Genomic DNA, 144,179 nt, shown 5'->3' on the forward strand with positions numbered 1-144,179 from the left:
ACTACAGCCCCGTCGATGTGAATGGGGGCGTGCTCAGTCCTCTTTTTTTTCCTGTAGTCCACGATCAGCTCCTTTGTCTTGTCTCTGACCACCTCCCTATAGGCCATCTCATCAGTGATTAGGCCTACCACCGTTGTGTCGGTGCAAACTTAGTGTTGAAGTCGTGCGCGGCCACGCAGTCGTGGGTGAACAGGGAGTACAGGAGGGGACTAAGCACACACCTCTGAGGGGGCCCTGTGTTTAGGGTCAGCGTAGCAGATGTGCTGCCTACCCTCACCACCTGGGGGGTGGTCCGTCAGGATGTCCATGATCCAGTTGCAGAGGGAGGTGTTTAGTCCCAGGGTCCTTCGCTTAGTGATGAGTTTGGAGGGTGCTATGGTGTTGAACGGGGGGGGGGGGGGGGTTTAAAAGGGCAATGTGCAATTGCTACATCCATTTTCTTACTTGTGTATGATATATACTCATCGATTCTTGAATATAACAAATGCCTCATGAGCTTAGTTCAGCTGTCGTACCCCATCAGAACTCAAAATATAAGCTTTTACTCCAATGTTTGTTAACATTGTAAATGTAAACCAACACTAGGCCTATATAGCCTCAAAACGAATGTACACTGCTCAAAAAAATAAAGGGAACACTTAAACAACACAATGTAACTCCAAGTCAATCACACTTTTGTGAAATCAAACTGTCCACTTAGGAAGCAACACTGATTGACAATAAATGTCACATGCTGTTGTGCAAATGGAATAGACAACAGGTGGAAATTATAGGCAATTAGCAAGACACCCCCAATAAAGAAGTGGTTCTGCTGGTGGTGACCACAGACCACTTCTCATTTCCTATGCTTCCTGGCTGATGTTTTGGTCACTTTTGAATGCTGGCGGTGCTTTCACTCTAGTGGTAGCATGAGACGGAGTCTACAACCCACACAAGTGGCTCAGGTAGTGCAGCTCATCCAGGATGGCACATCAATGCGAGCTGTGGCAAGAAGGTTTGCTGTGTCTGTCAGCGTAGTGTCCAGAGCATGGAGGCGCTACCAGGAGACAGGCCAGTACATCAGGAGACGTGGAGGAGGCCAACAACCCAGCAGCAGGACCGCTACCTCCACCTTTGTGCAAGGAGGAGCAGGAGGAGCACTGCCAGAGCCCTGCAAAATGACCTCCAGCAGGCCACAAATGTGCATGCGTCTGCTCAAACGGTCAGAAACAGACTCCATGAGGATGGTATGAGGGCCCGACGTCCACAGGTGGGGGTTGTGCTTACAGCCCAACACCGTGCAGGACGTTTGGCATTTGCCAGAGAACACCAAGATTGGCAAATTCGCCACTGGCGCCCTGTGCTCTTCACAGATGAAAGCAGGTTCACACTGAGCACATGTGACAGACATGACAGAGTCTGGAGACGCCGTGGAGAACGTTCTGCTGCCTGCAACATCCTCCAGCATGACCGGTTTGGCGGTGGGTCAGTCATGGTGTGGGGTGGCATTTCTTTGGGGGGCCGCACAGCCCTCCATGTGCTCGCCAGAGGTAGCCTGACTGCCATTAGGTACCGAGATGAGATCCTCAGACCACTTGTGAGACCATATGCTGGTGCGGTTGGCCCTGGGTTCCTCCTAATGCAAGACAATGCTACACCTCATGTGGCTGGAGTGTGTCAGCAGTTCCTGCAAGAGGAAGGCATTGATGCTATGGACTGGCCCGCCCGTTCCCCAGACCTGAATCCAATTGAGCACATCTGGGACATCATGTCTCGCTCCATCCACCAACGCCACGTTGCACCACAGACTGTCCAGGAGTTGGCGGATGCTTTAGTCCAGGTCTGGGAGGAGATCCCTCAGGAGACCATCCACCACCTCATCAGGAGCATGCCCAGGCGTTGTAGGGAGGTCATACAGGCACATGGAGGCCACATACACTACTGAGCCTCATTTTGACTTGTTTTAAGGACATTACATCAAAGTTGGATAAGCCTGTAGTGTGGTTTTCCACTTTAATTTTGAGTGGGACTCCAAATCCAGAACTCCATGGGTTGATACATTTGATTTCCATTGATAACTTTTGTGTGATTTTGTTGTCAGCACATTCAACTATGTAAAGAAAAAAGTATTTAATAAGATTATTTCATTCATTCAGATCTAGGATGTGTTGTTATTTTAGTGTTCCCTTTATTTTTTTGAGCAGTGTATATATCTTGGATGGTCAGTCCTTGCATCCATTGCTCTATGAATTTGAGAGTGGTTTTATTTCTCCAGGCCCATCACTCAGCTTTTAACCAAAACAGAGGCAAGGAAACCGCTTTATTATTTCAACTGCTGATTGCTGCTTTAAGGTCTACGTCCCGTTTAAAAATGTGTGATGGCAGTGCAGCAATGGTAGCTTCCTCTGTGTTATCACTCTTTCATCCCTCCATCCCATTCATTTTTTCCCATAGAGATTTTACCCTGACAAACAACGTCAGTATACAACAAGTTATTGCTCACGTATACCCTTTAAATCAGATATCATTGGAAAGATTAGTCAGTTATCCAGACGACACATTTTTCAGAATGGTCAGATCAACAGAACTTTGACCTCTAGAGTACATACCAGAATTACCTGTATAATTGTCTTTAAAAATGGAAACTCAAACATTTTAAACTTTGTTAGACAAGTGGTTCTGAAAAGTCATGAAATTACCATCCAAATAATAGTATTCATACCCCTGAACTTAATCCACATTGTTTTAAAGTGAAAACGTTAGAAATATTTGCAAATTTACTGAAAATGAAATACCGAAATCTCAGTGTTCACACCCGAGTCAATACTTTGTAGAAACACCTTTGACAGCGATTACAGCTGAGTCTTTCTGGCTAAGTCTCCAAGAGCTTCCACACTTCGATTGTGCAACATTTGCCCATTATTATTTTCAAAATTCTTGAATCTCTGCCAAATTAGTTGTTGATCATTGCTAGAAAAAAAAAATTCAGGTCTTGCCCCAGATTTTCAAGTAGATTTAAGGCAACTGGTAACTCGGACACTCAGGAACATTCACTGTCTTTGTAAACAACTCAAGTGTAGAGTTCGCCTTGTGTTTTAGGTTATTGTCCTGCTGAAAGATGAATTCATCTCCCAGTGTCTGGTGGAAAGCAGACAGCCAGGTTTCCCTCTAAGATTTTGCCTGTGCTTAGATCCATTCCTTTAATTTTTTATCCTTAAAAACACCCCAGTCCTTAACAATTACACGCACACCCATAACATGATGCAGCCACCACTATGCTTGAAAATATGGAGTGGTACTCAGTAATGTGTTGTATTGGATTTTCCCCAAACATAGCACTTTGTATTCAGGACAAAAGGTTTTGCTTTGCCACATTTCTTGCAGTATTACTTTAGTGACTTGTTGCAAAGAGGATGCATGTTTTGGAATAGTTGTATTCTATACAGGCTTCCTTCTATTCACTATCAATTGGATTAGTATTGTGGAGTAACTACAATGTTGTTGATCCATCCTCAGTTCTCCCATCACAGCCATTAAACTAACTGTTTTAAAGTCACCATTGGCCTCATGGCGAAATCCCTGAGCAGTTTCCTTCCTGTCCATCAACTGAGTTCGGAAGGACGCCTGTCTCTTTGTATTGACGGTGTATTGATACACCATCCAAAAGTGTAAAATATATATTTAATGTCTGCACATTTTTTATTTTATCTACCAATAGGTGCCCTTCTTTGCGAGGCATTGGAAAAACTCCCTTGTCTTTGTTGTTGAATCTGTGAATTCACTGCTCGACTGAGGGACCACATTGTACGTGTGGGGTACAGAGATGGGGTAGTCATTCAAAAATCAGGTTAAAACACCATTATTGCACAGTTAGTCCACGCAATTTGCACACACAAAAAACCATAACATTTTTACTTCTGAAGTTATTTAGGCTTACCATAACAAAAGGGTTTGAATACTTGACATTTCAGCCTAATTCTTTTAATTAATTTCCAAAAAAAATATTTCAAATTTCATATTGAGGTATGTTGTGTGTGGATCAGTGACATTTAAATTTTTGTCATTTAGCAGACGCTCTTATCCAGAGAGACTTACAGGAGCAATTAGGGTTAAGTGCCTTGCTCAAGGGCACATCGACAGATTTTTCACCTAGTCGGCTCGGGGATTAGAACCAGCGACCTTTCGGTTACTGGCACAACGCTCTTAACCACTAAGCTACCTGCCGCCCCAAATTGTATCCATTTTAAAATTATGGCTGTAACAAAATGTGGAAAAGTCAAGGTGTGAATACTTTCTGAAGGCACTTGTATATCGGTAACTTTTGCCTCCCTAAAATCCGTATCAGTCGCAAAAATCACATCGGTCGGGTTTTACTAGTGTCACTGGGCAGCTCGCGGCTGGATTTCCCTTTGTAAATCGCCTGATCGTTTGCAAGCCCTGCCTAGGGCTTTTACGGCAACCGTATTACCGCCACACCGGCGGTCATGAGTCATGATGGCAGTCATATTCCACGTGACCGTTTAGTCATGGTAATTAGGTTCTCCAAGCTCTAATGCTGCCGATGGTCATTAGCAGCCTACTAAACTTGCTAACTGTCTGGTACTCAGCACTATTGTCCCTCTAGGCTGTGTTACAGCCGGGTGCAACTTTATTACACAGCGTACAGTAAGTGTATCTTTTGTACTTTAGAGATTCTCTCACTGGAATGAAAATTAAGTCCAAAGGTTTCCAAACCCGTATCGCAGAGTGGGGATTATTAACGTTTCTAACCAGTGATATGATTCCATGTGTTTTTTTTGTAGTTAGTTTGTGCAGGACATGCAACCTGACTCCCCCACTCTCGTTCTATTGATTTCAACGCGATAGAGTGATTGATAAGTGTTGCGTTTCTCTTTCCGTTTTGGCGACACCCTTATCAATATGCATCACTCCAAAATGTAGCTGGTTGTCTTCAGCAGGTTGTCCTCTAACGAATGCTGTAAACAATATTTCCAGTTTCTGTGTGGTTTTTGAGTTGTTAGTTTCAACAGCGAACACTAATTAATATGAGTGATTTATTTCCACTTGTCAAAACATGTGTTTTGGTGCAAATGCAGTTTATAAGGTGCTCGTTAAAAAATTAAAATACAAGTAATATGATGACCAATGTAGCACATGTACGTTTAGGTTTTGAATATATCATGAACTGATTCTGCATATTAATTGATTTAAACTGAACTTTGTTTTTTGCATTGGTCTATTTATCAAAAGGTTGTTGTCAACGGGATGCAGCGACAGCGTCATTTTCAACATATTATGTTTTAGGAATGTACTTTTAAAGCTTAACATTAAGTAGAAAACTATTGGAAATTAATTAGGAAAAAACTGCTAATGAGTGTGTTTTTTGGGGGGGATGATCTACCAGAAATAAAATAAAAACGTGTTTGACTTACCCTGGCCTTGGGTTCTCGAGAGCTACATCAACGCTAGCGTTCTAACGTTAGCTAGGGCAAAACATCTGACGTTAAAGTATTATTTAAGAATATATATGTTGACGTACCGCGCCCTGTTGGGCAGCCTTCATAACGATCTTCTCCAGACCAGTGGCCTGCTCCTCGTCGGTGGGGATGCCTGAAAACATTTCATCATCAGTGTTTGCTAGCAAGTTTGGCTAACTAGCTAGTCAGGTAGCTAAGTGATTGGCATTAGCTAGCTAGCAAAATTAGCACTGGGCTACTTCCGCGCTAACCACACTCAATAATAAAGTCGACACTAAGCTAGAAGGCTAACGCACCATCTTTGGCTGAGGTCGCTATAAAGACATAATAGCTCAATATGGAGAAGAAAAAAAAGTATATCTGCTCAGCTAGCTACTTCATGTGAACAAAAAACGGACGATATATTTAAAAACTATTTTTCTACAACGAATATTCTATGATAACCATCTAATGCTATACTGTTAGCTAGCTATGATAAATTGGATAGCTAGCCTTGCGCCATTGCCTGGCATTGTCTGTCCTTGGCAAGACATCAAATCTGTCTAATATGATGCTTCTGCCCAAAACCTCTACATTACCGACTCACCTCCAGTAGCCATGCCGCGGGTGAGAGTAGGGACCGGGGCGGCTCGGCACGTTGTAGCGGCCCTGAAGGACGAGCGGAGCAGTAACCTTCCAGCCATTTCTCCTTCTGGTCGAAAATACAACTGGCAGCACGTTGATGACGTTTAATATTTGACGTCTTCTTCTTCTTTGGGATTTGGTTGGCGGATCGCATCCAACTTTTAGGTGCATACACCGCCACCTACTCTACTGGTGTGTGAGGCCATTCTCGGCCTACCTACATTATATTCTTAGGTACAACAATACAACATTGGGAAAAAGGAAAATTACCCTATTAGTCCCATTCCACAATTGAACTCTACCAAGTCCTACTCCAGACCAATGGTCTGAGGGGACATATCACTACCACTCAACACCCCCTGCAGCTGTTCTGTAGTAGATCTTCGCAATCCCAAGTACTTCTTTGCCGCTGCCACTACAACCTCTATTTTCTGTGACTTTCGATTAATCTCTGCAGTACAATTAACAACCATGGCTATAAATGCTAAAAAGCCCACCTTACTGAAGCACATATTATTCCCATTACTCTCTCTTGATCTCTGCCTACTCACAAGAATCCTCTCAGGATCTCTCACCCTATACTCACCTTCCACTAACACTTCACTGCTTCGGCATACAACACTTTCTGTACTACTCCAAACACTGGCAACCTTAATCTGCCTTTCTCTCACCGGACACCTCAGATCTCCAGCCCCATGGTCACCCCCACAACTTCCTCCACTGATACCGCACATTCCTTCGTCTCATGCCCTCCTGCACACATCTAGGCATCTCCCTCCTACACACTGCTGCAATATGCCCATAACCTTGACACCTAAAACACCATAATATTTTCGGAACATTAACTCTCACAGAATAACTGACACTTCCTACATTGACCTTATCTGGTAACAACTCTGCATCAAAGCTAAGCATGACATGTCTTCTCCTTTTCCCCACAGAATCTACGTCTCATTTACATTTTAGTCATTTAGCAGACGCTCTTATCCAGAGCGACTTACAGTTAGTGAGTGCATACATTTTTCATACTGGCCCCGTGGGAATCGAACCCACAACCCTGGCGTTGCAAACGCCATGCTCTACCAACTGAGCTACACGGGGCCCAAAGTTGTATTTTTTAGTGATCCAATTTACATTTTAGTCATTTAGCAGACGCACTTATCCAGAACGCCTTACAATTAGTGAGTGCATACATTTTTCATACTGGTCTCATTAGGCGGCGGGCATCACAGACACAGAGAATCTTCCATTTCAACTGCACCTCAACACTTAATGCCACCCCCGTTATCACTCCTTTCAACGGTGCCCTTCTCCGGAGAGCAAAGCACGTCACAATTCTTGTCCCTAATCTCGTAATCCGGAGTGCCCTCTCCCTCTGGGCAGGGGAAACACAATAAATCATCAGATGTCCACTGAGTTACCTTCAACTCAACAGTCCCCAACCTCTCCTCCACTCAACCTGACACCAGATATGGATCAACCAAAGAGCAAGGATCCATTCTCTCTACAAATCTCACTCCCACTGGGCCAAAGTCCTTATCATATCCTTGGGACGATGCCCGAACTCGACGATCCTCGCCTCAGGTACTTCACCCTAATTCTCAACAAGTTCCATCTCTGAACTACTGGTACACGCATCCCTGTTTTTGCACTTGACGCCCACCTTCCTCACCTCACTACTTCCCTCTGCACTCAATTTCTTCTCAGCAGTCATCACTGCACCTGCCACCACATTGAATTCAACCTCCTGTCCCATTTCCTCCTCAAGCTCTTCCAAAGGGTCTGTGCGATCCTCCAGTCCATATTCGCTAAAAACATTTTTATTGTCCATCATATTCTCCTTCACCAGCTCTTTCAGGTCTGTGTAATCCCCCACTCCATGTTTATTCATAATATGCTCCACTTCCTTCCTCATTTCCTTTTCCGCCATCTTCCCCACCGTGGCCTTCGCCCAACACCCTGACCGCCTCTCCTCCATCTTTCCTGCTACCGGTGTCCAAGACTCTGTTGTGGTGGGTCAGGGTCTGGGTTGACCTAGGTGACCGTTGCAGAGTGCTGACGCTTTCTTATTCTGTATTAGGGTGGTCCGCAAAGACATTTTATAGGTGCACGCCGCCACCTACTGTATTGCCTGTGTATCAGCCTACTATTCTATAGTATAAATCTACTCCACTTTGTGAAAAAATTGCCCTACCATCTAACCCTACACCCATTAAAACCTCTGCATCAAAACTCAGTAGTACAGACAGTGCCTTCTCTGTTTCACCACGCTCTCCACCGGGTCTGCGTCGCACCAAATGGCGGGCGTCACAGACACCGGGAATCTTCAACTTCTGTTGGCCCGCAACACTTAATACCACTCTAGTTATCACTCCTTTCAACGGCACCCTAATCTGGGGAGGAAAGCAAGTCACAGTTCTTGTCCCCAGTCACATGGTGCGGAGCGCACACTCCCTCTGGACGGCAGAAACCCAAAGAAAATCTCACTCCCACTGGGCAAAAAAATATACACTGCTCAAAAAAATAAAGGGAACACTTAAACAACACAATGTAACTCCAAGTCAATCACACTTCTGTGAAATCAAACTGTCCACTTAGGAAGCAACGCTGATTGACAATAAATGTCACATGCTGTTGTGCAAATGGAATAGACAACAGGTGGAAATTATAGGCAATTAGCAAGACACCCCCAATAAAGAAGTGGTTCTGCAGGTGGTGACCACAGACCACTTCTCAGTTCCTATGCTTCCTGGCTGATGTTTTGGTCACTTTTGAATGCTGGCGGTGCTTTCACTCTAGTGGTAGCATGAGACGGAGTCTACAACCCACACAAGTGGCTCAGGTAGTGCAGCTCATCCAGGATGGCACATCAATGCGAGCTGTGGCAAGAAGGTTTGCTGTGTCTGTCAGTGTAGTGTCCAGAGCATGGAGTCGCTACCAGGAGACAGGCCAGTACATCAGGAGACGTGGAGGAGGCCGTAGGAGGGCAACAACCCAGCAGCAGGACCGCTACCTCCGCCTTTGTGCAAGGAGGAGCAGGAGGAGCACTGCCAGAGCCCTGCAAAATGACCTCCAGCAGGCCACAAATGTGCATGTGTCTGCTCAAACGGTCAGAAACAGACTCCATGAGGGTGGTATGAGGGCCCGACGTCCACAGGTGGGGGTTTATGCTTACAGCCCAACACCGTGCAGGACGTTTGGCATTTGCCAGAGAACACCAAGATTGGCAAATTCGTCACTGGCGCCCTGTGCTCTTCACAGATGAAAGCAGGTTCACACTGAGCACATGTGACAAACGTGACAGAGTCTGGAGACGCCGTGGAGAACGTTCTGCTGCCTGCAACATCCTCCAGCATGACCGGTTTGGCGGTGGGTCAGTCATTGTGTGGGGTGGCATTTCTTTGGGGGGCCGCACAGCCCTCCATGTGCTCGCCAGAGGTAGCCTGACTGCCATTAGGTACCGAGATGAGATCCTCAGACCCCTTGTGAGACCATATGCTGGTGCGGTTGGCCCTGGGTTCCTCCTAATGCAAGACAATGCTACACCTCATGTGGCTGGAGTGTGTCAGCAGTTCCTGCAAGAGGAAGGCATTGATGCTATGGACTGGCCCGCCCGTTCCCCAGACCTGAATCCAATTGAGCACATCTGGGACATCATGTCTCGCTCCATCCACCAACGCCAAGTTGCACCACAGACTGTCCAGGAGTAGGCGGATGCTTTAGTCCAGGTCTGGGAGGAGATCCCTCAGGAGACCATCCGCCACCTCATCAGGAGGATGCCCAGGCATTGTAGGGAGGTCATACAGGCACGTGGAGGCCACATACACTACTGAGCCTCATTTTGACTTGTTTTAAGGACATTACATCAAAGTTGGATCAGCCTGTAGTGTGGTTTTCCACTTTAATTTTGAGGGTGACTCCAAATCCAGACCTCCATGGGTTGATAAATTTGATTTCCATTGATCATTTTTGTGTGATTTTGTTGTCAGCACATTCAACTATGTAAAGAAAAAAGTATTTAATAAGATTATTTCATTCATTCAGATCTAGGATGTGTTGTTTAAGTGTTCCCTTTATTTTTTTGAGCAGTGTATTTATCACCATCGGGACAAGGCTCAAAGTCAGCGGTCTTTACCGCACCTGCCACCGCAGTTAATTCATCCTCACTCTCATGTTCAATTTCCTTCTATAGCACCACATACTCTTAACATGTTCCACTTTCTTCAATTTTTCCTGCCCGCCTTCTTACCGACCTATATGAGTTCCTTCGACTCCATCTCCAAATCCGACTACCATTAGGGCATAGGCCTACCCTTCATTTTGATCACCCGCCCGCTTTTGACGCTCGTCAAAGACAGTCTGTGCTCTTGTATAAAAAAATAGATGTGGTGCGTTCAAGGGGCCAGGGTTCCGGTTCCTTAATCCACACAAACTAAAACAAAATTTACTTAACAAGCTCCAACTCCCTCCCCAAGCTCCGGGGCCTGAGTGGGTGGTACTGCTCGTGCCAGTACCTCATGTAAATCCTTTGCCGAAAAATCCTTCAGTCCCAGGAACCACTCTGCCACATCCACAATAACGTCCATCCTTCTGGACCTCTTCTCCACCTTAGCTGTGCCATTGACCACCATTGCCATAAATAACTACTCAATATGATTTGCAGATGTCAGTCAGTCACAATTTACCCATGATGCATCATGGTTTTAATGCTCTCGAACAATGCCATGGATTCAAGACTCTGGCAAAGATTTGAATAACTGTTCCATCTGTGGCTCTGGTGTTTGACTGTACCTGAAAAGGTAGGCTATACATATACAGTACTTAATCATGCCAACTAATTAACTACTTCTGTTTACGCAAAACTACCAAGAAAACATTGCAGTGCATTCAGTATCCTACATGACGTCTAATGACAAAGATGGTGGTAGGCTACTTGGTGGTGCTTCCTCTGCTAATAATCATAACCTGTGTAGCTCAGTTGGTAGAGCATGGCGTTTGCAACGCCAGGGTTGTGGGTTCGATTCCCACGGGGGGCCAGCATGAAAATGTATGCACTCACTAACTGTAAGTCGCTCTGGATAAGAGCGTCTGCTAAATGACTAAAATGTAAATCAGATGAGCCCAAATAGACTTTCCCAAAATAATCTAGACTTCAAGGTGCTTCAAATGCTAGAAAAGATTAAGCAAATGTAAACAATTGGACATGCAACCATCTTTAATTGATTTAAAAGTTAATCAAAAGTCTGACAAGACAGATAGTAAAACAAAAAACATCCCCCTGATCGCATAGAAGACCATGAGTTAGAGCCTACTAGTCTGAGACCTGACTAAAACGAGACAAAGACTAATACACTGACATTAGCCCTGGTGTAATTAAGATACAGTAATCAAGTGAGTTACTTTCCCTGAAATAAGCCCTGCACGTACACTACCTGTCAAAAGTTTTAAAACACCTACTCATTCAAGGGTTTTTCTTTATTTTTACTATTTTCTACATTGTAGAATAATAGTGAAGACATCAAAACTATGAAATAACACATGGAATCATGTAGTAACCCAAAAAGTGTTAAACAAATCCAAATATATTTTATAATTGAGATTCTTCGAATATCCACCCTTTACCTTGATGACAGCTTTGCACACTCTTGGAATGCTTTTCCAACAGTCTTGAAGGAGTTCCCACATATGCTGGCTGCTTTTCCTTCACTCTGCGGTCCAACTCATCCCAAACCCAGTGGGCTGCCACCCGCTCATTCTCATTGTCTCCTTGCTGTTGGTGAGCAGTTCCCCCTCTGACTGTGTCCGATATCTGTCTTGCCTTCTTATTAAAACTGTGTACTAATCATACTACACTGAACAAAAATATAAAATGCAACATGTAAAGTATTGGTCCCATGTTTCATGAGCTGGAATAAAATATCCTAGGAAGGTTCCATACACACAAAAAGCTTATTTCTCTCAAATTGTGTTCACAAATTTGTTTGCATCCCTGTTAGTGAGCTTTTCTCCTTTGCCAAGATAATCCATCCACCTGACAGGTGTGGCATATCAAGAAGCTGATTAAACAGCATGATCATTACATAGGTGCCCCTTGAGCTGTGGACAGTAAAAGGCCACTAAAATGTACAGTTTTGTCACACAACGCCACAGATGTCTCAAGTTGAGGGAGCGTGCAGTTGGCATGCTGACTGCAGGAATGTCCACCAGAGCTGTTGCCAGAGAATGTAATGTTCATTTCTCGACCAAAAGCCACCTCCGTTGTTTTAGAGAATTTGGCAGTATGTCCAACGGCCGCACAACCGCAGACCAAATGTATGGCGTATTGTGGGCAAGCGGTTTGCTGAGGTCAACAATGTGAACAGAGTGCCCCATGGTGGTGATGGGGTTATGGTATTGGCAGGCATTAGATACGGACATATTGCATTTTATCGATGGCAATTTGAATGCACAGAGATACCGTGACGAGATCCTTAGGCCCATTGTTGTGCTATTCATCCACCACCATCACCTCATGATAATGCACGGCCACATGTCGCAAGGATCTGTACACAATTCCTGGAAGCTGAAAATGTCCCAGTTCTTTCATGGCCTGCATACTCAGACATGTCACTCATTGAGCATGTTTGAGAGGCTCTGGATCTACGTGTATGACAGCGTGTTCCAGTCCCGCCAATATCCAGCAACTTCGCACAGCCATTGAAGAGTGGGACAATATTCCACAGGCCACAATCAACAGCCTTATCAACTCTATGCGAAGGAGATGTGTCACACTGCATGAGGCAAATGGTGGTCACAGCAGATACTGACTGGTTTTCTGATCCACACCCCCACCTTATACAGTGAGGGAAAAAAGTATTTGATCCCCTGCTGATTTTGTACGTTTGCCCACTGACAAAGAAAGGTCAGTCTATAATTTTAATGGTAGGTTTATTTGAACAGTGAGAGAGAGAACAACAACAAAAAAATCAGAAAAACGCATGTCAAAAATGTTATAAATTGATTTGCATTTTAATGAGGGAAATAAGTATTTGACCCCTCTGCAAAACATGACTTAGTACTTGGTGGCAAAACCCTTGTTGGCAGTGGGCCAGTTCAGACGTTTCTTGTAGTTGGCCACCAGGTTTGCACACATCTCAGGAGGGATTTTGTCCCACTCCTCTTTGCAGATCTTCTCCAAGTCATTAAGGTTTCGAGGCTGACGTTTGGCAACTCGAACCTTCAGCTCCCTCCACAGATTTTCTATGGGATTAAGGTCTGGAGACTGGCTAGGCCACTCCAGGACCTTAATGTGCTTCTTCTTGAGCCACTCCTTTGTTGCCTTGGCCGTGTGTTTTGGGTCATTGTCATGCTGGAATACCCATCCATGACCCAATTTCAATGCCCTGGCTGAGGGAAGGAGGTTCTCACCCAATATTTGATGGTACGTGGCCCCGTCCATCGTCCCTTTGATGCGGTGAAGTTGTCCTGTCCCCAAAGCATAATGTTTCCACCTCCATGTTTGACGGTGGGGATGGTGTTCTTGGGGTCATAGGCAGCATTCCTCTTCCTCCAAACACGGCGAGTTGAGTTGATGCCAAAGAGCTCCATTTTGGTCTCATCTAACCACAACACTTTCACACAGTTCTCCTCTGAATCATTCAGATGTTCATTGGCAAACTTCAGACGGCCCTGTATATGTGCTTTCTTGAGCAGGGGGACCTTGCGGGCGCTGTAGGATTTCTGTCCTTCACGGCGTAGTGTGTTACCAATTGTTTTCTTGGTGACTATGGTCCCAGCTGCCTTGAGATCATTGACAAGATCCTCCTGTGTAGTTCTGGGCTGATTCCTCACCATTCTCATGATCATTGCAACTCCACGAGGTGAGATCTTGCATGGAGCCCCAGGCCGAGGGAGATTGACAGTTATTTTGTGTTTCTTCCATTTGCGAATAATCGCACCAACTGTTGTCACCTTCTCACCAAGCTGCTTGGCGATGGTCTTGTAGCCCATTCCAGCCTTGTGTAGGTCTACAATCTTGTCCCTGACATCCTTGAAGAGCTCTTTGGTCTTGGCCATGGTGGAGAGTTTGGAATCTGATTGATTGATTGCTTCTGTGGACAGGTGTCTTTTATACAGGTAACAAGCTGAGATTAGGAGCATTCCCTTTAAGAGTGTGCTCCTAATCTCAGCTCGTTACCTGTATAAAAGACACCTGGGAGCCAGAAATCTTTCTGATTGAGAGGGGGTCAAATACTTATTTCCCTCATTAAAATGCAAATCAATTTATAACATTTTGGACGTGTTTTTCTGGATTTTTTTGTTGTTATTCTGTCTCTCACTGTTCAAATAAACCTACCATTAAAATTATAGACTGATCATTTCTTTGTCAGTGGGCAAACGTACAAAATCAGCAGGGGATCAAATACTTTTTTCCCCTCACTGTACCTTGCATATCTGTATTCCCAGTCGTGAAATCCATAGATTAGGGCCTAATGAATTTAATTCAATTGACAGATTTCCTTATATGAACTTTAACTCAGTAAAATATTAGAAATTGTTGCGTTTAAATTTTTGTTCAGTATATTTAGAACGTACTGTTTTACTGAAATCAAATGCAGGAAGCAAACAAACAAACATACTTAGAATGCGTCATTAATGCACAATTGCCTTAATTCCCACCATTCGCTCATTTTGGTATAGCGCATCACCATATCTGATTCAGCTGTTGTCAAACAAACGGGTCTCGAAAAACAATTATCTTCCTCAATAGTATGTAGCGAATTCTACTAGATGAAAAGCTGAAAACATGGCATTTAAAGGGGCAATCAGCAGTTGCTACATAAATTAAGGATATGTACCTATTGATTCTTGAAGAATATAACTTATAAATGCCTCATGAGCTTAGTTCAGCCGTCGTACCCCATCAGATCCCAAAATAGATGCTTGTTTTAAGCCAATGTTTGCAAACAAAGTAAATGTAAACAAATGCTTTAACCTCAAAACATGGTTAAAACTATAATTTTGATATCATGGATGGTCAGTCTTTGCATCTATTGCACAGCCCCATCCCTCAGCTTTTTACCGAAACAGGAGTGGAGAGAACACATTCTAAAAAATGTTTGTCCTACTATAAAACGTTCAATTTTCGCATATAAAAATGCCTACTATTTTGAAATTGTATTTGTCACATGCGCCGAATACAAAGGGTGTAGATTTTACCATGAAATGCTTGCTTACTTGTCCTTCCCAACAATGCAGTAAAAAAAAAAATTGTAACACGAGGAATAAATACACAATGAAGCTATACATAGAGCACCAGATCAAGTGCAGGGGTACAAGGTATTTGAGGTAGATACTGTATGTACATAAAGGCAGGGTAAAGTGACAAGGCATCAGGATAGATAAGAGTAACATAAAGAACAGAGTAGCAGCAGCATATGAGTGTGAAAGTGTGTGTGTAATGTGTGTGTGTGCATATGTAGTGTATGGGAATGTGTGGGTTGTGTGTCAGTGTGTAAGTGATATAGTGTATATATAGTCTTGTGAGTGTGCATAGAGTCAGTGCAAGATAGGGAACAGTATATGGCTTGGGTGGCTGAAGTCTGGCAATTTTTCACCCCTTTCTCTGACACCACCTGATATAGAGGTCCTAGATGGCAGGGAGCTCTTCCCCAGTGATGTACTGGGCTGTCCGCACCACCCTCTGTAGCACTTTGTGGTCAATGCCGGTGTATTTGCCAAGTGGCGATACAGCCAGTAAAGATGCTCTCGATGGTGCAGCTGTAGAACTTTGAGGATCCGAGCACCCATGTCAAATCTTTTCAGCCTCCTGAGGGGGAAAAGGCGCTGTCGTGCCCTCATCACAACTGTGCGCACCATGTTAAGTCCTTAGTGATGTGGACGCCAAGGAACTTGAAGCTCTCGACCCGTTGATGTGAAAGTGCTTTCCCCTCTTCCCCTGTAATACATGATCAGCTCCTTGGTCTTACTGACATTGAGGGAGAGGCTGTTGTCCTGGCACCGCACTGCCAAGTCTGGCCTCCTCCCTAGAGGCCGTCTCATCGTCGATCAGGCCTACCACTGTCGTCAGGAAACTTAATGAGTAGGCCTAAGGGTATTTGGACATGGCTGCTCGCTTTCCTAAAACATTTTTGTCACTGGGGAAAACCAAGCCCCCCCCAAAAAAAAAATTATGCCATATTACAACCGGTGTTGTGATAATTGCATCGTTTGCTCTATAACCAAAAAATTGTTTCACCTTTATTTAACCAGGTAAACCAGTTGAGAACAAGTTCTCATTTACAACTGCGACCTGGCCAAGATAAAGCAAAGCAGTGCGATAAAAACAACAACACAGAGTTACATATGGGGTAAACAAAACAAAGTCAAAAATACAACAGAAAATATATATACAGTGTGTGGCATAGTAAATTATGGAGGTAAGGCAATAAATAGGCCATAGTGCAAAATAGTTACAATTTCGTATTAACACTGGAATGATAGATGTGCAAAAGATGATGTGCAAATAGAGATACTGGGGTGCAAATGAGCAAAATAAATAACAATATGGGGATGAGGTAGTTGGGTGGGCTAATTTCAGATGGGCTGTGTACAGGTGCAGTGATCGGTAAGCTGCTCTGACAACTGACGCCTAAAGTTAGCGAGGGAGATAAGAGTCTCCAGCTTCAGAGATTTTTGCAGTTCGTTCCAGTCATTGGCAGCAGAGAACTGGAAGCAATGGCGGCCAAAGGAGGTGTTGGCTTTGGGGATGACCAGTGAGATATACCTGCTGGAGCGCAGACTACGGGTGGGTGTTGCTATGGTGACCAGTGAGCTAAGATAAGACAGGGATTTGCCTAGCAGTGATTTATAGATGACCTGGAGCCAGTGGGTTTGGCGACGAATATGTAGTGAGGGCCAGCCAACAAGAGCGTACAGGTCACAATGGTGGGTAGTATATGGGGCTTTGGTGACAACACGGATGGCACTGTGATAGACTACATCCAATTTGCTGAGTAGAGTGTTGGAGGCTATTTTGTAAATGACATCGCCGAAGTCAAGGATCGGTAGGATAGTCAGTTTTACGAGGGCATGTTTGGCAGCATGAGGGAAGGAGGCTTTGTTACGAAATAGGAAGCCGATTCTAGATGTAACTTTGGATTGGAGATGCTTAATGTGAGTCTGGAAGGAGAGTTTACAGTCTAACCAGACACCTAGGTATTTGTAGTTGTCCACATACTCTAGGTCAGACCCGCCGAGAGTAGTGACTCTAGTCGGGTGGGCGGGTGCAAGCAGCGTTCGGTTGAAGAGCATGCATTTAGTTTTACAAGTGTTTAAGAGCAGTTGGAGGCTACGGAAGGAGTGTTGTATGGCGTTGAAGCTCGTTTGGAGGTTTGTTAACACAGTGTCCAATGAAGGGCCAGATGTATACAAAATGGTGTCGTCCGCATAGAGGTGGATCCGAGCGCCACCAGCAGCAAGAGCAACATCATTGGTATACACAGAGAATAGAGTCGGCCCGAGAATTGAACCCTTTGACACCCCACAGAGACTGCCAGAGGTCCAGACAACAGGCCCTCCGATTTGACACATTGAACTCTATCTGAGAAGTTGTTGGTGAACCAAGCGAGGCAGTCATTTGAGAAACCAAGGCTATTTAGTCTGCCAATAAGAATGCGGTGGTTGACAGAGTCGAAAGCCTTGGCCAGGTCGATGAAGACGGCTGCGCAGTACTGTCTTTTATCGATCACGGTTATAATATCGTTTAGGACCTTGAGCGTGGCTGAGGTGCACACATGACCAGCTCGGAAACCGGATTGCATAGCGGAGAAGGTACGGTGGGATTCGAAATGGTTGGTGATCTGTTTGTTAACTTGGCTTTCAAATACTTTTGAAGGGCAGGGCAGGATGGATATAGGTCTGTAACAGTTTGAATCTAGAGTGTCACCCCCTTTGAAGAGGGGGATGACCGCGGCAGCTTTCCAATCTCTGGGGATCTCAGACGTTATGAAAGAGAGGTTGAACAGGCTAGTAATAGGGGTTGCGACAATTCCGGTGGCTAATTTTAGAAAGGTTCCAGATTGTCTAGCCCAGCTGATTTGTAGGGGTCCAGATTTTTCAGCTCTTTCAGAACATCAGCTGTCTGAATTTGTGTAAAGGAGAAGCGGGGGGGGGGGGGGGGCATGGGCAAGTTGCAGCGGAGGGTGCAGAGCTGGTGGCCGGAGTAGTGGTAGCCAGGTGGAAAACATGGCCAGCCGTAGCAAACTGCTTGTTGAAATTCTCGATTATTGTAGATTTATCGGTGGTGACAGTGTTTCCTAGCCTCAGTGCAGTGGGCAGTTGGGAGGAGGTGCTCTTATTTTCCATGGACTTTATAGTGTCCCAAAACCTTTTGGAGTTAGTGCTACAGGATGCAAATTTCTGTTTGAAAAAACTAGCCTTTGCTTTCCTAACTGATTGTGTATATTGGTTCCTGACTTCCCTGAAAAGTTGCATATCGCGGGGGCTGTTCGATGCTAATGCAGTACGCCACAGGATGTTTTTGTGCTGGTCAAGGGCAGTCAAGTCTGAGGAGAACCAGGGGCTATATCTGTTCTTAGTTCTGAATTTTTTGAATGGGGCATGCTTATTTAAGATTGAGAGGAATGCACTTTTAAAGAACAACCAGGCATCCTCTACTGAACCTGTTAGTTCATAAGCCTTGAGACCGTGATATATAGGTCTAAGGCCGAGACAATAAGACAGCTGCAGAATAAATTCAACCTTTGTTTCATCACAAAACCAGAGAGCAACATCTGTCCGGTGGAGTCCACAAAGCATATTGCATGTAAAAAAGGTTACAGGACCTGAAGTTAACGTTTCCTACATTTTCGGACTACTAAACACTGGATAGTTACCGCAAGTCATTAAGAAAACAGGAGCTGCCTCCACTATTCCAGCCCCATTTGAACATAATCAATTCACCTATGATTAGTCTAATAGTGACAACTTAAAGATTCAAAAAACAATTTAGTTCAATCAACGTAAGCTAAATATCATGTGACTGTCCATGGTTTCAGATTTCTGTCTGTGTGTGTGTGGAACAAACAGGTTGACTCACCCTATGTAGTGTATTAGGATTATGTCTTTGTTAAATGTTTTTCATGAAGAAATGGAATGTTGTTTATGTTAGGTCAAAAGTAGCCAGTTGTGGGGTGACGCCCCAGGGGAGACTGGTGATTGGCCAGAAGAGGGAGCAACCCATCTGTTTGCATTGTTTATAAGTATATGCAGGACGAAGTAGAAGTCAGAGCAGCCATTAGAATTCGAGGACACTGCTCTCCAGACCCTGCAAGTCTGTAACTCATGCTGAAAGCTTGTGATATGAATAAATCTTATGATCCAGGTTCAGTATGAGCGGACTCCTTTGTTCATCAGCAATAATTGCCAGCATTTACTCGATACGACAAATGGCGCCCAACGTGGGGCTGGTCTGCAAATCTTCTTTGCTTCATTCGTAGCCGCCAAGCTAACTCGTTCTGAAGTCATGGCCAGAAAAGGGTGAGTTTTTTCTCACAAGCTTTGGAGGTTGTTAGTTTGGATACTACTTGTGTACACTGGAGGAATGTACCATTACAACCGAAATGTGCCTCATGTGGCGTTATTGCGGTCGACGAGGAGTCTGTAATAATTATTCTAAAATGTGGTTGCATTGGTAAATGGTAAATAATTGGAATTTTAGAGCAATCGATGGTAGGGATTAAGGCAGATATGCGCATACATTAGAGCACTGTACCGCGTAAGACCCCAGGGGGGCCATTTAGAATGGGCCGACAAATCCGGTTGCGCGTTAGAATGTGCAGTCGGTGTGTTTTAAAGAAAACTTGGGTTGATTAAATGTATCTGATTGTGATTATTGCTCGACTTTCATCCGACGGGGGGTCCGCTTGGGTGTAATTTCTCGGTAACTTGTCATTAAATCCACGGTAGCACAAACGGTAGGATAATAAGTCAAAAGAAAAGGGCAGTGCAGGATGCTTATTGTGTGGGGTAGGCCACAGTTAGCTAAAGGCTAATGCTAATGCTAATGCTAAATGCTGGTTCAGGCCACATTGTACATAATGGCTAATGCTAAATGCTAAGGCTAAATGCTAATTGTGTTGCGTGCTACATGCTAACGGGTGTCCTTAGAGGTCCCATTGCGATGGGATAAAGCCTCTTAAATTATGTTTGTGTGTGTGTGTAATTCAGGTTCTATGTTTTGTGAGCGCTGTTAAATGTTGTTGACTATGAGGTGAAAACGGAGGTACAGCAGGACTGTTAAACTCCCTTCCACGGTGAAAAAGTATTTTTGAATGTATCGCGCATGCGTGGGATTTTACTAGACTGGGCTGCAGGGGGAGACAGAGAAACACAGACGAGGGAACAAAGAGGAAAGATTTGAAAATGAATTAGATCTTCTAGTTTAAACGGCTGTTGTTTGAAAATGAAACTATTTGTTGAGATGTAGTGAATTTATAAATTAGATATATGTTGACGGATTATAATGAATTAAATTAAATGATGGATTAAAATAAAATAAAAATGTTTTTGAGCGATCTATTTAGTCCTGAGTTAAGTCTTAGCGCGAATGTGAGTGGGGGAATATTGAATATGGTTGAAGTAACTCAGTATTGCATTAACTACTAAAATATTTTCCTGTATCTCTGTTCTTTTGTCATATGAGAGGAACAATGGAGAGAGAAAGAGAGGGGGTGCTGACGTATACATCACGTCACGTGACGCGACAGAGGATCAAGTCAAAAAGGGTTTGGTAGAGCAAGGGGGTTTATGGGAATTGTAGTGTTGTAAGGTTAGAAGGCTTTGTTTTTAAGATTGTAGTCTGAAGTTGACTACTTGCATTTGATGGGTTGTGGTAAGATAGCCACTAATTGATAAATTGGTAAGATAGGATATAGAAATAAAAATTGGTTTTAATTATTCATAATTTTTAATTGATTTTTTAATTGATTTTTCATTTTAATTAGAAATGGTTTTTGAATAAAAAAAATTATTGAATTTTTTCATATTCATATTTTGGTTGATTGATTTTAAAATGTAAAAATTATTATTATTTATTTAATTTTTTGGGGGTTGTTTGGTTTATATTAATAATTAAAGGGGGGAAGCCATAGGCTATATAGTCTAAAATAAAATAATTCACGATAAAGGAATATAAAAGGGTTGTTACAATGGGGAAAAACGACATCAAGGCTATGAAAGTCATTACACCGGTTGATATAGTACAAAATAGTAATCCTTTAACTAAAGTAGTGTTAGGTTATCCGGCAAATGAAAAAAAGTTGCCCTTCATTCTCAAACAAAAACTGATAAAAGATTCCAGCGATAAGATAAACAAAGGTATAGAGAAGGTGACAGAAAAACTAATGGCAGAAGTTAGTACACCTTTCTCACATACGGATTCAGCAAAAACACCCCCACCTTATGAGAAGGAAGTAGAGCTTAGGGATGTTTATCCTCAGCTTCCAGGGATCATCCAGGAGGGTGATTATTGCATCAGAGATGAAGATGAACGAATAATAGATAGAGGACAAGCAGAAACGACCAGAAAGATGAATCCAAAACTCCAGAAGTAAGAAAAAACCCAGAGGTCTGGAAACTAAGAGAAGAATGAGGTTCGGGAAGATGAAGACTTAGAGATTAAAGGTGCTTTATGTTCAAGAGGATTTTATTCAACAATGATTGGCACAGAAGAAATAGAAGGAGATATAGACCGATGCTTATCATGCCTGGATAAAGCGAATAGTTTAGAAGAAGTAACACAACTGAATGAACAACTCAAGAAGAGAAGATACAGAAGGAGAAACTGCTGAGAAAAGAATCCCAAGCATTGGAGGAGAAGAATACATTGAGGTCAAGGAAAGGCCAATAGTAAGAAGATGATGGAAGATGATATTTCGAGGACAGAACTTAGAATATAAGCTTTTGAAGAATCCTGATATGTCAACAGCAAGAAAGAACAGGATCAAGAAACTCTCAGAGAACTCAATCATACAACTGGTGGAGAAGGAGAAGAGAAGCTTTGGTTATGAAGAATCAGAGTGAACCAAATCAACAATCACTGTTACAGCTTCAACTGAACAAGATCAAATGCAATTGTACCAGCCACCAAGGGGGGTACCAGGTGTTCCATATCCACAGCCAGTTTCTGGACAGACACAGAATTGGAGAGGAAGAGGACGAGCAGGCTTAGAAGGAGGAGGAAGATTTCAGCTACACTTCCAGCAACTTTTAGAAGAGTGTTATAATTGTGGACAGATTGGTCACTTTACCTGTGAGTGCAATAAGTCAGGAGGAAACAACAGAGGACATTTCTAAGGAAGATAAAGGAGCAAGTGAAGATCACCTGTTCTCCAGGTGAACCCCTACAGGGGGCCGGAGCAAGGATTCTAGAGTGCCTAGAAGATACGAAGGGGGGTGTCAGCTGATAGCACCGATTAGAGAAGAAGAGAAAATATCTAACAATTGAAGTGAAAACAAAGGACTATGAGAAATAATGGTGAATAGTGGAAAAACGTATCTGCGTTCAGCCTAAAGAGGTTAAACATCTCACTATGTAAAATTAACTAATTAGGATTTGAGGTAGTAAAACAGCTAATTACTCTTAAGGAACCAATTGAGCTCTGCTATAAAAATCAAAGAGAAATTAAAATAGACATACTAATATTAGAACATATACCTATTGCATTGTTGGAAAGAGATGCATTGTGTAAATTGAACTGTACAATAAGATGTACACTAGACGGCTGTCTGGTAGAAGATTTTAAAAAGTAGGGTTTTTGGGAATCATATTTGCTTAAAAAGATAATATCATAGGAAGGATGATAATCTATTAGACTGCCTATTAGACAATCTGTCTGAAAAATAAAGTTAAAAGGGGTGACTGTTATTCTGGGTTACATTCTTACACCAAGGGATTTCAGGCTAGGCTAAAAGGTGTTTAGTCGTTTGCCAAGTCTGTGTGTAAAGAAGTCAGAAGCATGTGGGGACTTCCCAATCACATATCCTAAAAAATTGGTGGTAAAGGGATTTTGTGAATAAATCAGTGGAAAAGGTTTTTAAGGGTTAGGAGAAAAGATTAGATTAAAATAAGTTAGGAGAACTAGGTTGAAGGAACTCTAAGACAGTAAGCTAAGTTTCAAAGTTAGTAGTAAGAGAGAGAACAGTGGTGAAGGACATTTTAGAGTTTAGTGGGAAGATATGGTAAGAGTTTAGATCTGTTAGGAGCAGATGCATTGAGAAAGTATGTGTTGCTGAATGATAAGAGAAGATTGATGGTGATTGAGTATCTATATTTACAGTTCCCAGCAGGAAGATCAAGGTAATTGTAGGTGTATTTTTATAATCAAAAGTTTGAAAGTTAGGGTTTAGAGTAGGAAGAGAGAGAGTGAATGTAAGTTACATTTACGTCATTTGACACTAGTGGTGATAGATGGAAGTACAAGCAAAGAGTTCAAAGCTTTGGGGAAACTAGATGAAGTAACAATAAGGACATTAACACGTCAGTCTATTATAATAACAGTGAGAAGCAATTTAACTCTTTCAACACTGATAGTTATTAAAGCCATAAATATATCGCATTTGATTATAAGGGAACCAATAGCTCCAGCACCAATTTTAGGGGGAAAAAGACTTATTAGGGTTAGGATGGGGACGTTCCTCCCACATGGAGAGATAATTAGGGAGAAGAAGTATTGTTATCAGGACCAGAAGTAGAAGCTGTTGCACCTAGTCAAAGGAGGTATAGTTTGTACAACAATATGAAGTGGAAGAGAGTTATGAGTGACTGTTCACTTATTTTGCGTAATGTTACAGGAAAAGATCAGGGAGAATATATGTTTTCTTATCTAGATCAGGGAGAATATATGTGTACTTATCTAGTGCAAGCATTAAAATTTGTTCCGGTTAAGAATTATTGGTTAAAAGGCTATGTAATTCATAAAGTGACGCTTATGATGGAAGATTTGAAATCTGTTGAAGCTTCCACAGTCACCGAGGGAGTTCAGGAGGAGTAGATTACCGTAGTCACTCCAACAGTAGATAATACACAGAGGATATCGGGAACTTTCGCACTAGAAGTAGTTAAGAGTGTTAATACATCAACTAAATCAACTACTTTAATGGTAACTTTGGAAAGGGATTAATGATACGACGGTGGTAACAGATGTAGGAAGTATGACACAGACACAAACAACAACTTAGTAAGGATAGGGTTAAAAAAGGAGAGCAGATAGTGGTAGAGAGAATATAGATTCATCTGAAATAGTGAAGGATACTATCATGGAGGTACAGGATGAGGTCTTTGATTTTAATGACAGACAAGGAGAGGTATCTGATCAGTACCGCTCATTAGGGAAGAGAGAAACTAAATGGATGGGTTTGATTCTTCTGTTGTGAAAATTAGAGATAGATGGGCAGGTAGGAATCTTTGGTTCCAGCAGCTCATTCTGTAAGATCATTTTGTAGACGGTCGCTCGACCTCTATCAAGTATGTGTCAATCTTATGCTTTGTCATGACTGTTGTATCAGCAACAACGATCAGTAAACAGATAAAATAATGTCGTTGTCAAAACATTTGTTTAAGCCTAGGTTTAGGTGTTCTTGGTTAAATGAATTACCCTATGGGAATTTGTTAAATGGGAAGAAAAATCAGGTAACAGCGAACCCTGAAGCATTGGAGGTGAAACCCTTGAGAGCTAAAAGTTGTTTTTGTTCTAATAAAACATTTGATGTAAGGGGTATGTTTATGGGAATATCAGATTGTGATGATTATATGATAACTTTGGGTATGCATGACCTTAAGGGTAGTAATGAGAAATATAATGTTACTTTTTATGTTCCAGTTAGTAAGAAGAGCAGGACTTTGAGGGTTAAAAGATTAGCTTTTGCCTGACAATGTGACTATTGGGAATTTTAGAGATATTTTGAGGGTTTGTGGTGATAAAGCATATATATTCTTACCCTATGGATGGATAGGATATTGTTATATGTCAACGTTGAAGCTTCCATATGAGGTTTCTACCATTAAAAGAGGGGTACCACCGGACACAGATAAATCTAGGGTTGAAAATAGGGTGAAAAGAGACATGGCGACATGTCATAGTCTTCAAGCCTATCCTTGAAGGATAAATCTAAGGGAGAAGGGGGGACGTTTTCCATGGTATGGTGTAACATTTGGGAAGATCATATTGATAATATTAGTTATACTTTGAGTCCAGATAGTTCAGATATTATCACTAGGGTTATATATGCATTGAAGAATATAAGGGATGCATTTGGTAGATCTGAAGGAGCTGGATGGTCAGCGAAGACTTGGTTGCAAGATCAGTTAGGCCAGTAGGAGCAGTGATGGATTACATTTTAGTGGCAGCTTTGATAACACTGTGTGTGATGTTTGTAATTTGTTACTGACCTTTGAGAAAGCTATGATATTGAGATAGGTTGGAGAGTGATGCCTGGAGACAACACTCAGATGCCGTTGTTGACTGTTCCTGATCTGGATGAAGATGGACAAGGGGGTCTGGATGGAGTATTAATGGATAAAGATCCTTTTTGTTTATTTGATAATTTTTCAAAAAAAAATTCAATATTAGGGTGATTTTAGTATGATTTTACGAATCAAAGGGGGGAAGTGTATGAATGAATAATTATCCTAGTTCATTATTCTATCATTTATATTGATTCATAAATCATTTATATATAATTTTTATATTCTTAGTTGATATTGATGTTTAATTTGAAAGGGTTGTTTTGCAAAAGATACTGTTTGGTCTTTTCTTTTCTTCCAGAAGCATTTGGGGGAACATGTGGAGATTGAAATACTCAAACAAGGACAATATGAAGGGACAATATGAAAGGACAATGACTGGAGGAGATGAAACAAGGAGGGTGTGGAAAGATTCCGATTCCATCATCAACAATACATTGGAAGAGGGGACTACGGGGGAGATGAAGGGTAGTGGACTACATTCCAGTGTCTGCAATGAAATATAGACATATTTGCATGTGTAATACATAATTTGTGTCATATTCTTAGGTATTAATTTTTGTAGAATGATATTTGATGTTATTGGATACATGTGGGGATCTTAGATGTTTTTGTTTATTTCGTTGATGCTTAGGGACAGGGAGTCTAGGCAGGGAGAGGTCCACTATAGGGTCCAATGGGTTGACCAGCCTTAGAGTGGACATTTTGTGGATAGTATTTTGTTTGCAGGGGCTTACATGTGTATTTAATTGCATCATAGTTTCAAATGCATTGATAGGGATTTATGAGTTTATCGGGAGTACCTAGGTGGTTGCCTGGGGCAGAGGGACCGTGAGAGAATTTTACTGTCTTGATTGATGGATGGATTTGGAACGAAGGTTGCCGGACAGTTTTTCACTCTCACACTCCATAAAGATTTGTTCATATTTCATAGTAATGTATTCACACTTCATAAACATTTATTCATATTTCATAGAAAGGTATTTACACTCTAGAGGAGAATGTTTTTGGTTTAATGTTAAAGATACTCAATAAGATAAATTGTTACTGGTCATAATCCTATTCTGTTTGTTTTCGAGACTTTTAGTTAGTCTCGAAGGGGGGAAATGTAGTGTATTAGGATTATGTCTTTGTTAAATGTTTTTCATGAAGAAATGGAATGTTGTTTATGTTAGGTCAAAAGTAGCCAGTTGTGGGGTGACGCCCCAGGGGAGACTGGTGATTGGCCAGAAGAGGGAGCAACCCATCTGTTTGCATTGTTTATAAGTATATGCAGGACGAAGTAGAAGTCAGAGCAGCCATTAGAATTCGAGGACACTGCTCTCCAGACCCTGCAAGTCTGTAACTCATGCTGAAAGCTTGTGATATGAATAAATCTTATGATCCAGGTTCAGTATGAGCGGACTCCTTTGTTCATCAGCAATAATTGCCAGCATTTACTCGATACGACACCTACTTGTAAAGAAACGCCAATGCCATCCTCCTCTCATGTTGCCGAAACGGTCTATGACTGTCATACAGTACACGCTTTAAGTTGTCATCGTCCTAGGCTACCTGGCTAAAATCCTTTCTCACTCACCGAACTTCCTTTCATAGCAAACGGTTAGCCAGCTAGTTAACATTCGCTTACTACATATTGAACTTGCATCCTCTCAGGCCAGATGCACAATGTATGAATTTATGGTTGGATCAGAATTGCTGTTATAATCATTGGCCAGTGCAGCGAATTAAGTAAGTCCAAATTATAAATAAGGCCAATTTTAGCTAGCCAGCCACCAGAAAACACAACAATTCAAGTTCTTTCAATGACGTTTGGCTTTTGATGTGAAGCCAAATCGGCTTCTGTTGACACTTTTTTTGGTGAGCCAGGACATTTCACAGTTGAGCACACTCAGTTTAACTCAATGTTGATTGGCTATTATTGTATAAATGTTTTATTCAAGGGAGGCCAACTGCTCCCTGGCTTCCCTTGCATTCAATGCTATTGGCAGCAATAATGTCATACTCTGTTTGGCCAGACAGCATCAGATAGATGAACTACACACAGAAACAGAGGGGCACTGTTTTGCTTGCTCGGATGCTTTCTCCAGTGAGATACATTCAGCCTCTTCGAATTAATGGAAAATGATTAAAGTGTTTTGGCAGGTTGCCTATTTTGAATGCACTGGGTGAGGTAGGAGCTGATGCAGGTGTCCCAGTTAGAGGATAAGGAGAGAGACTTGAGGTTGCATTTTAGAGAGTCTATGCTGCGGTTTATTTTCTTCTTTCAATCATAATCCATTCCATTTTATTTCAATACATATGCAAACATTCCTATACATATCCCCTGGTGGCAACAACTCAACATTCTACCGCTAATTATACAACATCGCTTCTTGAAATGTTCATCTATACACATGAAAAACTAAGTAAAATGTAAATAATATTTCGGGTTACTCACATTGTATACTGTGAAATACAGACAACAGAAATAATATGATAAATACAGGAGAGCTCTTCACAACTGCATGGGTTGTTTGGCACTGAACTGAAAGACAAAGGAACTCAGGTATTTAACAAGGGAAATAAGTTGCAGGTGTGCTCAGAGCACAGAGATGTATAGAGATCTCTAGTGCCCCAAAGCCTATATAGCATGGGCAGTGCCATTGAAGACTGATACGTAGCGATCTCTACACATTTCTATGGCTCAGAGGCGCCTGCAATTAAAGGGACTGTTAACAAAAAAGTGCAATTAATGGGACAGCTAACTAAAAAGTGTTAGAAAAATGAGAGCCTTTTCTACACAGAGAGATGAAAGATACATTTTATTTTATTCTTGGTCAATTTTTTTGGGAAGCCTGGCTTCCTTTGGCATCCATGAATACACGCCATTGCCCTACAGCTGTCAGATTTAGCATGGTACATCCTTCCCCACTCTCAGCCTCCTCTTTTACACGTGCACATACATACAAACTCATGTGCACATAAGCACACACACACTAAACATACACTAGCTTCCTCAGGAACAAAAGAGGGATTTCCTTTTCACCAATACACACAGACAGACATAGAGACAAGCAAACACACTACACATATGCACACACACAGTACAGTACAGGACAGCAGAGCAGAGTACATTACAGTACAGTAAAGAAAATTATAATTCAGTACAGTAAAGTACAGTATAATGTATTGTATTGTACCTTACTTTACTCTAATGTACTCTACTGAATTAAACTATATTGTACTGTACTGTATTGTACTCTACTGTACTACACTACTGTATTCTACTACACTGAATAAAACTCTATTGTCGTGTTCTGTACCGTACCGTACTACTGTACTATACTGTGCTCTACTGTGCTCTAATGTAATGAACTGTGCAGTACTGTATTGTGCTGTTCAAACTTGTGAAACATAGCCTGGAGGTCTGTGATTCCTTCAGATTTGTTCTGGTCCAGAATAATACCTAGTATGCTTTGCAAGTGTTGACTACTTTGAACATCATTTCTGCCAGTTTTAAAGAGCGGCTGCACCTAAAAAGTAAAGTCTCAGTTTGACAATGGCCTATGTGGCATTGATATGAATCAGAAACATTTATTCTAGTGTCAAAATTGACTATAGAGTGTAAATAGGATAATGTTGGTCATAATGTCAGTCTGGTCCAAAACTGAGATTTGCGAGGTGATAGGAAAAAATGGTATGTCACGGAATGAAGGGTACTCTAATAGTTTTCCTTGGGTTGGGTTTATTTCAATCCTGTCCACGTGCCCACAGCTGGCATCACCCAAGTAATCATAAATCTGGAGCGCAGCTGCATGCAATCATAATGCCCATTGTCAATTTTGTTTGACATTCAATATCACTATGGGGCTGGTTAGGGACCATCAGTAAATTGTACATGGGACAATATTGCTCTAAATTTCAAGGACTTAAAAACCTCAGACCAACTATAAATTGTAGAAATTAATATACAAATATTGAAAGCATTTATTGAGACAACTAAAAGATGTGCAACATCTAATTTATTGACAGTCCCTAACTAGCCCCAGAAATAGGTTATCCAATGTCAAACCAATTTTGCCACGGTCACAATTGCCGAAAGAAGTTGACTAGCCCTATCTAGCCTAGGCGACTTCAAGACACAAGACCTGATTAGACTGTTACAAGTTATCTAGAAGGCTGAGTTACTGTAACTGTGTACTGTTTTGGCCAAAAAACGAGACCAAATCAGGAAGTTCACCCCCCACCTGCCCCCCTTTAAAGCTTTTGAAAAAAGCTAACATAAGTACATGCGATAGATAGGATCAATAATAAATATTATATGTTGCAATCTTCAGTTGGCTCCTTTTTCCTATATTAAATGGATTTAAAACGCATTATTGTGATATAACACTTACTTCATTGCGATTGTATGTGCAGTAGAAATTTAGCCATAGAATCAATGACAAAAAATGTTGCGTTCAGAACCGAAAATGAACTTGATTTCAACGTCTGGAAAATACGTATTTCGACATCCGGAAAAGGGGTATTTTCAACTTCAGAAAAATACTTATTTTCAACTTTCATTCAGAACAGAAAATTAACCTGATTTCATTGTCCGGAAAATAAGTATTTTCAACGCCCGGGAAATACATATTTTCAACGTCAGGAAAATACGTATTTTCAACATCTGGAAAAAACATATTTTCACCTTTCATTCTGAACCTAAAATGAACCTAACTTCAATGACTGGAAAATATGCCTTTTAGATGTCTTTTCAACATCATTTTGCTTACTGGGTTGTCTCCTAAACTCATTGGTGGGTGGTGGGATTATGATCGGGATGGGTGCATGCGCATTATCATCATAGTACATTCTTCAGTTCACTACCATGAATATGCACATAGCCAATGTGAATCCAATCTAATTCAGTGTAGTGAAACAACAGTAAAACTGAGCGATATTCAGTGTGCAATCCAGACTAATGCAGACATGGCAAAGATATACCAAAAATGTACACGTATTGACAGAATTTTCCCACTGACTAAGATTTTTTTTCAGTTAAAGAAATAAACTGGGAAAGATCGGGTCCTACACGTGATTGATGGCTGGACTGGCATTTCTCCGCCCAAACATCTTCCCTCCTCCCGCTGTCTACTTTCCGCCCTCTTTCCCTCCTCCTTCCTTCCCCCCTCCCCCTTGTCTCATCACCCCCTCCCCCAGTCTCCCGGCGGCGGCCTAGCTCTTCCTTCCACTCCACTTCAGAAACACCAAGCGACTTTTCTTCTTTCCCACGCCAACACAGACACACAAAAACAGAACCTACACAGCCAGCAAGTAATTTCTTCTCGAACTCGCAATAATTGCATTTTCTCATTTTTAACAATAATGGACGACGAAATAAGCAAGAAAGTAGGGCTGGTGAGCTGACTTCGCTTCGGGCAGATTTTACTCGGGGGAGGCGAAACAGGATCAACTTTTGTGTGTGCGTGTTTCAGCAAACTTCGACGCACAACTTTTCATTGTTGTCGTTTTCCATTTCAGTTGGAGGAGATACCTAACTATATATTCTTTTACACCAGTATACAAATATTCGTGGATATAACTTGTTGGATTCGTCGGTGTGTTTTGTAGCTAGTTTTTCTATCCCAAAAGACGCAACAAGGAACGCGGGGAACAAGTCAAGTAATCAGCTACCTAAATAGCTACTGTAGTTAGCTTAGCTACTTTAGCTAACAAAATGAACAGTCGTTGAATGCTTATTTTTGCTGGGTTTGCCAGAACTATTCTCTTGTTTATGGGTAATATCGTTACTACCATTGGAAAGCGTGGAAAGAAAAATAATACCGTGTGCTAGCTAGGTAGCTAAGTGTTTTGAGAGGGTGTTTTTGGAACTGTGGATATTTTCCAAACGGAGTAAATGTTAGCTAGCTAGCTACAACAGCACTTCCACAGCAAGACAACACTGTTTTCGAAATCCAAGATGCCGCAGCTGGACGGAGGAGGGGGGGATGATTTGGGGGCCAACGACGAGTTGATTTCGTTTAAAGACGAGGGGGAACAGGAGGAAAAGACAGCCGAGAATGTGTCCTCTGAGCGGGACCTGGACGATGTCAAGTCCTCGCTGGTCAACGAGACAGAGAACAACAGCAGTTCGTCTGACTCCGAGGTAGCTAGTTTGTCTAGCTAGCTAACGTTAATGGGACGGAAGATTGAATCACTATATAAACTACTGCAGTACAGTACTAACCTTTGTCTTCTAACTACCAATCTACTGTGTTGTTTGACAAACAATGTGTGTGTTTGTCAGCAGGCAGACAATCACAGACGTCCCCAGCAGCACAGACCAGATTGGGAGAGCTATGTCAGGCAGAGAGAGTTCTTTGCAGAAGGTAACTAAAACTTTACAAAACTATAACTGTAGCTCTCCCTCCGATCCTTCATATGAGTGCCCCCTCTCTCCCCCACTTTATCTCTCTATCCCCTACGATTTCTCTTCTCCTAAATTGTCTTTCCATATCTCTGTCTCCCTCTATCTCCCCATTCATTTAAATAAGCTTTGTTGAAATGAAGTCATTTTACACCCCTTACAAGAAACAACCAATACCCTCCTATCTCCCCCACCATCCCTTTCTCTCTCTCTCTCTCAATTCAATGAGCACTGTTGACCCCTGTCTATCCCCCAGCTCTGAGGAGGCAGTGGGTCAGCAGTTGCTAAAGTTAACTCTGTGTGTGTGTGTGTGTGTGTCTCTTTCCCAGCTCTGAGACAGCAACACGACAGTGGATTGTTCAAGGCATCTCCATATGCTGGCTATCCCTTACTGATGATCCCTGACCTGGGTAACCTAGCCAACCTGAGTCACCTGGGAAACCTTGGCAACCCCTACCTCTCTCCTGGAGCCCTCTCACCTGGGGCCAGGACGGTGAGTCAGTCACACATGCATAAACATGCATTACACACTCACACGATTATTTTTGCAAGGACGGCCGCTAGACTAACATAGCTTTCTGTGTGGTGTATGGTAAGGTGGTGTGTGGTAAGGTGGTGTATGGTAAGGTGGTGTGTGGTGTATGTATCTAGTGTGTGATGTCTGGTTGTGTGTGTTATAAGGGACAGTGAATGATGAGTTATGTGTGTGCGCTGACTCTGAGCAGTGTAATGTGTCTCCTTACGATTAATGGTGTGTTATGATAACACACTAGCGTTACGGCAGCAGGCCTCAACACCGCCCTGCTAAAACGCTGATGCAGGAATGTGTGCGAGTTTGAGAGAGACAAATGGATAGATGCTACAGTATTTCTGTCATCGCCATCCATTTGTAACTGTTAGTTGTAGTTAACATTGTTTTTTGTTTGCTTTCTGTGTTTTGGGGCTGAGGCCCTATTTGGGTTTATCTACTCTAAATCATTTCTGTTTGTGTGTAAGAAGACATTAAGCCTTAGATCAGAATGTTAGCGTTTTTACTCTGATGTGAAAAAGATTATCTTCGACACAACTGGCAGTAGTTGCTTTTTCCATGTATGTTTACCCCCGACTCGCAAACCCTGCCTGCCTCTACATTCCCCTCCCCATGTATTAATGAGCTATTGTTGTCATGAGGAGGAGGCGGAGAAGCTCAATGGACCTAATGCTCTCCACAGGAGATCATTACCACACACACAGTGGAGGTTGTGTTGACTTTAGTCAGCACCGTGGTTGATACTCCTTTCTCCTTCCCATTAGATGGTATGTGTGTGAGAGATGCCCGCCTCTCTGTCTGAGTGAAGATCTACATACTAATGTTAACTGTACAATAGCTGAATCATAGCAAACCACCATTACATTTTACATTTTAGTCATTTAGCAGACGCTCTTATCCAGAGCGACTTACAGTTAGTGCATACATTATTTTATCGAACCCACAACCCTGGCGTTGCAAACGCCATGCTCTACCAACTGAGCTACATCCCCTGCCGGCCAAATCCCTCCCCTACCCTGGACGACGCTGGGCCAATTGTGCGCGCCGCCCCATGGGTCTCCCGGTCGCGGCCGGCTACGACATGTGTGCTGTGTCCAGCATCTACCCTCACCAAAATATGGACCAAAAACTCTAAGGGTATCCAAAACAGTAAGGGGGAAATCAGGTACACTTTAGACCAGGACTGGGTGTTACATCTGTAGCGCTCCAGGATCAGGGCTTGATATTGGTGGAAACCCTGAGCCATGTAACCCCCCCCCCCCCCCACGGATACTGTAACCCATAGTAACCCCCAGGGAGAGTTGCTCAGGACCCTTTCCTCTTTTAACACATGCACACTTTAGAGTTGGAGTTCGACGGGAGTGTTGGGGATGGTTCCAGAAGTGTGCCTCAGGTTGCTGATTTTACTCACTTAGTGAGCTTTCAGCACACACACTTGGTTGTCAGTCACCCCTAGGCATTAGTGAATTTGAGGAGGGGATGTGTGGAGAGATTACTGACACTGTTCTAACACGTCTCTCTACCTCTCTCACTCTCTCTTTGTGAATGGTGTGTGTGTAAAGGTTAGTGCTGTCGACAGCCTTCTCTCCTGGTATTTTAAGTCCAGTGAGACAATGTGGAGTAAACACGAGCCAGAGGGCCTCACACTTTACATAAACACACACTGCAACCTTTACACACACACACACACAAAGAGAGAGAGACAGACCTGAAGAGTGAACTCACATGGGACAATGAGGTCAGTTGCACAAAGTCTGCAAGGCTGACATGGAGTTGACTTTTGTGTTCCCAACAGACCTGGGCAGAAAATAGTTTGAGTTTTTATTATAGTAGTTTATTTTAAAATGCCACCTTAAAAAAAAAACTTGAGATAGTTTGTATAGAATGTCAACTAAAAGGCAACAATTTTCTTTGATATTCAAATACAGGTCTCAGAAAACCCAATAATATTTGAAGGTATTAGAATATATGCAAGTTATTTGAAAATAAATATTTATCTGATGGCTGGCAAATATTTGACGAAGAACCAAAAACTACAAAGGTTAGTTGAATTGGTCTAAATACAGTGAGGGAAAAAAGTATTTGATCCCCTGCTGATTTTGTACGTTTGCCCACTGACAAAGAAATGATCAGTCTAATTGTAATGGTAGGTTTATTTGAACAGTGAGAGACAGAATAACAACAAAAATCCAGAAAAACGCAGGTCAAAAATGTTCTAAATTGATTTGCATTTTAATGAGGGAAATAAGTATTTGAGCCCCTCCCATTCAGAAAGATTTCAGATAACGAGCTGAGATTAGGAGCACACTCTTAAAGGGAGTGCTCCTAATCTCAGTTTGTTACCTGTATAAAAGACACCTGTCCACAGAAGCAATCAATCAGATTCCAAACACGCCACCTTGGCCAAGACCAAAGAGCTCTCCAAGGATGTCAGGGACAAGATTGTAGACCTACACAAGGCTGGAATGGGCTACAAGATCATCGCCAAGCAGCTTGGTGAGAAGGTGACAACAGTTGGTGCGATTATTTGCAAATGGAAGAAACACAAAAGAACTGTCAATCTCCCTCGGCCTGGGGCTCCATGCAAGATCTCACCTCGTGGAGTTGCAATGATCATGAGAACGGTGAGGAATCAGCCCAGAACTACACGTGAGGATCTTGTCAATGATCTCAAGGCAGCTGGGAACATAGTCACCAAGAAAACACACTACGCCGTGAAGGACTGAAATCCTGCAGCGCCCGCAAGGTCCCCCTGCTCAAGAAAGCACATGTACAGTCCCGTCTGAAGTTTGCCAATGAACATCTGAATGATTCAGAGGAGAACTGGGTGAAAGTGTTGTGGTCAGATGAGACCAAAATTGAGCTCTTTGGCATCAACTCAACTCGCCGTGTTTGGAGGAGGAGGAATGCTGCCTCTGACCCCAAGAACACCATCCCCACCGTCAAACATGGAGGTGGAAACATTATGCTTTGGGGGTGTTTTTCTGCTAAGGGGACAGGACAACTTCACCGCATCAAAGGGACGATGGACGGGGCCATGTACCGTCAAATCTTGGGTGAGAACCTCCTTCCCTCAGCCAGGGCATTGAAAATGGGTCGTGAATGGGTTTTCCAGCATGACAATGACCCAAAACACATGGCCAAGGCAACAAAGGAGTGGCTCAAGAAGAAGCACATTAAGGTCCTGGAGTGGCCTAGCCAGTCAACTTGGTGGCCAACTACAAGAAACGTCTGACCTCTGTGATTGCCAACAAGGGTTTTGCCACCAAGTACATGTTTTGCAAATCAATTTATAACATCATGTGAATGCACCAATTTGTAAGTCGCTCTGGATAAGAGTGTCTGCTAAATGACGATAATGTAAATGTAAATAACAGTTTTGACATGCGTTTTTCTGTTGTTATTCTGTCTCTCACTGTTCAAATAAACCTACCATTAAAATTATAGACAGATCATGTCTTTGTCAGTGGGCAAACGTACAAAATCAGCAGGGGATCAAATACTTTTTTCCCTCACTGTATATGATCATAAGCACATGGTTTTGGAGGACTCTTGGATATGCATCTTAATATAACAATGAAAGGCCCAGTGCAGTCAAAAATGTGATCTTCCTGTTTTATACACTGCCTTCAGAAAGTATTCATGCCCCTGGACTTGTTTGAAAATGTTTTGTTACAAGCTAAAATTTAAAAAGGATAAAAATATATATCTCACCCATCTACACACAATATCCCATAATGACAAAGTGAAAACATATTTTCAGAAATGTTTGCACAAGTATTAAATGAAATACAGAAATATCTTATTTACAGTAGTGCCTTCGGAAAGTATTCAGACCCCTTCACCTTTCCCACATTTTGTTACAGCCTTATTCTAAAATGGATTTAAAAAATGTTTTTACAGGCAATGACAAAGCGAAAACAGGGTTTAGAAATATTTGCAAATGTATTACAAATAAAATAACAAATACCTTATTTACATAAGTATTCAGAACCTTTGCTATGAGACTCGAAATTGAGCTCAGGTGCATCCTGTTTCCGTTGATCATCCTTGATGTTGCTACAACTTGATTGGAGTCCACCTGTGGTAAATTCAATTGATTGGACATGATTTGGAAAGGCACATACCTGTCTATATAAGGTCCCACAGTTGACAGTGCATGTCAGAGCAGAAACCAAGCCATGAGGTCGAATGAATTGTTTGTAGAGCCCCGAGACAGGATTGTGTCGAGGCAAAGATCTGGGGAGGGGTATCAAAAAAAATGCAGCTTTGAAGGTCCCCAACAACACAGTGGCCTCCCATCATTCTTAAATTGAAGAAGTTTGGAACCACCAAGACTCTTCCTGGAGCTGGCCAAACTGAGGAATCTGGGGAGAAGGGCCTTGGTCAGGGATGTGACCAAGAACCTGATGGTCACTGACAGAGCTCCAGAGTTCCTCTGTGGAGATGGGAGAACCTTCCAGAAGGACAACCATATCTGCAGCACTCCACCAATCAGGCCTTTATGGTAGAGTGGACAGACGGAAGCCACTCCTCAGTAAAAGGCACATGACAGCCCGCTTGGAGTCTGCCAAAAGGCACCTAAAGGACTCTCAGACCATGAGAAACAAGATTCTCTGGTCTGATGAAACCAAGATTGAACTCTTTGGCCTGAATGCCAAGCGTCACGTCTGGAGGAAATCTGGCACCGCTCATCACCTGGCATATACCGACCCTACAGTGAAGCATGTTGGTGGCAGCGTCATGCTGTGGGGGGATGTTTTTCAGCGGCAGGGACTGGGAGACTAGTCAGGATCAAGAGAAAGATTAATCAAGCAAAGTACAGAGAGATCCTTGATGAAATCCTGCTCCAGAGCACTCAGGACCTCAGACTGGGGCGAAGGTTCACCTTCCAACAGGAGAACAATCCTAAGCACACAGCCAAGACAACGCAGGACTGTCTTCGGGACAAGTCTGAATGAATGTCCTTGAGTGGCCCAGCCAGAGCCCGGACTTTAACCCAATCGAACATCTCTGGAGAGACCTGAAAATAGCTGTGCAGCGACGCTCCCTATCCAACCTGACAGAGCTTGAGAGGATCTGCAGTGAAGTATGGTAGAAACTCCCCAAATACATGTATTCCAAGCTTGTAGCATCATACCCAAGAAGACTCGAGGCTGTAATCACTGCCAAAGGTGCTTCAACAAAGTACTGAGTAAATGTGATATTTTTGCTAAATATTCTAACGACCTACTTTTGCTTTGTCATTGTGGGGTAAGGTGTGTAGATTGATGGGGGGGGGGGAAACAATGTAATACATTTCAGAATAAGGCTGTAACGTAACAAAATGTGGAAAAAGTAAAGGGGTCTGAATACTACATTCAATATCGTCTTGGTAATCAACTCCAGTAGATATTTGGCCTTGTGTTTTAGTTTTATTGTCCTGCTGAAAGGTGAATTTGTCTCCCAATGTCCTCTAGGATTTTGACTGCGCTTAGCTCTATTCCGTTTATTTTTTATCCTAAAAAACTTGCTGATAACAATCATACCCTTAACATGATGCAGCCACCACCATGCTTGAAAATTGTGTGTTGTGTTGTGTTGGATTTGCCAGAAATATTACACTGTGTTCAGGACCTAAAGTACATTTCTTTGCCACATTTTTTGCAGTTTTACTTTAGGGCCTTATTTCAAACAGGATGCATGTTTTGAAATATTTGTATTCTGTACAGGCGTCCTTCTTTTCACTCTTTCATTTAGGTTAGTATTGTGGAGTAACTACAATGTTATTGATCCATCCTCAGTTTTTGCCAATCACAGCCATTAACTGTTTTAAAGTCACCATTGGCCTCTTGGTGAAATCCCTGAGCGGTTGCCTTCCTCTCTGGCAACTGGCAAATCAGACTGTTAAATAGTCTAGTCACCACTAGCCGGTACCCTGCCCTGAACTTTAGTCACTGTCACTAGTCAGCTACCACCCGGTTACTCTACCATGCACCTTAGAGGCTGCTGCCCTATATACACCGAACAAAAATATCAACGCAACATTCAACAATTTCAAAGATTTTACTGAATTACAGTTCATATAAGGAAATCAGTAAATTGAAATACATTAATTACACCCTAATCTATGGATTTCACATGACTGGGAATACAGATATGCATCTGTTGGTCACAGATACCTTTAAAACAAAAGGGAGGGGTGTGGATCAGAAAACCAGTCCGTATCTGCTGTGACCACCATTTGCCTCGTAGCGCAACATCTACTTCGCATAGAGTTGATCAGGCTGTTGATTGTGGCCTGTGGAATGTAGTCCTACTTCTCTTCAATTGCTGTGCGAATTTGCTAGATATTGACGGGAACTGGAACGCGCTGTCGTGCGTGTCGATCCAGAGCATCCCAAACATGCTCAATGGTTGACATGTCTGGTGAGTATGTGCCGTATGCCATCTGCCCGGTACAGTTGAAACCAGGATTAATCTGTGAAAAGCACTCTTCTCTCGCGTGTGCCAGTGGCCATCGAAGGTGAGCATTTGCCCACTGAAGTTGGACACGTCACCGAACTGCAATCAGGTCAAGACCCTGGTGAGGATGACGAGCATGGAGATGAGCTTCCCTGAGACTGTTTCTGACAGTTTGTGCAGAAGTTCTTCTGTTGTGCAAACCCACAGTTTCCGATTGCCTAATTCTCTAAAACGACAGAGGCGGCTTATGGTAGAGAAATTAACATTCAATTCTCTGGCAACAGCTCTGGTGGACATTGCTGCAGTCAGCATGCCCATTGCACACTCCCTCAACTTGAGGCATCTGTGACATTGTGTTGTGGGACAAAACTGCAAGTTTTAGTGGCCTTTGATTGTCCCCAGTACAAGGTGCGCCTGTGTAATGATCATGGTGGTTAATCAGCTTCTTGATATGCCACACCTGTCAGATGGATGGATTATCTTGGCAAAGGAGAAATGCTCACTAACAGGGATGTAAACATTTGTGCACAATTTGAGAGAAATAAGCTTTTTGTGCGTATGGAACATTCCTGTGAGCTTTTATTTCAGCTCATGAAACATGGGACCAACACTTTACATGTTGCGTTTTATATTTTTGTTCAGTTTAAGAACACAATGGTATGCTAATTTAAAATATAGTCATTATTAGCCTGGTTCTGTATGGAATGCAGTACATTATGGGACACAGGTCAAATTGGTGCGACCAAAGCAGTTGCTGGTGCCATCAACTGAAAACAGTTAGCACCAGTGCCATCAGTGGGAAAAAGTTTGTCTAGAGCCCTGCTGACATGGATGATTGACTGGGCCGGAAGTTTTCCAAAACCTCCCCGTGTCAGCGGGCAGTCCTGTATGTCGAACCCTGTGCTCACCTTTTCAGTTATGGTGAATAGCGTTCACAAACCAATCACTCTAAATTAAGTTGGGTGTGGGTGGAGGGAGGGGGGTGTTGGTGTGTGTGGTTTGTGTCTTTGTGTTTTGTAATAAGCAGTAAGTTTAGCCTCCAGCCATGCAGTAACATCATGATTGTACAGCTAACTACCGATTGTTCAGGGATAAAGAGAGGGAAAGGCAGAGTTGTGTAGGCTTCATCAGTATGGTATTTATAACAGCTGGTTTCAGTTAGAACTCACAGCCAGAACTTCCTGGGGCCTTGGGATGGGGGTATATATGTGTGTGTGTAGTGGAGGCTGGAGTATGTTTGTGTGTGTGAGAGAGGGCGCAATGGAGAGAATGGAGGGCTGCTCAGACCCACTCTCCCTCCCTGTCTCACACAGACACACAGGGCCTACACTTTCTCTCCTTGTGCAGTGAACACACTCCCTGCACAGGCAAACACTTATGTTCTTGTGGTCCTCATTATTTGAGTTTTATTTGACCTGCCACACAATGGGACCCTTATTCATGACGTGCGTGTGCTCTAGGTTTGTTTTTTCCACAACTGAAAGTCAGCGACTCAGCATAGCATGTTGGTCTGCTGTGAACAGTATAACACATTCCCTGACGCTCTCGCTCTCACTTCCATTTTTAGCCCTGTATCTTATCCTTCCTTCCTTCCTGTCTCACCTCCTTTTGAGTGGTGACTGACCACTGAGCTGTTGTGCTGTACTTTAAAGCACTGGTGTTTGTGTGTGTGTGCGCTGCTTTTCTCAACGAAAGTGCTCCCACACATAAACCCTCATGTAGAGACGTACAGCTGGAGTCTGACTGATACACTCACCAGATGTCTGTAGAAAGTAATCCGACCAGGACCCATGTGGAGAGTCATCGGAATTCACTTCTCGCCCTCTCACCTTTCACACTGTAACACACAGCCACACATCCTCCCAGCTGTACCCATTTCATGATATGTCGTGTTTGTCCATCTTTTTTTATTGCAAAAATCTATGAATCTATTTCAAATCTATTTAATCTATTAATTATATCTCTCCCTATTCCTCTCTGTCTCTCTCTCCAGTATCTACAGATGAAATGGCCCATGCTGGATGTTCCTGGAACCTCTGCTTTAAAAGACCCTCACTCCCCCTCCCCTGCTCACATGGTGGGTGTGTGTGTGTTAGGGCTGTGCCGTATACCGCGTTTGACTATATACCGGTATTGATGCACGGACCGGTTTGGGTTTTTACTTTACCTTCTATAACGGTTTTTCAGTGTTTGGTTTGTTAAATGTGATACGCTACTCCGCCGTGTGTAGCGTCCATTTTTAGAGTGTACTCCGCTACTTGAGAGGTCTCTCTCCTCTCCCTTTCTCTCTCTCTCTTTCTCTCTCTCTGTCCATGCCACTTTCCACACAGACCAAGCCCCACCCCTGTCACTCAAGGAGCACGGAGTCGTTGCGTTCAGTTTGCATGGTCAATGCAGCACATGCAACAAGATGTTGATGACAACGATGCTGATTTCCACTTTGCTTAAAATAAATCTACAAGCGTTCTATAATTACACTTAGTTTGTATATCTTACTGTCTGCAAACAGCTACTTTGTGTTAGCATGTTGTGGATAAAATTTATTGTTTTTGCCTCTAATGCTAATCGCTAGTTAGATGGCTGGCTAGCTAACTAGCTAGCTAATAAATGTACTGAGTCAGAGCGAATGTAGCTAGCTAATACAGCCTTATACTAGTGATGGTGTGGGCCTAAATCAGCATGTTTCTTCTAAATCAAAGAGGAATAGGCGAAGCATGAATGTTAGCTACATGAAGTAGCTAAGATAACATTTTAATGTAACCAAAGGTTATAGGGTCCCCTAGGAAACACTGACCAACACTTTGGTTTCTACCCTGTCACAATAACTACTCCCTGGCTTTTTCATTCGTTGTCATGTCAAACACTGTATTCGAAGTGCCCGCTATTATATTCTAACTATAGAATTAGAATAATCAAATAAAATGGTATTTGTCACATGCTTCGTAAACAACAGGTCTGGACTAACAGTGAAATGCTTACTTACCATTCTATTTCCAGGATTCCAACAGTTCCCCCAAGTGTTTGATCTAAATTGCAAGTCAAATCTTAATTGCAATAGTTTGTTAAAAATCAGGCATAGGTTTTTTGCCCATATCGTGCAGCCCTATGTGGCAGTGAGGAAATGATCTCAAATGAGTGTAGGAAATGCAGAAATGGATGAAAATGCTGAAAATAATTTGTGGTTGATTGAACAGGATAAAACAATCAGAAGAGAGAGACTCATTGAAATCAAAATGTATTTGTTGCCACCTTATGGTCATGCACTACTCATAAATCAAATTTAGAACGTTTATTATTCAAAAACATCAAATACCATCACACCGTAAAAATATTGTGATATTATATTTTGGCCATATCGCCCAGCCGTTGTGTGTGCGTGCTTCACAATCTAGCAACCATGCAGTGACTACCCATCCTGACTGCCATCTAAAAGGCCAACTGTTGCTCAAGCTAGCTTCTTGCTAAGTACCTGGTCTTTCTTACAACACTTACCCTGGTTTGTAACCCTGCTCTGCTAGTATAATCCATTTAGATTGTCTCCTAGAGTGCCCCCACATACACACAAAGCACTCAGGTGACCCGACTCCTGACCTCCCTCACCCTCTCCAGGCTCACACACACCCTCCTGACCTCCCTCAAAGTCGCTGCAGACAGACATTGGAATGTTCAAGCTGAATAGTGTTAATCCGCACAGAGACACAGGACTTTCACACCTCCGGGTGGTGTGTGTGTGTCTAAGACAGAGCGAGAGACCGGTGGAGTGAGTGAGTGTGTATGAAATTAGCGGGATTGTATTCCAGTGAGTATGTGCCTGTGTGTGTGTTGGGTATCTGAGGATAGTCCTGCTCTGCCCTGGAGGACTTATCCCCCTGTCATTGATAGTAAGACTGAGAGGCCCTGCCCAGAAACAACCCTAGCCCCTAGGCTCATATGTAGATTTTAAGGCATTGTACAGTAGGGCTGGGAATTGCCAGGGACCTTGCGCTACCATATTATCACAATACTTAGGTGTCGATACGAAATGTATTGCGATTCTCACAATACTGATTTATTGCGATTCGATGTTCCAAACATATTGCTCACCGTACGTCTGCTGCAGAGGGACGAGAGTCATGATAAAACGAGTTTTAGTCAGTAATGGAAATAAAAGTGCTGAAAACTAATTGGCTTCCTATTTAAAAAGATGGAGAACAAGCAAATAAGGCAAATAAATATTGTGATATTGTCAAAACGTTACGATATATTGTCAAAAAAATCTAATTTTTTTAAATATTTGTATCCCTATTGTATAGCCTTAGCATGCGCAATGTAGTGACAATTCCACCTAGGGGAGAAACTGTGACACCTTGTGACCAGACAGTATAAACTCTCCTCTGTTCCAAATCTCTTACTCTCATCGCTCTCTCCTCTCTCTAGTCCAATAAGGTACCAGTGGTGCAGCACGGTCACCTGCCCCCCTTCTCTCCCCTCCTGTCCTACAGTCCTGACCCCTTCCCCCCACGAACACCACCTCCTCACCTCTCACCTGACACAGGTATGGAACCTCCTCATCCCTCTCGCTAGTCTATTTGTAACAATGGATATATATATATATATATATATATATATATATATATATATATATATATATATATATATATATATATATATATATGTTGCTCTTTCTCCACTGGCCCCCTCTACCCTCTCCAGGTCTACCCCGCACTCCCCACCCAGCAGAACTCTCTCCCTACTACCCTCTCTCTCCTGGAGGCATGGGACACATGACACACCCTCTGGGCTGGCTGTGAGTCACACAAACACATACACACTCATTTACAATCTCATGATAAATGCAATGATGGTTTAGTTTATTTTGCTAACAATTTCTAGCACAGCATATGCTGTTGCAACACAAGTGACACTGTTTCCCCTCCCTCTCTTTGTCTCCAGGCCGGGCCAGTCTATGTACGGTATTCCAGCGGGGGGGTTTAGACCATCCTACCCTGCCGCTCTCGCCATGAACTCTTCTATGTCCAGGTACAGCTCACCTAATCACTCCCACACATCCACTTATCACTGCTCTGGAGACTACATACAATGGAGACTGGACTGATATCTGTAAAGCAGGGGTTCTCAAACTGTTTGGGGCCTTGACCCCTTTTCCTGCAATTCTACACAATTTGTTATGGGGCAGAGATTTATGGTGTTGCCGCATTAAAGCTAATATCCTAGAATTCTACACATTTGCCATAAGGCAGAGAGAAAATGTAGCCTTTTTTTAAAGCTTAAATTAAATACAAGAAGTATTGAATTGGAGAATGGGTAATTGGTCGAGTACTGTGGATAATAATATAATATAATATACCATTTAGCAGACGCTTTTATCCAAAGCGACTTACAGTCATGCGTGCATACATTTTTGTGTATGGGTGGTCCCGGCGATCGAACCCACTACCTTGGCGTTACAAGCGCCGTGCTCTACCAGCTGAGCTACAGAGGACCACCATATTGGATACCAATATCCCGCTGTGAGCCTCCCAGGTCCATGTTGCCCAGGGTTAAGAACATAAATTGTAGATTAATAAAATTGTATTGTATTGCACCCTCAACTTATTACATGGATCCCTTGGCCAAAATGTGTTTAATCGGTTGTTAGTCATATTCATTATAAAAAAATATATCATAAATAAATATATATTTTGAGATCTTGCCGCGGACCCCCGGCAGTACCTCCGTGGACCCACTTTGAGAACCTCTGCTGTAATAAATACAATGTCATTTTAACATGATATTCATGCCTTATTGACCTGTGTGTGTGATTGACAGCTTGGTGGCCAGTCGTTTCTCGCCCCACATGGTCCCGTCCCTGCAGACATCTGTCCCTCACCCTGCCATCGTTTCCATGGCGATCAAACAGGAACCAAGAGACAGCAACCATCACGGGTACGCATACACACACCTCTTTCTCACACACACACACACACACACATGAACACCTCTTGCTGACTCACTGACTCTGTCTGGTGTGTGTGTGGTGTGTGTAGGTGTGGTGTATCTATGGGGGACAGAGAGAAAGAGGAGGAGAAGAAGCCCCATGTGAAGAAGCCTCTGAATGCCTTTATGCTGTATATGAAGGAGCAGAGACCCAAGGTGGTGGCAGAGTGCACCCTGAAGGAGAGCGCTGCCATCAACCAGATACTGGGACGCAGGGTAAGTGGCAGCGAGTACTTGCACACTGTCATTCTTTGGGGGATTATACAATGGGTGTGTTCATACTGAAAGCTGTTGTCGATGGCCTATGCTCCGGAAGGGAGTATGTGTTAACCCTGTGTGTGTATGCGTCTACAGTGGCACTCGCTGTCTCGTGAGGAGCAGTCAAAGTACTACGATATGGCCCGCAAAGAGAGACAGCTACACTCCCAACTCTACCCTGGATGGTCAGCTAGAGACAACTACGTAAGTACTATAGTAAATATTTAGTAGTGATTTGATTGGTTACTTTGAGAGTGAGTGTGATTGGTTGCTGTGAGATAAAGGGTGTGATGTGATTGGTTGTTTGTGTGCAGGGGAAGAGAAAGAAGAGGAAGAGAGATGGCAGGCCAGACACTGCACCAGATGGACAAATAACACACACCCAGTCTGCTGCTCCAGAGGGTAAGTGACACATAACACCTCCAAGACCAGAGAATGATGAGAACATGAGAAGTGACCAAACTATATTTTTGGACATATCTGGAAACTAACAGCAAAGACTGATGTGTGTTTTATTTTGTCTCTCCAGAGCATTTCTCTCCACAGCCCAAGAAGTCGTGTGTGTCGTATGGAACTCAGGAGAGGCCCTGTGTGTCACACACACACCTGACACACACACACCTGTCCCAGGCTAGTCCCGCCTCCTCCCTGGACTCTCCATCCACGCCCACCACTGCTCTGGCCTCCCCTGCTGCTCCCGCACCCACACACACCGAACACACACACTCTCACTCTGAGCACACACATCCCGAGCAGGTCCAGCCCCTCTCCCTCACCACCAAACCCCCTCGCCCACACTCCTACAGGGACACACACGGTCAGACTTATACCCACATCCAATCTCACACACACCCACACTTGTTCACTCACACACACCTCCCCCTGCCCCCCACCCCTAAGACCACTTCATCTCAATCCTCCTCTTCCTCCCCCTCTTCCTCTCATCCCCCCTTTTCTCCCCACATGAGCTCATCCAGTAAACAGACTCCGCCGATCCTTACTGGACCAATCCCCTTCGCCTCTGGCTTAGCCCCTACCACCTCCATCCACCAATCGACGATGAGCTCCCATCACGCCATGCTCCAGTCCCAGCCTCTCTCCCTCGTCACCAGAAATAATCATTGAAACCCAAAGATGCTAACCACAGATCGAGGATAAAATGTTGCTATGCCCAGTCCTAACCTTAAGCATTACACTACCCCTAACCACAGATCTAGGATCAGATTTCCCTAAGCCCAGCCCTAACAGTAAGCATTACACTACCCCTAACCACAGATCTAGGAACAGTCTATCTATATTCATGGGTGGGATGAAAAACTCTGACCCTGTATCAGTGGATAGGAGAGTACTCTCTACTCTGTGGGCAGGGGTGAACAACTCCTTGAGGGCTACATGATGAGCAGGTTTTAGCTCCAGCCCAGCAATACCACCCAATTTGAATAGTGATTTAAATGAAGATCATGATTAGTTGGCCAAATCATGTGCTAGTGCTGGGCTGGGAAAAAAGCCTGCAACACCCCACGGCCCCTGTTGCCTTAGGATTAGGATCAACTTTTTCCTACTCCTTTTACCTTTTTTTATTTTTTTATTTTTTGTTGTCTGTAAATAAACTTTTTTAACCTTTTTATAGATAGAACTGGTTTTATATTAGTATGAAAATGAAACAATTATTGGTCAATATTTGACCACACCTCTTTTTAACTTGTCTTTATGAAACTAAACATATTTTTAGTCAAATGGTATTGTAGAATATTACCTTTTTTTGATTAATTTGTCCAATTTGCTACTTGTATAAAATACAAAAATGTAAAGGTAAATTTTTTCTAGAAAAATTGATTAAAGTAATAATTTTTGTATTGGTAGTAATGAGTGTAGATCTCAGTTCTCCCTCCCTCCCCTATTCTTTTATAAAGCCCCCCTCTCCCCTGTATGACTGAGTCTTTGTTGATAATAAACAACTACTTATTTCTGAAATGTATCTTTGTCCGTATCTGTGTGTTTCTGTTCCTGTGTGGTCTTTGCCTTTGGTAGGATAGTCTTTGACATGAACTCAAGGCAACTTCAATAGATCTCATCATTGAAGCTAGTCGTTTCTTAAAAACGTCATATAATGTTTGACCAGCACAAGTAACAAGATTTAGATATGGTCTTTGTCCAACAACACGTTTCCTCAACTCAACCTGTATTGCTACAATAAACAAACTACAAAGTGCAGTAACTGGGTGTGTTCCAGAAACACCAAAATGTTGCAGAAAACTACAATACCTGGAGAGGAGTCATATCTCAGGAACTAATTAATATTATATAATCGTCTTACAATCTAGGCAGGGCTTAGCAGATCTGGATATGTGTGTGCTCGGACCAGCTTGGGTGTCCCTGTACCAGCCCTGGGTAAACCCAGAGCAGTAAACTGGTTATAGGTGTTTGGTGTCAGTTGTGTTGTGACATGTTTGCTCTATTAAACTCTGTTTAAGTTCAGTGTCTGATCTGCTGCCTGAAGGAACTCGGCTTAATGATTAAAGATGTAACTCTTATAGTCATGACCTCAATCTGTTTTACTGTAAATTAATCTTTAGAGTGAGAAGTGATAGAGCTCAGAAGCACAATTTTATCAGTAATGAATCAATTGTGTGGCATGGTTGGGGTCGATTCCATTTCAATGCGTCAACTCAGAAAGCAAACCAAATGTTCCTAATTGAAAAACATTGGAATTTTAGCAGAGCAACCTACAGGAGCAATTAGGGATAAGGGCACAGACATAATTTTCACCTAGTTGGTTCAGCGATTCGAACCAGTGACCTTTCGGTTACGGCCCAACGCTCTTAACCACTAGGCTTCCTGCCGTCACAATGTACTTTCTGAATTGAAATGGAATTGACCCCAACCCTGGTATGTGGTAGGTATTTATGTGGTTGTTTATAACAGACAATTTCCTCAATTTAGTTTTTAGCACACTCAACTTACATGAAATGGTTTAAAATAAGAGCATAGCAGCAGAAGCTAAGCGATAGGTAGCCATTTTAATGAAAGAAACAAGACTCAAATAACGTGTAGTATACCTTTAATTATCTAGGATATTTTAAGACATCATTTTGTAGAGGAAAGGGGCAATGATAATCTACTCTATGGTGAAACCATCAACACCTCCCGATCTGTTCCTGTATCCACGTCTGATCATCACAATGTTATTTTTATTTTATGGACACGAACATGTAACAGAGTCGAAATTCCATCCCAATCCAGGCACGAACTCGCAACCCTCTGACCAACAATACTCAAAGTCAACCGTACTAGCTGACAGAGCAAGAGTAAAGCCAGTCAATCTGTGAGAGACAGTTCTCTTTAGATCTAACAAAGGCTTTGGGTTTAGCTTATGATGGTTTGTGAGGTCTGTTGTACTCTGGGTCGACCAATATTATGGCAGAAACCCCATTGGCCCCGCCCTCCTTCCCGGGCTCAGCAAATGGGAACACCTCTCTGGTCAGTCGTGATACCAAGCAAGGCATTTCCTTTCCCCCCCCCAGCAGACAACCTTTGGCCTGGAAGCAGAAGGCCACATGGTGGGAAAGGCGTGTCAGAAGGCGTGTCAGTTCCAGGGCAACACCCCCTTCCTCCTCCAATAGGATGCAAACGTCTGGAGGAAGACAGCCCCCAGAGGGTGTATGAACGCCCCGTAACCTGGTGCGGTGGCGTACATAACTGCCGTATCCATGGGGATGGACAGGTATTTAGACAAGGTGTCCTCAATGATGTCACTTCCTGCTGAATCCGTCTCCACTGTCACCCCATCATCCAGCTCACCCCCACGACACGCCTAGAGAGCAAGAGAGAGAGAGATGATTACTATTGATTATTATCATATCACTGACTGATTGAATGACTGACCTCATTGTTGTGGGTGTGGTGATGATGGTACTGACCTGGATGAAGAACATGAAAAACACCTTTATTTAACCAGGTAAGCCAGTTTGGTCTTTCCCTCCGTGTGTGTTGTTGAAGCAGGAGAAGATGTGGGACAGTCTAACCATCATTCCGTCCACCCCGAACACACAGCCCTCCTCCCCGTGAGGCGACAGCACCGCCAGGAAGCACTCCTTTACCGGCTGCTCGCTCTCTGCAATCAATCAATACATCAATCAATCAAATTGTATCCATTTATCCATTTTTTTGGTCAGAAATGCTTTACCGGCCTAGACCCACTAAGAGCAAGCAGCAGCACAGTGGCAAGTAAAAACTCCCTAAAAGGAAGAAACCTTGAGAGGACCAGACAATGGGTGCCCATCCCTCTCTGGCTGTGCCGGTTAGTAGAAGAAAGACTACTAAAAAATGATATCCCCTGCTGTGGCATGTGATGATGGTGCCACGTGATTCCTCAAAAGAGTCTGCTTCAACTAACAATTAGCTAACCCATTAGTCATCCTTCTGTCTGCAGGGCACAACACGGTGTGTGCATGTCTGCAGGTGTTTGCAGAGTAGTTATTAAATAGGTGTGTACGGGACTGTGTGTGTCATGCATCACTAGGACATTATGTCTCTCTCTCTCTGTGTGTGTATGTGTGTGTCATAGTTTCATCCTGTGTGCACGCTTTACATATTTCACATCTCCAGTGGTTTTTATTGTAAATCAAATCAAATCAAATTTTATTGGTCACATGCGCCGAATACAACAGGTGCAGACATTACAGTGAAATGCTTACTTACAGCCCTTAACCAACAGTGCATTTATTTTAAACAAAAAAAGTAAGAATAAAACAACAACAAAAAAAGTGTTGAGAAAAAAACAGCAGAAGTAAAATAAAGTGACAGTAGGGAGGCTATATATACAGTAAAATAAAGTGACAGTAGGGAGGCTATATATACAGGGGGGTACCGTTGCAGAGTCAATGTGCGGGGCACCGGCTAGTTGAGGTATCTTTCCTCTGCCTCCCCCTCCCCAATATTTGTTTAACCTTTATTTTGACGGGGAAGACATACTGAGACCTACGTCTCTTTTCCAAATATGCCCTGTATAACACAATATAAAAATACACATTATACACAATATAGGACTGTTTTGCTAGAATATGTTCTGGGATTCATCCTATGGCTTTGAGGAGTATACCACGTCAGTCACCGGCTTCATCAATAAGTGCATTGATGATGTCGTCCCCACCATATGACCATATGTACAGTACATATCCCAACCACAAGCAACATCCGCACTGAGCTAAAGGCTAGAACTGCCACTTTCAAGGAGCGGGACACTAATCCGGACGCTGATAAGAAATCCTGCTCTGTCCTCCGACGAACCATCAAACAGGCAAAGCGTCAATACAGGACTAAGATTGAATCCTACTACACCGGCTCTGACTCTCTTCGGAAGTGGCAGGGCTTGCAAACTATTACGGATTACAAAGGGAAACCCAGCCACAAGCTGACCAGTGACGCAAGCCTACCAGACAAGCTACATCATTGGGGCCAAGCTTCCTGCCATCCAGGACCTCAATACCAGGCGGTGTCAGAGGAAGGCCCTCAAAAATGTCTGACTCCAGCCACCCTAGTCATAGACTGTTCTCTCTGCTACCTCAAGGCAAGCAGTACCGGAGCTCCAAGTCTAGGTCCAAAAGACTCCTTAACAGCTTCTACCCCCAAGCCGTTAGACTGCTAAACTGTTAAGAAAATGGCTACTTAGTAAAATCATTGAAATGATTTTATGTTGCATTTATATTTTTGTTCAGTATATGTATATACACATTAAAATACAAAAACACAGTCATGGTAAGCACAAATAAACATCACAAATCACCCAGAAAGACAGTTACATTCCTCCACAAATAAGTCCCCAATCAATACTTTAAATTACCGGAACGGCACCAGAACATCAAGATTAAATGTATTTAGAATTTTGTTCCAGCAATACGGTGTATTAAAACTAAAAGCAGATTTACCTAGCTTGGTGGAGACCCTAGGAACCTCAAGAGTTAACCAATCCTGTGAACGGGTTAGGCAACTCAGGTGTCTATATTTCAACAGCAAAGTTAGATAAGACGGAAGTTTATGAAGTAGGGCCTTGTAAACAAAAAGGGAGTCATGTAGAGATCTACAGGTCTTTAGCGAAGTCAAGCCAACCTTTTGATACAGGATACAGTGATGGGTATCAAAACTGTTGCCTGTAACAAAACGAAGGGCACTATGGTAGATGGCATCCAAAGGTTTAGAAGCAGTAGTAGCAGCTGCACTTTGATAAATAATATCACCATAGTCAAGAACCGATAAAAAGGGAGAAAGGCATGATCAGTTTCTGTAGAAAAAGCCAACTTTAAATCTTAGCTTCTTAACCAGCTCATCTATATGTTTTTTTAAACGTCAAATCCATATAAATCCAAATGCCTAAGTATTTATATGCGGGAACACTTTCAATCAGAGAACCATCTAATGAGTGAACATGTAATTCATCTGAAACATTCTTACGAGAATTTAAAAACAACATTTAGTCTTGCCCGTATTAAGCAAAAGTTTTAAATCAGCAAGGGATTCCTGCATAGCTATAAAATCTGACTGTAGTTTTGACACAGCCAGATCAACAGTCGGGGCAATAGCATACATAATAGTATAATCTGCATATAGATAACATTTACAATTTTTAACAGATTGACCAATGATGTTTATATAAATAGTGAAGAGAACAGGTCCCAAAATCGACCCCTGTGGTACACCTTTATGCACTTCAAGAAATTCAGACTTAACCGCATCAATGCAGTTCTGTCACTAGGATAATCATGAAACCATGAACAGGCATCAGAGCTCAGGCCTATCGAGGACAACTTAGTCAATAAAATAGCATGACCAACAGTATCAAAAGCTTTGACAAGATCATAAACAACTAAAGTGGTTGCTGTAACAGTGCTATGCCAGCCCTAAACCCTGATTGGTTTGCATTCAAAATACATTTCTCAGATTTTAAAAAAAGAGCAAAGTTGTACATTTACCAAGGATTCGAGAATCTTAGCTAGACAAGGAAGCTTTGAAATGGGGCGATAATTATTAAGATCACTACTATCCCCGCCCTTATTGAGTGGCAGCACAAGAGCTGATTTCCATACTTTTGGAATATTTCCTGATAACAATGTTAAATTAAATATGTGGTTTTTTTAGTCAACAATGATGGGCACTGCACACTTAAGCAGACCAGGATCCAATTGGTCAGCTCCTATAGATGTATTGTTGTATATTGCTAGAAAAGCATCCAGGAGTAATTTTTCTGTAAATAGCCTAAAAGAAAAGCATTGGATATCAGCATTCAGCCCAATATTGTGAATAGGCTTAGACGTTATTTAAAAGAGATTGCCCAAATAAAATGGTGATTAAATGCATCAATTATGCATTTCTTTTCGTAATGAGGCCAGAGTCTGAATTAATTTGTTGTGGCAGAGAGGGGAAAGTAGAACTATTTAGGGATTTGACAGTTTTCCTGAATTTAGCCGGGTTCCCATTACAATCTGAAAGAGCAGTTACATAATAATCAGATTTAGCCTTTCAGATTTTTTTTACACAATGATTCCTCAGTTGCTTAAAAGCTTGCCAGTCCGGGCCTAAGCCTGTGTTCCTGGCCTTGACCCAAGCCTCATCTCTTTTATGAATGACTTCTGATAATTCCGGAGTGTACCAGAAATTCGATCTACCTTTAACCCTTCATTTTTTTAAGAGAGCATGATTCTCCACAATAGTATTGAAGACATCTGCAAAGAGGCTCAAAACTAAATCAGGTTCAGGGATAGCTGAAATACAATCAAGCTCACTAAAATAAAGATTGTGTAAAAAAGCCTTTTCACTGAAGTTTTTTAAGTTCCTCTTTGTGATGACACAAGCCTTAGATTTTTGTATTCTCACATCTCTAAAACAAACAACTGGGCAATGGTCACTAATATCTTGGGCGAAGACACCAGTAGAAACATATTTCTCTGGTGTATGCATTAAAATAAGATCAATCAGAGTTGACTTTGAAGGATCTTTAGGGTTGGGCTGTTTTCAGGAGACGAAAAGTTGACAATTTCTCTCAGAACCTGAGATCTTCATAGACTTTTATGACTTTTTGGATAAGAGAACATGATAAGTGTGTTTGTATGTGTGTGTGTGTGTGTGTGTGTGTATACGTTTTCAATAGTTTTGTTTGCTGGGCTGCAGTTGACTCCGTGACCATCCCATAATTGATAACATTATGTAGCAACTGATAAGTTTGATAACATTGATAAAACCAGGTTATAAAGTATTAATTATTGTTTTGGAGCTGATTTGTAGCAGGGGTGTGTGTATAAGATGCGTGTTACTTGTCTTGAAGAGCGTGTAAATCTCCTGACCGTTAAGGTCCATGTGTATGTCCACACTGTAGCCCAGTCTGGCAGGGCACGGTGGAGTCTCTGGGTGTCTTTCTCTGCCCCCGGCCTCTGGCCCAGTGGTACCCCATGGCCAAAGTTTGACTCTGAGACTAGCATGGCCCGGTTGCACTCCTCATCGCCAACATTTGTTCGTCTCCACAGCGGCATGTCCAAATATATAGAGACCAACGGCCCAGTCAAGTTGTTGCAGTCTGGTTCCTCTCAAGATTTCTACCCATCCCTTGGGAGTGTGTCCGTGCTCCTGTCTTCTCTGCTTGCTCTCTGGGGGTTTATGTCCGAGTCTGTGACAAATGTACCACTATATTGTGCACAAAGCGGTACACAAGTCCAATGTGATAGAAAGAGTGTAGATCAGAGCACTGAATGAAGTGAGCTCTCTTCCCTCTTGGGGTAAGGTCCAACAGGTAAAACCCACCTGAATAGACCACCAGCAGGTAAATATCCACCTGAGCTGTGTGTCAGTCAGTGTAAAGCCTGAGAGTGTCTGGTTCATGTGTGTTTAGGTATTTTATACTGCAGCTGAGCACTGTTCCAACCGGCAGACAGGTAGGCTACTGGCTACAGCCACGCCCTCGACACTAACACACCTGGATGGCTGTAGGCAAAATGTCACGATCACATGCTGTTGCATCACAGTTCCTGGTATTACTTAACTGTTCTTTTCTATATGCTTTCCTCATTCCGTCTTACATTCCTCTACTATGGTCTTTCCTGTCTACTGGGAATGCCAGCTCAGTAAAACCTGTGCTAGCTCACCTCTGGACTTACCCACCTCTTACAGCCTATAACAACTGATTACCAGCTCATCTATCATTTTTACAAGGCTTGCTGGACAGACTGTCATCAGTAGCTTCACTTTCACAATGACTTGGACTCAAAGTCACATTATATGAATGGGGGTAAATGGTTCTGAGAAATCACATCACTGCATGGATTGACATTAAACCAAGGTCTGAAAGGCACATGCCCATCAGGCAGGTCAGGATTTTGGGGGGTTGCCCGAAGATTATGATCACTTGCCTGAACATTTAAAGTATCTGGTTTCACATACACACAGGGTAGGAACCACAAAGACCAGACTGCTGTAATTATTTTATTTTGACTTATTGTTAGGGATGGGTGTGAGTACTCAAGGTTTGTAGCCAATAACTAATGCGGCGTTCATGTGGGATACTCAGAAAGTACTACTTGTAAAGTGGGAGCAAAGAGTTGTGTGCATTCACGTGCTTTGAACTCCTTGAGAACGCTGATAAACTAAACCATAAACTAAAAGTACAACTATCATGCTTGCAAAAAAATTGTAGCGTTAAAAACCATATTAATATTGTTTTTCATAAATAATGTTTTGTTGTTGCATTTAAAATGCTGTTATGGAGGTAATTTCCTTAGTATGTGACGTCAGAGTTCAGCATGTAATAGAGGTTGGAGCCCAGAGATGATAAACGACTTTCCCACTACTAATTACCAGTTGGAGTGGCGTTCAAGTGAATTTCTCCAAGTCTTATTCTGGTATTTACGAGCTGTTATGAATGCCTCATAATAATCGCCACATGTGAAGTGAACATCTCTAGGAAAGTGAATTTAACACACCCCGGATGACTGACTGACTTAACAGACGCACACACCTGCCTGGAGCAGACAGTCACTGACACATACCACTAGTGATGGGAGGCCGAGGCTTTCTGAAGGCTTCGGTGCTTGCCGAAAAACGGTTAATTACTGGGAGGTTCACAATGCACATTAGTGAAATCTGCTGGTGATTATCAGTTGTTGTTTTTCTCCACTATTTTCATCAATACTCCGTGGCGCAGTGGTAAGTCGTTGGCTTTAATAGCCTATAATCAGTTGGAATACCAGGTCTACATCATGCTTGCCTTCAAGTTTAATATTTTTCAAAAACGGAATCTATGGCTTTAATTAGGGTGCTTAAGACAGAAGCTTATACTAGACTAAATAAAACAAATTATTTGAACAACAGTGCAGAAAGTGTGGCTTCACATTGAACAATTTTCAAAATAGTCGGTGTTGGTGGGGTGGTTTGAAAGCTGTTTGTACTCGTTTTGCAACACACGGTTTGAAAAACCACGTGATCAAACGAAGCTTCGGACGTCATAAATTAAGTCGAAGTTAGCTGCTTAGCGATTTCGGCGACCGCCTCGAAGCTCCGGTTTCAAACGTATCATTACAGACCACTGACTGACAACCCGATGGTGCATTAGAAACAGACTGTGTCTATATTGGTCTAGCAATATCTGCTATGCTTGTATTCCGGTTTAAATTGGTTTTCCTCTCTTGCGATAACACATCCAAACCAGTAGGGGAAACCAGAGACATTCTGCCCGGGAGATACACTAGACTCTGCTTACGTCATCCACACGCGGCAGCAGAAACGTAGAATGCGATATATGCTAAATTGTTTTCGGTTAAATACATTGACTTCTGTTTTCAGATCAAATGAAACACGATTTATGTTAACGGTTGAGAAGAGTTCGTATTTTACGGGGTGAGTAAGGAAATCGTTGACGACGTTACAGCAAAAATGTGCCTTGAGTTAATGTAGTTAGATGGCGCTAGCTAATCTTCCGTGGACCGACCAGACAATTTTGATACCTTTCTCTAATACGTCTGGGTTGCCGATGTAACTCGCTAGCTAGCTAGCTGACGTAGCTAGTCTTTACTTTTGCTGCTAGTGGCTAATACACATTTTATTGCAGATCATGTTGATTGTATAAGTAACGTTAACTCTTACCCAAAAGTGAACCCAAGAAAAAGATGCCGCCTCACAAGAAAAACGGGATACCGGACAGGTAAATATGCACTATCTAAAGTGGTAACTATTTAATGCTAATGTTAGCCCAGAGCTGGACCTCAATTGGCAATGTGGACAGGGTTATAGTCTCTGTCATATTGATGTCATGCGCTCTCTCCTACAGATGGGAAGACTACCAGGCCGTAGGGAAGATTATATCTGGGACGCGGTTCATCGCTTTTAAAGTCCCTCTGAAACCGGTAACAGTCAAGAGTTGTGTGTGTGTGTGTTAGCTAAGTCACTCAACTCCACGATGTACTTGATGTGAAATACTTGGTGCAGTTCAGTGACTTCGCTGTGTGTGTCCCAGATGTGTTGTCTAGCACTGGGTAGTCTCGGAAACCCAGAACTAAAATCTAGCGTAATTGCGTAAAATCCTCAATTAATGTTATGTCCGTCTGTCCAAAAGAGATTAAGCACTGGGTTACCGCGTTGGTGTTAGTTGCTTCGCGGTTTTTAATAGGTATACTGGGATGTATTCATTATTCAGATTCCGTGGAAAACCGTCTTGTCTGTTGCTAATCGTTTTGCAACAGAAACCGTTTACTCTAGGACACAAACAGAGCAAACAAAACAGGGAGGGACCTACCTGAATTTGTCAAATAGAAAATCTCGTTTTCGTTGCAAAACGTTCTCCATTTGGAGTAAATGATTTCCGTTGCAAAAAATTCTGCAACAGACTAAACGTTTTAGAACGGAGTCCGACAAATGAATACATCCCTGGTAGCTAGGAGCGTTAGTAGTTACTAGGCTAATAACTGTGGTGTGTGTGTGTTCCAGTCCCTGTGTCGTCATGTGGAACGTTCGGAGGCATTTGGTCCATGGGAGCTGATGCAGACTATGGAGAAAGACGGACAGGAGCTGGGACTGATCATAGACCTCACCTTTACTACACGCTACTACAAACCTGAGGTACACACACACACACATACATAATCACTGACTGTCTAGTGTAGTGCCTGAGGGGTGTGTGTGTGTGTGTGTGTGTGTGTAGGACCTTCCAGACTCCGTGCTCTACCTGAAGATTTTCACGGCTGGTCATGAAGTTCCCAGCGATCCCACAATCCTTAGCTTCAAACGTGCTGTCCGCAGGTTCCTACGAGACAACACACACAACGGTCAGTCACACACACACATACACACCTTCACTGGTGGTTAGTGAAACGGATTGTCTGTGTCTTGTTAGTTACGTAGTTGTTATTTCTCTTTCAAAGATAAGCTGATCGGAGTACACTGTACTCATGGTCTCAACAGAACAGGCTACCTGGTCTGTAGGTAAGGCGCTTTTAGCAGATTTTGTGGAGTTTCTGGTAGATTCTACATGTGCTTACAGTATGTAACCTGGCTCTCTTTCTGTCTTTTTCATTCTCTCCTCTTCAGGTATCTGATAGATGTAGATGGGATGGATCCTAAAGAGGCTGTGGAGTGTGAGTACTGAACCTCCTTCAAAAATGGTGTGTGGACGCATGCATGTGTTTAATCTTTTCTCCCTGTGTGATTTCAGTGTTTAACTCTTCGCGGGGTCACTCCATAGAAAGAGGGAACTACCTGAAAGACCTACAGACTGGGCCAAAGAGAAGGTAATTTGTGTGTGTTTGTTGGTTGGTCGGTCTCTCAATCCATCTATCTCTATCGTTGTCGCTGTCCATCCATACTTTTATTCATCCATCCCTCCTCCCTCCCTCTGCAGTAACGATGGGATGGAGGAGTCGGAGCAGGAGCCAATCAGAGGCAGCTCTGGCAGTCAGCATAACATTCTCGACTATCCTGCCCACCGCGACAGACATTACGACAGGCATTATGACCACAACCAATCTCAATCTGTGTAAGCACCCTGACCTCTAACCCCTATATACATAATGCTATGTCTCTATATACAGTGCATTCTGAAAGTATTGGGACCCCTTGACTTTTCCCCCCAAAAAATGACGTTTCAGCCTTATTCTAAAATTGATTAAATATTTTTTTCCTCATCGATCTACACACAATACCCCATAATGACAAAGCGAAAACAGGTTTTTAGAAATGTTAGCAAAAAAAAAAACAGATACCTTATTTACATTTACAGACCCTTTGCAATGAAACTCGAAATTGAGCTCAGGTGCATCCTGTTTCCATTGATCATCCTTGAGATGTTTCAACAACTTGATTGGAGTCCACCTGTGGTAAATTCAATTGATGATTTGGAAAGGCACACACCTGTCTCTATATGGTCCCACAGTTGACAGTGTATGCCAGAACAAAAACAAAGGCATGAGGTCGAAGGAATTGTCCGTAGAGCTCCGAGACAGGATTGTGTCAATTCACAGATCTGGGGAAGGGTACCAAAAAATTTCTGCAGCATTGAAGGTCCCGAAGAACACAGTGGCCATCATTCTTAAATGGAAGAAGTTTGGAACGACCAATACTCTTCCTAGAGCTGGCCGCCCGGCCAAACTCAGCAATCAGGGGAGAAGGGCCTTGGTCAGGGAGATGACCAAGAACCTGATGGTCACTCTGACAGAGCTCCAGAGTTCCTCTGTGGAGATGGGAGAACCTTCCAGAAGGACAACCATCTCTGCAGCACTCCACCAATCAGGCCTTTACGGTAGAGTGGCCAGACGGAAGCCACTCCTCAGTAAAAGGCACATGACAGCCGCTTGGAGTTTCCCAAAAGGCACCTAAAGGACTCATGAAACCAAGGTTGAACTCTTTGGCCTGAATGCCAAGCGTCACGTCTGGAGGAAACCTGGCACCATCCCTACGGTGAAGCATGGTGGTGGCAGCATCATACTGTGGGGATGTTTTTCAGCGGCAGGGACTGGGAGACTAGTCAGGATCGAGGGAAAGATGAGCAAAGTACAGAAAGATCCTTGATGAAAACCTGCTCAGGACGCCCCATTCTGACAACAGGACAACGTCTCTAAGCACACAGCCAAGACAACGCAGGAGTCAAGCTTGTAGCTTCATACCCAAGAAGACTCGAGGCTGCAATCGCTGCCAAAGGTGCTTCTACAAAGTACTGAGTAAAGGGTCTGAATACTTATGTAAATGTGATATTTTAGTTTGTAAGTTTTAATACATTTGCTAATATTTCTAAACCTGTTTTTGCTTTGTCGTTATGGGGAATTGTGTAGATTGATGAGGGGAAAAAAACTATTTAATCAATTTTAGAATAAAGCTGTAACGTAACAAAGTGGAAAAGGTCAAGGGGTCTGAATACATTCCGAATGCGCTGTATATGTGTAATGTTGGTCTGAAGGTTCTGCGTTCTCTCTCGCTTTCTCTACAGGCCTCTCCACCAGAGGGGTATGAACCACCAGACTCACGGCCTCCCTCCTCCTCTGCCTCCGTATGGCATGTGGCCCTCCCACCCTAGCCTTCTCCCCCGTCCTCCTTACTTCAACAACTACCAATGGAGACCCCCCCAGCCACAGAACAACTGGAGGAGGCCCTACCCACCAGAGGAAGACAGGAGGAGAGGGGAGGACTGGAGGTCATCCCACTATCACGAGAGGACGAGAATTCGCTACCCCCCTGGCCCTTCCCCTTGCCCTGTTCTCCCCCGTTACTCCCCGAAAGGATGGACTAATGAGCCTGAGGGGTCTGCCTCCTCCCTCCCCTCTGAAGAGATAAGTGGCCCACAGAGGAAAGTCCGCCCACGACACAAACACACACGCAGCAAAGACAGGACTAAATAAAGATGAGAGGAGAGAGGGGGTGTGCAGTTAGTTTGCTTTTTACTTTTTAAAATGAAAGGTGAAGCTTCCTGGTGTGTTTGACTGCTACAGTTCCATGGGGGCTGAATAGTTTGATTTGCTTTTAAAAACCGATTTTAGGTTTTAGTTGAGAGATGTGTTCTATTGAGACTGAGAGAAAGGCCTTAGTTCACTTACATAAAGTGCCTGACTGACTGTTTACTGACTGACTTACCTTGTCCCAAGGCTATTGCGCATATAAGCCTGGTACATCAACGATTCAAAGTTGGCCTTACTGAGTAAAGTATTTGTCTTTTTATTTTAGCAAATAACACGATTGTGAAAGGTGTGGCTCTGTGCTTGTGGTGTGCTAGCATATGGGGGAGGGTGTTATGAGAGATGATTGGTTTGTAGATAAAGCTGATTAAGTCAATGCCTATGCACCTCTAGTTTCTCCCGGTCTTTCTGTATTAGCTAACGAAGGCCAAGTTTGACGCGTTGATCTACCAGGCTATTCGCGCATTTGAGCGGAAGTGCCTGGGAACAAGATGACTGACTGACTATTGATTGACTGACTGTTGGCTGACTGACTGGTTTCACATAGACATGAGTTGTTAATGCCCTCTCTCAGTTCCATGTATGTATCATGTATGACAGGCAGGTCATGTATGTATGTATATATGACTGTCATTTATGTGCTTTTCTGCTCTGAGTGTTTTTGATCAAATGTAGTAAAGAACATTGGAAGCTGGAACAACATGGTCTGTCTCATGGTTGTATGGCCACTATGTCTTATAACAAACTACATGGTCTGTTCCAACTGTTCAAACTACAAGAATGAAACCATACTTTTTGAACTGCTGCAAAGACTTCGGTCTCCTGGTGAATTTAAGATTATATTAACCCTGAAAGTACCATCAGAGGTCAATTTCAAAACCTTTAAAAAATCCTTATGAAATTCTAGGACTTTGTCAAACAATTTACAGCGATGTCTGTGTTAATATGGAGGAATCAAAAATCTAACTTTTATATACTAATGGTGTGGCTAAAATAAAAATGGTGACTCAATAGTGCACTTTGATAAAAGCACAAAATGTGGCACAGAGGTAGATGTTTGTACCCTGAAAAGATATAGATATGGAACCACTACAGATTTGGCGCCTGGGGGGCATGGCAGCCACTAAACTCAAAATTAACTAAAACATTTAATTACTTATTTAGCTTCCAGTCTATAGGTAGGTTTCCACTGGCCCAGGTTTATTTGATAAAGGCAATGTCGCAAAAAAATAATAATTGCGATGTTTAATGGAAACGGCAGATATAGGACTTTCTAAAGATCGACAACATTTTTATCCATTCGACGGGTGGATTTTTCTTTTGTCAAACTTTATTGAGAGAAATGATGGAAATAGGGTTTTTCTAATGATTATTGCTGAATAATTCTTCAGGTACGTGGGGCACTTGTTGTCACTGAGTAACTAAAGCTCCACTCATTTAATTCTAAATGCCTACTGCTTGCAAAATAAAAATTTTCAACTATATATTTGTTTTCTTTGCAGGACAAGGATTGTCCTGACTTTCAAGAATGCCTGAATTGCTTCGCCTTGCTTTTCTGGTTGGCTGGCAAGTTTCACCATCCAATTAGGCTATTTCAGATCTACAGGAGTGCAAGTTTCACCATGGCACGGACCGTGGTGATACGTTGGCAGATGAGAATGATTAGAATATGTCAAATATTAGTCAATTATTGCATTCTATACATTATGGCTTTCGCAGGCTATAGGCCTACCTGAGACATGAAATGGATAAGTGGGAGGGCATACAGGCTGTCGCCAATCTATTAATGCGCAATTTGCCTAAATGGGTAATGGAAACACTTCAACCACTACATTTGTATTCGACATTAGGTTTGAGAACATTTTTCGGTGTGTGGCGTCATTACATCCAGCTGTTTTTATCGACACGATAGTACAAATTTAAACGCACCACAGCAGGCAATTGTCACATAATTTCTATGCAAACTTTAATGTCGACAAAAAAATCACTGGACAAGTTAATGGAAACATAGCCAATGTCTCTATACCAAGTTGAGTCTCAGCTTTCAGATGCAATTGCCTCTTTGTTAAGCCCCGCTCCCCTTGCATACTGTTGCAACCTCGGATATCATTTTTTTCATAAAGCCCAATTCCCCCTTCTAACCACTCGCGAAATCCCATCACAATGATCTCAAACTGTGTTTTTAATACACAATTAAATTAAACACAGACTACACCTTGCTAATCAGGAAACTCTCGGGTATGTTGTGGTGGACTGTCATCACAATTGCTTCACGTGAACCTCGTAAAATGATCTTTGTAGTGTGGCTAGCCACTGAATGGCTCTGAATTCACTGTCAGCACAAAGTCAAAGCTACAACCGCTTTTGGAGCAAACTACTGCTCTCCAATCATATCCTGATGGGGGTTGTATTAGTAACGTGGCTAACAACCATTTTGAGAAAACAAGTTATATTAAGTGGCTGGCTAGCTAGCTAGCATTAGCAATGTTTGGTGGTCATTGAGACAGAATTAGCTTACCAGCTGAGCTAGCAAATAATGTAACAAAAGTATAATTTCAGATTAGAAAAATAATCCAACAGGTTCTGCATTTCAGGAATCACTGTAGAATAAGATGAGAAAAAATAAGAAACCCGTACACTGCTCCTGCAAGTATCACCGGTCTTCATTAAGCTCTATGCATCGGCCTCAAGGCCTTCGTCAGACCTTTTTTTTTCTCATTTTACTCAGCTGTTACCATGCACTTACAAAAAAGATAGCTCAGATGTGCACGTGCCTTTTTAAATTAGTAATCACAGTAGCAAGTACACCTGGTTCATTGTTAAATTATTTTAGCCATTTAAACAATTTATTTTTGAAGAAAACTATTTTCTCCACTGCCCTCACTGTCTTTCATGCGTTTAAAATGTGGGCTTGACCGAGGTGTCGGACTCGACAACAGTTGCTATCCATTGGAGCTCTGCAATTGGTTGGCCAAAATTCTGGGGCTTAGCGAAGGGTCAATTGGAACACAGTTGATAGGCCATATTGCTCCAAAGTTAGAGCTACAGTGGCTTGCGAAAGTATTCACCCCCCCCCCCCCCCCCCCAGGAATTGTTCCTATTTTGTTGCCTTACAACCTGGAATTAAAATGGATTTTTGGGGGGTTTGTATCATTTGATTTACACAACATGCCTACCACTTTGAAGATGCAAAATATTTTTTGTGTGTGAAACAAACAAGAAATAAGACAAAAAAACAGAATTTGAGCGTGCATAATTATTCCCCCCCCCCCAAAGTCAATACTTTGTAGAGCCACCTTTTGCAGCAATTACAGCTGCAAAGTCTCTTGGTATGTCTCTATAAGCTTGGCACATCTAGCCACTGGGATTTTGCCCATTCTTCAATGCAAAACTGCTCCAGCTCCTTCAAGTTGGATGGGTACAGCAATCTTTAAGTCATACCACAGATTCTCAATTGGATTGAGGTCTGGGCTTTGACTAGGCCATTCCAAGACATTTAAATGTTTCCCCTTAAACCACTCAAGTGTTGCTTTAGCAGTATGCTTAGGGTCATTGTCCTGCTGGAAGGTGAACCTCCGTCCCAGTCTCAAATCTCTGGAAGACTGAAACAGGTTTCCCTCAAGAATTTCCCTGTATTTAGCGCCATCCATCATTACTTCAATTCTGACCAGTTTCCCAGTCCCTGCCGATGGAAAACATCCCCACAATTTGTAAGTCGCTCTGGATAAGAGCGTCTGCTAAATGACAAATGTAAATGTAAATTATGCTGCCACCACCATGCTTCACTGTGGGGATGGTGTTCTCGGGGTGATGAGAGGTGTTGAGTTTGCGCCAGACATAGTGTTTTCCTTGATGGCCAAAAAGCTCAATTTTAGTCTAATCTGACCAGAGTACCTTCTTCCATATGTTTGGGGAGTCTCCCACATGGCTTTTGGCGAACACCAAACGTGTTTGCTTATTTTTTTCTTTAAGCAATGGCTTTTTTCTGGCCACTCTTCCGTAAAGCCCAGCTCTGTTGAGTGTATGGCTTAAAGTGGTCCAATGGAAAGATACTCCAATCTCCGCTGTGGAGCTTTGCAGCTCCTTCAGGGTAATCTTTGGTCTCTTTGTTGCCTCTCTGATTAATGCCCTCCTTGCCTGGTCTGTGAGTTTTGGTGGGTGGCCCTCTCTTGGCAGGTTTGTTGTGGTGCCATATTCTTTCCATTCTTTTATAATGGATTTAATGGTGCTCCGTGTTCAAAGTTTCAGATATTGTTGTATAACCCAACCCTGATCTGTACTTCTCCACAACTTTGTCCCTGACCTGTTTGGAGAGCTCCTTGGTCTTCATGGTGCCCCTTGCTTAGTGGTGTTGCAGACTCTGGGGCCTTTCAGAACAGGTGTGTGTGTGTGTATGTATGTGTATATACACTGCTCAAAAAAATAAAGGGAACACTTAAACAACACAATGTAACTCCAAGTCAATCACACTTCTGTGAAATCAAACTGTCCACTTAGGAAGCAACACTGAATGACAACACATTTCACATGCTGTTGTGCAAATGGCATAGACAACAGGTGGAAATTATAGGCAATTAGCAAGACATCCCCAATAAAGGACTGGTTTTGCAGGTGGTGACCACAGACCACTTCTCAGATCCTATGCTTCCTGGCTGATGTTTTGGTCACTTTTGAATGCTGGCAGTGCTTTCACTCTAGTGGTAGCATGAGACGGAGTGTACAACCCACACAAGTGGCTCAGGTAGTGCAGCTCATCCAGGATGGCACATCATTGCGAGCTGTGGCAAGAAGGTTTGCTGTGTCTGTCAGCGTAGTGTCCAGAGCATGGAGGCGATACCAGGAGACAGGCCAGTACATCAGGAGACGTGGAGGAGGCCGTAGGAGGGCAACAACCCAGCAGCAGGACTGCTACCTCCGCCTTTGTGCAAGGAGGAGCAGGAGGAGCACTGCCAGAGCCCTGCAAAATGACCTCCAGCAGGCCACAAATGTGCATGTGTCTGCTCAAACGGTCAGAAACAGACTCCATGAGGGTGGTATGAGGGCCCTATGTCCACAGGTGGGGGTTGTGCTTACAGCCCAACACCGTGCAGGATGTTTGGCATTTGCCAGAGAACACCAAGATTGGCAAATTCGCCACTGGCGCCCTGTGCTCTTCACAGATGAAAGCAGGTTCACACTGAGAACGTGACAGACGTGACAGAGTCTGGAGACGCCGTGGAGAACGTTCTGCTGCCTGCAACATCCTCCAGCATGACCGGTTTGGCGGTGGGTCAGTCATGGTGTGGGATGGCATTTCTTTGGGGGGCCGCACAGCCCTCCATGTGCTCGCCAGAGGTAGCCTAACTGCCATTAGGTACCGAGATGAGATCCTCAGACCCCTTGTGAGACCATATGCTGGTGCGGTTGGCCCTGGGTTCCTCCTAATGCAAGACAATGCTAGACCTCATGTGGCTGGAGTGTGTCAGCAGTTCCTGCAAGAGGAAGGCATTGATGCTATGGACTGGCCCGCCCGTTCCCCAGACCTGAATCCAATTGAGCACATCTGGGACATCATGTCTCTCTCCATCCACCAACGCCACGTTGCACCAGGTCTGGGAGGAGATCCCTCAGGAGACCATCCGCCACCTCATCAGGAGCATGCCCAGGCGATGTAGGGAGGTCATACAGGCACGTGGAGGCCACACACACTACTGAGCCTTATTTTGACTTGTTTTAAGGACATTACATCAAAGTTGGATCAGCCTGTAGTGTGGTTTTCCACTTTAATTTTGAGGGTGACTCCAAATCCAGACCTCCATGGGTTGATAAATTTGATTTCCATTGATAATTTTTGTGTGATTTTGTTGTCAGCACATTCAACTATGTAAATAAAAAAGTATTTAATAAGATTATTTCATTCATTCAGATCTAGGATGTGTTATTTTAGTGTTCCCTTTATTTTTTTGAGCAGTGTATATATACAGTGGGGAGAACAAGTATTTGATACACTGCCGATTTTGCAGGTTTTCCTACTTACAAAGCATGTAAAGGTCTGTAATTTTTATCATAGGTACACTTCAACTGTGAGAGACGGAATCTAAAACAAAAATCCAGAAAATCACATTGTATGATTTTTAAGTAATTAATTTGCATTTTATTGCATGACATAAGTATTTGATACATCAGAAAAGCAGAACTTAATATTTGGTACAGTCACCTGTGTTTGCAATTACAGAGATCATACGTTTCCTGTATGTCTTGACCAGGTTTGCACACACTGCAGCAGGGATTTTGGCCCACTCCTCCATACAGACCTTCTCCAGATCCTTCAGGTTTCGGAGCTGTCGCTGGGCAATACGGACTTTCAGCTCCCTCCAAAGATGTTCTATTGGGATCAGGTCTGAAGACTGGCTAGGCCACTCCAGGACCTTGAGATGCTTCTTACGGAGCCACTCCTTAGTTGCCCTGGCTGTGTGTTTCGGGTCGTTGTCATGCTGGAAGTCCCAGCCACGACCCATCTTCAATGCTCTTACTAAGGGAAGGAGGTTGTTGGCCAAGATCTCGCGATACATGGCCCCATCCATCCTCCCCTCAATACGGTGCAGTCGTCCTGTCCCCTTTGCAGAAAAGCATCCCCAAAGAATGATGTTTCCACCTCCATGCTTCACGGTTGGATAGTGTTCTTGGGGTTGTACTCATCCTTCTTCTTCCTCCAAACACGGCGAGTGGAGTTTAGACCAAAAAGCTTTATTTTTGTCTCATCAGACCACATGACCTTCTCCCATTCCTCCTCTGGATCATCCAGATGGTCATTGGCAAACTTCAGACGGGCCTGGACATGCGCTGGCTTGAGCAGGGGGACCTTGCGTGCGCTGCAGGATTTTAATCCATGACGGCGTAGTGTGTTACTAATGGTTTTCTTTGAGCCTGTGGTTCCAGCTCTCTTCAGGTCATTGACCAGGTCCTGCCATGTAGTTCTGGGCTGATCCCTCACCTTCCTCATGATCATTGATGCCCCTCGAGGTGAGATCTTGCATGGAGCCCCAGACCGAGGGTGATTGACCGTCATCTTGAACTTCTTCCATTTTCTAATAATTGCGCCAACAGTTGTTGCCTTCTCACCAAGCTGCTTGCCTATTGTCCTGTAGCCCATCCCAGCCTTGTGCAGGTCTACAATTTTATCCCTGATGTCCTTACACAGCTCTCTGGTCTTGGCCATTGTGGAGAGGTTGGAGTCTGTTTGATTGAGTGTGTGGACAGGTGTCTTTTATACAGGTAACGAGTTCAAACAGGTGCAGTTAATACAGGTAATGAGTGGAGAACAGGAGGGCTTCTTAAAGAAAAACTAACAGGTCTGTGAGAGCCGGAATTCTTACTGGTTGGTAGGTGATCAAATACTTATATCATGCAATAAAATGCAAATTATTTACTTAAAAATCATACAATGTGATTTTCTGGATTTTTGTTTTAGATTCTGTCTCTCACAGTTGAAGTGTACCTATGATTAAAACAAATACAGACCTCTACATGCTTTGTAAGTAGGAAAACCTGCAAAATCGGCAGTGTATCAAATACTTGTTCTCCCCATTGTATGTATGTGTGTATGTATGTGTGTGTATGTATATATATATATATATATATATATATATATATATATATATATATATATATATATATATATATATATACAAATGCATGCACCACTTTTCCGTTATTTATTTTTTAGAATGTTTTGAGAAGTTGTTTTTTTCATTTCACTTCACCAATATGGACTATTTTGTGTATGTCCATTCCATGAAATCCATATAAAAATCCCATTTAAATTACAGGTTGTAATGCAACAAAACAGGAAAAACGCCAAGGGGGATGAATACTTTTGCAAGGCACTGTAAATGTCTGATGGCACCTGCACCTATATCGCCCATATCTGCAGCCACCTTAGGTCGTACCAGTATGTCAGATTCAGTGGAGCCTGCTGAGGGGAGGACATCTCATATTAATGGCTGGAATGGCGCGAATGGAATGGCATCAAACCATGTGTTCAATGTATTTAATGCCTTTCCACTAATTCCGCTACAGTCATTACCACGAACCCTTCTCTCCAATTAAGGTGCCACCAACCTCCTGTGGTCATATTAGCTCAATTGCCAATTTCTCAGCCTCTGAGTATCACAGAAACAGAACAATTGAAATATAGCTGCTAGCAGCAATTAAAGGGGTTCACAGGATGACAGAAAGGACACAAGATCAGTTGCATAACAAAGCAAGCACTCTATCATATAGGAACTATATTCCTTTATGTGCAATCAGTGAAAGCATTACCATGTTTATCTCTCAATACCACAAGGATGACTCGTGAAGTTTAGTCTAGTGCTGTAGGTTGGTTATCTTTGAATGCAGCAGGTAATCATTCCTAAGTATTTCTTAATGTATTGAGTTTATATAATATATAGCCAAGTTAACATTACTCATTGTGTATTTATTCCTTGTGTTATTATTTTTCTATTATTTCTCTATTTCTCTCTCTGCATCGTTGGGAAGAGCCCGTAAATAAGCATTTCATTGTTTACAAAGCATGACAAATACAATTTGACTTTTTATTTTATTTGATCAAATTTCACTATAAATGTGTGAAATATTTTAAATACTGTACATGTTTTGTCATACCAGTGGTATGCAGGTCTGATTTACCACGGCTGTCAGCCAATCAACATTCAGGGCTTGAACCACCCAGTTTATAATACTCGTTTTAGCCCAAATGTCACACCCCTTGAAATAATAAAACAAATATTGGAATAATCAGCACCTTGGTCAGCTCCTCCGCGTAGCTACCTCGCATGCGCAGTTCTGCTGTCACGACTTGTCTGCTCCAACTCCAATCCAGAGGTAAACATGGCGTTGAAGGTATTGAAGGGGATGGTGAGCGGAGCTGTTAACGAGCTCTCCTCAGCCGTTACCGGCAACAAGACGGCTGCCTCCCGGGAGCACGTCCTGGCCGTTAAACGCGACTACATCTCCCAGCCGCGCCTGAGTGAGTTATTAGTTATCGTGCCCGGTAAACCGGAGAATAACGCAGGAACGGCGGTGCTAGCCAGACAGCCCGATAGGAGATAACGTTGCGCAGTCTGCGGCAAGTGATGATGACTAGTAGTAGTATTCAGGGGCGTCGATTCCTATTGAAACTAATTTGTATCATATGTTTGCTGAGAAATATAAGTTTATCATATCCTAATGAATTAAAATAAATCGAATTTCACCATCACCCCCTCAAAATGTTTTGCAGCAGTTGCATGACTTGCAGGTTCTTACTACAACGGGTGTGGGCAGTGTGTGACTAACTATGTTCTCTGTCTGTAGCCTATAAGACAGTGTCTGGAGTCAACGGACCTCTCGTGATTCTGGACCAGGTGAAGGTGAGAGATCACAGATTAGTACATCTTCAAATCAACATGTTGTATTAAAACACAGCCAGTCTCTGACCAGCGGACATGTTATTCAGTTTCCCAGGTGTGATGAAATTATCCTCATGACCCTGTGTGTGTGTGTGTGTGTGTGTGTGTGTGTGTGTGTGTGTGAGACAGTTCCCCAGGTATGCAGAGATCGTCCACCTGACCCTGCCAGATGGAACCAAGAGGAGTGGCCAGGTGTTGGAGGTTACAGGTTCTAAAGCTGTGGTGCAGGTCAGTGTGTATGTGTTTGTGTGTGACTTGCCCATCATGTCTCAAAATCCTACAACGCAAGAGCCCTGTATTAACTGTCCTCTCGCATATGTGTGCATGTTTGTGGGTGTGTGAATGTGTGTAGGTGTTTGAGGGGACATCAGGTATTGATGCTAAGAAGACCAGCTGTGAGTTTACAGGAGACATCCTACGCACCCCTGTCTCTGAAGATATGCTGGGTATGGGAATTAGGGACTGTACGTTATTTATAACGAGGGATACCTGGAGAAAATTTGACCTCTGGATGGCCAACCCATCAGTAAAATATATTTTTACCCGACCTTCCCATAACGCTTAAAAAAAACAAGTGACCCTCCCCTATACCCAAAATAGTAATAAAAACAAAGTGGATAGCAGAGAACATGCCTATCATTTACACTCCCTCCTAGGACAGACCAGAGCCCTAGATGTGCAGTTTTAGCAACTGTTCTTAGTTTTGTAAGCATTACATGGCAACGTAGCCAGAAGGTTGTGGATTCACAGACCACCGCGGACAAGGGTAGGGGTGCAAATATCTCCATTATTATAAAAGCACTGCATGAATCTATCATCTTATCCTTTTATGAATGCATTTCATGCAATTCTATGTTATTTTACATGACTGGAGACAAGCAGAATCTGTTTTTTAATACCACAACAGAGCATGACAACGAATAAGCGCATGCTGCAGCAACAGACATTTTGATTTCTATACAGGCTATTGTTAAAAAAATAGGATAGTCTAAGTTTGGAACAGTGCTAAAGTTGTCTATCAACTGTAAAAATTGAGCGCAACAGAACCAATTACAACTAAAGTATTTGATCATCATCAATTAACTTTGTTTAGGGCCTCCCGTGTGTCGCAGCCAGCCGTGACCGGCAGACCCATGAGGCGGTGCACATTTGGCCAAGCGTCGTCCGAGTTAGGGGAGGGTTTGGCCGTCCGGGATGTCCTTGTCTCATTGCGCTCTAACAACTCCTTGTGGCGTGCCGGGCGCATATGCATGCTGACTTCGGTTGCCAGTTGTAAGGTGTTTCCTCCGACACATTGGTGCGAGCAGTGTGTCAAGAAGCAGTGCGGCTTGGCAGGGTTGTGTTTCGGAGGAGGCATGGCTCTCGACCTTCGCCTCTCCCGAGTCCGTACGGCAGTTGCAGCGATGGGACAGGACTGTAACTACCAATTGGATATCACAAAAAGGGGTAAAAAGTGCAAAATAAAAAGTAATTTGTTTTTTAACACAGCAGCCGCAAATCATCAGGTAGGTACTTGCAACTTTTTTTCATTTGGGAAACTATAATTTTCTAATTTATTATATTTTATTCCATGATAATGTTGTTCCAAAATAGATTTGTGTTGACTGTGATTAGGGCATGGGAATATAGGCTAAATTAACATGCATAGCTCACTGCATGATCCTCAAACCAAAGACTGGCCAAACTCGTCTTTCTAAAAGTGAATTCAAAGGCACTGTAGAATGACTTTATTGCCTAATAAGACATTTTTCATTTCATTATTTTTCATTATTTAATTTGAAGTAATTCTTTACAATTTCATTTTATACAGCCTAAATGTGAAATTTATAGGCATGTTGTTAAAGTGCTGTTGTTGATGTGTTGTTGAAATGCTTAGCGCTCCTGCCAGCCTGTAGTGTGTAACAAATGCGTCACAATTGATTTCTTAAATGGCAGGATATAGCCTTGAAATAATAATAATATAGCCTAAATAATACAGTTTTGTTCCTTCTTAGGCTACCTGGCTTGCTCCTGACTGATTTACAGTTAGTATGTTGTTTAATAGCCTGTTGAAATTTTGAAAGTCAATTGATAGTGACAGAATCACACATTAGTTCCGAAGAAAAGTAAATTGTTTTGTCTCCTCAGCCCCACTAGAGATCCTGGTTCGAATCCAGGCTCTGTCGCAGCCGGCTGCGACCGGGAGACTCATGGGCGGCGCACAATTGGCCCAGCGTCGTCCAGGGTAGGGGAGGGAATGGCCGGCAGGGATGTAGCTCAGTTGATAGAGCATGGCGTTTGCAACGCCAGGGTTATGGGTTCATTTCCCACGGGGGGCCAGTATAAAAAATAATAATATATGTATTCACTAACTGTAAGTCGCTCTGGATAAGAGCGTCTGCTAAATGACGTAAATGTAAATGTAAATGTCTATAAAAGGTTCTAGCGCAGCCTCTGAATATCATAAAGTCAAACCAAAGATATTCCATATGCATTGGAGTCACGTCTTTCCCCATTATTTTACAGCTTGTTTCTAGCATAAAGCAAGCTTAGTTATAGATCGCTTTACATAATCAGGTCCATTTGAACATTTTTAAAAAATCTTAAGCTAACAAGAGGTAATCCTATGCTTTTAGCCATTTTCTTTAACAAAAGCCACAATACCCTCACATACCCCCTCAATTCTAGCCCTGATTTTAACTTAACACACCAAGCCATTCAAGTTTCACGGACACTAGCTAGGTTTTCATCCAATTGGCGACAGATTTTCATGCGAATATTCTATACTGAACAAAAATATAAATGCAACATGTAACGTGTTGGTCCTATGTTTCATGAGCTGAAATAAAAGATCCCAGAAATTTTCCATGTGCACAAAAAGCTTATTTCTCTCACATTTGGTGCACAAATGTGTTTACATCCCTGTTAGTGAGCATTTCTCCTTTGCCAAGCTAATCCATCCACCTGACAGGTGTGGCATATCAATAAGCTGATGAAACCGAATGATCATTACACAGGTGCACCTTGTGCTGGGGACAATCAAAGGCCACTCTAAAATGTGTAGGTTTGTCACACAACACAATGCCACAGATGTCTCAAGTTTTGAGGGAGCATGCAATTGGCATGCTGACTGCAGGAATGGCCAGCAGAGCTGTTGCCAAATAATTAAATGTTCATTTCTATACCATAAGCCGCCTCCAACATCGTTTTAGAGAATTTGGCAGTACATCCAACCTGCCTCACAACCGCAGACCACGTGTAACCATGCCAGCCTTGGACCTCCACATCTGGCTTCTTCACCTGCGGGATCATCTGAGACCACCCGCCCGGACAGCTGATGAAACTGTGGGTTTACACAACCGAAGAATTTCTGCACAAACTGTCAGAAACCGTCTCAGGGAAGCTCATCTGCGTGCTCGTCGTCCTCACCAGGTTCTTGACCTGACTGCAGTTCGACGTCATATCCGACTTCAGTGTGCAAATGCTCACCTTCGATGGCCATTGGCTCGCTGGAGAAATGTGCTCTTCACGGATGAATCCCGGTTTCAACTGTACCGGGCAGATGGCAGACAGCGTAGCGTGTATGGCGTTGTGTGGGCGAGCGGTTTGCTGATGTCAACGTTGTGAACAGAGTGCCCCATGGTGGTGGTGGGGTTATGTTATGGGCAGGCATAAGCTACAGACAACGAACACAACTGCATTTTATCGATGGCAATTCGAATGCACAGAGATATCGTGACGAGATCCTGAGGCCCATTGTCGTGCCATTCATCCTCCGCAATCACCTCATGTTTCAGCATGATAATGCACGGCACCATGTCGCAAGGATCTGTACACAATTCCTGGAAGCTGAAAATGGCCCAGTTCTTCCATGGGCTGCATACTCACCAGACATGTCACCCATTAAGCATGTTTGGGATGTTCTGGATCGACATGTACGACAGCGTGTTCCAGTTCCCGACCATATATCCATATCCAGCAACTTCGCATAGCCATTGAAGAGGAGTGGGACAACATTCCACAGGCCACAATCAACAGCCTGATCAACTCTATGCGAAGGAGATGTGTTGCACTGCATGAGGCAAATGGTGGTCACACCAGATACTGACTGGTTTTCTGATCAACTCCCCTACCTTTTTTTAAGGTATCTGTGACCAACTTATGCATATCTGTATTCCCGGTCATGTGAAATCCATAGATAAGGGCCTAATGAATTTATTTCAATTGACGGATTTCCTCATATGAACTGTAACTGAGTAAAATCTTTGAAAATGTTGCATGTTGTGAATATATTTTTGTTCATTGAAATATTCGCATTTTCCCACCAGTGGTATGTTTCCACCAATGGACTTGTTGCTGATAAAAATCAGTGCTTGATGACGTACTGCATACAAAATATACTTTTTCGTAAAAAATCTAAAGTTCAATGTGTTTCCATCGCATTTTCAACTCTACTGATAGTTTTGTCACAAAAACTGTTGCGTTAAATAGCAGATGTGCCTACTCTGGTCTTGCCAACAGCTTACAGATACAGTGTAGGTAGCTGTGCTGGTTGTCTAGTCTACATGATGAGATTATTATGGATAAGCGCGAGAATATTTGTATTTGTCAAACGGCAGTCAAGCATTGATCATCATGTCACCAGAATAAGACCCTCGATATTTATTGCAAAGCAACATCAAGCTCATCACCGTGCACTTTCACCACCCTGTGAAGTCCATCATAATTGATTTAATCTGTAGCCTAATAAACTGCATGGTTTCCCGAGGCGTAGTGGGAGGACCACACACCATATCATTGCGTGACTCCAAATGTACTTTGATATGATGGTTATTATTTCAATATTTGCACATAAAAGTGTTTCCACTTCCATTTCCCACATAATTCATTTTAATAGGCACAAAAAGATTCCACTATGTCGAACAAACAAATTATGTTGCGATTTCTTTTCTTCTCTCGCATAAAAACTGTGGATGGAAACCTGGTTACTGAGATATTTAAAGAGTGCATGATGACTGAAGGAATTGGCTGACAAAATCTATGGATAGTAGACTATAACTTTGTCTGTCAAACAGGTAGGCTTACCTCTTATTCCTTGAATAGGAAGAAATAGGATCCAACACAAAGCCCCTCTTGTTGTTAGTAGCCTAAAATCGAATTAAAATGAATGAATTAGGCCTTCTGCAATCAGCCTACTTTCAGCATCCATTGCTTGTCCTTCTCAACGACTGCCGCTTCATAGTAATGTACAATAAGTTATGTAAATTACTCGAATATGGCTTATTGTGAGGTCAATAACGCTAGTAAATAGCTTCATTATGGGCAATGAGACATATTGTTTTTATTCATATCAATTATAGCAGTAGCAAGCTTACCTCCGGTCCTCTTTCTCATCTTCTCGTCTTTGCACTCTCTCTTTCAAACTGAACATTTTGGACAAATACAACATTCTTTTCCGGAAGAAGCCTTTGACTCGCATCCTGAATTGCCACTGGTGCACAGCACAGCCATTGGTTAGGCAGCACAAAAGGGTTTACATCAGCAAGAGCACTGCAGGCCAGGGCTTATGATTGGGATCGCCTATCCACTGCAGTGTGTAATGCAGTGTAGCCTCGTTTTATATACACTTTTTATATACACTTTTTTTTACACCATCCCAGCAGCGCAAAAACTTGGGAAGGAAGTACATTTTCTTCGAAATATAACTATCCCCAGTGCTTCTCCGAGCATGCTCTTCATATAGCCTAAGCCTATAGCATAGGCTATGGATCATTTGATTGAGACCACACTAGGCACACTTGATATTGCACGCCCAGCAGAGAATCAGCTATGAGGGGCAGCATCGGGCACACATCGAGATATAATAAAACGACATGTAATCGATTACAAATTACATGACCCTCCCCTGGACTAAATACAAAAATACTAAGCCCTCCCCCTGATTGAAATTGAAAAAAAAGCATGACCCTCCCCATTTTCCTCCGGTTAACAATTGTGTACATGTTGACCTCTCCCTCACTGTATTTTTTTTTTTTTGTATACACACATACAGTAACACATGTTAAGAACAGTCAATCTGAATCTGTTTGCAGGTCGCGTGTTTAATGGATCAGGCAAGCCCATCGACAAAGGCCCAACAGTGATGGCAGAAGACTACCTGGACATCATGGGTACACATCTAGAGTTATAGATTGAGAGATTAATATAAATATAGTGTTGTTTCTACCCTGAGGAGATGATAACGTGTTTGTGTTTGTGTGGTGTGTGTGTGTGTGTTAACTTGTTTGTTTGTGTGTGGACGCGCACGCATGTGTGTCCAGGCCAGCCTATCAACCCTCAGTGTCGTATCTACCCGGAGGAGATGATCCAGACAGGGATCTCTGCTATAGATGGCATGAACAGCATCGCTAGGGGGCAGAAAATACCCATCTTCTCTGCTGCAGGACTGCCACACAACGAGGTACGCACACACACTACCTCCGTTAACCCCCATCCTCAGCATTAAGAGCTGTTTGAATGGCCTGGCAATTTGTGTGAAGGTATTGAAGTAGCACATCCATAGGGTCTAGTGCTGATTAAATCCACTAATTAAATTGATTCATTAATTTGTATAATTTTATTTTAATTAGTTCAGTTTGATTAAATGGGAAATGAGCTTTGAGGCTCTCCTCGAAGGAAGGAAACAGTCGTTTTTTCATATCCTGCAACGTGTTTCTCTCTTTCGCCACATCTCTTCCCCGCTGTCTCTCTCTCTCTCTCTCTCTCTCTCTCTCTCTCTCTCTCTCTCTCTCTCTCTCTCTGTCTCTCTCTCTCTCTCTCTCTCTCTCTCTCTCTCTCTCTCTCTCTCTAGATAGCGGCTCAGATCTGTCGTCAGGCAGGCCTGGTGAGGAAGTCTAAAGATGTGATGGACTACAGTGATGACAACTTCGCTATTGTCTTCGCCGCAATGGGGGTGAGACACACGCACACACGCACATGGTTACACGCACACGTGGCCCCTTACAGGGCCAATCAGCAGTTGAAACAATAACAAAGTGGACACCCCGCCTCTGTTTTGGTAAAAAGCTGAGGGATAGGCCTGGAGAAATATATACACTCTCAAATAGACAGAGTAATGGATGCAAGTTCTCATTTACAACTGCGACCTGGCCAAGATAAAGCAAAGCAGTCTCCCTCAAACCATTAAAACTCATGGTACCCTTCGCCAGCTCATACAGTGAGGGGAAAAAAGTATTTGATCCCTTGCTGATTTTGTAAGTTTGCCCACTGACAAAGAAATGATCAGTCTATAATTTTAATGGTATGTTTATTTGAACAGTGAGAGACAGAATAACAACAAAAAAATCCAGAAAGACGCATGTCAAAAATGTTATAACTTGATTTGCATTTTAATGAGGGAAATAAGTATTTGACCCCCTCTCAATCAGAAATATTTCTGGCTCCCAGGTGTCTTTTATACAGGTAACGAGCTGAGATTAAGAGCACACTCTTAAAGGGAGTGCTCCTAATCTCAGTTTGTTACCTGTATAAAAGACACCTGTCCACAGAAGCAATCAATCAATCAGATTTCATACTCTCCACCATGGCCAAGACCAAAGAGCTCTCCAATGATGTCAGGGACAAGATTGTAGACCTACACAAGGCTGGAATGGGCTACAAGATATTCACCAAGCAGCTTGGTGAGAAGGTGACAACAGTTGGTGCGATTATTCGCAAATGGAAGAAACACAAAAGAACTGTCAATCTCCCTCAGCCTGGGGCTCCGTGCAAGATCTCACCTCGTGGAGTTGCAATGATCATGAGAACGTTGAGGAATCAGCCCAGAACTACACGGGAGGATCTTGTCAATGATCTCAAGGCAGCTGGGACCATAGTCACCAAGAAAACAATTGGTAACACACTACGCCGTGAAGGACTGAAATCCTGCAGCGCCCGCAAGGTCCCCCTGCTCAAGAAAGCACATATACAGGCCCGTCTGAAGTTTGCCAGTGAACATCTGAATGATTCAGAGGAGAACTGGGTGAAAGTGTTATGGTCAGATGAGACCAAAATGGAGCTCTTTGGCATCAACTCAACTCGCCGTGTTTGGAGGAGGAGGAATGCTGCCTCTGACCCCAAGAACACCATCCCCACCGTCAAACATGGAGGCGGAAACATTATGCTTTGGGGGTGTTTTTCTGCTAAGGGGACAGGACAACTTCACCGCATCAAAGGGACGATGGACGGGGCCATGTACCGTCAAATCTTGGGTGAGAACCTCCTTCCCTCAGCCAGGGCATTGAACATGGGTTGTGGATGGGTATTCCAAGCATGACAATGACCCAAAACACACGGCCAAGGCAACAAAGGAGTGGCTCATGAAGAAGCACATTAAGGTCCTGGAGTGGCCTAGCCAGTCTCCAGACCTTAATCCCATAGAAAATCTGTGGAGGGAGCTGAAGGTTCGAGTTGCCAAACGTCAGGCTCGAAACCCTAATGACTTGGAGAAGATCTGCAAAGAGGGGTGGGACAAAATCCCTCCTGAGATATGTGCAAACCTGGTGGCCAACTACAAGAAATGTCTGACCTCTGTGATTGCCAACAAGGATTTGGGTTCCTTCATTAACCCCCGCTCCTTCTGCTGCCTAACCAGCTCCTCTCGCCGTGCCTCTACACTTTCCTTCTGTTCCCTCTGAACCAATGACCCCCTTAATCTGGCGGCCTCCTCTGCAAAACGGCTGAACCGCTCTATCGCGGCCTCCTGCTGCCTCGTCGTCCACGGCGTGAGCCCCCCCCCCCTAAAAAATGTTTGGGCTTGTCTCTCCCCTGTGATCATGGCCTCCATCCCTCTTGCCAGACTCTCGCTCATCTCCTCCCAAGTCCATCCTCTGTCCTCGTCACGCTGCTTGATCCAGGATTGGTGGGATCTTCTGTCACGATCGTTTACGGACGAGAAGGACCAAGGCGCAGCGTGATATGCATTCATATTTATTAATGACTAAACACACGACAAAACAACAAACGAAACGTGAAGTCCAAGGTAGACAAATAACATACCTCACACGGAACAAGATCCCACACCCCACTAGTGCCAACAGGCTACCTAAGTATGGTACCCAATCAGAGACAACGAGCTACAGCTGCCTCTGATTGGGAACCACCCTGGCCAACATAGATCTAAACGATCTAGAAACTAACATAGACAAACCAACACAGAAAATACACACCCTGACTCAACAAATACAAGTCCCTAGAGTCAGGGCGTGACAGCGTTGGACCTTTATGTGTTTGCATTTCTTTACCAGTCAGTTCAAATCAATGTTTCTTATATATATATATATATATATATATATATATATATATATATATTAGGGGTGTAACGATCCATCTACTACATCGATGTATCGATTTATATTCCTATGATCCAACTACATCGATCTGTGCTCGGCGAGTTGGCCTTTTGGACAACATATATCAATCTAACATCGTTTTAAAATGTAATAAATCGATTGTATCAATACTAGGAAATAACCCATTGGATTTAAGCACGTCAGACTTTATATGGATGTTTTTTCTTAGCACTTTTAATGATAAAGGCTTTAAACATTACTCGATTCAGTCTGCCTATCCGTGACGTCATCGCCCCGCGCCAGCAGCAGCGCAAAGGCGCAAAGACAACAAAACATAGCATGGCGGACGACAGAGGAGAAGCCGACGAGCGAGAAATTATCAAGCCACCATTGCGGTCCTTACAAGAAACAGGAATCTAGGAAACTTCACCTGCACTGTCCAGTATCCAGGTATTTATTTCAGTCACACTGGTTGAATTTTTGGCTAAAAGGTTACTGAATCGATTTCAAGTCACTGAATCGTTTCGGATCGTATCGTTCTAAATGAACCAATATTGTTACTGAATCGTATCGACAACCACGAATCGTGATACAAATCGAATCGTTGTTCAAACGAATCGTTACACCCCTAGTATATACTGAACAAAAATATAAACGCAACATGTAAAGTGTTGGTCTGATGTTTCATGAGCTGAAGTAAAAGATCCCAGAAATCTTCCATACGCACAAAAAGCTTATTTCGCCCAGATTTGTGCCCACATTTGTTTACATCCCTGTTTGTATGAAAATGTATGCACTCACTACTGTAAGTCGCTCTGGATAAGAGCGTCTGCTAAATGACTAAAATGTCAAATGTTAGTGAGCATTTTATCCTTTGTCAAGATAGTCCATCCACCTGACAGGTGTGGCATATCAAGAAGCTGATTAAACAGAATGATCATTACACAGGTGCACCTTGTGCTGGGGACAATAAAAGGCCACTCTAAAATGTGTAGTTTTGTCACACAACACAATGCCACAGATGTCTCAAGTTTTGAGGGAGCAGGCAATTGGCATGCTGACTGCAGGAATGTCCACCAGAGCTGTTGCCAGATAATTTAATGTTAATTTCTATACCAACGTCGTTTTAGAGAATTTGGCAGTACGTCCAACCGGCCTCACAACTGCAGACCACGTGTAACCACGCCAGCCTAGGACCTCCACATCCGGCTTCTTCACCGGAGGGATTGTCTGAGGGAAAACTCATTCTGATTGGCTGAGCCTGACGTGCCATGCATCAAGCACACACATCTCATTAGTGGTGGTGTCATAATGGTGCTTTCAAGACAACTGGGAACTCGGAATAAAACGAGGTCAAACCATGACGTCAGTGATCTTCAGGTTGGAAAGTCGGAGCTTTAGAAAGAGGCCCAAGTTCCCGACTTGGAATTCTGAGTTGGATGACCATTGAAAAATGAGTTGTCCCAGTCTGAGCTAGTTTTTTTTCGAAGTTCCCAGTTGTCTTGAACTCCCTGAAGTCGGAAGTCAGAGATTTCCAAGTTCCCAGTTGTTTTGAACACGGTATTAGAGACATTATGTCAGACTAATTTGCAATTTACCGTCATAGCCCCAAATAAAAAAGTAAACATTGTCTGTTAATTATATAATTTTTTCCACATCGTTGGGGTCACGAGAAATTTCACATATGAAAGTGGGGTCGTGGAGGAAAAAAGTTTCGGAACCCCTGCTTTAAAGCTAGAATCCTTAGTTGCTACATCCATTTTTGGACATATAAATTAATGATATATGGCCATTGATTTTTTCACAAGCTTAGTTCAACTGTCGTACCCCATCAGAACCCAAAATATAAGCTTGTTATACTCCAATGTTTATAAACAAAGTCAATATAAACAAGCCTTGTATAACCTCAAAACATGGTTAAAACCATAATTTTAATATCATGGATGGTCAGTCCTTGCATACATAGCTCTCATTTTGAATGTGAGAGTGGTTACATTTCTCCAGGCCCATCCCTCAGCTTTATACCAAAACACAGGCGGGGTTGTAGGCTCGGCCCTAATGCAACTTTCTACAGTATCCAGAGGACTGACTATTGAATGTGTGATGGAATAATGCTATAGTATTCATGTTTGGTATCTATCTGAAACTTGTTCACTGAGGATAACTCTGGTGCTATCTATATGGATGTATGATCTCTGTTGTAACTTGTATCTGTACAGGATTAACTATAAATTACTCTATGCAAAGGAGTTTTATTGTCCTCTCAGGAATTCTGTCATATTTACTTTGGTCTCATCCCTCACACAAGCCTTTAGATGCTGTGACACCCTGTGGAGATTCGGCCTAAATTATCAGGTTACTGTAAACTTTGTATCGTTTGATTGGACAATGGTGGTTGGTTTTACACCTTCAGATGTTATAAATGAAATGAAGGTCTGTTGTTCTCTCTCTTATCCTGTATCCTGTCAATTGGAAGGTTCTATGATCAATTCCCATTTTCTAGTTCTCTGGCCTAGAAGGCATCTCTTTGTTCATGCTTTGTTTTGTATGTTAACCTGAGGATCTACACTACTGGTCAAACATTTTAGAACACCTACTCATTCAAGGGTTTTTCTTTATTTTTTACTATTTTCTACATTGTGGGAACTCCTTCGAGACTGTTGGAAAAGCATTCCAGGTGAAGCTGGTTGAGAGAATGCCAAGAGTGTACAAAGCTGTCATCAAGGCAAAGGGTGGCTATTTGAAGAATCTCAAATATGAAATATATTAAGATTTGTTTAACACTTTTCTGGTTACTACATGATTCCATAGGTGGTATTTCATAGTTTTGATGTCTTCACTATTATTCTACAATGTAGAAAATAGTAAAAATTAAGAAAAACCCTATAATGAGTAGGTGTGTCCAAACTTTTGACTGGTAGTGTATATGCTTACAATGATGCTTTGTTAATGTCAGTATTGCCTTGTAACTTAAGTTTTATGCCTTGTATGTGAATCCATTTGTTTTGCGAAGTTATGAAATGATGCTTGCTTTGATATTCACTTCTCATGCTCATTCCTTGATCTCAGTTAGCTAAATGAATAATATTTGATTGCACGTGGTTTTATTATAATGTTAAATAGAGCCAGATAAAGATAACAATTTGAATAGGCTAATTGCATAGTCTTATTACGAGTCGCATGTGAGGTACACTATATATAGCTATTTCAGCCACACCAGTTGCTGACAGGTGTATAAAACCGAGCACACAGCTATGCAATCTCCATAGACAAACATTGGCAGTAGAATGGCCTTACTGAAGAGCTCAGTGACTTTCAAAGTGGCACCGTCATAGGATGCCACCTTTCCAACAAGTCAGTTCGTCAAATTTCTGCCATGCTAGAGCTTCCCCGGTCAACTGTAAGTGCTGTTATTGTGAAGTGGAAATGTCTAGGAGCAACAATGGCTCAGCCGCAAAGTGGTAGGCCACACAAGCTCATAGAATGGGACCGCCGAGTGCTGAAGCACGTACCGGGTAAAAATCGTCTGTCCTCGGTTGCGACATTCACTACCGAGTTCCAAACTGCCTCTGAAAGCAACATCAGCACAATAACTGTTCGTCGGGAGCTTTATGATATGGGTTTCCAGGGCCGAGCAGCCGCACACAAGCCTAAGATCACCATGCGCAATGCCAAGCGTCGGCTGGAGTGGTGTAAAGCTCGCCGCCATTGGACTCTGGAGCAGTGGAAACGCGTTTTCTGGAGTGATTAATCACGCTTCACCATCTGGCAGTCTGACGGACTTATCTGGGTTTGGTGGATGCCAGGAGAAAACTACCTGCCCCAATGCCTAGTGCAATTGTAAAGCTTGGTGGAGGAGGAATAATTGTCTGGGGCTGTTTTTCATGGTTCGGGCTAGGCCCCTTAGTTCCAGGGAAGGGAAATATTAACGCTACAGCATACAACAACATTTTAGACGATTCTGTGCTTCCAACTCTGTGGCAACAGTTTGGGGAAGGCCTTTCCTGTTTCAGCAGGACAATGCCCCCGTGCACAAAGCGAGGTCCATACAGAAATGGTTTGTTGTGATCGGTGTGGAAGAACTTGACTGGCCTGCACAGAACCCTGACCTCAACCCCATCGAACACCTTTGGGATAAATTGGAACACCGACTGCGAGCCAGGCCTAATCGCCCAACATCAGTGCCCGACCTCAGTAATGCTCTTGTGGCTGAATGGAAGCAAGTCCCAGCAGCAATGTTCCAAGATCTAGTTGAAAGCCTTCCCAGAAGAGTGGAGGCTGTTATAGCAGCAAAGTGGGGACCAACTCCATATTAATGCCCATGATTTTGGAATGAGATGTTTGACGAGCAGGTGTCCACATACTTTTGTTCATGTAGTGTATATATAATATACACATATCAAATATTACCCCACTACAGGGTGACCGCTTTGTTATTGTTTCAATGAAGGATTCCAGATTTAACCTTTGACCTCTAACCCTTGACCCCAGGTCAACATGGAGACAGCTCGGTTCTTCAAGTCAGACTTTGAGGAGAATGGTTCCATGGACAACGTCTGTCTGTTCCTCAACCTGGCCAATGACCCCACGTAGGTCACTTCTAACCTTTAAACTCTACCCTCATCTCACCTGCTCCTCAACCTGCCCAATTAACCTTCATTGCAGGGTTTTCGTTAGCCGGTAAATGCCTGTTTTTGGCCAATAAAAAAAATTAGTAGCTGATAAATAAAATTGTTGCCAGCCTAATTGACCGGGAGAAAAAACAATCCCATTGCAAAATAATGCTTTTTATTCATTGATGGAAATATCAGTTGATGTAAATACAGTTGACAGACATGCTTATTTGTTTATAGGTTAATTAGCTACATTTAGTGTATTTTCGTTAGTCATCATGTATCTTCTTTATCACACGTCACAGCATACAGAGCTTATTTTGAGCGGAAGAGCTGATGCTGCAACTCCTCAGCAAGTTGCTGCTGGAGTGAAACATGCTTTTATAAGCCCAGTCATTGTGCAACAATTCTAAATGCAATTGCGTTTTAATGGCCTCCCATTTGCCATTCAGTTCATAGGCAACAGTAGGCAGGGTATCCAACTAGCTCTCACAGTGTCACTTCAGAATTAGACGTTCATCCATGTTTCTCAAATGTCACATTTCTAAGTTGTTGCAAACGTAAAATGTTTAAGTGTTTAGGTTAAGTTTAGGCATTAACTCAGAATGGTTAAGGTAAGGTTTGGGATAGGCTTAAAACAAATAACTTTCTATCGCTGGATTTGAACTTGCCATCTTTGGAATCAGGGGCAGATGTTTACACCCATCCGCCATCCCCATCCACAATGACCTAGCCAAACTGAAACCTACTTGAAGGTAACAGTGCTCGCTTTTGCCCCTACGTCCTCAGACATAGATGAATGTCGAATACTGACTTGTATCATGGGTGACCTGGCTGGGGTATCAGCGCCTCAAGCACCACTTTGCCTTGCTTCGAAGTAGCCTAGGCAAAATCTGACCCTAGAAACGTGGAGGCAATTATTTTATAAACACTTCCTCATATGCCACTGAAACCAGCATTTCTTTCCTGCTCTTTTTACATCAACTTTCTTTCGTTGTCCAGATGCCAAAGGCACAATCCTAGTCATATTAGCAACCTTGTTGTTGCATCTTTATAGTCCCCCTCTTTCCAAGTGTCTAACAGAGATTTTCATCTCTGTCACATATGGAACCAATTGTATCAGGTGCAGGTAGCCTAGTGGTTAAGAGCATTGTGCCAGTAACGGAAAGGTCGCTGGTTCGAATCCCTGAGCCGTCCAGGTGAAAAATCTGTCGATGTGCCCTTGAGCAAGGCACTTAACACTAATTTATCCTATAAGTCGCTCTTGAAATGAGCGTCTGATTAATGACTAAAATGTTTAGAATGGTGTTTTCCTGCTAATTGCATTTTGGCAAATGTTTGAAAATGATGTTTTATTGGCTGCTTCATTACAGGAGTTGCATGTTCTGTTAAAATGAACTACCATAATCGAAATGTGATTTCTGTCATTCTGAGCACTGTGGGTACCCCCTAATGCAGGGGACGGCAACAGGCGTTTTTGGTTAAAGAAAAAGACTGTATAATTACCAGGAATTCATCAAAAAATTTGTTACATTTTGTATTCCCACGAATAAAAAAAGATACATATATAATCGTGTCTCAATGTAATCAAGGTATGAAATTATTGTTATTTTCAAATACAATTTATTTTTGGGCTAGTTGTGGTCAATTTGCAGTGCACACAAATTATCATAATTATGTTCCGGCCCCCCGACCATCTCTTCCAACAAAAATCGTCCCGCTGCTGAATCTAGTTGCCTACCCCTGCCCTAATTGGTTACTATGCATATGGGTCCGGTAAATGTCTCAAATGGCCGGTAAATAAAAATCTGCCTGGTCACATTGTCCTGCGCCACATTTTCCTAATGGAAACCCTGCTTCATTGGTGACCTCTCACCTCTTGCCTTTAACATCTTAGCCCCTCCCCCTCTCTCTGCAGTATAGAGCGTATCATCACGCCCCGCCTAGCTCTGACATCAGCAGAGTATCTGGCCTATCAGTGTGAGAAGCACGTCCTTGTCATCCTGACTGACATGAGCTCCTACGCAGAGGCGCTACGAGAGGTATAACACACATGCATGTGCGCACGCACACACGCACATAAATGCACACACACACACACACACACACACACACACACACACACACACACACACACACACACACACACACTGAGGTGCTACGAGAGGTGAGACATCGCCACAGCAAACATAAACATTATTACACATTAAATCAATGATAACAACTAAATGTCATCCCCCCCACCTCTCAGGTCTCAGCGGCCAGAGAGGAGGTCCCAGGTCGTCGTGGTTTCCCAGGCTACATGTACACTGACCTGGCCACCATCTACGAGAGAGCTGGTCGGGTGGAGGGACGCAACGGCTCTATCACCCAGATCCCTATACTAACTATGCCCAATGATGGTATGTTTATCACCCAGATCCCTATACTAACTATGCCCAACGATGGTATGTTTATCACCCAGATCCCTATACTAACTATGCCCAACGATGGTATGTTTATCACCCAGATCCCTTTACTCACTATGGCCAACGATGGTATGTCGATCACCCAGATCCCTATAATTACTATGGCCAACGATGGTATGTCGATCACCCAGATCCCTATACTCACTATGGCCAACGATGGTACAGTGGCTTGCGAAAGTATTCACCCCCCTTAGCTTTTTCCTATTTTGTTGCCTTACAACCTGGAATTAAAATTGATTTTTTGGGGGTTTGTATCATTTGATTTACACAACATGCCTACCACTTTGAAGATGCAAAATATTTTTTTGTGTGAAAGAAATAAGACAAAAAAACAGAACTTGAGCGTGCATAACTATTCACCCCCCCAAAGTCAATACTTTGTAGAGCCACCTTTTGCAGCAATTACAGCTGCAAGTCTCTTGGGGTATGTCTCTATAAGCTTGGCAAATCTAGCCACTGGGATTTTTGCCCATTCTTCAAGGCAAAACTGCTCCAGCTCCTTCAAGATGGATGGGTTCCGCTGGTGTACAGCAATCTTTAAGTCATACCGCAGATTCTCAATTGGATTGAGGTCTGGGCTTTGACTAGGCCATTCCAAGACATTTAAATGTTTCCCCTTAAACCACTTGAGTGTTGCTTTAGCAGTATGCTTAGGGTCATTGTCCTGCTGGAAGGTGAACCTCTGTCCCAGTCTCAAATCTCTGGAAGACCGAAACAGGTTTCCCTCAAGAATTTCCCTGTATTTAGCGCCATCCATCATTCCTTCAATTCTGACCAGTTTCCCAGTCCCTGCCGATGAAAAACATCCCCATGCTTCACTGTGGGGATGGTGTTCTCGGTTTGAGAGGTGTTGGGTTTGCGCCAGACATAGCGTTTTCCTTGATTGCCAAAAAGCTCAATTTTAGTCTCATCTGACCAGAGTACCTTCTTCCATATGTTTGGGGAGTCTCCCACATGCCTTTTGGCGAACACCAAACGTGTTTGCTTATTTTTTTCTTAAAGCAATGGCTTTTTTCTGGCCACTCTTCCATAAAGCCCAGCACTGTGGAGTGTACGGCTTAAAGTGGTCCTATGGACAGATACTCCAATCTCTGCTGTGGAGCCTTGCAGCTCCTTCAGGGTTATCTTTGGTCTCTTTGTTGCCTCTGATTAATGCCGTCCTTGCCTGGTCTGTGAGTTTTGGTGGGCGGCCCTCTCTTGGCAGGTTTGTTGGTGCCATATTCTTTCCATTTTTTAATAATGGATTTAATGGTACTCCGTGGGATGTTCAAATTTTTGGATATTTTTTTTATAACCCATCCCTGATCTGTACTTCTCCACAACTTTGTCCCTGACCTGTTTGGAGAGCTCCTTGGTCTTCATGGTGCCGCTTGCTTGGTGGTGCCCCTTGCTTAGTGGTGTTGCAGACTCTGGGGCCTTTCAGAACAGGTGTATATATACTGAGATCATGTGACAGATCATGTGACACTTAGATTGCACACAGGTGTACTTTATTTAACTAATTATGTGACTTCTGAAGGTAATTGGTTGCACCAGATCTTATTTAGGGGCTTAATAACAAAGGGGGTGAATACATATGCACGCACCTCTTTTCCGTTATTTATTTTTCGAGACGTTATTTTTTTCATTTCACTTCTACAATTTGGACTATTTTGTGTATGTCCATTACATGAAATCCAAATAAAAATCCATTTAAATTACAGGTTGTAATGCAACAAAATAGGAAAAACGCCAAGGGGGATGAATACCTTTGCAAGGCACTGTATGTCGATCACCCAGATCCCTATACTCACTATGGCCAACGATGGTATCTCAATCACCCAGATCCCTTTACCCAACGATGGTACTGTACGCACATGTATTGCTTACCTGACTGCTCAAATATGGACAGTCTTTTACTTTCTTCCTCTCTCTCAAGTGATGTTGTGATGTTCTGACACTCTCCCTCTTTACCTCTCTCTCTTGCTCTCTCTCTCTCTCAGACATCACTCACCCCATCCCTGATCTGACAGGGTACATCACTGAGGGACAGATCTACGTGGACAGACAGCTGCACAACAGACAAGTAACACCACAGAGACACACACAGCAATGTGGCTGTTACCTTCAAAAGCGCCTCTGGGCATTGGCAGGATTCTAGTGTCTGGCAAATCGATTCTCTCAAGTGTTGTTGTGATGTTCAGACTCTCTCCCTCTTTACCTCTCTCTCTCTCTCTCTCTCTCTCTCTCTCTCTCTCTCTCTCTCTCTCTCTCTCTCTCTAGATCTATCCTCCCATCAACGTTCTGCCATCGCTGTCTCGTCTGATGAAGTCAGCCATCGGAGAGGGGATGACACGCAAAGACCACTCTGATGTCTCCAACCAGCTGGTATACACGCGCACACACACACACACACACACACACACACACACACACACACACACACACACACACACACACACACACACACACACACTGCTCAACAACGTTAGACACCTCTGCTAGAAAACATCTGTGATTGTGTGTGTGTGTAGTATGCGTGTTATGCTATAGGTAAGGACGTGCAGGCGATGAAGGCTGTGGTGGGAGAGGAGGCTCTGACGCCTGATGATCTTCTCTACCTGGAGTTTCTACAGAAGTTTGAGAAGAACTTCATCGCCCAGGGTACACTGGGGCATAGGGGGGGTGGACAGGGGGACTGTGTGTGTGTGCCTGCCTGCCTGTGTGCGTGTTTGAGTGTGTGCGTGAGTGTGTAATCTCTCTCTCTCTGTTCTAGGAGCCTATGAGAACAGGACTGTGTTTGAGACACTGGATATCGGCTGGCAGCTGATGAGAATCTTCCCCAAAGAGATGCTGAAGAGAATCCCTCAGAGCACCCTTGCAGAGTTCTACCCTCGCTTGAAGTAATGATGATAACATAGGGACGCATAGTCACACACACACACACACACACACACACACACACACACACACACACACACACACACACACACACACACACACACACACACACACACACACACACACACACACACATATATATACACACACACACACACACACACACACACAAGTCCAACCCTTCCCTCTTGCTCTGTCTCTTTGTAATGGTGTTGCTGTTGTAACATTGCCAGTAGCTTCTGTACTGTACGCATCATCATAGACTAGTACTGATACTGTCACACACAGAGACAACCCCTTACCCTAACAGATAAACCTGTATGAACCAGAGAAGTAGAAGATGTAGGTGATGGAGACAGTGATTTCCACGCCAGAGAGGTTCTCTCTGACCAGCAGAGCGAAATAGCCTGTTAATAGGGCCTGGAATTTTCCCTGGTCAGTCACATGATCAGGAAAATCTCATGGCCCTAGCTGTTAGATGTAGAGGATAGATGGATGGATAGATGGATGGATGGATGGATGGATGGATGGATGGTGAATAGTCTGTTAGAAGTCAGATGGATGATATAATGTATTTTTAACAGGATATGTAGGTGTACTGTAGGTGTAGACCAGTGAATATGCAGTGATGATGCATGTGTATGAAAGATGAGATTAAGCCCAACAGCATATTTCACTGCATATATTGTTATGACCAATATGTTGCCTGTGTGTTGCTGCTAGTATGTTTTGCATAGATCGGTGCTGTTTCTGCGCCGAGTTAACCCAAACGTTTCCTTAATTCATTGAACTAAAGCCAGAGATACAACACACAAACTGCCTATTGTTATTATTGACTGTTCACTGAGTTCACAAAACATTAGGAACACCTTCCAAATATTGAGTTGCACCCCATTTTGCCCTCAGAACAGCCTCAGTTCATCGGGGCATGGACTACAAGGTGTCAAAAGTGTTCCACAGGGATTGCTGGCCCGTATTGATTCCAATGCTTTCCACAGTTGTGTCAAGTTGTCTGGATGTCCTTTGGGTGGTGGACCATTCTTGATACACACAGGAAACTGTTGAGCGTGAAAAACCCAGCAGCATTGCAGTTCTTGAAACTCAAGGCTTAAAAATCATTATTTAACCTGTCTCCTCCCCTTCATCTACACTGATTAAAGTGAATTTAACAAGTGTCATCAATAAGGAATCATAGCTTTCACCTGGATTCACCTGGTCAGTCTGTCATGGAAAGAGCAGGTGTTCCTAATGTTTTGTACACTCAGTGTATATGTGGCATTTCTATATTTCTCTCTATATTTCTCTTATTGTAGCTGCTCTGTCAACACGCACACTGTGGTTTAGTGATGACAATGTATTGTTATTTATAGTGAAGACTTCTAAAGTAGATGGATATACTGTATTTATGGATGTGTTCATCTATATTTTTCGGTGTATATTTTGGTATGTGTTCTGTTTCGGTATTTATGGTTAGTGTAGTTTTGGTCTAAATGCATGCATGACTGCTCAGCTTTTTGGAGTGTGTCTGTGCAATAAAGGAATAAACGCTGCTCCTACTCTCTTCTGTGGTTCCTAGCTCTTTAAGGATGCTGCCACACAGATTCTTTGCATCCGGAAATTATGGATTGAGCCAATGGTTTTTCAATGGATGTTATCCATTGATGGATGATGGACAACAGAGATGATTGTCGGACAGAAAACTCACAAATTGTCAGTTTTTATGCATGAAACTCGTCCGGAAAGAGTTGATGAATGCGTCATGCCCTTTCATGCGTCTTCATGCGTCTCTGTGTGGCCGTAGCCTTTCACATGCAATGCACACACACACAGTTGCGGAGGCAGACAGTCCTCTGTGTGATAGCAGAGCCAAAGCAGATGCACCACAGTGTGGTGCTGTTGATCTGTGTAATAATGAATGTAATAAACCGCTCCCCTCTCTTTAAACCAACTGTAGGCCTACACCTAATAGGTAGATTGTAAGTAATGACAGTTGCTCTCTACTGAACACGTGCTGAGAAACAAGTTGATTTTGTTCTTCAAACCCACTGAGTACAGACAGGATAGGGTTAAGGTTAGTGTTTAGGAAGGGAGCGAGGAGAGAAGGGGGAGCGAGAGAGGAGAGGAGATGTGTGTGCATGACATGCCCTGTAGGCAGAGTGTTCTACTGTGTCCTCATGCACACAGACAGTTTGTTCTTTCTCGACTAGACTCTCTTCTGTCCTTCAAACAGTCCCCCTCTCTCTCTCTCTCTCTCTCGCCCTCTCTCTCCTCCCTCCTATGCCAGACTCACACCTTCGCTAAATGCCTCTCTGTGGGGTGGAAATGGGCTGTATTCTCCCTGGTGAGGACAAGTGTGAATTTTTGTGTGCCTCTGTGAGTGCATGTGTACACATACGTGTGTGTGTAAGGGGTCAGTCGAGTCCTACCGGAAGCTGAATCACTGCATGTAAATCCGCCGAAGCAGAAGAAATACAAGCACACAGCTTGGCACAAGGGAAGGTCTCTGCGTTGGGTGGCATTTTTAGAGGGCATGTGTGTTTATCATTCCTCAAAGCCTCAGTGTGTCACACACTGTCACATATCATAGATCACACACACACCTGTGTATGTGAACAGTGTTATTATGCTGAGTGTCACATACTGTGAGTTTCTCCTCCATTCTGTCACTTGTATCTTTCTATTAATCAGCCGTATGTGTTTGTGTGTCTGGTGTGTGTGTATCAATAAGTGTTTTGCAGGGTAAACAAACATATAGTTTCTCTTCTCCACACGCATGGAATTATTCATGAGCTGTGTCTGTATGCGATCACAGACAGATAACACACATAATTGAAGTAATGACGATAACATAAGGACGCATGCTGAAACACACACACACACACACACACACACACACACCAATAAAATGGCCTGTATCCAGGCAACCGTGAGAGAGCAGTAGAGTGTGAATGGTAATAGTCAGAGGACTATTATTATGTATTTAATCGATATTTAATTGAGCCAACCTTAACCCTTTTCACAGTCTCTATGGGATTTATATTGTATTGAAGAGGACACACACAATGTGCTGCACAAGAATAGAGGAGAGAAGAGGAGGGCAGAGGAGAGGAAATGAGAGGAGACAAGGGCAGAGGAGAGTAGATGAAAGAGGGGAGGAGAGGACACGAAAGGAGAGGAGAGGACAGGAGAGTAGGTGGAATAGGAGAGGGGAGGAGAGGACACGGAAGGAGAGGAGAGGAGAGGACAGGAGAGTAGGTGGAATAGGAGAGGGGAGGAGAGGACACGGAAGGAGAGGAGAGGAGAGGACAGGAGAGTTGGTGGAATAGGAGAGGGGAGGAGAGGACACGGAAGGAGAGGAGAGGACAGGAGAGTAGATGGAATAGGAGAGGGGAGGAGAGGACACGAAAGGAGAGGACAGGAGGGTAGAGTAGATGAAAGAGGAGGGGGGAGAAGAGGAGAGAACACGAGAGGAGAGGCGAGAAGAGTGATGGTGTTTGTCTGGGATATCTGTGTGTAGCATTGTGTGTTTGTATGTGTGTGCATGTGTTAGTGTCTAAGCGGGGAATTCCGACCCTAGTTAAGAGTCTAAAACAATGACAATTGTTTTAGATCGATTTTACTTTTGGACCGGTGGAGACAAATGTGAAACCAGTCATATGGCAGCAAACTGAAGCGTAAAACATTTCCTGTAATTTTTACAGAAAATTGCTGGCAGCACAGTAGCCAGTAGGTTACTGTACATACAGTATACAGTAAATTAATGGCAGCACAGAAGCCAGTAAATTACTGTAGATGTACAGTCGTGGTCAAAAGTTTTGAGAATTACACAAATATTAATTTTCACAATGTCTGCTGCCTCAGTTTTTATGATGGTAATTTGCATATACTCCAGAATGTTATGAAGAGTGATCAGATTAATTGCAAAGTCCCTTTTTGCCATGAATATTAACTTAATCCCCCCAAAACATTTCCACTGCATTTCAGCCCTGCCACAAAAGGACCAGCTGACATCATGTCAGTGATTCTCTCGTTAACATAGGTGAGAGTGTTGACGAGGACAAGGCTGGAGATCACTCTGTCATGCTGATTGAGTTAGAATAACAGACTGGAAGCTTTAAAAGGAGGGTGGTGCTTGAAATCATTGTTCTTCCTCTGTTAACCATGGTTACCTGCAAGGAAACACGTGCCGTCATCATTGCTTTGCACAAAAAGGGCTTCACAAGCAAGGATATTGCTGCTAGTAAGATTGCACCTAAATCAACCATTTATCAGATCATCAAGAACTTCAAAGAGAAAGGTTCAATTGTTGTGAAGAAGCCTTCAGGGCACCCAAGAAAGTCCAGCAAGCGCCAGGACGTCTCCTAAAGTTGATTCAGCTGCAGGATCGGGGCACCACCAGTGCAAAGCTTGCTCAGGAATGGCAGCAGGCAGGTGTGAGTGCATCTGCACGCACAGTGAGGCGAAGACTTTTGGAGGATGGCCTGGTGTCAAGAAGGGCAGCGAGGAAGCCACTTCTCTCCAGGAAAAACATCAGGGACAGACTGATATTCTGCAAAAGGTACAGGGCTTGGACTGCTGAGCACTTTTTTCTCTGATGAATCCCCTTTCCGATTGTTTGGGGCATCCGGAAAAAAGCTTGTCCAGAGAAGACAAGGTGAGCGCTACCATCAGTCCTATGTCATGCCAACAGTAAAGCATCCTGAGACCAATCATGTGTGGGGTTGCTTCTCAGCCAAGGGAGTGGGCTCACTCACAATTTTGCCTAAGAACACAGCCATGAATAAAGAATGGTACCAACACATCCTCCGAGAGCAACTTCTCCCAACCATCCAAGAACAGTTTGGAGCACCTTGCCATGAGGCAAAAGTGATAACTAAGTGGCTCGGGGAACAAAACATTGACAATTTGGGTCCATGGCCAGGAAACTCCCCAGACCTTAATCCCATTGAGAACTTGTGGTCAATCCTCAAGAGGCGGGTGGACAAACAAAAACCCACAAATTCTGACAAACTCCAAGCATTCATTATGCAAGAATGGGCTGTCATCAGTCAGGATGTGGCCCAGAAGTTAATTGACAGCATGCCAGGGCGGATTGCAAAGGTCTTGAAAAAGAAGAGTCAACACTGCAAATATTGACTCTTTGCATAAACTTAATGTAATTGTCAATAAAAGCCTTTGACACTTACGGAATGCTTGTAATTATACTTCAGTATACCATAGTAACATCTGACAAAAATATCTAAAAACACTGAAGCATCTGTCACGCCAGGACCTTTTAGGCCTGTTGTTTCTTGTTGGTTTGGTTGTACATTCTATGTTATTGTAGATCTATGTTGGCCGGGTGTGGTTCCCAATCAGAGGCCGCTGTCGATCGTTGTCTCTGATTGGGGATCATACTTAGGCAGCCATGTTGCCTACCTATGTTGTGGGATCTTGTTTCTGTGTGTTTGGCTTGTTTGATGTTAGCGTTTAGAACTTCACGTTACGTTGCTTTTGTTGTTTTGTTGGGTGTTTATTCAATAAACGAACATGTACGCATACCACGCTGCACCTTGGTCCAATCCTGTACTCAACAGACGTGACAGCAGCAAACTTTGTGAAGACCAATACTTGTGTCATTCTCAAAACTTTTGACCACGACTGTACAGGACCTTTACTGTAACACTTTACAGGATATTACTGGAACACCTAACTACAGTAACATGCTGTATTTCTAGAATTTACAGCGCATTTGCAGATTAAAAATGCAGGTAGCTAGTGCCATCAATGGGCAGTATTTCTGTTACATGTATTTGATATATGTATTTCAATATGTTCAATACCTATTTTGTATTTCACAAGCCTAAACTACAATTCATGTAGCCTATTTTGTAACAGTTTAACTAGAATACATTTTTTTATACAAATATATACTTGCAAGTAGCCTGCTTCACTACATAATTCTCGGTAACGGTAACATAATCTTTTTACTTGCTATGACTGTGGTATATTCTTGTTTACCTTAGTTTAATACACTGACTATAAATCGCTCTGGATAAGAGCGTCTGCTAAATGACCAAAATGTAAGTGTAAATGTAAAAATGAACACTTGCAAAGCACATTGCTGGGTATTATTCTGATGACCTCCACCCACAAACAAAGCCAAATTGGATCAAAATACAAATAGTTTGAGGTCAGAGCTCAATAGAATAATACCCAGCAGTGTACTTTGCAAACGTACATTTTTAACATTTACATTTTGGTCATTTTGCAGATGCTCTTGTCCACATATACAGTCATAGCAAGTAAAACCATTACTGGGAATGTTGTTGTAGTTAAGGATACATTGGTCTTCAACATATCCTGTATTTGTAACAAGATACCTTTTGAATGTATCTTTGCCAAACTCTGGTTAGTGCAAATTATGTTATTGTAAAATGTACAGGAACTTGCTTCCTGTAAGTTACTGGAAAATGCAGAGCAATGACAATAATGTAAAACTAGCCCAATATACTGTAATAAAGTAAATGCTACTATTCATGTTGGCATTATACAGTAATTACATGGGATTAGTGCAAGCAGGTTGGCTGCTAGGTATTTGTGTATTACAGCATGTTTATGAATATTTGGTGTTTTATATCACTTGCACTTCTAGAGGCCTTAACAAAGGCTTCCAAACTGGCTGTGATTAAATCAAATCAAATTGTATTTGTCACATGTGCCGAATACAACAGGTGTAGTAGACCTTACCATGAAGTGCTTACTTACAAGCCCTTAACCAACAATGCAGTTTTAAGAAAATAAGTAAGTAAAAAAAGTAACATAATAAAATAACAATAAAGAGGCTATATACAGGGGGTACCTGTACCGAGTCAATGTGCAGGGGTACAGGTTAGTCAAGGTAATTGAGGTAATATGTACATGTAGGTAGGGGTAAAGTGACAATGCATAGATAATAAACAGCGAGTAGCAGCAGTATAAAAAAAGGGGGGTGTCAATGCAAATAATCCGGGTGGCCATTTGATAATTGTTCAGCAGTCTTATGGCTTGGGGGTAGAAGCTGTTAAGGAGCCTTTTGGACCTAGACTTGGCGCTCCGGCACCTCTTGCAATGCGGTAGCAGAAACAACAGTCTATGACTTGGATGGCTGGAGTCTTTGACAATTTTTTGGGCCTTCTTTTGACACTGCCCAGTATAGAGATCCTGGATGGCAGGAAGATTGGCCACAGTGATGTACTGGGCCGTACGCACTACCCTCGGTAGCGCCTTTTGGACGTATGCCGAGCAGTTGATGGGGCAACTGTAGAAGTTTTTGAGGATCTGGGGACCCATGCCAAATATTTTCAGTCTCCTGAGGGGGAATAGGCATTGTCGTGCCCTCTTCACGACTCTCTTGGTGTGTTTGGACCATGATAGTTTGTTGGTGATGTAGACATCAAGAAACTTCACTACAGCCCCGTCGATGTGAATGGGGGTGTGTTCGGCCCTCCTTTTCCTGTAGTACACGATCAGCTCCTTTGTCTTGCTCACGTTGAGGGAGAGATTGTTGTCCTGGCACCACACTGCCAGGTCTCTGACCTCCTCCCTATAGGCTGTCTCATTGTTGTCTGTGATCAGGCCTACCACCGTTGTGTTGTCAGCAAACTTAATAATGGTGTTGGAGTCGTGCTTGGCCACGCAGTAATGGTTGAACAGGGATTACAGGACGGGACTAAGCACGCACTCCTGAGGGGCCCCCGTGTTGAGGATCAGCGTGGCAGATGCGTTGTTGCCTACCCGGCCCGTCAGGAAGTCCAGGATCCAGTTGCAGAGGGAGGTGTTTAGTCCCAGGGTCCTTAGCTTAGTGATGAGCTTTTTTCGACACTATGGTGTTGAACGCTGAGCTTTAGTCAATGAACGGCATTCTCACATAGGTGTTATTTTTGTCCAGGTGGGAAAGGGCAGTGTGGAGTGCAATTGAGGTTGCGTCATCTGTGGATCTGTTGGGGCAGTATGTAAATTAGGGTGGGTCTAGGGTTTCTGGGATGATGGTGTTGATGTGAGTCATGACCAGGCTTTAAAATCACTTCATGGCTACAGACGGGGCGGTAGTCATTTAGGCAGGTTAACTTGGCATTCTTGGGCACAGGGACTATGATTGTCTGCTTGAAACATGTACAGTACCAGTCAAAAGTTTGGACACACCTACTCATTAAAGTGTTTTTCTTTATTTTTACTATTTTCTACATTGTAGAATAATAGTGAAGACATCAAAACTATAAAATAACACATATGGAATCATATAGTAACCAGAAAAGTGTTAAACAAATCAAAATATGTTATATTTTAGATTCTTCAAAGTAGCCACCCTTTGCCTTGATGACAGCTTTGCACGCTCTTGGCATTCTCTCAACCAGCTTCACCTGGAAGGCTTTTCCAACAGTCTTGAAGGAGTTCCCACATGTGCTGAGCACTTGTTTGCTGCTTTCCCTTCACTCTGCGGTCCAACTCATCCCAAACTATCTCAACTGGGTTGAGGTCGGGTGATTGTGGAGGCCAGGTCATCTGATGCAGCACTCCATCACTCTCCTTCTTGGTCAAATATCCATGTCGTCTTCAGCCACGACTCAGTGAAACCAGATATTACAGTTTTAATGTCCCGTTGGTGTAGGATAGTCTCGAACGGAGCTCATCCAGTTTATTCTCCAGTGATTGCACGTTGGCCAATAGGACGGATGGTAGAGGCTGGTTACCTACTCGCTGGTTACAAGGCACCCGAATCTGTGGCCCCTGTATCTCTGTCTCCTATTCATGCGAATGACGGGGATTTGGGCCTGGTCCGGGAGCAGCAATACATCCTTCGTGTCAGATTCATTAAATAAACATTTAATCCAGTTCGAGTTGAGTATTCGCTGTTCTGATAAGAGACAATAGCAGAAACATTATGTACAAAATAAGTTACAAACAATGCGTGAAGAAAACACAGAATAGCATAATTGGTTAGGAGCCCGTAAAACAGCAGCTCCTCCAGCACCATTAGGGAAAAACTGATCAAAAGGACATGGCTTAAGACCCACTGTCACTGATCTGTCCCCTATCTACATTAAATTAATAGGGCATTACTACAGTACCACATATCAGTATAATTGGTACAGCATTCTCACTAATGGGTGTGACAAATATAGCCACTTACAAGGCATGCTTTGAAATATGTTAATGAGCCAGCGATTCTTTCCCCTCCCACAACATGTTTCCACAATGCACCATAATGTACAGAATGCTGCAGTAAATATACAGCAAAAAAACACTTAATTATTATTTTGTATTTTAATAAAACCACAGCAATTTCTAACAGTGAATATTTAATTATATAGTACAGCATATCCTTTTAATATTTGGTGTTTTATATCACTAACACTTTGTAGAGGCCTTAAATTAAAGCTTCTAAACTGGCAGTGATTACAGGGCGAAAACAGATCAAAAGGACATGGCTAAACACTCAACCATTAAAGGTTTGAGACTTGCTGCCACTCTGATCGGTCTTCTACATACATTTACATTTTAGTCATTTAGCAGACGCTCTTATCCAGAGCGACTTACAGGAGCAATTAGGGTTAAGTGCCTTGCTCAAGGGCACATTAACGTCATTTAGCAGACGCTCTTAGCCAGAGCGACTCACAAATTGGTGCGTTCACCCTATAGCCAGTGGGATAACCACTTTACATACATTTAATTGTTAAGGGACTACTACCACATATCACTTAAATTGGTACAGCACGCCTCAAAATGTGTTAATGAGCCACAACAACACCATGCACACACAAAAGGTTTTTGGCGCTCCAAAATTACAGTATGGTACTGTATTCATTTGGGGTGGTAGCCAGTAAATTACTGTTGATTTACAGGAAAAGGTTTTTAGATTCCAAAATATGGTATGGTACTGTATTCTGTGGGGTAGTACTGAATTACAGTAAATTACTGGCAGCACAGTGGCCAGTAAGTTACTGTAGATTTACAGGACAAATATAAAAAAAATACAGTATGGTACTGTATTCTGTGCTGCACAAGAATAGAGGAGAGAAGGGCGGAGGAGAGGAAATGAGAGGAGACGAGAGCAGAGTAGATGAAAGGGGAGGACATGAGAGGAGAGTAGATGAAATAGGAGAGGACACAAAATGAGAGAGGAGAGGAGAGGGGATTTTCAGGACAAATATAAAAACATATGGTATGGTACAGCATTCTCACTACTCGGCGCAACAAATATATCCTATTACAAGGCAAGCCTCAAAATATGTTAATGAGACAGCGATTATTTTGCCACCCTCAACATTTTCCCACAATGCACCATCATTCACAGTATGCTGCTGGAAATATACAGCAAAACATGTAAAACAGTACTTTACTGTAGAATTGTATTGTAAAATTACAGCAGTGTAGTGGAATGCCATTGAGCCCCCATAATGCATTGCGCTTTACAGTACTGTAATATAGTGTTACAGTAGCTAACTGTAAGAATTATTTTGTTGAAATGACGTGGAAACAATGTTGATTCAACCAGTTTTTGCCCAGTGGGTACTGCCAAACCTATCAATTTGATTTATGGTTTCTAGAATGTTTTAATTATATGCCCGGATTTTTCACTGTATTTTTAGCAATTTGTATCGTGTTAAATATTAGCCACTATCGGTAGCCACCGTCAGTTATACCTACATACATGTATTACTGTCACTGATTTTAATATTAGGTTCCTTACACTTAGCATCATTCCATTACATCGTTAGTTTACTTTTCTTTCCTCTGTCACGTTCATGTGGTTGTTCCTGAGGATTGCTAGCAATAGTGGATCGTATTACAAGTTGTGAAATCATTTGTAGCATGAATCATTATGGAACGCGGACCATACGTAGCAGTTTAAACCTGAAGCCTGGCACACGGTTCAAGATGACTGGACGTTGCCATCACAGTTCCATGAGTAGTGAGGATTATTTAGGTATATTTATAGTACTACTGTTCAACCCCTATTGTACACTTTTCTCAACTTCCAATATTTCATAGATTGAACAATTGAATATGGCAACTTTCAGAATGAATCAACCACTGTATTTTTGATTCACCAATATATTTTGTGCGTGTATGGGGGCCCCCTAGTGGCGTGGGGCCCTAAGCGACCACTTATGTCACTTATGCCTGTAGCCGGCCCTGACGCCATTTGATTACACACACAAACACACATACTATACAAGTAATGTATTATACGTCCTGATTCTTTCAATTATTTATTTAGGAGGCGCCGTCTTCTCCTTGGGGGCGTTACTGGTGGAGAAGTCCTTGTTAGGAGAGGAAACGACAAGAAATGAACAGATTGGAGAGGAAGGTCGCACATGTCCCTCACTGCATGACAATTAGGAGAGAGAGAGAGAGAGAGAGAGAGAGAGAGAGAGAGAGAGAGAGAGAGAGAGAGAGAGAGAGAGAGTTCTCTCCATCTGTTGACTCATCTGATGATTGGGTCTTTCCAGGATCGACCAATCAGAGGTGAGCATTTAAGTGATCTCCGCCCCCTTTGTGTGTGTGTTCTTCTGTGTTTGCTGACATGTAGCCACTACAGAGAGCTTGTGTTGCTGCTGCTTTATCTAATTAATCTAAAGAGAACAAGAGAGTTAAAGGGGAAATCCACAGTCGCTACATCCATTTTTTGACTTATAAATTAATGATATATACTCATTGATTCTTGAAGAAAATAAATTAGAAATGCTTCATGAGCTTAGTTCAACTGTTGTACCCCATCAAAACCCAAAATATATACGTTTTTCTTATTCCAATGTTTATAAACACTGTATAGCCTAAAAATATTCTTTAAACTATAATTTTGATATTTTGCATCAATCTCTCAGTTTATGAATGTAAAGGTAGACTCAGCGATATGACGTAGATGCAGAAAGTAAACAGTATAGTGGGTCAATTTCCGCAACAACTAAGAGCGTTGAAGTGTGAGGCTCAACTTCTCCGCTGTTTTGGTGCCCTGGCTACCATGCTGTAACAGCGGGAAGAGAACCCGTGCACATGCGCAGATACTGTGTGTGCCTTTGTGATAGCGAAGTCTTGCATCTCACTCATCTCAATATATGCAGTGCTGTTCGTGGCAAAGTCATTTCACTGAGTCTACCTTTAAGAGTGGTTACATTTGTCCAGGCCCATCCCTCAGCTTTTTAACAAAACGGAGGCTGGTTGTCCCCTTTGTTATTGTTTCAATTGCGGATTGCCCTTTTAAAGGAAAGATGAGTACAGAGCAGAGAAGTGCAAGAGGAGAAGAGAGAAGTATAAGTCTGTGCGTGTGTGTGCTGATGTCTTTCTTTGACTCTCATATTCTGCAGTTTTAACAGTGAACTCCTATCTGAGTTTTTGTGTCTGATAAATTAACAAGGCGAGAAATGGAGGTGGAAACGCCTTGATGTGCAAATATTGATAAAAGAACCATCATATCGAAGTACACGTGGAATCACGCGATGATATGGTGTGTACGACTCAGGAAACCATGCAGTTTATTAGACTACAGATTAAATAAATTATGAACTTCACAGGGTGGTAAAAGTGCACAGTGATGAGCTTGATGCTACTTTCCAATAAATATTGAGTCTTATTCTGGTGACATGATTGTCACGGTCGTCGAAAGGAGGAGACCAATGCGCAGCGTTGCGAGTGAACATGATGACTTTATTAACTTAAAGCAACCACGAAGAAAACAACAAATGACGATACGTGAAGTTCTAAACTGAAATACGACTAACAGCAACAAAGAAACAATAACCCACAACACAAAGGAGAAAACATACAGAATATATATGGCTCCCAATCAGAGATAACGAGCCGACAGCTGACACTCGTTACCTCCGATTGGGAGTCATCGACCAATCACCACATGACACAAACAAAATGAAACTCACCCATCCCCAACACCACCAAATGAAATACACCCAAACACATGAAAATGAACAACCCTGGCTCAATATAAACGTCCATAGAGCCAGAGTGTCACAGTACCCCCCCCTAAAGGTGCGAACTCCGGGCGCACCAACATCAGGACTAGGGGAGGGTCTGGGTGGGCGTCTGTCCATGGTGGCGGCTCTGGCCCCGGTCGTGATCCCCACCCCACCACAGTCACAACCTGCTTCGGTAGCCTCCTCCTAATGACCACCCTCCACCTAACCCCACCTGGACTAAGGGGCAACCCCGGACTAAGGGGCAGCATCGGCCTAAGGGGCAGCACCGGGATAAGGGGCAGCACCGGGATAAGGGGCAGCACCGGACTACGGGGCAGTACCGGACTAAAGGGCAGTACAGGACTAAGGGGCAGCACCGGGCTAAGGGGCAGTACCGGACTCAGGGGCAGCACCGGACTAAGGGGCAGCACCGGGCTAAAGGGCAGCACCGGACTAAGGGGCAGCACCGGGCTAAGGGGCAGTACCTGACTAGATGGCGGATCCTGGCTGGCTGGCTCTGGCGGATCCTGGCGGGACGGCTCTGGCGGATCCTGGCGAGACGGCTCTGGCGGATCCTGGCGGGACGGCTCTGGCGGATCCAGGCTGGACGGCTCTGGCGGATCCTGGCGGGACGGCTCTGGCGGATCCTGGCTGGACGGCTCTGGCGGATCCTGGCTGGACGGCTCTGGCGGATCCTGGCTGGACGGCTCTGGCGGATCCTGGCTGGACGGCTCTGGCGGATCCTGGCTGGACGGCTCTGGCGGATCCTGGCTGGACGGCTCTGGCGGATCCTGGCTGGACGGCTCTGGCGGATCCTGGCTGGACGGCTCTGGCGGATCCTGGCTGGACGGCTCTGGCGGATCCTGGCTGGACGGCTCTGGTGGATCCTGGCTAGACGGTTCTGGCGGATCCTGGGTGGACGGCTCTGGCGGATCCTGGCTGGACGGCTCTGGCGGATCCTGGCTGGACGGCTCTGGCGGATCCTGGCTGGCTGACGGATCTGGCGGATCCTGGCGGGCTGACGGATCTGGCTGCTCATGGCTGGCTGACGGATCTGGCTGCTCATGGCTGGCTGACGGATCTGGCTGCTCATGGCTGGCTGACGGATCTGGCTGCTCATGGCTGGCTGACGGGTCTGGCTGCTCATGGCTGGCTGACGGATCTGGCTGCTCATGGCTGGCTGACGGATCTGGCTGCTCATGGCTGGCTGACGGATCTGGCTGCTCATGGCTGGCTGACGGATCTGGCTGCTCATGGCTGGCTGACGGATCTGGCTGCTCATGGCTGGCTGACGGGTCTGGCTGCTCATGGCTGGCTGACGGATCTGGCTGCTCATGGCTGGCTGACGGGTCTGGCTGCTCATGGCTGGCTGACGGATCTGGCTGCTCATGGCTGGCTGACGGGTCTGGCTGCTCATGGCTGGCTGACGGGTCTGGCTGCTCATGGCTGGCTGACGGGTCTGGCTGCTCATGGCTGGTTGACAGATCTGGCTGCTCATGGCTGGCTGATGGTGCTGGCTGGGAGGCTGGCGGTGGAGGCGGACCCCAGCCTCGGATTGCAGTCATCACCTCCAGCAGGGCGGCTCCCATCTGCAGGAGCTGCTCTTTCTGGTTCCGAACCTGAGCTTCCAGTCTGATATGGGCTGCGTCGGCTCCTGCTGATTCCATAGCAGGTGTATGATTCTGTCTGGCGGAAGGCTCTAGCGGCTCCTGTCTGGCGGAAGGCACTAGCGGCTCCGATCTGGCGGACGGCTCTGAAGGCTCATGGCAGACGGGCGGCTTTGCAGGCTCAGTACAGACGGGCGGCTTATGCAGCGCTTGACAGACGGGCAGTTCAGACGCCATAGGGCCGACAGGCAGTTCAGGCGCCGTTGGGCAGACGGCCAGTTCAGGCGCCGTTGGGCAGACGGCAGACTCTGGCCGACTGGTGACGCACCCCGTAGGATTCGTGCGTGGAGCAGGAACAGGCCGGGCTGGGCTGGCGACGCGCACCTTATCCCTGGTGCGAGTGGCCGGAACAGGCCGGGCCGGGCTGGCGACGCACATCGTGGACCTGGTGCGTGGAGTAGGAACAGACCGGTCCGTACCGGGAACACCCACCACTGGCCTTAACTGGGGATCAAGAACGGACCGGACCAGACTGGGAACACACTTCAGTCTCTCATGCCGTGCCACAACAACTTCCCTCCCTCTACTCGCCAATGGCTCCCGTAATCCGATAGCCTTCTCTCCAGCTCTACCTGTGGCAGCCTCCTGCTGCCCAGGCGCCCAAGCCATGTGCCCCCCCCCAAAAAAATTTGGGGGAGTAACCACGGGCTTCCAGCCTCGACTCCGCGCTTCCCCTTCATACCACCTCCTCTCGGCTGCAGCTGCCTCCAGCTCTTCACGAGGGCGGTGATATTCCTCCTCATACCACCTCCTCTCGGCTGCAGCTGCCTCCAGCTCTTCACGAGGGCGGTGATATTCCTCCGGTTGTGCCCAAGGACCCTTTCCAGCCCGAATCTCCTCCCATGTCCAAAAGTCCTTAGGAGGCTTCCATAAATCCTGCGTAGGTAGGTCCTGTTGCCGCTTGTTACGCCGCTTGGTCCTCTTGTGGTGGGTTATTCTGTCACGGTCGTCGAAAGGAGGAGACCAATGCGCAGCGTTGCGAGTGAACATGATGACTTTATTAACTTAAAGCAACCACGAAGAAAACAACAAATGACGATACGTGAAGTTCTAAACTGAAATACGACTAACAGCAACAAAGAAACAATAACCCACAACACAAAGGAGAAAACATACAGAATATATATGGCTCCCAATCAGAGATAACGAGCCGACAGCTGACACTCGTTACCTCTGATTGGGAGCCATATTTAAATGTCTGTGTTCACCTTGTGGTTGTGGGTTTTTGTTCTTTATTCAGTCGGTGTAACTGAGGACGTCACGGATCGTGTTTTGTTTTGTCGTGTGTTTCAAAATTAAAATCATCATGTTCACTCCCAACGCTGCGCTTTGGTCATACTTCATTGGCGATCGTGACAATGATGATCAATGCTTGACTGCCGTTTGACAAATACAAATATTCTCGCGCTTATCCATAATAATCTCATCATGTAGACTAGACAACCAGCACAGCCTACCTACACTGTATCTGTAAGCTGTTGGCTAGAGCGCAGGTGCCAAGACCAGAGTAGGCACATCTGCTATTTAACACATGAAAATCTTTTGCCAATTGGATGGAAACCTAGATAATTAACTACAGTATCACGTTTTCTGCACGAAACTATGAAGAATATTGGCCTGTTGGAAACTACAATTCCCTAGTACATTGCACAGTTTGTGCTTTATTTGATTTATCTCTAGAGAAATTGAGACTTGAGCTCACAGGAATTCAAATAATTTAACTGATGTAGGTAAAAAATTACTGAAATGCTGGTTAATTGCTCAGCACTAACAGATAGACATCTATTCTCTCCTTCAATCTCTCCTCTCATTCTCTCGATCTCTCTCTCTGGGAGAGTGAATTGAGGTGAAATTGGGTGACATTTAGAACTGCATCAGAAGTGAGCATCGCGCAACTGCATCAGAGTTGAGCATCACTCAGTTAGTCTACTGGAAATGGAAAATGTGTGTATGAGTAAGTAGCAATTAGTGTGTGTGTCTCTATTAGTGGTTATCTTATGTTCACTGAAGAGATGGGGGAGGGAGAAAGAGAGACAGAGAGAGAGAGTGAGAGGGAGAGGAGAGAGTGAGAGAGAGATAAAGAGAGAGATAGTGATACAAGCAGAGATGACAGCATCCCATAACTGCCGCAAGCAATGCTGACAGACACACACACACACCACTGCACTTCTGTCGACTAATCAACACCCATTTAGTGCGATGACTAAGAGTCAACGCATGCACACATGCATGCACACACACTCACGCACGGGTCGCACGCACGCACGCACTCACACAAACATACACACTGACACTTGCACACAGACATACTCGATGGAAACATTTAGCATATTGAATACAACATGTTCTTTGATTGCAACCCATTTGAATAGCACATAAACATTTCAAAACATTGATTGAAAGTGACTGGTGAATAAATGTCAACACTTGTAATGACATATACAGTTGAAGTCGGAAGTTTACATACACCTTAGCCAAATACATTTAAACTCAGTTTTTCACAATTCCTGACATTTAATCCTAGTAAAGATTCCCTGTCAGTTAGGATCACCACTTTATTTTAACATTTACATTTACGTCATTTAGCAGACGCTCTTATCCAGAGCGACTTACAAATTGGTACATTCACCTTATAGCCAGTGGGATAACCACTTTACAATATGTTTTTTTTTCTTCTTTCTTTGGGGTGGGGTAAGGGGGGTAGAAGGATTACTTTATCCTATCCCAGGTATTCCTTAAAGAGGTGGGGTTTCAAGTGTCTCCGGAAGGTGGTGAGTGACTCCGCTGTCCTGGCGTCGTGAGGGAGCTTGTTCCACCATTGGGGTGCCAGAGCAGCGAACAGTTTTGACTGGGCTGAGCGGGAACTGTGCTTCCGCAGAGGTAGGGGGGCCAGCAGGCCAGAGGTGGATGAACGCAATGCCCTTGTTTGGGTGTAGGGACTGATGAGAGCCTGAAGGTAAGGAGGTGCCGTTCCCCTCACAGCTCCGTAGGCAAGCACCATGGTCTTGTAGCAGATGCGAGCTTCAACTGGAAGCCAGTGGAGTGTGCGGAGGAGTGGGGTGACGTGAGAGTGAATGTGAAATGTCAGAATAATAGTAGAGAGACATTTATTTCAGCTTTTGTTTCTTTCATCACATTCCCAGTGGGTCAGAAGTTTACATACACTCAATTAGTATTTGGTAGCATTGCCTTTAAATTAACTTGGGTCAAACGTTTCGGGTAGCCTTCCACAAGCTTCCCACAATAAGTTGGGTGAATTTTGGCCCATTGCTCCTGACAGAGCTGGTGTAACTGAGTCAGGTTTGTAGGCCTCCTTGCTCGCACACGCTTTTTCAGTTCTGCCCACAAATGTTCTATAGGATTGAGGTCAGGGCTTTGTGATGGCCACTCCAATACCTTAATGCGGTTTTGGAGCAGTGGCTTCTTCCTTGCTGAGCGGCTTTTCAGGTTATGTCGATATAGGACTCGTTTTACTGTGGATATAGATACTTTTGTAACTGTTTCCTCCAGCATCTTCACATGGTCCTTTGCTGTTGTTCTGGGATTGATTTGCACTTTTCGCACCAAAGTACGTTAATCTCTAGGAGACAGAACACGTCTCCTTCCTGAGCGGTATGACGGCTGCGTGGTCCCATGGTGTTTATACTTGCGTACTATTGTTTGTACAGATGAACGTGGTACCTTCAGGCGTTTGGAAATTGCTCCCAAGGATGAACCAGACTTGTGGAGGTCTACAATTTTTTTTCTGAGGTGTTGGCTGATTTATTTTGATTTTCTCATGATGTCAAGCAAAGAGGCACTGAGTTTGAAGGTAGGCCTTGAAATACATCCACAGGTACACCTCCAATTGACTCAAATTATGTCAATTAGCCTATCAGAAGCTTCTAAAGCCATGACATCAGTTTCTGGAATTTTCCAAGCTGTTTAAAGGCACAGTCAATTTAGTGTTTGTAAACTTCTGACCCACTGGAATTGTGATACAGTGAATCATAAGTGAATTATAATCTGTCTGTAAACAATTGTTGGAAAAATTACTTGTGTCATACACAACTTGTGTCATAACCAACTTGCCAAAACTATAGTTTGTTAACAAGAAATGTGTGGAGTGTTTGAAAAACGAGTTTTAATGACTCCAACCTAAGTGTATGTAAACTTCCGACTTCAACTGTATATATATACAGTACCAGTCAAAATATTTGACACAGTGTCAGGCGTGCGGTAGGTGTAATGGTGGAATCAAACGCAGGACTCAGAACGATATTCCCAAAGGCTGTATTATAGGCCAAACCAAGGCAAAATGGAAACTTTGCCCGGAGGCAACAAATTACGCACGAAGGCGAAAAGAAACTGCGCACAAACAGGTGCGACAAAATAGTACCACGCACAAACAGGTGCGGAAATACTCCAGTAATAATGGAGAGAAGCTCAACCGAGCAATACACACAACTGACGGAAAATCAATTACACACAACACTAGACAAACACAACGAGAAACTTATAGGACACTAATTACGCCAAAACAGAAACAGGTGTGAAAACAAACAGACCAAAGCAAACGAACAAGAAACAAACAGCGGTGGCAGCTAGAATTCCAGAGACGACGAACGCCGAAACCTGCCCGAACAAGGGAGAGAGGCAGCCTCGGCCGAAACCGTGACAGTACCCCCCCCTTGACGCGCGGCTCCAGACGTGCGCCGACTCCGGCCTCGGGGACGACCAGGAGGACGCGGCGCAGGGCGCGTCGGATGCCCCCGATGGAATTCCGTCAGGAGCGACGGGTCCAACACGTCTCTCCTCGGCACCCAGCACCGCTCCTCCGGGCCGTACCCCTCCCACTCCACCAGATACTGGAGACCCCCCATCCGACGTCTCGAATCCAAGATGGATCTCACGGAGTACGCCGGTGCCCCCTCGATGTCCAACGGGGGCGGAGGAGTCTCCAAGATCTCATCTTCTTGGAGTGGGCCCGCTACCACCGGCCTGAGAAGGGACACATGGAACGAGGGGTTAATACACTTATACTCCACAGGTAACATTAACCTATAACATACCTCGTTCAACCTTCTCAGGACTTTAAATGGCCCTACAAACTGCCGACCCAGTTTCCGACAGGGCAGGCGGAGGGGCAGGTTTCTGGTAGAGAGCCAGACTCGATCACCAGGTGCGTACACCGGTGCCTCACTGCGGTGGAGATCAGCGCTCGCCTTCTGACGTCGGAGGGCCCGCTGCAGGTGGACGTGTGCAGCGTTCCAAGTCTCCTCCGAGCGCCGCGCCCACTCATCCACCGCAGGAGCCTCGATCTGGCTCTGCTGCCAGGGTGCCAGAACCGGCTGGTAACCTAACACACATTGAAATGGAGTTAGGTTAGTGGAGGAATGGCGTAGGGAATTCTGGGCCATCTCGGCCCAGGGAACGTACCTCGACCACTCCTCCGGCCGGTCCCGGCAGTATGTTCTGAGAAACCTACCCACATCCTGGTTTACGCGTTCCACCTGCCCATTACTCTCCGGGTGGTAACCCGAGGTGAGGCTTACCGAGACCCCCAACCGCTCCATAAACGCTCTCCAGACTCTGGAGGTGAATTGGGGACCCCGATCAGCCACAATGTCCTCGGGTACCCCGTAGTGCCGGAACACATGGGTAAACAGTGCCTCGGCAGTTTGTAGGGCAGTAGGAAGACCCAGCATGGGGAGCAAACGACAGGCCTTAGAGAACCGGTCCACCACGACCAGGATGGTAGTATTCCCTTGGGAGAGGGGAAGGTCTGTTATAAAGTCCACTGAGAGGTGGGACCATGGTCGTTGTGGAACGGGCAGGGGTAGCAACTTACCCCTAGGTAAATGTCTAGGCGCCTTACACTGGGCGCACACCGAGCAGGAGGAAACATAAACCCTCACATCCCTTGCCAACGTGGGCCACCAGTACTTGGCACTAAGACAGTGCACTGTCCGGCCGATACCCGGATGTCCAGAGGAGGGTGACGTGTGAGCCCAATAGATCAATCGATCCCGAACCTCGAGCGGAACGTACTTCCGACCCTCCGGGCACTGTGGTGGACTAGGGTCGGTGCGTAACGCCCGCTCGAGTTCAGAATCGACCTCCCACACTACCGGTGCCACCAGACACGACTCAGGCAGTATGGGAGTGGGCTCCACGGACCTCTCCTCCGTGTCATACCGCCGAGACAGCGCATCTGCCTTGCCATTCTGTGACCCAGGGATGTACGTGATCTTAAAAGTAAACCTGGTCAAGAACATACTCCATCTTGCCTGGCGAGGGTTCAGCCTCCTCGCCGCCCGGATGTACTCCAGGTTACGGTGGTCCGTCAAAATGAGGAAAGGGTGTTGAGCCCCCTCAAGCCAGTGCCTCCACACCTTTAGAGCCTGTATCACGGCTAACAGCTCCCTGTCCCCTACGTCATAGTTCCGCTCCGCCGGACTGAGCTTCTTGGAATAAAAAGCACAGGGGCGGAGTTTAGGTGGCGCGCCAGACCGTTGTGAAAGCACGGCTCCTAAACCGGCCTCCGACGTGTCCACCTCTACCTGGAACGGCAAAGAGGGATCCGGATGCGCCAGCACCGGGGCCGAGGTAAACAGGTCCTTCAGCCTCCCAAACGCCCTGTCCGCCTCGGCCGACCACTGCAGACGCACCGGACCCCCCTTCAACAGAGACGTGATGGGAGCTGCCACCTGTCCAAAACCCCGGATAAACCTCCTGTAGTAATTTGCAAACCCCAAAAACTGCTGCACCTCCTTCACAGTAGTTGGTGTTTGCCAATTACGCACGGCCGACACCCGGTCTACCTCCATCTTCACCCCTGACGCAGACAACTGATAACCCAAAAAGGAGACCGACTCCTGGAAAACAGACACTTCTCTGCCTTCGCATACAGGTCGTGCTCCACCAGCCTCCGCAACACTCTTCGCACCAGGGCCACATGCTCGACACGGGTAGGCGAGTACACGAGAATGTCATCAATGTACACCACCACTCCCTGCCCCTGCATGTCCCTGAAGATCTCATCCACGAATGATTGGAAAACTGACGGAGCGTTCATCAACCCGTATGGCATGACCAGATACTCGTAATGGCCCGAGGTGGTACTGAAGGCTGTTTTCCATTCATCACCCTCCCTGATGCGCACCAAGTTGTACGCGCTCCTGAGATCTAATTTCGTGAAGAAACGCGCCCCATGCAACGACTCAGTCATGGTCGCAATCAGCGGGAGTGGATAACTATACTTCACCGTAATCTGATTGAGACCACGGTAATCGATGCACGGACGCAAACCACCATCCTTTTTCTTCACGAAAAAGAAACTTGAGGACGCAGGGGAAGTGGAAGGCCGTATGTATCCTTGTCTCAGAGATTCGTCTATGTAAATCTCCATAGCTTTCTTCTCCTCCTGAGACAGAGGATACACATGGCTCCGTGGGAGCGCAGCTCCTGCCTGGAGGTCTATCGCACAATCCCCCTGCCTATGGGGTGGCAACCGCGTCGCCCTCGCCTTACTAAACGCAATAGCCAAATCCCCATATTCAGGTGGAACGGGCAATGCGGGCACCTGGTTTGGACTCTCCACCGAGGTAGCCCCTACAGAAACGCCCAAACATCTACCCACACACTGAGCAGACCACTCCATCAGAGCCCTCTCCTGCCACGAAATAGCTGGGTTATGGGTACTCAACCAGGGCATGCCCAGCACCACCGGATACGCAGGAGAATCAATCAGGAACAGCTGAATCATCTCCTGATGATCCCCCTGCGCACACATCCTAAGTGGCGCCGTGACCTCCCTGATCAAGCCCGTACCCAACGGACGACTATCTAGGGCATGAACGGGGAAAGGAACATCAACAGGAGTAAGGGGAATCCCTAACGCTAAACAAAACTTTTTATCAATAAAATTCCCAGCCGCGCCTGAATCTACCAGCGCCTTATGCTGGGAATGAGGTGCTACCTGTGGAAAACTGACAGGTATACAAAAATGGGCAACAGTGAGCTCTGGGTGAGTGGGGCGCCTACTCACCTGGAGGGAATCCCCAGTGCGGGACCTGTCGTCATCTCCCCTAGGAGGCCATCCCCAGCACCTAGCCGCGGTGTGTCCTCCCCGACCACAGTTGGTGCAGTGGATGGACCCCCTAGCCTGCCGACTCCTCCTTTCTCTAGCGCCAGCGCCCCCGAGCTCCATAGGACACGGCTCGGAGGCGCTGGAGGGTGAAATGGACGGACCCTCCGCAGGACGTCCGCGGGTAGCCAGCAGGTGATCCAGCCTGATGGACATGTCGACCAGCTGGTCGAAAGTGAGGCTGGTGTCCCTACAAGCAAGCTCCCGACGGACGTCCTCTCGTAGGCTACATCTGTATAAATCGATGAGGGCCCGATCATTCCACCCTGCATCTGCCGCTAGAGTACGGAATTCAAGAGCGAATTCCTGGGCACTCCTCCTCCCCTGCCGGAGGAAGACCAGACGCTCCCCCGCCGCTTTCCCCTCCGGGGGATGGTCAAACACCGCTCTGAAGCGGCGGGAGAACTCGTCGTATGTAATCGTCGTGGCGTCGATCTTCCTCCACTCCGCGTTGGCCCACTCCAACGCTTTACCGGCCAGGCAGGAGATCAGGGCGGACACGCTCTCATGCCCCGAAGGTGCCGGGTGCACTGTGGCCAGGTATAGCTCCACCTGGAGTAGAAATCCCTGACACCCAGCCGCGGTCCCGTCGTAGGCCCTCGGGAGAGATAGTCGGACTCCTCGAGGTTCCGGCGCTGGCATGAGCGGGCTGGCCGATGGTGCTGGCAGGGAGGGAGGTGGTGGAGGCGTACCCCAGCCTCGGATGGTGGAAATCACCTCCTGCAGGGCGGTCCCCATCTGTTGGATCTGCTCTCGTTGGTCCCGAACCTGGGCCTCCAGTCTCGTCTGAGCTGCTTCGGCTCCTGCTGATTCCATTGATGGTGTGTAATTCTGTCAGGCGTGCGGTAGGTGTAATGGTGGAATCAAACGCAGGACTCAGAACGATATTCCCAAAGGCTGTATTATAGGCCAAACCAAGGCAAAATGGAAACTTTGCCCGGAGGCAACAAATTACGCACGAAGGCGAAAAGAAACTGCGCACAAACAGGTGCGACAAAATAGTACCACGCACAAACAGGTGCGGAAATACTCCAGTAATAATGGAGAGAAGCTCAACCGAGCAATACACACAACTGACGGAAAATCAATTACACACAACACTAGACAAACACAACGAGAAACTTATAGGACACTAATTACGCCAAAACAGAAACAGGTGTGAAAACAAACAGACCAAAGCAAACGAACAAGAAACAAACAGCGGTGGCAGCTAGAATTCCGGAGACGACGAACGCCGAAACCTGCCCGAACAAGGGAGAGAGGCAGCCTCGGCCGAAACCGTGACACACAGTTACTCATTCCAGGGTTTTTCTTTAATTTGACTATTTTCTACATTGTAGAATAATAGTGAAGACATCAGAGCTATGAAATAACACATATGGAATCATGTAGTAACTAAAAAAGTGTTGAACAAATCAAAATATATTTTATATTTGAGATTCTTCAAATAGCCACCCTTTGCCTTGATGACAGCTTTGCACACTCTTGGCATTCTCCCAGCTTCATGAGGTAGTCACCTGGAATGCATTTTTATTAACAGGTGTGCCTTGTTAAAAGTTAATTTGTGGAATTTATTAAATAAGAATTTGTTCTTAACTGACTTGCCTAGTTAAATAAAGGTAAAATAAAACAAATATTATGGCAAGAACAGCTCAAATAAACAAAGAGAAACGACAGTCCGTCATTACTTTAAGACATGAAGGTCAATACGGACCATTTCAAGAACTTTGAAAGTTTCTTCAAGTGCAGTTGCAAAAACCATCTAGCGCTATGATGAATCTGGCTCTCATGAGGACCGCCACAGGAATGGAAGACCCAGAGTTACCTCTGCTGCAGAGAATAAGTTACCAGCCTCAGAAATTGCAGCCCAAATAAATGCTTCACAGAGTTCAAGTAACAGACACATCTATAACATCAACTGTTCACAGGAGACTCATGGTCGAATTGCTGCAAAGAAATCACTACTAAAGGACACCAATAATAAGAAGAGACTTGCTTGGGCCAAGAAACATGAGCAATGGACAGGAGACCGGTGGAAATGTGTCCTTTAGTCTGGAATCCAAATTGGAGATTTTTGGTTCCAACTGCGGTGTGGGTGAACGGATGATCTCTGCATGTGTATTTCCCACCGTAAAGCATGGAGGAGGAGGTGTTATGGTGTGGGGGTGCTTTGCTGGTTACACTGTCTGTGATTATTTAGAATTCACTTAACCAGCATGGCTCCCACAGCATTCTGCAGCAATATGCCATTGCATCTGGTTTGGGCTTAGTGGGACCATCATTTGTTTTCAACAGGACAATGACCCAACACATTTCCAGGCTGTGTAAGGGCTATTTTACCAAGAAGGAGAGTGATTGTGTGCTGCATCAGATGACCTGGCCTCCAGAATCCCCCAACCTCAACCAAGTTGAGATGGTTTGGGATGAGTCAGACCGCAGAGTGAAGGAAAAGCAGCCAACAAGTGCTCAGCATATGTGGGAAGTCCTTCAAGACTGTTTGAAAAGCATTCCAGGAGAAGCTGGTTGAGAGAATGCCAAGAGTGTGCAAAGCTGTCATCAAGGCAAAGGGTGGCTATTTGAAGAATCTCAAATATAAAATATATTTTGATTTGTTTAACACTTTACTACATGATTCCATATGTGTTATTTCATAGTTTTGATGTCATCACTATTATTCTACAACGTAGAAAATAGTAAAAATAAAGAAAAACCCTTGAATGAGTAGGTGTGTCCAAACATTTGACTGGTACTCTATATATATATACAGTGGGGAGAACAAGTATTTGATACACTGACGATTTTGCAAGTTTTCCTACTTACAAAGCATGTAGAGGTCTGTAATTTTTTATCATAGGTACACTTCAACTGTGAGAGACAGAATCTAAAACAAAAATCCAGAAAATCACATTGTATGATTTTTAAGTAATTAATTAGCGTTTTATTGCATGACATAAGTATTTGATCATCTACCAACCAGTAAGAATTCCGGCTCTCACAGACCTGTTAGTTTTTCTTTAAGAAGCCCTCCTGTTCTCCACTCATTACCTGTATTAACTGCACCTGTTTGAACTCGTTACCTGTAAAAAAACACCTGTCCACACACTCAATCAAACAGACTCCAACCTCTCCACAATGGCCAAGACCAGAGAGCTGTGTAAGGACATCAGGGATAAAATTGTAGACCTGCACAAGGCTGGGATGGGCTACAGGACAATAGGCAAGCAGCTTGGTGAGAAGGCAACAACTGTTGGCGCAATTATTAGAAAATGGAAGAAGTTCAAGATGACCCTCGGTCTGGGGTTCCATGCAAGATCTCACCTCGTGGGGCATCAATGATCATGAGGAAGGTGAGGGATCAGCCCAGAACTACACGGCAGGACCTGGTCAATGACCTGAAGAGAGCTGGGACCACAGTCTCAAAGAAAACCATAAGTAACACACTACGCCATCATGGATTAAAATCCTGCAGCACACGCAAGGTCCCCCTGCTCAAGCCAGCGCATGTCCAGGCCCATCTGAAGTATGCCAATGACCATCTGGATGATCCAGAGGAGGAATGGGAGAAGGTCATGTGGTCTGATGAGACAAAAATAGAGCTTTTTGGTCTAAACTCCACTCGCCGTGTTTGGAGGAAGAAGAAGGATGAGTACCACCCCAAGAACACCATCCCAACCGTGAAGCATGGAGGTGGAAACATCATTCTTTGGGGATGCTTTTCTGCAAAGGGGACAGGACGACTGCACCGTATTGAGGGGAGGATGGATGGGGCCATGTATCGCGAGATCTTAGCCAACAACCTCCTTCCCTCAGTAAGAGCATTGAAGATGGGTCGTGGCTGGGTCTTCCAGCATGAGAACAACCCGAAACACACAGCCAGGGCAACTAAGGAGTGGCTCCGTAAGAAGCATCTCAAGGTCCTGGAGTGGCCTAGCCAGTCTCCAGACCTGAACCCAATAGAACATTTTTGGAGGGAGCTGAAAGTTCGTATTGCCCAGCGACAGCCCCGAAACCTGATGGATGTGGAGAAGGTCTGTATGGAGGAGTGGGCCAAAATCCCTGCTGCAGTGTGTGCAAACCTGGTCAAGACCTACAGGAAACCTATGATCTCTGTAATTGCAAACAAAGGTTTCTGTACCAAATATTAAGTTCTGCTTTTCTGATGTATCAAATACTTATATCATGCAATAAAATGCAAATGAATTACTTAAAAATCATACAATGTGATTTTCTGGATTTTTGTTTTAGATTCCGTCTCTCACAGTTGAAGTGTACCTATGATAAAAATTACAGACCTCTACATGCTTTGTAAGTAGGAAAACCTGCAAAATCGGCAGTGTATCAAATACTTGTTCTCCCCACTCTCTCTCTCTCTCTCTCTCTCTCTCTCTCTCTCTCTCTCTCTCTATATATATATATATATATATATATATATATATATATATATATATATATATATAAGAAACATTGATTTGAACTGACTGGTAAAGAAATGTAAACACATAAAGGTCCAACGCTGTCACGCCCTGACTCTAGGGACTTGTATTTGTTGAGTCAGGGTGTGTCTTTTCTGTGTTGGGTTTGTCTATGTTAGTTTCTAGATCGTTTAGATCTATGTTGGCCAGGGTGGTTCCCAATCAGAGGCAGCTGTAGCTCGTTGTCTCTGATTGGGGACCATACTTAGGTAGCCTGTTGGCACTAGTGGGGTGTGGGATCTTGTTCCGTGTGAGGTATGTTATTGGTCTACCTTGGACTTCACGTTTCGTTTGTTGTTTTGTCGTGTGTTTAGTCATTAATAAATATGAATGCATATCACGCTGCGCCTTGGTCCTTCTCGTCCGTAAACGATCGTGACAGAAGATCCCACCAATCCTGGATCAAGCAACGTGACGAGGAGAGAGGATGGACTTGGGAGGAGATGAGCGAGAGTCTGGCAAGAGGGATGGAGGCCATGATCACGGGGGAGAGACAAGCCCCAAAAAATGTTAGGAAGGGGCTCACGCCGTGGACGACGAGGCAGCAGGAGGCCGCGATAGAGCGGTTCAGCCGTTTTGCAGAGGAGGCCGCCAGATTAAGGGGGTCATTGGTTCAGAGGGAACAGAAGGAAAGTGTAGAGGCACGGCGAGAGGAGCTGGTTAGGCAGCAGAAGGAGCGGGGTTTAATGAAGGAACCCAGTCCCGCTCCTCGCACCAATCAAGTGGTGCGTGTCGCCAGTCCGGTCCGGCCCGTTCCTGATTCCCGCACTAAGCCAGTGGTGGGTGTTCCCAGTATGGTTCGGCCCGTTCCTGCTCCTCGCATCAAGTCAGTGGTGCGCATCGCCAGCCCGGTCCGACCTGTTCCTGTCCCTCGCACCAAGCCAGTGGTGCGCGTCGCCAGCCCGGCCCGGCCTGATCCTGCTCCCCGCACCAGGCCAGTGGTGCGCGTCGCCAGTCCGGTACGGCCCGTTCCTGCTCCCCGCACCAAGACAGTGGTGTGCGTCATCAGCCCAGTCCGGCCCGTTCCTGCTCCCCGCACCAGGCCAGTGGTGCGCGTCGCCAGTCCGGTACGGCCCGTTCCTGCTCCCCGCACCAAGGCAGTGGTGTGCGTCGTCAGCCCAGTCCGGCCCGTTCCTGCTCCCCGCACCAAGCCAGGGGTGCGCGTCGTCAGCCCAGTCCGGCCCGTTCCTGCTCCCCGCACCAAGCCAGGGGTGCGTGTGTCCAGTCCGGCACGGCCCGTGCCTGTTCCACAGGTGCCTGGTCCGGCACCGGTCAGCTGCTCCACTCCGGAGCCAGAGCAATCCGCTCCACCTGGGTTTAGTCCAGCTCCGGTCAGCGGCTTCACTCCGGAGCCAGAGCAGTCCGCTCCACCGGTGCCTGATCCAGTTCCGGTCAGCGGCTCCACCCCAGACCCAGACGTCAGCCCCTCTCCAGGTTCGGGGTCTCCCACACCAGGGTCCAGACAGGGCGTGGTACTTCGTGGGAGGAAGGAGAGAGGAAGCAGCGCGCCAAGGTCCAGACCAGACCAGGGGCGCAACGGGGAGGTGGAGAGCCTCCGAGGCGGAATGCCCACCCGGCCCCTACCCTGTTAGGTTTATGTAGCGCGGTCAGAGTCTGCACCTTTGGGGGGGGGGGGGGGGTACTGTCACGCCCTGACTCTAGGGACTTGTATTTGTTGAGTCAGGGTGTGTCTTTTCTGTGTTGGGTTTGTCTATGTTAGTTTCTAGATCGTTTAGATCTATGTTGGCCAGGGTGGTTCCCAATCAGAGGCAGCTGTAGCTCGTTGTCTCTGATTGGGGACCATACTTAGGTAGCCTGTTGGCACTAGTGGGGTGTGGGATCTTGTTCCGTGTGAGGTATGTTATTTGTCTACCTTGGACTTCACGTTTCGTTTGTTGTTTTGTCGTGTGTTTAGTCATTAATAAATATGAATGCATATCACGCTGCGCCTTGGTCCTTCTCGTCCGTAAACAATCGTGACAAACGCAGCTATTTTTATCTCAATATTAAATAACTTCCGTGTAACAGTTAAGTACCTTACTGTGACTGTTTTCAATAAAAAATTAAAAATAAATAACAAAAATAGCTTCTTAGCAGGGAGCAATTTCTCAAAAGAATATTTTGCTAGGGCTATCTGGGAGTGGTCTGAGTGGGGAGGGGGGAACTGAAAACAAGCTGTTAGTGACAGAGAGGTTTGGAACTCTCTTTCTTATTGGTCTATTAACCAATTTACTGCTAGGTGATGGTACTAGACAGGCAAAAATTCCATCCCACCAAAACAGGCTGAAATTTCAGGCATTTTTTTTAAACAGCTCTTACACTAAAAGGGCATTATCATAATTTCACAGTATTATTCCAACCTCATATTGTTGAACTATAAACAAAACACAGGAAATTCACATTTTGACTGCACTGGGCCTTTAATAATTTGAAGCTGGTGTTGACTCTCTGTCAATTTACCAATCAATTCAAGTGTACTGTTAACCAATGTTGCTGATTGGCCATATTACTCACCAGGGTCATGTTCAGTAGGCATGAAATGGCAAAAAAAAACTTTTAAAAACAGGGTGGTAATACCTGAACTTGACCAATAAGAACAGAGATATTTTTATTCTGTGTTGCTCTGCTACAGTGTGTGTCATACTGAACCTGATCCTGGTTTCCCTCAGGTGTCTTGTCTGGAGTCTGCAGGTCCTAGTTCAAACACACACACACACACACACATTTACAAACACAATGTTTGGTGAGGAAAATAGATGTAAGCCTTTTATGACTGTCTGGAACATAAATTACCAGTGGAACAGTCCAGATCCTGTGTCACCTAGTCTGTGTGTGTCTGGTTATTTTAGATGGTTTGGACAGTTCATTCTTCCAGAGTGGATTCTGTTTGGACGACCCTCCTTCCTATCTGTCCTCAGGCTGACTCTCTATATCTGGATGAAGACCTTCAAGGACAGCAGAGAAGGACTGGTGAGTGTGTGTGCACAAAAATGCTGGGTTAAATACAACCCAGTTTGAGTTATTTGGTAACCCAGCACTGGGTAAGTATTGGACAGAAAAAAGCTGAGTTATTTTGACAGCCAGTTGGGTTGCATGAATAACTAAACATGTTGGGTTGTTTGGATTACCCAAACATGGGTTAATTTATTAACCATCAGTTGGGTTTTTATTCAGTTTCATGCTGGGTCTTTTTTTTATGCAGATGTGGCCTATTAGGGCTGTGTTAAGTTTGTACACTGCAAATCAAAAAACAATTTTTGCACATCACATATTGAAATATCATATTATTTACAAATTGTAACAAAGCAGTAACTACACCAATATTGTGATGTGCATAGGCTCTTGAAGAACTCATACACTTGTGTAAGCCTCATTAAAACTACAGAAGTATCAGTGTTCAACCTTATCATGTGATATCAATACAACAGAAAATATTAACCGGAATGACATTTACTCTCACAGGTGGCCACGCCTCCAGTCTTCTCATCTGACCTACTAGGTCATATCTCAATAACCCAGCATCAATAACTCCGCATGAACAACCCAACCTGCTCTTTTTAAAGAAAACAACCCAACTAAGTAACCCAATACCAGCAGTTGGGTCATCCAAACAACCCAGCATTTTTTTGTGTGTGCGCGCTTGCTCTTGTGTCATGTGTATGCCTGTGTGGTCACAGAGACACACACACATACATGTCACACCTTGATCTGTTTCACCTGTCTTTGTGATTGTCTCCACCCCCCTCCAGGTGTCGCCCATCTTCCCCATTATCCCCAGTGTATTTATACCTGTGTTCTCTGTTTGGCTGTTGCCAGTCTTTTGTTCGCCAAGCCTACCAGCGGTTTTCCCCTTGTTCCTGTCTTTTCTAAAGTTCCTGTTTTCCCGGTTTTGACCATTCTGCCTGCCCTGACCCTGAGCCTGCCTGCCGTCCTGTACCTTATCCCACCACACTGGATTACTGACCTCTGCCTGCCCTTGACCTGTCGTTTTGCCTGCCCCCTGTTCTAGTAATACACTTTTGTTATTTCGACACTGTCTGCATCTGGGTCTGCCCTAAAACCTGATACATACTCACACTCAGCAGGTCTCACTCCGACAAGGAAAAGAGACAGTTTAAACACTCTAATCAGTGAAACTGTTTAACTTGTCTGAACTCTTAGCTGACTCTTATCATAGCCTTCTCTCTCTGTCTCTGTCTCTGTGTGTGTGGCTGGATTTATCCTGATGGTAATTAACCATGAGCTTCACACTGAAATTATTAGCTGAAGAGAAAGTGTCACAACACCAGTTATATCCTTCCTGTATACAACAGGAATGGTCACGACACCTGAGTGCAGCACCTGGTTCAGAGAGACACAGAGCAGGTAATAATGACTCATCTCCACATGTTATTGTCTTACCTCTTAACACAGTGCTGTTTATAGCTGCTGTGTGTGTGTTTGACCAAGAAAAAAACCTACAGCATTGTACACCTGCGTGTGTGTGTTCTATCTTTATCAAACTGCATATGATGTATCTCTAGGGTTGTCGTTGTATAATTATGGGCTGAGGCTGCTCGGAGATTCTACTCTGATAGACGAGAAAAAGAGAGAGAATGAGAGAGAGATCCCTTTCTCTTTGTTCTCTTCTCCCTCTCTGTGTGTGCCAGTGCAGTCAGAACTCCTTCAGCATCAGTGTTGTTCACCTTGCAGAGGTGGCTGTAGTTTTACTGCAACATCAACTTCAGTCAAACACATCATCAATGTTTCATCACCACTGAACTCTATTTATCCTCCCAGCCTCTCAGGGTGTGTGTTTGTGTGTGAGACAGAGCTGTCAAACATGCTTTGAAGAGCAACAAGCTCATAACCTCACATGACAGGGGAACACCTGCAATGTGTGTGAGAGAGAGACGGAGAGAGAGAGCGAGAGAGAGAAAGAGACAGTTAGCTGTGTGTGTGTGTGTGTGAGCTGTGAATCTTAGGGAAACACTGTGCTGCTGGTATGTCACATCTCATCTCCATTCAACCTGTCCTTGTTTCCCCTTTGACATGATCATACCAGACACACACTCACTTTACTAGCATAGTTATAAATACTCGCACATAGACACACATGACTCTCTAGTAAACATGGGTGGGGGAAAGTTTAACAGTGTGAGTGTTAAGGACATGCACTGTCTGTGAGTATGAGTGTTTTCCTTATAGAAACGTAATAGAATAATATTGTATGTAGTGTGGAGAGAGCAAGTGAGTGTCTGAATGTGTAAATGTGTGTGTGTGTGTGCATAACCGTATGTCCATCCCTAACTACTCCCATAGTCAGTCAGAGAGGGTAAAATGCTTTGAGGCTATTGGGTGATTATCTGTAGAATATGGTTTCACACAATGTCCCTGACAATGACTGCAGCACTTACCCTGGTGTGTGTGTCCTTGGTAGAGATTCTAAGATTGATGGGTCAGAAAATGGGCTTGTGTGCTATTCAGGACAATCACACCATTTAACTCTCCCTCTACCACTCTCTCGTTCCCTCCTTCTGCTTGCCTCTCTCTCTCCTAATCCTTTTATTTTCTACCATTTCCTTTCTCAACCACTAACCCCTCTCCTCCTTCCCTAGCACCTCTCTTCCATCTTCTTCTCCTTCCCTGATTCTCCCTTCTTCTTATCCCTTTCTCCTCATATCATCTATCCTATCCCCAGGCTGATCACTAGATACACACTGCGATTTCGGACGTTTGAAAAGGTCCTGAGAACATCAATATGACTTCCACGGCGCTCACCCCAAAAATTTAAAACTATTGCCCAGCACTGGCTCGAACTCATGATACTCAGAGGCTAAGCACACTTCTCAGACCAAAGCGTGCTGCTCTGATCACTGCACCACGGCAGTTCACAATGCTCTAGCAAGCCGTGAGAATAATTGATGATACTTGATGGAAACAGTGCATTGTTTTTAATTATTTTGTTTTAAGCCTTCCCCAAACCATAACCCTAACCTTAACCACTTGGAATTAATACCTAAACTTAACCCTTTGAGTTGTTTCTGTTTTAACCCTTTCCTGCCCTGCGGAATGTTCAATCTTTTACTGGACCATGGCCTCGGTGTGCATAAATGAGAATAATTTTCTGGTGTCAAACCTTATATGAAAACATGATACATATTTTAAAAGCTGAAAAACAGCTCTTTGAAATGATATTACATACAATAGCACCACATCAATCACATTCTAATGACGATAGAAAAACACTTGTGTCACGAGTGTCAGTGTAATGCGGTGGATCGAAGTCAGGCGCAGGACACAGAACTCATTGAAACGTACTTTACTGAATAAGTAAAGAAACCAATACAATATACCTCCACACAGGGAGGAACAAACCCGCTCACCAACGACACACGAAACGAAAAACAAACACGCACAAAACACATTGGGAGCCACCGGGTTAAATAGGGAAGGAGTAATCACCTAATGGGAAACAGGTGTGTAACAATCAGACAACAGGTAGAACATAGAAAATAGATCGGCAGTAGCTAGTATTCCGGTGACGACGAACGCCGAAGCCTGCCCGAGCAAGGAGGAGGGGCAGCCTCGGCAGAATCCTTGACAGTCCCCCCCCCCCCCCCCCCCCGACACGCGGCTCCAGCCGTGCGTCGACACCGGCCTTGGGGACAGCCAGGAGGACGCGGCGCGGGACGAGTCGGATGACTGCGGTGGAAATCCCTCAACATGGAGGGATCGAGGATGTCCCTCCTAGGGACCCAGCACCGTTCCTCCGGACCGTACCCTTCCCACTCCACGAGATACTGCAGGCCTCCCACCCGACGCCTCGAATCCAAGATGGAACGGACTGAGTACGCCGGTGCCCCCTCAATGTCCAGTGGGGGCGGAGGAACCTCCCGTATCTCCGATTCCTGGAGTGGACCAGCTACCACCGGCCTGAGGAGAGACACATGGAACGAGGGGTTAATACGATAATCAGGAGGAAGCCGTAACCTATAACATACCTCGTTCAATCTCCTCAAGACTTTGAATGGCCCCACAAACCGCCGGCCCAGCTTCCGGCAGGGCAGGCGAAGGGGCAGGTTTCGGGTCGAGAGCCAGACCCGGTCCCCCAGGGCATACACCGGAGCCTCACTGCGGTGGCGGTCGGCGCTCGCCTTTTGCTGCCCGATGGCCCGTTGCAGGCGCACATGGGCAGTGTTCCAGGTCTCCTGCGAGCGCCGAAACCATTCATCCACCGCAGGTGCCTCGATCTGGCTCTGATGCCAAGGTGCCAGAACCGGCTGATAACCTAATACACACTGGAATGGAGAAAGGTTAGTGGAGGAGTGGCGGAGGGAGTTTTGGGCCAACTCTGCCCAGGGGAGGAAAACCGACCACTCCCCCCGCCGGTCCTGGCAATACGACCTCAGAAACCTACCCACCTCCTGGTTGACTCTCTCCACTTGCCCGTTGCTTTCGGGGTGAAAACCTGAGGTCAGGCTGACCGAGACTCCCAGACGTTCCATGAACGCCCTCCAGACTCTCGAGGTGAACTGGGAACCCCGATCAGACACTATATCCTCAGGTACCCCATAGTGCCGGAAGACGTGTGTAAATAGGGCCTCAGCAGTCTGTAGGGCCATAGGGAGACCGGGCAGAGGAATGATGCAGCAAGACATAGAAAACCGATCCACAATGACCAGGATCGTGGTGTTCCCTTGTGAGGGGGGAAGATCCGTCACGAAGTCCACCGATAGGTGGGACCACGGTCGTTGTGGAACGGGTAGGGGTTACAATTTCCCCCTGGGCAGGTGTCTAGGAGCCTTACACTGGGCGCACACCGAGCAGGAGGAAACATAAACCCTCACGTCCTAAGGTGGGCCACCAGTACTTCCCACTAAGACAATGCACTGTCCGACCGATACCAGGATGACCAGAGGAGGGTGAAGTGTGAGCCCAATAGATCAAACGATCGCGGAGTTCCAGCGGGACGTACATACAACCCTCTGGACACTGGGGAGGAGTGGGTTCATTACGCAACGCCCGCTCGATGTCCGCGTCCACCTCCCACACCACCGGTGCCACCAGACACGACGCCATAAGTATAGGAGTGGGCTCCACGGAACTCTCCTCCGTGTCATACAGTCGGGACAGAGCATCTGTCTTAGCGTTCGGGGAACCTGGCCTGTATGAAAGGGTGAAAACAAAACGGGCGAGAAACATGGACCACCTTGCCTGGCGAGGGTTTAACCTCCTCGCCGCCCGGATGTACTCCAGATTGCGGTGGTCAGTCAAAATGAGAAAAGGGTGTTTAGCCCCCTCGAGTCAATGTCTCCACGCTTTCAGGGCTTGGACCACAGCCAACAGCTCCCGGTCCCCCACATCATAGTTGCGCTCCGCCGGGCTGAGCTTCTTTGAAAATAATGCACAGGGGCGGAGCTTGGGTGCCCGAGCGCTGGGAAAGGACAGCACCTATCCCAGCCTCCGACGCGTCCACCTCAACTGTGAAAGCCAAGGAGGGATCCGGATGAGCCAGCACTGGAGCTGAGGTAAACAGGTTTTTCAGATGACTGAACGCCCTGTCAGCCTCAGCTGACCACCGTAGACGCACCGGTCCCCCCTTCAGCAACGAGGTAATGGGAGCCGCTACCTGACCAAAGCCCTGGATAAACCTCCGGTAGTAATTGGCAAACCCCAAAAATCGCTGCACCTCCTTCACCGTGGTTGGAGTCGCCCAATTATGGCCGAAATGCGGTCACTCTCCATCCTCACACCAGACGCGGACATGTGGTGCCCTAGGAAGGAGATGGACTCCTGGAAGAACAGGCATTTCTCCGCCTTGGCATACAGGTCATGCTTCAACAGTCGTCCAAGCACTTTACGCACCAGGGACACATGCTCGGCCCGTGTAGCGGAGTATATGAGAATGTCATCAATATACACCACAACACCCTTTCCGTGCAGATCCCTGAAAATCTCATCGACAAAGGATTGGAAGACTGATGGAACATTCATCAGCCCGTATGGCATGATGAGGTACTCATAGTGTCCTGAGGTAGTACTGAATGCCGTCGTCCACACATCTCCCTCCCGGATACGCACCAGGTTGTACGCGCTCCTGAGATCCAATTTCGTGAAGAAACGTGCCCCGTGCAATGACTCCATCATACAAGCTATCAGAGGTAATGGATAGCTGTACTTGATGGTGATCTGATTAAGACCACGGTAATCAATGCACGAGCGTAACCCACCATCCTTCTTCTTCACGAAAAAGAAACTCATGGAAACAGGTGAAGTGGAAGGCCGAATGTATCCCTGTCTCAGAGATTCGGAGACATATGTTTCCATAGCCGCCTTCTCCTCCTGTGACAGAGGGTACACGTGACTCCGGGGAAGTGCAGCGCCTACCTGGAGATTTATCGCACAATCCCCCGGACGATGGGGTGGTAATTTAGTCGCTCTCTTTTTACTGAAGGCGAGAGCCAAATCGGCATACTCGGAAGGAATGTGCATTGTGGAGACCTGGTTTGGACTCTCCACCGTAGTAGCCCCTAAGGAAACCCCTACACACCTCCCTGAGCACTGACTGGACCATCCCTTGAGAGCCCTCTGTTGCCAGGAAATAGTGGGGACATGAGTGGTTAACCAGGGAAGCCCCAACACCACAGGATACGCAGGAGAATCAATCAGATAGAGACTAATCCTCTCTTCATGACCCCCCTGTGTCCTCATTAAGAGTGGTGCGGTAACCTCCCTGATTAGGCCTGACCCTAACGGGTGACTATCTAATGCATGTACAGGGAAGGGCACATCAACACGAACAGTGGGAATCCCTAAACTAAGTGAATACTGATGATCAATGAAATTCACAGCTGCGCCCGAATCTACTAGCGCCTTCTGCTGGGAATGAGGAGAAAACTCTGGGAAAACAACCTCTATACACAGCTGACCAACAGGGAGCTCTGGGTGTGTCGGATGCTTACTCACCTGAGATGGTTGACCAGTGCTCTGCCTACTGCCTCGACTCCCTGGGGACCCTTCCCAACACCGACCCGCAGTGTGTCCTCTGCGGCCACAGTTGGTGCAGGGGACGGCCCCTCTCCTGGTCTCCCTAAGCGCAGCAACTCCGAGCTCCATGGGGGTAGGATCGGAGGTGCTGGGAGATGGATTGAATGGGCCCTGATCAGAACGTCTGCGGGTCTCGAACAGGTTATCCAGCCTGTTGGACATCTCCACCAGTTGCTCCAGGTTGAGGTTGGTATCCCTACAGGCCAGTTCCCGCCGAACGTCCTCCCTTAGGCTGTAACGATAGTGGTCGATCAGGGCCCTCTCATTCCATCCTACGCTGGCTGCCAGAGTCCTGAACTCCAGCGCAAAATCCTGGGCGCTCCTCCTCTCCTGTCTTAGGTGGAACAGACACTCGCCCGCTGCTCTCCCCTCCTGTGGATGATCGAATACCGCCCGGAAGCGGCGGGTGAAATCCTCGTAGCGGACAGATGTAGCGTCAATTCCTCCCCACTCGCCGTTGGCCCACTCGAGCGCCTTCCCCGACAGACAGGAGATGAGGGCGGACACGCTCTCGTATCCCGAGGGCGCCGGGTGAATGGTTGCCAGGTAGAGCTCTACCTGGAGAAGGAAACCCTGACACCCGGCTGGTGTACCGTCATATGCCCTCGGGAGCGAGAGCCGAATCCCACTGGACCCAGGTGGCGAAGGGGTGGACAGTGGTATGGGTGGTTGAGTGGTTGGAGGAGGTGTAGGAAAGCCACCTCTCTCCCATCGGTCTATAGCATTCACCACCCTCTCCATAGCGGTGCCGAGAGCCTGGATCATGCTCTCCTGTCGATGAATGTGTTCCTCCATTGATCCAGACTGACTGGCTGTACCTGCTGACTCCATCTTTGGTGCGTGTTTCTGTCACGAGTGTCAGTGTAATGCGGTGGATCGAAGTCAGGCGCAGGACACAGAACTCATTGAAACGTACTTTACTGAATAAGTAAAGAAACCAATACAATATACCTCCACACAGGGAGGAACAAACCCGCTCACCAACGACACACGAAACGAAAAACAAACACGCACAAAACACATTGGGAGCCACCGGGTTAAATAGTGAAGGAGTAATCACCTAATGGGAAATAGGTGTGTAACAATCAGACAACAGGTAGAACATAGAAACATAGAACATAGATCGGCAGTAGCTAGTATTCCGGTGACGACGAACGCCGAAGCCTGCCCGAGCAAGGAGGAGGGGCAGCCTCGGCAGAATCCGTGACAACTTGGAATATATTGAGTCCTCCTTATGTTGTAAGGATCGATCATCTGAAATCAGAATATAAATACATTTTACTGTGAATGGGTTACAGATGTTTTAGTGACCAATGGTATTTTTTCTCAAATTCTATGGAATTTTCTTTGTTTCATATCTGGATAGTATATTAAACACATATCTGCACCAAAACAAATTACAAATAGCATTTAGTCTTACATATGAAAAGGAAAGACAAACAAGTGATATAATATTAATGAAACAATAACTTTATTGAAAGAATAATCTTAGGGATATACATTGTCTTATTCAAACCTGAAAATGAAGACCCATTTAAATAGCAATCATAACCATAACATTATAGATCATTCATTTCAAGGCTACTTTCATCAAAATCGAACTGGAATTACAAAATATGGAACAAATAAGATATATAACAACAATTATTAGCTATTACAACTACTGCATTTAATTAGCATATAGTCTATTACACAAAGAGTCACAATGGGAACAATTCCAAAAGCACAATATTATTTTACAGTCATTACAATTTAAAAGTCCTTTGCATCCCAGAGGCCATTAGAGTCATGAATGAAACATAAAAGGAGGTTGGCATGCAGGATGTCTTGGAAAAGAAAGGGAAAACATGCAAGGAAGAGGGGACATGCAGTAGAAGGGTTACATGCAGCAAAGGGAAACATGCAAGAGAGGCAAAATTACTAATGAACATCTGAGCTACGTCTGAGGCTTTTACTAGTGCCTATTTACGCAATGAGTCACACTCACTGGAGTGCCACAACCTAAAACAATTTTGGTCCTCTACGATGCAAAACCATTTGGCCAGGCATTCAGGTGCCACACAAACAAACCGGATCCTGTTCTCCTTTCTACGTATCTTTCTGGTAACACAGCCAACCGTTTCTAGAGGGGGCCTGTAGACTGGGCACGTGCTGTGTGTGAAAAGATGAGCTTACACTGAGTTTTCACTGACAAAGGTCTGTCAAAAGATTGATATCTGTCATCTGTCATTAACATCAATGCATCCTAACTGACAAGCAAGGTTCTCTCTGAAAGTAATCTGGCAGTAATCAGATTGCCCATTTTCCTTGCCAGCTGCTGCATGATTACACTGCTATTCCTGGAACAAAAGGTAACTGCAATTTCAACACAGTGGGAAAAATAGTTTTTTTCCACCACTTCTGGGTCTTCTGCAAAACATTGGAGTTCATCAACTGATCAGACTTGTCAACCCCACCCATCTGTCTATTGTAATCGTGGATTACACAGGCTGGCGGACAACCTTCCTATTCCAAACAACATCCTGTCGGACTAGCCTCGTTACTTGAGTGGAATAATTTGCATTGTGAAAATTGGATTCTGTCTCTCCACTGTATGGCCAACACATTGCCCCCTATCGTACACCCACGCATATCCCCGCGCACGGTTTGATGCTCCCACTCTTTTACCCTACAAGTCCCACATGCATTGAACCCCTGGTTCTCTCAGACTACTTACGAGCGCGGGTGATGTATAAAAGTTGTCGAACCAAACGTTGTAACCCTGGTTTGCATGTGGCACAACAAATTCCTCAACAACTTTCCTGGCTAGGTCAACCACACAACCATCCTGACTGCCGGTGTAAACATTGAAATCCAAAGTGTAGCCTGTGTCAGATGAAGCAAGGCTTCCCTTTCATATACTGCTTGAATCCCGATTGCCCGTTTGATTTGACCTTGTGCTCATCTATGGCTACGTTTTGGTTTGGCTGATACACATTTTTACAAGTCTGTTTCAGGTGGTCCAGTAAGTATCGCAGTTCTCTAAGCCTATCTGCATTATCCTCAGTGGCAGGATCAACGATGTGTAAAGCAGCCAACAGAGCCTTGAAGCGATTATGCAACATGAAAGCTCTAGCCCAAGAACCCTGAAGAGACTTTGTTCCACAGTATCAATGAAGGTCAGTCAATTGGGTAAATCCCATGTAAATTAGCAGTCCAAGAAACCGATAGAATTCTGTAGGAGTAACCTAAAGCCACGCTCCGAGGGAATAACCTTACGACGGGCACTCCAAAACAAGACCCCAACCCAGACTTATGAACCGACAAACGTCTGCCACCAATGCCTGCGTGAAAAACAACAAGAAGAAGTATCTCTTTCTTAGTCTTTCATGAGCGTTCGACCGAACTGCCTGACGTACACTGCCAAGATCTAAACCAACTGGACGTTCTGGCCTGAAAGGGATGGAATCTGGTGCCTGTGTGTCGACATCATCATAGGACTGAAATGTGATATTGGGCAAGACATGGAGCACGAACAGAAAGACTTAGAGACTAGAAAATAATTTAAAAAACGGTCCTAATATATATATATATATATATATATATATATATATATATATATATATACACTGCTCAAAAAAAATAAAGGGAACACTTAAACAACACAATGTAACTCCAAGTCAATCACACTTCTGTGAAATCAAACTGTCCACTTAGGAAGCAACACTGATTGACAATAAATTTCACATGCTGTTGTTCAAATGGAATAGACAACAGGTGGAAATTATAGGCAATTAGCAAGACACCCCCAATAAAGAAGTGGTTCTGCAGGTGGTGACCACAGACCACTTCTCAGTACCTATGCTTCCTGGCTGATGTTTTGGTCACTTTTGAATGCTGGTGGTGCTTTCACTCTAGTGGTAGCATGAGACGGAGTCTACAACCCACACAAGTGGCTCTGGTAGTGCAGCTCATCCAGGATGGCACATCAATGCGAGCTGTGGCAAGAAGGTTGGCTGTGTCTGTCAGCGTAATGTCCAGAGCATGGAGGCGCTACCAGGAGACAGGCCAGTACATCAGGAGACGTGGAGGAGGCCGTAGGAGGGCAACAACCCACCAGCAGGACCGCTACCTCCGCCTTTGTGCAAGGAGGAGCAGGAGGAGCACTGCCAGAGCCCTGCAAAATGACCTCCAGCAGGCCACAAATGTGCATGTGTCTGCTCAAACGGTCAGAAACAGACTCCATGAGGGTGGAATGAGGGCCCGACGTCCACAGGTGGGGGTTGTGCTTACAGCTCAACACCGTGCAGGACGTTTGGCATTTGCCAGAGAACACCAAGATTGGCAAATTCGCCACTGGCACCCTGTGCTCTTCACAGATGAAAGCAGGTTCACACTGAGCACATGTGACAGACGTGACAGTCTGGAGACGCCGTGGAGAACGTTCTGCTGCCTGCAACATCCTCCAGCATAACCGGTTTGGCGGTGGGTCAGTCATGGTGTGGGGTGGCATTTCTTTGGGGGGCCGCACAGCCCTCCATGTGCTCGCCAGAGGTAGCCTGACTGCCATTAGGTACCGAGATGAGATCCTCAGACCCCTTGTGAGACCATATGCTGGTGCGGTAGGCCCTGGGTTCTTCCTAATGCAAGACAATGCTAGACCTCATGTGGCTGGAGTGTGTCAGCAGTTCCTGCAAGAGGAAGGCATTGATGCTATGGACTGGCCCGCCCGTTACCCAGACCTGAATCCAATTGAGCACATCTGGGACATCATGTCTCGCTCCATCCACCAACGCCACGTTGCACCACAGACTGTCCAGGAGTTGGCGGATGCTTTAGTCCAGGTCTGGGAGGAAATCCCTCAGGAGACCATCCACCACCTCATCAGGAGCATGCCCAGGCGTTGTAGGGAGGTCATACAGGCACGTGGAGGCCACACACACTACTGAGCCTCATTTTGACTTGTTTTAAGGACATTACATCAAAGTTGGATCAGCCTGTAGTGTGGTTTTCCACTTTAATTTTGAGGGTGACTCCAAATCCAGACCTCCATGGGTTGATAAATTTGATTTCCATTGATAATTTTTGTGTGATTTTGTTGTCAGCACATTCAACTATGTAAAGAAAAAAAGTATTTAATAAGATTATTTCATTCATTCAGATCTAGGATGTGTTGTTTAAGTGTTCCCTTAATTTTTTTGAGCAGTGTATAAAGGCCTGATAATACATAACAATAACACATAATTTATAGTTACCTTCCAGTTGAAGAGCTTGGCTGAGAGGCTTCAGGTGGTGTCTCCTCAACTTCCTCTGGCTCCTTCATCTCATTCTCTTCATCCTCGTCTTCTCAGAGTAGCTCAGCATCAAGGGTATCTTCCTCTAAGAAGGCCTTCATGGTCCTCCTCACCCTGCAGGCCTTCCGCAGCTCATCTGCCGTCAGTGTCCTCCTCCTCATGGACAGGGACTACATTCCGCTGGTACTGGTCTCTGTCCATTTCTAAAACTCAAACATAAAGACAAACAATGAAATTTAACTTTTCAAATGTAAATCAGTGACAACCCCTCCAAAGAATAGCCTGAGATTGACAGAAAGTTATATTCAGAATACACTTCAGTACATAAAAAAGAGAATCATCAATTAAAGTTAAGTGTATCCAAAAGTTATCAATTGCAAGGTGACAAAGTTACATTTTATTATCCAAAGGCTTTCACTACAACATTTGAGAAAACATGTAATATAATTGCATAGTCCATAACTGAAATAATATGATCATGTATGCATGCAAGTAGCAAAGTCACAAACCAGCTAGACCATGAACATTTAGTTACCAAGCTGACAACCACAAAGTCATTATTTATAAGCTATTATCATAAGGTTTAGGGTATAACTGTCACGTTCGTTCATAGACGGGTCAGACCAAGGCGTAGCGTGATATGCATACATGTTTATTTGAAACGAATAAACAACGACAAAACAACAAACTAAACGAAACGTGAAGTCCAAGGTACACAAACAACATACCTCACACGGAACAAGATCCCACAACCCACTAGTGCCAATAGGCTGCCTAAGTATGGCCCCCAATCAGAGACAACGAGCGACAGCTGCCTCTGATTGGGAACCACACCGGCCAACATAGATCTAGACATACTAGATCTAAACATAGAAAATCACAACAAGGAATATACACACCCTGACTCAACATATAAGTGTCCTCTGAGTCAGGGCGTGACAGTACCCCCCCCCCCCCCCCCCAAAGGTGCGGACTCCGACCGCACAACATAAACATAACCGGGTAGGGGCCGGCTCAGGGCGTGACGACCTCTCACTCTTCGCTTCCCTGTTGCGCCCCTGGTCTTGTCTAGACCTCGGCGCATTGCTTCCCCTCTCCCTCCTCCCACTATACTCCAAGCCCTGTCTGGACCCTGGTGTGGGAGACCCCGAACCTGGAGAGGGGCTGACGTCTGGGGCTGGACTGGAGCCGCTGAACGGAGCTGGACCGGGCACCGGTGGAGCGGACTGCTCAGGCTCTGGACTGGAGCCGCTGACCGGAGCTGGACTGAGCACCGGTGGAGCGGACTGCTCTGGCTCCGGAGTGAAGCCGCTGACCGGATCTGGACAGGACACCGGTGGAGCGGACGGCTCTGGCTCCGGAGTGGAGCAGCTGACCAGAGCTGGATCAGGCACCGGTGGAGCAGACTGCTCTGGCTCCGGAGAGGAGCCGCTGACCGGATCTGGACTAGATCCCGGTGGAGCGGACTGCTCTGGCTCCGGACTGGAGCAGCTGACCGGAGATGAACTGGGCACTGGTGGAGCGGACTGCTCTGACTCCGGAGTAAAGCAGCTGACTGGTGCCGAACCAGGCACCGGTGGAACAGGCACGGGTCGTGCCGGACTGGACACACGCACCACTGGCTTGGTGCGAGGAGCAGGAACAGGCCGGACCGGGCTGGCGACGCGCACCACTGGCTTGGTGCGAGGGGCAGGAACAGGCCGGGTCGGGCTGGCGACGCGCACCACTGGCTTGGTGCGAGGGACAGGAACAGGCCAGACCGGGCTGGCGACGCGCACCACTGGCTTGGTGCAAGGGGCAGGAACAGGCCAGGCCGGGCTGGCGACGCGCACCACTTGCTTGGTGCGAGGGACGGGAACAGGCCAGACCGGGCTGGCGACGCGCACCACTGTCTTGGTGCGAGGGGCAGGAACAGGCTGGGCCGGGCTGGCGACGCGCACCACAATTTTGGTGCGGGGAGCAGGAACAGGCCGGACCGAGCTGGCGACGCGCACCACTGGCTTGGTGCGAGGGGCAGGAACAGGCCGGGCAGGGCCTGGCTGGCGACGCACACCACTGGCTTGGTGCGAGGGGCAGGAACAGGCCGGGCCGGGCTGGCGACGCGCACCACTGTCTTGGTGCGAGGAGCAGGAACAGGCCGGGCCGGCAACGCGCACCACTGGCTTGGTGCGAGGAGCAGGAACAGGCCGGGCAGGGCTGGGAACACTCACCACTGGTTTGGTGCGAGGAGAAGGAACAGGCCGGGCCGGGCTGGCGACGCGCCCCACTGGCTTGATGCGAGGAGCAGGAACGGGCCGTGCCGGGCTGGGCACACGCACCACTGGTTTGGTGCGGGGAGCAGGAACAGGCCGGACCGAGCTGGCGACGCGCACCACTGGCTTGGTGCGAGGGGCAGGAACAGGCCGGGCAGGGCCGGGCTGGCGACGCACACCACTGGCTTGGTGCGAGGGGCAGGAACAGGCCGGGCCGGGCTGGCGACGCGCACCACTGTCTTGGTGCGAGGAGCAGGAACAGGCCGGGCCGGCAACGCGCACCACTGGCTTGGTGCGAGGAGCAGGAACAGGCCGGGCAGGGCTGGGAACACTGACCACTGGTTTGGTGCGAGGAACAGGCCGGGCCGGGCCGGGCTGGCGACGCGCCCCACTGGCTTGATGCGAGGAGCAGGAACGGGCCGTGCCGGGCTGGGCACACGCACCACTGGTTTGGTGCGGGGAGCAGGAACAGGCCGGGCCGGGCTGGCGACACGCACCACTGGCTTGGTGCGAGGGGCAGGAACAGGCCAGACCACTGGCTTGGTGCAAGGGACAGGAACAGGCCGGGCCGGGCTGGCGACGCGCACCACTGGCTTGGTGCGAGGGGCAGGAACAGGCCGGACCGGGCTGGCGACGCACACCACTGGCTTGGTGCGAGGGGCAGGAACAGGCCGGGCCGGGCTGGCGATGCGCACCACAAGCTTGGTGCGAGGGGCAGGAACAGGCCGGACCGAGCTGGCGACGCGCACCACTGGCTTGGTGCGAGGGGCAGGAACAGGCTGGGCCGGGCTGGCGACGCGCACCACTGGCTTGGTGCGAGGGGCAGGAACAGGCCGGGCCGGGCTGGCGACGCGCACCACTGGCTTGGTGCGAGGAGCAGGAACAGGCCGGGCCGGCGACGCGCACCACTGGCTTGGTGCGAGGGGCAGGAACAGGCCGGGCCGGGCTGGGAACACTCACCACTGGTTTGGTGCGAGGAGCAGGAACAGGCCGGGCCGGGCTGGCGACGCGCACCACTGGCTTGGTGCGAGGAGCAGGAACAGGCTGGGCCGGGCTGGGAACACGCATCACTGGTTTGGTGCGGGGAGCAGGAACAGGCCTGGCCGTGCTGGGAACACGCACCACTGGTTTGGTGCGCGGAGCAGGCACGGGCCGTACCGGACTGTGGAGGCGGACTGGAGGTCTGAAGCGGAGAGCTGGCACAACCCGTCCTGGCTGGATGCCTACTTCCGCACAGTATGTGTGAGGCATTAGCACAGGATGCACAGGGCTGTGCACGCGCACTGGAGATACAGTACGTAGAACCGGCGCAGGATATACGGGACCGAGGAGGCGTACTGGAGACCAGGATCGTTGAGCCGGCACACCCCGTCCTGGCTGGATGCCCATCTTCGCACGGCACGTGCGTGGTGCTAGCACAGGACGTACAGGACTGTGCCGGCACACTGGCGACACAGTACGTAGCTCTGCATAACACGGAGCCTGCCCAGTCACATGCTTCCTCGCGTGAGTATGGGGAGTTGGCTCTGCTCTAACACTAGGCTCCGCCAACCACCCTTTTATCCCGCCCCCAAAAACTTATTGGGGCTGTCTCTCGGGCTTCTTCCTGGGCCGGCGCTTTCTGCGTTGCCGCTGCTCCTCTCTATACCGGGCCTCCACTGTCTCCTCCCAAGGACGGCGATCCATCCCGGCCTGAATCTCCTCCCATGTCCAGGATCCCTTTCCTTCCAGGATCTGCTCCCATGTCCAGGCTGTCTGCTCCTGGACACGCTGCTTGGTCCTCGTTTGGTGGGATCTTCTGTCACGTTCGTTGAAGGACGGGTCAGACCAAGGCGCAGCGTGATATGCAAACATGTTTATTTACACGAATAAACACACGACAAAAGAATAAACTAACGACACGTGAAGTCCTAAGGTAACACAACAAACCTTATACAGAACAAGATCCCACCACTTAACGAGTGCCAATAGGCTGCCTAAGTATGATCCCCAATCAGAGACAACGAGTGACAGCTGCCTCTGATTGGGAACCACACCGGCCAACATAGAACTACACATACTAGAACATAAACATAGATATACACCTCATAGAAAATCACACCCTGACTCAACAAATAAGAGTCCCCTGAGTCAGGGCGTGACAATAACGTTACATTAATTCTTGCAATCAACAGCCAGAAGGCTTAATATTTTATAGGAATCATATCACAGATAAACAGACACCTAATGAGATAAAGCCATGTAGTCATCAGGGTATGACTACATGGCTATGGGGATATGACTAGCTAGTCAAATATAGCCATCCAATTTCCCCTCACAGCACCCCTCTCTCTTTTGGCTGGCTAGCTAGGGACGAAATATAATCACTAACCAGTTCATTTTTAGCTCCAATTCCTGATGACAAATGCATTTTATTTTGTACAATTATCAAAGAAAACATTAACATAAAAAAGACAAGACAAGAGCTAATTCCACTAGTCTACCTTGCTCTGTCTTGGGTGACTGACTTGACCAACACAAGCTAAATAGTCATCATAGTTAGCTAAGTGGCTAGCTAGCAATCTAGCTAGATAGCTAACATTATCTGAGGATATTTTTTTTTTAGTTATCTCTGATTCACTTCATAAAGCTTTTCATGTACTTAAATAATATTGATGTAACCTATCAAAAAATAATAATAAAGGTGATTGTAGCACAGAGATATTGAAGTGACAAACATCTGAAACATGTTTCCGATTTTTGAATGAACGGGCTGGAAAGGGTTAACCCTGTAACCATGTGAATATAACCCTGCAAGCACGCGTAAATAATTCGTCAAAAATAGACGTTCATTCATAATACGTCGAATTTCGAAGTGAAACTATGAGATATTGTTGCCTATCCCATCCCTCTCTATCTGTCTACCACTCTCTCCTTCCCTCCTTCTTTTGCTTGCCTCTCTCTCTCCCTCTCTCTCTCTCTCTCTCTCTCTCTCTCTCTCTCTCTCTCTCTCTCTCTCTCTCTCTCTCTCTCTCTCTCTCTCTCTCTCTCTCTCTCTCTCTCTCTCTTCCTCTCTAGTTAGCTCTGACAGTTGGACAGGTCTCGAAGGCGGCAGGGTTCTTGTCTCTGAATGGGGACCACTTACACCTTCGACTGCTTATAATGGCTTATAATGGCTGATATTGGATGATAATGGCTTCAAATGTGCACTTAGAACATTCTGCTCCGAGTACATTGAGAGGGAGATCAGTCCTGTCACTGCAGGGAGAGATATAGAGATAGAGGTGTGTGTGTGGGAATGTGTGTGTGTGTGCATGCTTGTGTGTGTGCGTACATGCCTTTGTGCATGCATGCGTATGTGCTTGCATGCATGCTGGTGGATGTACTTCTCAAGCGTGAGAGTATCGTAGTTCAGAATTAGCAATAAGTTAAGATGGTCTTCGGCTGTGTGTGTGCAACAAGATCTCACGATTTGACACGTTTGACTTCAGTATTAAACGTTTGTCCGGGGGGGGGATAAACATCACATTTCTAAAGGTTAAGTTTAGGCAGAAATTCCAAATAGTTAAGGTAAGGGTTAAGGTTTGGGATAGGGTTACAACAGAAACAACTAAACGGTTAAGTTTAGGCATTCATTTTGAATGGTTAAGGTAAAGGTTTGGCATAAGGTTAAAACAAAAAAATATACAAAAACGAGTACCTAGCATTGAGATTGAACACAGCCTCGGAGCCGGAGCTTGCAGCTTTCACAATGCCCTAGCAAGCCGCAAGCCTACGTGATGGTAATAGCGCTCACCGGACGGTTTTCAAGGCATCTCCGGACATCCTGAGGACCTGGACGAACGTTGAATATCGCCTTGGATCTCGAGTGACCTGGCTTGTGTGTGTTAGCTAAGATGATGGTCTGTCTCTCTGTGTTCTGACAGCTACAAACAGAAAGACACGGTTCCAATAGAGACCACACTGCCACCGTTGAAACGCATCATCTATAATCAATGAGACATGCCACGCCGGCCTCAAAAACAGCTCTTCAGTGAAACAGCCGTCTTTTTATGCTTCAAGTCTATTTTCAAGGGTTCTATGAGTCTGTGAAGTGTAAACAAAGCTGGAACACTGTAAAAAAATCATGTTGTTTTCACGATAACTTACTGGCAGCCAGTTACCTGTAAATTACTGTAAAAAAAGGTACAGTATGTTACTGTAAATTCTCCAAAAACTTTGGTTAATAGTACATTCATGTAAACTTTTTACAGTAACTTACAGGTAACTGGCTGCCAGTAAGTTACTGTAAAAACAACAGGATTTCCCCCCCTAGTGCAGTCAAAAAGGGATGCTAACAGAACACTCAGGGAATGCTCACGAAACACATGCAACACGCCTTTGTTGTGTAGTTTTAGGTTCAGGACCAGGGCCAAGGTTACTAAGCATTGCATCAGTCTTTTATGTAGAAGATTGTCAAGGTCATCACTCTCACAGTCTCACGTCAGAATTAGACGTTCATCCATCTTTCTCAAATGTCCAATTTCGAAGATGTTCCAAATGTCCAATTTCGAAGTGTTTAAGGTTAAGTTTAAGCGTTAACTCCACATTTTTTAAGGTTAGGGTTAAGTTTGGGCCTTAACTCTGAAATATTAAGGTTAAGCATTAACTCTGAATGGTTAAGGTAAGGGTTAAGGTTTGGGATAGGCTTAAAACAAAAATCTTAAAAACAACTTTTTCTTGCTGGATTCAAACATGCAACCTTTGGCACCAGAAGTATATGGTTACACATATCCACTATCCCCATCCACAATGCCCTAGCAAAAATGAAACCTACTTGAAGGTAACAGCGGTCACTGTTGCCCGTAGTGGCCAGTTTCCAAGTCATCTCCCTACGTCCTTAGACATTAATGGACGTCGAATACTGACTTGTATCATGGGGTGACCTGGCTGCACTCATTCATAACATCACATTATATCATTCTTATCAGGTACAGTGCATGCTCTCAATACTGTTTTGTGACATTCTCTTCATAAACTGTTGAGAAGTAAATGCTACCCTGCCCCATTGCCTGAACTCTCTAACGAGTCTAATCTATCTGTTTATCAGATCATTGCCTTTATCATCAGAGGAGAGCGATCTGTGAAATAATAATAATAGATTCTACTGCGTGAATCAAATCTCAGATTCAGGCACCTCATTCTACAAAACATCAAAACGCAGATTACATTATCACCGCTACATCTGGTAGGAGACAAAGACAATTCCATGTTATAGCTTTGTTGTTGGTTTTTCATCCCCTGGGAAAAAAACAGATATTAGCTTAACACATGGTTAGTTTCTCTTTCCCTCTCTCGTACTCACGCTCTCTCTCGTACTCTCTCTCTCTCGTACTCTCTCTCTCTCTCTCTCTCTCTCTCTCTCTCTCTCTCTCTCTCTCTCTCTCTCTCTCTCTCTCTCTCTCTCTCTCTCTCTCTCTCTCTCTCTCTCATGGCCCCATACAAGCAGTCCCAGTATGTTCTGCAATTAATATATCATTGGTTGTCCGGCTGTTAGCTATTTACCCATGATACGCTTACTGACAGCTGAGTGTGTGTGTGTGCACAGACATGTGCACAGATAGGGCTCTACCTGTGCAGAGCAAATGCCCCTTTGCCCTTCCAGTCTCCAAAGTGCCCTTTTTGGTGGTGGTATAATTTCCCCCAATTCTTTAAAATTTTTATATACATAATTTTTTGTTGTTGTTGTTGTTCTGAACCCACTGCAAGCAAATCGTCGTTAAAATGTCATCTACGCTTCAGAACCAAAAAGCGTGTCTTGATTGTTGACCAATGACCAGTCATCACCATTGGCTTGTAAAGGCAGGTGCTCATATCCAAATTTGTGATCAGAAAGAACTTGTTTCATCTCCTCCAGTTTTGCTTGGCAAAAACAGAGTAGGCATACGTTTATAATCCATATAAAAAAATTGCCAGAACAATAGGCTATCTGGAGATTTGATTGATCATTTTCATATTTCAGATAGGCCTAGTTTGGGTGGCTACTGGCTATTTCTAAAGATAAGCAGCTGTAACATCGCACTGCCTTCAATATTATGGGATGAACATGTAACATATTCTGGTGAATTTATTATGATATTTGTGAGAAAGAACAGGGCTACCCGGCTGGAAACTTGAACAAGTACTCTGCAGGCAGGCTGCCCTCCAAGGTGATGGTGTGGTGCAGACAGAACATGCTTTCCATCCAATCCTGCAACCTACGCTACAAGTAGGCCGTATGATTTAGCTTGCTCTGGACTCCAGAGAAGTGATATGATATATCCCTAGTTGATATTGGCAGCTAACATGAATGACTTTCAGCTCCAAATGCAGGTGTAAAACGTAGTTTATTTCTGTAGCATATCTTGCGTTTTGAAAATATGTCACCGTTTATGGCTGTAGTGACATTTCTGCAGCGATTGTGCATGCATTTTCGCATGTGCACACGTGCATGGGGGTCGCAAGTTTTGTACCACTCTTTTGGGGGTAGCTGGTCAAAAAGTTTGAAAACCATTTCAATGCATGATAGTGACAAAAAATGGAGTTGGGTTGGATATAGTAAAAGTTGGATACAGTATTTCTTACGATCTTCTATTTTGACTGGAATTGTGTTGGTCTTTGCTAATAAGTGCAGCATACATTCCAATTCCAAATAATTTAGCAAAATGGCCGTTTGAGCATGTTGATATGGACGATTGTGTTTTTTGTTGTTGTTGGTGTGTGTGTGTGTGGTTGTGTGTTTGTGTGTAATGTGTCATTCCAAGCTCCAAGTACTCTCAAACACTCATACATACCAGTTATTTGTTGCTCCCCCCCCCCCCCCCCCCTCCCCTGTGTCTGTATGTGTGTACGTGTGCACAAGTGTGTGGGTGTCTGCGTGTGATTCACTCCAGGCACTGTCGTCAGAATTAGAATGGGCCCCACCGTTCTGCTAAAGGTTTGAGTTCCGCTGCAATTTGCTGTTCAAAGGATCTGAGTCTGAGAAGCCCAGCCACAATTACCACTAGAAAGGCATGACCGACCAGGAGAGATGCCGTAATTGAGTTCAATTTTAGTTTCTGAATAGATCATTCTGTTAATTTCTGAATGAATATAGTTCTCTACTATCAGAAAATACTTGCACTCAGGAAAGTGAGAAGTGTTAATGAAAATAATGAAATGTCTGAGTTCCTAGTACAACGCACACAAACACAGAACACTGCCACCCTGAACTCATGCGACCTCTGCAGCACTGCAAATCTTTTTTAAGAACCAAGGACAGCAGCCACTGATTTTTTTTGTTTGTTGTAGCATCACTCCCAACATATTCAGCACTATGGACAGCAAACCCATGACATGGCACCATCACCCTCCGGCCCCCTCCCTCCATCCTCGGATAAGCCATATCCTAATAATCCCACCCGAGACCAAGCATTTAAGGCAGCTTTGCAGGGATATAAGGCTGCCTTAGCCACACTAGGAGCAGAGGTTAGGGAGCCAGCAAAGCCAAACAGGTGCTATGTCTAACACACGTCTTTATAGGGACTGACCTGAGCCCCCTGCAGCCTTTGTCATCCTGCCTGGCCTGCACCTATTCGTGCACTGATGCCACGCATTTACATTTGGACTCCAAACACATGAAGTGCTCCAGGGCTCAGCTGTACTTTGTGTTTGCCTTGTCATTTCTGCTCCTGTCTGAGGCCAAAACCGCACACATGCATTTACACAAACTCACACACATCTGCACCAATGACACTACTGAGGGAGTTCAAGTGTGACTTGGAGTTACTTGTTTTGAATTGACCTTCTTGTCTGTTAGTCTCAACAGTCACCACATACTCCATATATTCTTCTCTCTCTCCCTCGTGCTCTCTCTCTTTCTCATGCTCTCTCTTTCTCATGCGCTCTCTCTCTCTCTCTATTTATCTCTCTCTCTCATGCTCTCTCTCTCTCTCTCTCTCTCTCATGCTCTCTCGCTCTCTCTCTCATGCTCTCTCGCTCTCTCTCTCATGCTCTCTCTCTCTCTCTCATGCTCTCTCTCTCACACACTCTCTCCCTCTCTCTCATGCTCTCTCTCTCTATCTCTCTCATGCTCTCTCTCATGCTCTCTCATGCTCTTTCTCTCTCTCTCTCTCAATTTCAATTCAATTAATCTCTCTCTCTCTCTCTCTCTCTCTCTCTCTCTCTCTCTATCTCTCTCTCTTTCTCTATCTCTATCTCTATCTCTATCTCTCTCTCTCTCTCTCTTTCTCTCTCTCTCTCTCTCTCTCTCTCTCTCTCTCTCTCTCTCTCTCTCTCTCTCTCTCTCTCTCTCTCTCTCTGCAGTAGTGTATAATGGGTCAGGCTGGCTCGGGGGACTATTAACCTCACATAACATACGGAACAATAGTGCTCATGAGTGTGTGTCTGTGTGGGGTTGTGTGGTTCTGTGTATGTGTGTAGAACTGTAGATGACTAATAGTGTTTTTAGATGTCAGAGCTGAAAGGGAATCTGACACGCTCAAATCTCTCTGCATACATTCAAAAAAATAAAAAAATAATAAACAACCAAAACCCTCTTCTCATCTAACCTCATGTGGTTTGTGGTGTGTTTGTATTTGAAGTGGTGTGTGTTGTTTGTCAAATCAAATCAAATCAAATTGTATTTGTCACCTGCGCTGAATACAACAGGTGTAGACCTTACCACAAAATGCTTAATTACAAGCCCTTAGCCAACAATGCAGAGTTTTGAAAAATTAAGTACGAAAATATTTTCTTTAAAAAATGTAGCACAATAACACGGGTATATACAGGGGTTACTGGTACCAAGTCAATGTGCAGGGGTACAGGTTAGTCCAGGTAATTGAGGTAATATGTACATGTAGGTAAGGGTAAAGTGAGTATGCATAGCTAATAAACAGCGAGTTGCAGCAGCGTATTAAAGGGAGTCAATGTAAATAGTCCGGGTAGCCATTTGATTAACTGTTTAGTAGTCTTATGGCTTGAGGGTAGAAGCTGTTAAGGAGCCTTTTGGACGTAGACTTGGTGCTCTGGTACCGCTTGCCGTGTGCTAGCAGAGACAACAGTCTATGAATTGGGTGGCTGGAGTCTTTGACAATTTTTAAGACCTTCCTCTGACACCTCCTAGTATAGAGGTCCTGGATGGCAGGAAGCTTGGCCCCAGTGATGTACTGTGCCGTACACACTACCCTCTGTAGCGCCTTGTGGTCGGATGCCAAGCAGTTGCCATACCAGGCGGTGATGCAACCGGTCAGGATGCTCTCGATGGTGCAGCTGTAGAACCTTTTGAGGATCTGAGGACCCATGCCAAATCTTTTCAGTCTCCTGAGGGGGAATAGGCGTTGTCGTGCCCTCTTCACAACTATCTTGGTGTGTTTGGACCATGATAATTTGTTAGTGATGTGGACACCAAAGAACTTTAAACTCTCGACCCGCTCCTCTACAGCCTCATTGATGTGAATGGGGGAGTGCTTGACCCTCCTTTCCTGTAGTCCACAATCATCTCCTTTGTCTTTCTCACGTTGACGGAGAGGTTATTGCCCTGGCACCACACTGCCAGGTCTCTGACCTCCTCCCTATAGGCTGTCTCATCGTTGTCGGGGATCAGGCCTACCACCATTGCGTCGTCAGCAAACCTAATGATGGTGTTGGAGTCATGCGTGACCATGCAGTCATGGGTGAACAGGGAGTACAGGAGGGGACTAAACACGCACCCTTGAGGGGCCCCTGTGTTGAGGATCAGCATGGCAGGATCCAGTTGCAGAGGGAGGTGTTTGGTCCCAGGGTCCTTAGCTTAGTGATGAGCTTTGAGGGCACTATGGTGTTGAACGCTGAGGTGTAGTCAATGAACAGCATTCTCATGTAGGTCTTCCTTTTGTCCAGGTGGGAAAGGGCAGTGAGGACTACAATAGAGATTGCGTTATCTGTGGATCTGTTGGGGCGGTATGCGAATTTTAGTGGGTCTAGGGTTTCTGGGATGATGGTGATGATATGAGGCATGATCAGCCTTTCAAAGCACTTCATGGCTACAGACGTGAGAACTACGGGGCGGTAGTCATTTAGGCAGGTTACCTTGGCGATCTTCGGCACAGGGACTATGGTGGTCTGCTTAAAACATGTTGTATTACAGACTCGGTCAGGGAGAGGTTGAAAATGTCAGTGAATGTCAGCCCTGCGGCCTTGTGAATGTTGACCTGTTTAAAGGTCTTACTCACATTGGCTACAGAGAGCGTGATAACAAAGTCGTCCGACTTTGATGTAGTATAATTTTTGCATCAGGGGAAAACCTCTACCTAGGATTCAACCACAGAGTTTTTCACTCTCTCTTTCCCTCCCTCTCCCTCTCTCTCGTATACCTGCCTCTCTAATCAGCAGCTTTAAAGCTCCTCGGCAGGATATCAGCTCTCCTCTCCTCTCTTCTACTCTGCTCACTTCTTCACAAAATGGTTTTGTACCAAGTATCCTATTGTCAATGTGAAATGTTATTGTTACATTTCTGTTTATTGGACAGATAATGTCTATTTCAGTTCCAACTGAATCCATGTTTATATATACACTGAGTGTACAAAATATTAAGTACACCTTCCCAATAGTTCCATGGGGCATGGATTCTACAAGGTGTCAAAAGCGTTCCACAGAGGTGTTGGC

General features: G+C 44.9%; 4 protein-coding genes and 1 pseudogene across 7 annotated transcripts in view; 3 read left to right on the plus strand and 2 right to left on the minus strand.

Annotated features, from left to right (window-relative positions):
* LOC311099472 (cytochrome c oxidase subunit 5B, mitochondrial-like) overlaps nucleotides 1-6,159 on the minus strand; it is a 10,860-nt gene extending 4,701 nt beyond the window's left edge. Inside the window, exons 1-2 of the mRNA XM_084140159.1 lie at nucleotides 6,043-6,159; nucleotides 5,519-5,589 (exon numbers count right to left, since the gene is read on the minus strand). Of these exons, the coding sequence (XP_083996285.1) occupies nucleotides 5,519-5,589; nucleotides 6,043-6,139 (168 nt within the window). The 5' untranslated portion in view covers nucleotides 6,140-6,159. The remainder of the gene's footprint in view (nucleotides 1-5,518; nucleotides 5,590-6,042) is intronic.
* A 24,607-nt stretch (nucleotides 6,160-30,766) lies between these two features.
* On the plus strand, nucleotides 30,767-47,158 carry LOC311099471 (transcription factor 7-like 1-A). Of its 2 annotated transcripts, none has more exons than XM_084140158.1 (12): nucleotides 30,767-31,714; nucleotides 31,859-31,937; nucleotides 32,305-32,468; nucleotides 40,942-41,025; nucleotides 43,365-43,482; nucleotides 43,641-43,734; nucleotides 43,881-43,967; nucleotides 44,757-44,873; nucleotides 44,975-45,140; nucleotides 45,279-45,386; nucleotides 45,497-45,584; nucleotides 45,712-47,158. In XM_084140158.1, the coding sequence occupies exons 1-12, from the start codon at nucleotides 31,529-31,531 to the stop codon at nucleotides 46,305-46,307; spliced, it is 1,887 nt and encodes a 628-aa protein (XP_083996284.1). In that variant the 5' UTR covers nucleotides 30,767-31,528; the 3' UTR covers nucleotides 46,308-47,158. The 2 variants fall into 2 exon arrangements, with proteins under 2 accessions (XP_083996284.1, XP_083996283.1); XM_084140157.1 differs by having other exon boundaries at nucleotides 31,446-31,714; nucleotides 31,856-31,937.
* A 1,394-nt stretch (nucleotides 47,159-48,552) lies between these two features.
* Nucleotides 48,553-54,371, minus strand: LOC311099407 (caspase-7-like; annotated as a pseudogene). The gene is made up of 4 exons (XR_014615711.1): nucleotides 54,357-54,371; nucleotides 53,489-53,755; nucleotides 49,138-49,296; nucleotides 48,553-48,996 (listed from the first exon to the last, which is right to left on the minus strand). The product of XR_014615711.1 is annotated as a caspase-7-like (transcript).
* Nucleotides 54,372-55,661: 1,290 nt separating this feature from the next.
* On the plus strand, nucleotides 55,662-61,582 carry LOC311099589 (RNA/RNP complex-1-interacting phosphatase-like). 2 transcript variants are annotated; one of them, XR_014609734.1, is made up of 11 exons: nucleotides 55,891-56,060; nucleotides 56,314-56,364; nucleotides 56,491-56,566; nucleotides 57,147-57,278; nucleotides 57,361-57,484; nucleotides 57,581-57,641; nucleotides 57,747-57,793; nucleotides 57,871-57,946; nucleotides 58,057-58,191; nucleotides 59,638-60,289; nucleotides 60,554-60,795. XR_014609734.1 is itself a non-coding variant. In XM_084140283.1 (10 exons), exons 1-10 carry the CDS (start codon nucleotides 55,954-55,956, stop codon nucleotides 60,044-60,046), a joined length of 1,218 nt encoding a protein of 405 aa, XP_083996409.1. In that variant the 5' UTR covers nucleotides 55,662-55,953; the 3' UTR covers nucleotides 60,047-61,582. The 2 variants fall into 2 exon arrangements, 1 of the variants encoding a protein (XP_083996409.1); XM_084140283.1 differs by having other exon boundaries at nucleotides 55,662-56,060; nucleotides 59,638-61,582.
* A 7,385-nt stretch (nucleotides 61,583-68,967) lies between these two features.
* LOC311099447 (V-type proton ATPase subunit B, brain isoform) lies at nucleotides 68,968-90,352 on the plus strand. Its single transcript, XM_084140130.1, has 14 exons — nucleotides 68,968-69,110; nucleotides 69,437-69,492; nucleotides 69,661-69,759; nucleotides 69,884-69,977; nucleotides 75,603-75,680; nucleotides 75,831-75,970; nucleotides 76,361-76,462; nucleotides 83,331-83,428; nucleotides 85,371-85,494; nucleotides 85,704-85,854; nucleotides 87,903-87,985; nucleotides 88,183-88,287; nucleotides 88,434-88,563; nucleotides 88,676-90,352. The coding sequence occupies exons 1-14, from the start codon at nucleotides 68,972-68,974 to the stop codon at nucleotides 88,804-88,806; spliced, it is 1,530 nt and encodes a 509-aa protein (XP_083996256.1). The 5' UTR covers nucleotides 68,968-68,971; the 3' UTR covers nucleotides 88,807-90,352.
* The last annotated feature ends 53,827 nt before the right edge of the window (nucleotides 90,353-144,179 follow it).

The sequence above is a fragment of the Coregonus lavaretus genome (genome assembly GCF_964263955.1).
Source record: "Coregonus lavaretus genome assembly, chromosome: 24".
NCBI lineage: Eukaryota > Metazoa > Chordata > Actinopteri > Salmoniformes > Salmonidae > Coregonus > Coregonus lavaretus.

Bases quoted from the DNA above. Each gene is read 5' to 3' on its own strand.
- LOC311099471 (XM_084140157.1), top strand. From the start codon at position 31,529: ATGCCGCAGCTGGACGGAGGAGGGGGGGATGATTTGGGGGCCAACGAC. The intron at 43,968-44,756 runs GTACAGCTCACC...TGTGATTGACAG, and splicing joins ATGAACTCTTCTATGTCCAG to CTTGGTGGCCAGTCGTTTCT. The intron at 44,874-44,974 runs GTACGCATACAC...TGGTGTGTGTAG, and splicing joins AGAGACAGCAACCATCACGG to GTGTGGTGTATCTATGGGGG.
- LOC311099589 (XM_084140283.1), top strand. From the start codon at position 55,954: ATGCGATATATGCTAAATTGTTTTCGGTTAAATACATTGACTTCTGTT. The intron at 57,279-57,360 runs GTACACACACAC...GTGTGTGTGTAG, and splicing joins CACGCTACTACAAACCTGAG to GACCTTCCAGACTCCGTGCT. The intron at 58,192-59,637 runs GTAAGCACCCTG...CTTTCTCTACAG, and splicing joins CACAACCAATCTCAATCTGT to GCCTCTCCACCAGAGGGGTA.
- LOC311099447 (XM_084140130.1), top strand. From the start codon at position 68,972: ATGGCGTTGAAGGTATTGAAGGGGATGGTGAGCGGAGCTGTTAACGAG. The intron at 69,760-69,883 runs GTCAGTGTGTAT...GAATGTGTGTAG, and splicing joins GTTCTAAAGCTGTGGTGCAG to GTGTTTGAGGGGACATCAGG. The intron at 76,463-83,330 runs GTGAGACACACG...CCTTGACCCCAG, and splicing joins TTGTCTTCGCCGCAATGGGG to GTCAACATGGAGACAGCTCG.